We start from the raw sequence: 144,179 nt of genomic DNA on the forward strand, positions 1-144,179 counted from the left end.
ACCTTTATAGCATTCATCAGGCTGGGAATTACTTGATTTATATCTGTCTTCCATAATAGACTATAACTTTCAAAAGAGCAGGTTCTATATCTATTTTGTTTATCATTGACTCTTAGCATAGAACATAGTGCCTACCCATAATAGATATTGAACAAATTATTTTTTGACTGTTTGACTTACCTTTGTGGTATAAATAATGGTATTTATAGCCTTATTATCTCATTCCCATTTGCCATTTTCTCCTTCTAGTACAGGGAACATTTTTACTTTTTCTTCCCAGACTGGAAGACCAGAAAGTCAAAACCAAAGAAAGTACTTTCTGAAAAAGAACCATACCAAGGGACAGATACAGAGAGAGACATAAAGGCTGATGTATGGACTTCCAGTTTGACTGAGATCCAGGAATATGTTGTTTTCTCAGAGATCACACAGGGGACTCAGAAAGATAGACTCAGGAAACAAGCAACAACTATTTGTGAGAAAATAACTTCTGTAGCAGATAGTAGCCCAATGTGTGTTTTATTTGGCAGGCATGTTAGTCTGATGTCAGATTTTGTTTTACAACCAAGCTATCCTAAAGAAGAAAAAGATAACATGAATGAGAAAGTTTTTCAGTGTGATGAATGTGGTAAAATCTTCAGTGATTTCTCAGTTTTTGTTCAATCTTATATAGTTCATAGTAGAGAGAAAAATTCAGAATATAATCAATATGAGAGACCTTTGGTTATAGTGTGAAATACACTGAACATCAGAAAACTAACACTGGAGAGAAATCTTTATGAAGGTAGGGAACCTTGCAGCTGGAATTCATCCTTTATCAAACATCATCAAAGTAGTCACAGCAAGAAGGAATATAATGTATACAAAAGAGGCTTAATTCCAAATACATCATTTCTTCAGCCTCAAAATGGAGAGAATCCTTATGAATGTAGTGAATACAGAAAAGCTTTCAGTAGTTCTTCAGCCCTTACAGTACATGAGAAAGTTCATACTGGAGAAAAACCCTGTGAATGTAATGAATGTGGTAAACCTTCAGTCACAATTTATCCCATATTGAACATCATTTTATTCATACTAGAGAGAAACCCAATGAATGTCATGAATGGGAAAGCCTTCAGTCGCAACTCTTCCTTTATTGTCCATCAGTTTACTCACACTGGAGAGAAACCCAATGAATGTATTGAATGTGGCAAGGTCTTAAGTCAGAGCTCACACCTCTGTCAACAGAGACCTGAAGAGAAGCCTCATATCTGTAATGATTGTGCTCAGCCCTTGTTTGATATTACAGAATTCATACTGGAGAAAAACCCTACGAGTCTAAGGAATGTGATAAACCTTCGGTCAGAGCTTAACTCTCATAAAGCATAAGAAAATCCACACCGGAGAGAAATCCTACAACTGTAAAGATTATGGAAAAGCCTTCAGCCAGAGTCCATCCCTTCTCAACATCAGAGGGTTCATACTGGAGAGAAACCTCACAACTGTAAAGATTGTGGGAAAGCCTTCAGTAGAAGCGCCCTTCTTATTCACCACACTGGAGAGAAACCTTGTGAGGAAAATGAATGTGGCAAAGCTTTCAGGTGTAGTTCAGCCCGCATTAGGTATCAGAGGCTTCACAGTGGAGAATCACCCTGAATGTGTGGACAGATTCATTCAGACTTAATTTTGTTAAATACCAAAGATTCAAACTTTCACAGGTTGTTACAATTATGATGCTTTTATATTTTGAGGGATGAAAATCCATTCCCTCCAGAATTAACTGCCAGAATATCACATATCCAGATGAAAAAATACTGATCTGAAATCTAGAATAACCTAGTAGATTATAAATATCAATCTTTATGTGTATATTTGTGTATTTTTATCAGTACCTGAAAGTGAATAATGCCACCACCCAGTGATTGTTTTTTCTTACCTCAAGAATAAGCCAGGAAATTCCAGTTTTTCAGAATTTAGTTTCTTGCCTCTTTTCATAGTAATGGGAATAGTGTCATGTCCCCATGTGGAGGATTTAAGTTCCTGCCAGTACTAAGAACTCAGATGCCCATGGATTGCCTCACCTTAAGTACCAAGTATGTTCTGGTAAACTGAAGAAAGGGTGAAAGCTCAAATGTTGTCAATGGCTAGACATTAAAAATGGGGTTGAATTCACATTACATCTAGGTTCTCAGAAAATCTTTGTTTGCTTCTCTCAAAATAGCTACTTAATGTTATTGTGTTTTCTTTAGTGAAGAATTTGCTTTTTAAAATTTCTCTTGGAATTTTCTTTCTTTTCCTATTTCCTGAAGGCTGACCTGTTCTCAGAAAGTAAACGCCCTAGAAATTGGAAACTGACAGCCTTTTACAATAATATCTCATGCAATCCTGATGAAAGAGTTGGGGAGGATTGAATCAATACTTTCAGAAAACATTTTAGGAAAAAATAATAGCCATATGAATCTGTATAAAAATATCACCAGATTAAATTACTTGAGATCATCTAATGAAAATTCCTGTATGTGACAAGATTCTAGCAAGGCCAGCCTAATTGTGTATAGGAGGATCCTCGCTGGAGAAAAAAAATGCATTAGGTATGGAAAGCCTGTGTAAGTAATTTCTAATCTTCCCTAATCATAGATTTTAGAGATGAAAGGGAACTTCAAATATCCAATATAATCCAAGAGAGGTTAAATGATATGCCCATACTGATTGGGGAGGGGCAATTAAAGAAAGAGCTGAATTTGCACAGACTAAAATAAAAGGAAAACAAACGAACAAAGATGACCTCTGAGCAACATGTAAACCATAGAGGAATAATATTGTGAGAGCAGTGGACATAGGGACATGTCTATAGGTGCAGTGTTTTTTTTTTTTTATTGTAAACAAAAGGGATACATGTTGTGTCTCTGTTTGTGCATGGCGTAAGGCATACCATTTGTGTAATCATAAATTTACATAGGGTAATGTTGTTTGATTCATTCTGTTATTTTTTCCCTTCCCCCCACCCCTCCCACCCCTCTTTTCCCTCTATACAGTCCTTCCTTCCTTCATTCTTGCCCCCCTCCCTAACACTAACTCTAACCCTAACACTAAACCCTCCCACCGCCCATTATGTGTCATCATCCACTTATTAGCGATATCATTCATCCTTTGGTTTTTTGAGATTGATTTATCTTACTTAGCATGATATTCTCCAATTTCATCCATTTGCCTGCAAATGCCATAATTTTATCATTCCTTATGGCTGAGTAATATTCCATTGTACATATATACCACAGTTTCTTTATCCATTCATCAATTGAAGGACATCTAGGTTGGTTCCACAATCTGGCTATTGTGAACTGAACAGCTATGAACATTGATGTGGCTGTATCTCTGTAGTATGCTGATTTTAAGTCCTTTGGGTATAGGCCAAGGAGTGGGATAGCTGGGTCAAATGGTGGTTCCATTCCAAGTTTTCTAAGGAATCTCCACACTGCTTTCCAGAGTGGCTGCACTAATTTGCAGCCCCACCAGCAATGTATGTGTCCCCACATCCTTGCCAACACCTATTGTTGCTTGTATTCTTGATAATCGTCATTCTAATTGGGGTGAGATGGAATCTTAGGGTGGTTTTGATTTGCATTTCTCTTACTACTAGAGATGTTGAACATTTTTCCATATGTTTGTTGATTGCTTGTAGATCTTCTTCTGTGAAGTGTCTATTCATTTCCATAGCCCATTTGTCGATTGGATTATTTGCATTCTTGCTGTAGAGTTTTTTGAGTTCTTTATAGATTCTGGAGATTAGTGCTCTATCTGAAGTATGATTGGCAAAGATTTTCTCCCACTCTGTAGGCTCTTTCTTCGCATTGCTGATAGTTGCCTTTGCTGAGAGAAAGCTTTTTAGTTTGAATCTATCCCAGTTATTGATTCTTGCTTTTATTTCTTGTGCTATGGGAGTCCTGTTGAGGAAGTCTGGTCCTAAGCTGACATGGTGAAGATCTGGACCTACTTTTTCTTCTATAAGATGCAGGGTCTCTGGTCTGATTCCGAGGTCCTTAATCCATTTTGAGTTTAGTTTCGTGCATGGTGAGAGATATGGGTTTGGTTTCATTCTGTTGCATATGGATTTCCAATTCTCCCAGCACCATTTGTTGAAGAGGCTATCTTTCCTCCATTGCATATTTTTGGAACCTTTGTCTAGTATGAGAAAATTGTATTTATTTGGGTTTGTGTCCATGTCCTCTATTCTGTACCACTGATCGACCTGTCTATTTTGGTACCAATACCATGCTATTTTTGTTACTATTGCTTTGTAGAATAGTTGAAGATCTGGTATTGCGATACCCCCTGCTTTGCTCTTTCTACTGAGGATTGCTTTAGCTATTCTGGGTTTCTTATTCTTCCAGATGAATTTCATAATTGCTTGCTCTATTTCTGTAAGGTACGTCATTGGGATTTTAATTGGAATTGCATTGAATCTGTATAGCACTTTTGGTAGTATGGCCATTTTGACAATATTAATTCTTCCTTTCCAAGAACATGGGAGATCTTTCCATCTTCTAAGGTTTTCTTTAATTTCTTTCTTTAGTGTTCTGTAGTTCTCATTGTAGAGGTCTTTCACCTTTTTTGTGAGATTGATTCCCAAATACTTTATTTTTTTTGAGGCTATTGTGAATGGGGTAGTTTTCCTAATTATTCTTTCCAAAGATTCATCACTTATGTATAAAAATGTATTAGATTTTTGTGCATTGATCTTATATCCCGCTACTTTACTGAATTCACTTATGAGTTCTAAAAGTTTTCTGGTAGAATTGCCTGGTTCCTCTAAGTATATAATTATGTCATCAGCAAATAGGGATAGTTTGAGTTCTTCTTTTCCTATTCGTATCCCTTTAATTTCTTTGGTCTGTCTAATTGCTCTGGCTAGAGTTTCAAGGATGATATTGATTAGAAGTGGTGAAAGAGGGCATCCCTGCCTTGTTCCAGTTTTTAGGGGGAATGCTTTCAGTTTTTCACCATTTAGAATGATATTAGCATAGATGGCCTTTACAATGTTAAGGAATGTTCCCACTATCCCTATTTTTTCTAGTGTTTTGAGCATGAAGGCGTGCTGTATTTTATCAAATGCTTTTTCTGCATCTATTGAAATAATCATGTGATTCTTGACTTTAAGTCTATTGACATGGTGAATTACATTTATTGATTTCCGGATGTTGAACCAACCTTGCATCCCTGGGATGAAACCCACTTGATCATGGTGCACTATCTTTTTAATATGTTTTTGTATGCGATTTGCTAAAATTTTGTTGAGAATTTTTGCGTCAATGTTCATTAAGGATATTGGTTTGAAATTTTCTTTCCTTGATGAGTCTCTGTCTGGTTTAGGTATCAGGGTAATATTGGCTTCATAGGATGAGTTTGGGAGGGTTCCCTCCTCTTCTATTTTATGGAATACTTTGAGAAGTATTGGAATGAGCTAATCTTTAAAGGTTTTGTAGAACTCGGCTGAGAACCCGTCTGGTCCTGGACTTTTCTTTGTTGGTAGGCTTTTGATGACTTCTTCTATTTCATTACTTGAAATTGATCTATTTAAATTGTGTATGTCCTCCTCGTTCAGTTTAGGCAATTCATATGTCTCTAGAAACCTGTTAATGTCTTCAAAATTTTCTATTTTGTTGGAGTATAGATTTTCAAAATAGCTTCTAATTATGTTTTGTATTTCAATTGTGTCTCTTGTGATATTTCCTTGTTCATTCCAAATTTTAGTGATTTGGGTTTTCTCTTGTATTCTCTTTGTTAGTGTGGCTAAAGGTTTATCAATTTTGTTTATTTTTTTGAAGAACCAACTATTTATTTTGTCAATTTTTTGTATTGTTTCTTTTGTTTCAATTTTGTTGATTTCAGCTCTGAGTTAACTAATTCCTGTCTTCTACTACTTTTGGTGCTGGTCTGTTCTTCTTTTTCTAGGGCTTTGAGCTGTAGTGTTAGGTCATTTATTTGTTGGGTTTTACTTCTTTTATTAAATGTGCTCCATGAAATAAATTTTCCTCTAAGTACTGCTTTTATAGTGTCCCAGAGATTTTGATATGATGTTTCTTTGTTCTCATTTACCTCTAAGAATTTTTTAATTTCCTTCCTAATATCTTCTGTTATCCATTCATCATATAATAGCATATTGTTTAATCTATGGAGTAGTTTCTGTTTTTTACTCTTTCATTTATTTCTTTTTTTCTTTTTTTATTGTAAACAAATGGGATACATGTTTTCTCTCTCTTTGTACATGGCGCAAAGGCATACCATTTGTGTAATCATAAATCCACATACAATAATGTTGTTTGATTCATTCTGTTATTTTTTCCCCTTCCCCCCACCCCTCCCATCCCTCTTTACCCTCTATACAGTACTTTCTTCCTCCATACTTGCCCCCCTCCCTAACCCTAACTCTAACCCTAACACTAACCCTTCCCTCCCCCCCATTATGTGTCATCCTCCACTTATTAGCGATATCATTCGTCCCTTGTCTTTTTGAGATTGGCTTATCTCACTTAGCATGATATTCTCCAATTTCATCCATTTGCCTGCAAATGCCATAATTTTGTCATTCTTTATGGCTGAGTAATATTCCATTGTGTATATATACCACAGTTTCTTTATCCACTCGTCAATTGAAGGGCATCTAGGTTGGTTCCATAGTCTGGCTATTGTGAATTGAGCAGCTATGAACATTGATGTGGCTGTATCTCTGTAGTATGCTGATTTTAGATCCTTTGGGTATAGGCCAAGGAGTGGGATAGCTGGGTCAAATGGAGGGCCCATTCCAAGTTTTCTAAGGAATCTCCACACTGCTTTCCAGAGTGGCTGCACTAATTTGCAGCCCCACCAGCAATGTATGAGTGTACCTTTCTCCCCACATCCTCGCCAACACCTGTTGCTTGTATTTTTGATAATCGCCATTCTAATTGGGGTGAGATGGAATCTTAGGGTGGTTTTGATTTGCATTTCTCTTATTACTAGAGATGTTGAACATTTTTTCATATGTTTATTGATTGCTTGTACATCTTCTTCTGTGAAGTGTCTGTTCATTTCCTTAGCCCATTTGTCGATTGGATTATTTGTATTCTTGATGTAGAGTTTTTTGAGTTCTTTATAGATTCTGGAGATTAGTGCTCTATCTGAAGTATGATTGGCAAAGATATTCTCCCACTCTGTAGGCTCTTTCTTCACATTACTGATAGTTTCCTTTGCTGAGAGAAAGCTTTTTAGTTTGAATCTATCCCAGTTATTGATTCTTGCTTTTATTTCTTGTGCTATGGGAGTCCTATTGAGGAAGTCTGGTCCTAGCCCGACATGTTGAAGATCGGGACCTACTTTTTCTTCTATAATCTGCAGAGTCTCTGGTCTGATTCCAAGGTCCTTAATCCATTTTGAGTTGAGTTTTGTGCAAGGTGAGAGATATGGGTTTAGTTTCATTCTGTTGCATATGGATTTCCAATTCTCCCAGCACCATTTGTTGAAGAGGCTGTCTTTTCTCCATTGCATATTTTTGGCACCTTTGTCTAGTATTAGAAAGTTGTATTTATTTGGGTTTGTGTCCGTGTCCTCTATTCTGTACCATTGATCTACCTGTCTATTTTGGTACCAGTACCATGCCGTCTTTGTTACTATTGCTTTGTAATAAAGTTGAAGTTCGGGTATTGCGATACCCCCTGCTTCATTTTTCCTGCGAAGGATTGCTTTAGCTATTCTGGGTTTCTTATTCTTCCAGATGAATTTCATGATTGCTTGCTCTATTTCTGTAAGGTACGTCATTGGAATTTTAATTGGGATTGCATTGAATCTGTATAGCACTTTTGGAAGTATGGCCATTTTGACAATATTAATTCGGCCTATCCAAGAACATGGGAGATCTTTCCATCTTCTAAGGTTTTCTTCGATTTCTTTCTTCAGTGTTCTGTAGTTCTCATTGTAGAGGTCTTTTACTTCTTTTGTGAGATTGATTCCCAAGTATTTTATTTTTTTCGATGCTATGGTGAATGGGGTGGTTTTCATAATTTCTCTTTCTGAGGATTCCTCACTTATGTATAAAAATGCATTGGATTTATGAGCATTGATCTTGTAACCTGCCACTTTACTGAATTCACTTATGAGTTCTAACAGTTTTCTGGTGGAATTTCCTGGTTCCTCTAAGTATATAATCATATCATCCGCAAATAGGGATAGTTTGAGTTCTTCTTTTCCTATTCGTATTCCTTTAATTTCCTTGGTCTGTCTAATTGCTCTGGCTAGAGTCTCAAGAACGATATTGAATAGGAGTGGTGAAAGAGGGCATCCCTGTCTTGTTCCAGTTTTTAGGGGGAATGCTTTCAGTTTTTCACCGCTTAGAATGATATTAGCCATGGGCTTAGCATAGATGGCCTTTACAATGTTAAGGAATGTTCCCACTATCCCTATTTTTTCTAGTGTTTTGAGCATGAAGGGGTGTTGTATTTTATCAAATGCTTTTTCTGCATCTATTGAAATAATCATGTGGTTCTTGACTTTAAGTCTATTGATATGGTGAATTACATTTATTGATTTCCGGATGTTGAACCAACCTTGCATCCCTGGGATAAAACCCACTTGATCGTGGTGCACTATCTTTTTAATATATTTTTGTATGCGATTTGCTAAAATTTTATTGAGAATTTTTGCGTCAATGTTCATTAATGATATTGGTCTGAAATTTTCTTTCCTCGATTTATCTCTGTCTGGCTTGGGTATCAAGGTAATATTGGTTTCATAGAATGAGTTTGGGAGGGTACCCTCCTCTTCTATTTCATGGAATACTTTGAGAAGTATTGGAATGAGCTCTTCTTTAAAGATTTTGTAGAACTCAGCTGAGAACCCGTCTGGTCCTGGACTTTTCTTTGTTGGTAGGCTTTTGATGACCTCTTCTACTTCATTACTTGAAATTGATCTATTTAAATTTTGTATGTCCTCCTCGCTCAATTTAGGCAATTCATATGTCTCTAGAAACCTGTTGATGTCTTCGAAATTTTCTATTTGGTTAGAATATAGATTTTCAAAATAGCTTCTAATTATGTTTTGTATTTCAATCGTGTCTGTTGTGATATTTCCTTGTTCATTCCGAATTTTGGTGATTTGGGTTTTCTCTCGTCTTCTCTTTGTTAGAGTGGCTAAGGGTTTATCAATTTTGTTTATTTTTTCAAAGAACCAACTATTTATTTTGTCAATTTTTTGTATAGTTTCTTTTGTTTCAATTTCGTTGATTTCAGCTCTGAGTTTAAGTATTTCCTGTCTTCTACTACTTTTGGTGTTGGTCTGTTCTTCTTTTTCTAGGGCTTTGAGCTGAAGTGTTAGGTTGTTTATTTGTTGATTTTTACTTCTTTTATTGAATGCGCTCCATGAAATAAATTTTCCTCTAAGTACTGCTTTCATAGTGTCCCAAAGATTTTGATATGATGTTTCTTTGTTCTCATTTACCTCTAGGAATTTTTTAATTTTCTTCCTAATATCTTCTGTTATCCATTCATCATGTAATAGCATATTGTTTAATCTCCAGGTGTTGGAGTAGCTTCTGTTTTTTACTCTTTCATTTATTTCTAACTTCAAACCATTATGATCTGATAGAATACAAGGTAGTGTCTCTATCTTCTTGTATTTGCTTACATTAGCTTTGTGGCATAATATATGGTCTATTTTAGAGAAGGATCCATGTGCTGCTGAGAAGAAAGTGTATTCGCTCTTGGTTGGATGGTATATTCTATAAACGTCCGTTAAGTCTAAATTATTAATTGTGTTATTGAGATCTATGGTTTCTTTGTTCAATTTTTGTTTGGAAGATCTGTCCAGTGGTGAGAGAGGCGTGTTAAAATCACCTAGTATTATTGTGTTATGGTCTATTTGGTTTCTGAAATTGAGAAGGATTTGTTTGACATACATGGATGAGCCACTGTTTGGGGCATAGATGTTTATGATTGTTATGTCTTGCTGATTTATGGTTCCCTTAAGCAGTATGTAATGTCCTTCTTTATCCCTTTTGACTAGTTTTGACTTGAAGTCCACCTTATCTGTAATGAGGATGGATACCCCAGCTTTTTTGCTGAGTCCATGTGCATGATATGTTTTCCCCCATCCTTTCACCTTTAGTCTATGTGTATCTCTTTCTACGAGGTGAGTCTCTTGCAGGCAACATATTGTTGGATCTTTCTTTTTGATCCAATCTGCCAGTCTATGTCTTTTGATTGATGAGTTCAGGCCATTAATATTCAGGGTTATTATTGAGATATGATTAGTATTCCCGGTCATTTGGTTCATTTTATTTATTTATTTATTTATTTATTTATTTATTTATTTATTTTGAGACGACTTGGTTCTTCCTTTATTTGACAATCCCTTTAGGATGGTTCCTCCCATTGCTGATTTGTTTCTTTGTTTTTCATCTCTTCCTCATGGAATATTTTGCTGAGAATGTTCTGTAATGCTGGCTTTCTTTTTGTAAATTCTTTTAGCTTTTGTTTATCATGGAAGGATTTTATTTCCTCGTCAAATTTGAAGGTAAGTTTTGCTGGGTATAAGATTCTTGGTTGGCATCCATTTTCTTTCAGGGCTTGAAAAATGTTGTTCCAGGCCCTTCTAGCTTTTAGGGTCTGGATTGAAAAATCTGCTGATATCCGTATTGGTTTCCCCCTGAATGTAATTTGATTCTTCTCTCTTGCGGCCTTTAAAATTCTGTCTTTATTTTGTATGTTGGGCATTTTCATTATAATGTGCCTTGGTGTGGGTCTGTTGTAATTTTGTATATTTGGAGTCCTATAAGCCTCTTGTACTTGATCTTCCATTTCATTCTTCAGATTTGGGAAATTTTCTGATAGTATTTCATTGAATAGATTGTTCATTCCTTTGGTCTGTTTCTCTAAGCCTTCCTCAATTCCAATAATTCTCAAATTTGGTCTCTTCATGATATCCCATAGTTCTTGGAGATTCTGTTCATGATTTCTTACCATCTTCTCTGTTTGTTCAACTTTGTTTTCAAGGTTAAATATTTTATCTTCAATGTCTGATGTTCTGTCTTCCAGGTGTTCTATTCTATTGGTTATGCTTTCTATGGAGTTCTTAATTTGGTTTATTTTTTCCTTCATTTCAAGGATTTCTGTTTGGTTTTTTTTCAATATCTCTAACTCTTTATTGAAGTGATCTTTTGCTTCCTGTATTTGCTCTTTTAACTGTCGATTGGTGCGATCATTCAGTGCCTGCATTTGCTGTTGCATCTCGTCATTTGCTTCCCTGAGCATTTTAATTATGTACATTCTGAACTCCCTTTCTGTCATTTCTTCTGCCATGCTGTCGTTGGGTTTCATTGATGTAACATCTAGATTTGTTTGCAGCATTTTCTTTCCTTGTTTTCTCATATTGTTCAGGTATCAGTTGACCGCTGTGATATTGCAGATTTCCTCTATTGTCTTATAATATCCCTGAAGATTTCTATTATATCCCCTCTTAGTCTTCAGTAGCCTGAAATCTTGGAGGAAGTTGATAATGCAGTGCTCCACAAGGGAGCTGACTCCCTAGGGGTGGTGGCCTTCTGGTGGGGTATATTCCCTGCTAGTGGGCAGAGGTACCTTCACTTGCTGATGAATGGTCATCCAGAAGGGAAGTAGGTTGTGGGCTGATGCAAGACCAGTTTGGGCCTGTGTCTCTGATTTTACGGTCCTTTTGGGAGAACCTCACCCAACAGGGAGGAGTCACCTGGTGGGGAGGTCTCGCTGGTCGGTTTTCCTCCCAGAGGTTCCGTTCAATTCACACCTACCGCCTGGGCTGGGCAGCCTTCTTCTGCAATGATCCCAGGGACCCGGACCTACCTCCTGGGCCTGGAAGCCTCACCCTTCACAAACGAATCTCCTTCGGCTGCCTCTCCTCAGAGAAGCTGCCTGCAGTCCTGGAGCCTTCGCTCCGCCCCTCAGTTTGTCTGTGGGGCCCTTCCACCAAGAAGCCGTCTAGGACCCTGCTCTGCACTTTTCACCTGGCTATGCGGCCCCTCCTCTGAGCAGCCACCTGGAGCCCCTTACAATCGCTCCGAGTCCCAGTGACCCGCCACACGCCTTTTCCTCCGGCAGCCACCTGTTGTTCCGTGCCGTCGCTCTAAGACCAAGTGACCCACCACGCACCACTTTCTCCACCAGGCAGTTACCCAGAGATCTGGTGCGTCACGAGTCCCAAGAACTCACTGTGCACCTTCTTGTCCCGACTGCCTCCCGTAGCCCTGGTGCAGTCACTTCGAGCCCAAGCACCCCGCCGCGCTCCTCCTCCTTCTCCAGACAACCCCCTATGTTCAGGAGCGGATGCTCTGGGACCAAACCACTCACCACGCTGTTCCACCGGATAGCCGCCCAGAGCCCTGGCGCAGCTGTTCCAATTCCAAGCGACGTGCCGAGCCCGTATTTCTCCTTCTCCTCTGGGCAGCCCCCTGTGTTCAGGGGTGGTCACGTTCAGTCCAAACAGCTCACCAAGCACCTTCTCCTTTGGGCAGCCTCCCAGAGCGCGGGTGGGTTGCGCCGAGTCTAAGCGCTGTGGTGAACAGCCACCTCTTCAATGCTCCCAGCTGTCTGCGGTCACTGCTCCGGCGGGGGGAGGGGCGCCTCGCCGGCAGTTCTACTTTGCAACGATCCCTGCTTTCGGGGTTACCGCCCTGTCCAGGGGTTACCGCCCCGTCCGCCTGCCCAGTGGGAAACACTCACCCGGCTTCTTTGAGTTGGTCCCAAGTCTCTCAATATCTCCTTTTCTTGAGTCCTGAACCCACGCTGCTCCTCCGGATAGCCGCCCGGAGCCCTGGCGCAGCTGATCCAATTCCAAGCGATGTGCCGAGCCCGTATTTCTCCTTCTCCTCTGGGCAGCCCCCTCTTCAATGCTCCCAGCTGTCTGTGATCACTGCTCCGGCAGGGGGAGGGGCGCCTCGCGGCCGTTCTACTTTGCAAAGATCCCTGCTTTTGGGGCTACCGCCCCGTCCAGGGCTCCTGCCCCGTCTGGGACGTCTGCCCAGTGGGAGATTCTCGCCCGGCTGGTTTGAGTTGGTCCCAAGGCTCTCTATATCTCCTCTTCTTGAGTCCTGAGTCCTGGAGCAACACGAAACGCAGCCACCCTCTAGTCCGCCATCTTGAATCTCTCTTTCATTTATTTCTAACTTCAATCCATTATGATCTGATGGAATACAAGGTAGTATCTCTATCTTCTTCTATTTGCTAACAGAAGCTTTGTGGCATAAGACATGGTCTATTTTTCAGAAGGATCCATGTGCTGCTGAGAAGAAAGTGTATTCGCTCTTGGTTGGATGGTATATTCTATATAAGTCGGTTACGTCTAAATTGTTGATTGTGTTATTGAGATCTATGGTTTCTTTGTTCAATTTTTGTTTGGAAGATCTGTCCAGTGGTGAGAGAGGCATGTTAAAATCACCTAGTATTATTGTGTTATGGTCTATTTGGTTTCTGAAATTGAGAAGGATTTGTTTGACATACATGGATGAGCCACTGTTTGTGGCATAGATGATTATGATTGCTATATCTTGCTGATTTATGCTTCCCTTAAGCAGTATGAAATGTCCTTCATTATCCCTTCTGACTTACTTTGGTTTGAAGTCTACATTATCTGAAATGAGGATGGATACTCCAGTTTTTTTGCTGAGTCCATGTGCATGGTATGTTTTTCCCCATCCTTTCACCTTTAGTCTAGGGTATCTTTTTCTATGAGGCGAGTCTCTTGCAGGCAACATATTGTTGGATCTTTCTTTTTAATCCAATCTGCCAGTCTATGTCTTTTGATTGATGAATTCAGACCATTAACATTCAGGGTTATTATTGAGATATGATTTGTATTTGTATTCCCAGTCATTTGGTTCATTTTTAAAATTAATTAATTAATTAATTTTTTTGACATTACTTGGTTCCTCCTTTATTTGACAATTCCTTTAGGATAATTTCTCCCTTTGCTGATTTGCTTCTTTGTTTATCATCTCTTCCTCATGGAGTATTTAACTGAGAATGTTCTGTAATGCTGGCTTTCTTTTTTCATGGAAGGATTTTATTTCATTGTCAAATCTGAAGGTAAGTTGCTGGGTATAAGATTCTTGGTTGGCTTCCATTTTCTTTCAGGGCTTGAAAAATGTTGTTCCAGGCCCTTCTAGCTTTTGGGTCTGGATTGAAAAATCTGCTGATATCCGTATTGATTTCCCCCTGAATGTAATTTGGTTCTTTTCTCTCACAGCCTTTAAAATTCTGTCTTTATTTTGGATGTTCGGTATTTTCATTATAATGTGCCTTGGTGTGGGTCTGTTGTAATTTTATTTATTTGAAGTCCTATAAGCCTCTTGAACTTGATTTTCCATTTCATTCTTCAGATTTGGGAAATTTTCTGATATTATTTCATTGAATGGATTGTTCATTCCTTTGGTTTGTTTCTCTAAGCCTTCCTCAATCCCAATAATTCTTAAATTTGGCCTTTTCATGATATCCCATAGTTCTTATAGATTCTGTTCATGATTTCTTACCATCTTCTCTGTTTGTTCAACTTTGTTTTCAAGATTAAATATTTTGTCTTCAATGTCTGACGTTCTTCTTCCAGGTGTTCTATCCTATTGGTTATGCTTTCTATGGAGTTCTTAATTTGGTTTATTGTTTTCTTCATTTCAAAGATTTCTGTTTGGTTTTTTTTCAATATCTCTAACTCTTTATTGAAATGATCTTTTGCTTCCTGTATTTGCTCTTTTTACTGTTGATTGGTGTGATCATTCAATGCCTGCATTTGCTCTTTCATCTCCTCATTCAGTGCCTGCATTTGCTCTTTCTTCTCATCGTTTGCTTCCCTGATCATTTTAATTATGTACATTCTGAACTCCTTTTCTGTCATTTCTTCTGCCATGCCTGTCATTGGGTTTTATTGATGTAACATCTAGATTTGCTTGGGGCATTTTCTTCCCTTGTTTTCTCATATTGTTCCGGTATCAGTGGACCGCTAAGATATTGCAGATTTCCCCTATTGACTTATAACGTCCCTGAAGATTTCTAGTATATCCCCTCTTAGCCTTCAGTAGCCTGACGTCTTGGAGGAAGTTGATGATGTGGTGCTCCACAAGGAAACTGCCTCTCTAGGGGTGGTGGCCTTCAGGTGGGGTATATTCCCTGCTAGTGGGCAGAGGTGCCTCCACTTGTTGACCAATGGTCATCCAAAGGGGAACTAGGCTGCGGGCTGAGGCAAGGCCTGTTTGGGCCTGTGTCTCTGGTTTTACCGTCCTTGTGGGAAAACCTCACCAGGCAGGGAAGACTCACCTGGTGGGGAGGTCTCGCTGGTTAGTTCCCCTCCTAGAGGTTCCCCTCAATCCACAGCTACCTCCTGGGCTGGGCTGCCTTCCTCTGCAACGTTCCCAGGGGCCGGGACCTACCTCCTGGGCCTGGGAGCCTCACCCTTCGCAGACAAGTCTGCTTAGGCTGCCCCTCCTCAGAGAATCTGCCCGCAGTCCTGGAACCTTTGCTCTGCCCCTCAGCTTGTCTCTGTGCGGCTCTTCCACCAAGAAGCCTCCTAGGTCTTGGGACCCTGGTCTGCAACTAATCGCCTGGCTATTCGGCCCCTCCTCTGCTCAGCCACCTGGAGCCCCGTACAGTCGCTCCAAGTCCCAGAGACCCGCTGCACTCCTCTTCCTCTGGACAGCCGCCCAGTGTTTCGGTGTGGTCACTAGGAGTCCAAGCAACTCATTGTGCACCTCCTCCTCCCGCCAACCGCCCGTAGCCCTGGGCAGTCACTCCGAGTCCAAGTGACCCGCCCCATTCCTCCTCCTCCTCCGGGTAGCCCCCCAGGTGTTCAGGAGCGGTCACTCAGAGACCAAGTGACCCACCGCGCTCCTCCTCCTCCTCCGGGCAGGCCCTGGTGTTCAGAAGTGGTCGCACTGAATCCAAACAGCTCGCCGCACAGCTCCTCCTCTGGGCAGCCGCCCGGAGCCCCAGTGGTTGCTCCAAGTCCAAGCTCTGTGCTGTGCGGCCTCCTCTACGATGCTCCCAGTTGTCTGAGTTCACTGCTCCAGCGGGGGGAGGGTTGTTTCGCCAGGCAGCTCTACTTCACAAAGTTCCCTGCGTTCCAGGACTACCGCCCCATCTGGGACGCCTCACCTTGTGAGAGAGACTCACCCGGCGGCTTTGAGTTTGTCCCAAGTCTCTCAATATCTCCTCTTTTGAATCCTGAGTCCTGGAGCAACATGAAATGCAGCCACCCTCTAGTCCGCCATCTTGAAACCCCCGTGCTGTGGTTTTAATAGGGGCCATCCCCCAAAGGTTCATGTAGTGGTGACTTGGTCCCCAAAGTAATGGTATTAAGAGGTAGTGGATGGAACCTTTTAGATGTGGGGACAAGAGAGAGGATTAGGTCACTGGGGCCACTACCCTCAAAAGTAATTAATGACCATTTCAGGGGAATGAGTTAGGTCTTGTAGGACTAGATTAGTTACTGTGAGAGCAGGTCATTAAAAGGCATGTTCGGATTTTTAGCTCAGTCTTGCTTCGTCTCTTGCTATGGGACTTCTGTTTTGTACATGCTCCTGTTGCATGAGGTCATCTACCAGGTGGCCCTCACCCAAAACCAAAACCAGTGCTGGCACCATGTTCTTTGGCCTCCAGAACCATCAGCCAAGATAAACTTCTTTTCACTTTAAAGTATCCAGCCTTAGATGTTTTGTTATAGCAATGCAACACTGGAGGAAATAAGTGAGCTGAATGAGGCATGAAGGAATTGGCTTATTAAGTAGTGGTAATAACTTACTGGATATCTGTGATGAGGCCACAACACAGGTCCTGTCCTAGAAAGTCCTGCCCTTTACCTGGAAGTGGAGTGGGGAGCACATGTGCCAGGATTTGCATCCTTCTTGCTTTGGATTCATTGCCTATGGCAATTGGGGATCCACTGGATAAGCATAGATTTTCTTGTCATCAAATTTGAATCTTAGAATATCCCAAAGCTATGAAAAGAATTCTGTGTGAGAACACTTAAGGACTGGAGATCACTTATTCCACCACCACCACCAACAACAACAAAAATGCCAAACATTAGAAAATCATAATGTAAAGACTTTCTATTGTGATATTTTTGAAAGTAAATGAATACATTTTGTTTATATACCTTGCACTCGCAAGACTATCAGTCTCTTAGGAGAACAATTTTTCCAGCAATGTGAACAATTTTGGGGTTCATATTACAATTCAGTGAGAAAAGGAGGAATTGTTTAATAATGGCTACAGTACAATTGGGTAACTATTTAGAAAATACTGTGTTATCCCCAATTCACCTCAAATATATCCCCCTGGGGACATTTTTGGTCCTCACAACTCAGGGAGAGAATGCTACTGGTTGGTATCTAGAGGATAGAGACCCAGGGATACTGTCAATCCTACAATGCACAGTACAGCCCCCAGAAAAAAGGATTAGCCTGCCTCAAATGGCAAGGGTACTGAGGTCCAGAAATGCTTAGATAACGGTTTTCCGTGGTAGCATTGCACCACGAGGTGGCAGCAGTGCCTCGTGCTGTGATGCTGAGATCAAAACCACAGTGTAAGTTCACGGGAGCAGTTGATTTTAAATGAGTCTGTTCTAACACACACAGTTAACTGCTTTTACATTGCAAAAGTGAAATGATCTTTTTAACAGATTCAAATAGTTTAGAAAGTAAAAAAAAAAAGCTTAGAGTCAAATATATTCCTGTTTCCCTTTAAATTCTACCCTTTAGAATTGTTTAATGTGTATCCGTTCATATTCTTTCCTTATGTATGTGTGTGTTGTGTGAAACACGTGCATGAAACCAGGATTGTACTGTTTTTTTTTTTTAATTCATTTTAACTCTAAATTATTCTGTAGACATCTTTACTGTTTTTTTTTTTAAATTCATTTTAACTCTAAATTATTCTGTAGACATCTTTTAAAGTAATTTAGAGCTACTTCATTTTGAAAATGCATTAATAGTGCTCTGAGGTATAGATGCACTATTACACACAATATATATACAGATATGTATTCTTTCCAATTTTTTTGCTTAAACAAGTAATTCTGTGGTCGTGTTGTTATTTCTGTAGGCTAAATTTAAATTCCTGGAAACATAAGAGTTAGATCCAAGTGTACTACATTTATAATATATAAGCAAAATGTATAAAGAGATACTGCAAATTGATAAAAAGAAAGTAACCCAATGTGAAAATAGGAAAAGGAAATGAATAGATCTTTGTTTCTAATGCCATTTTCAAATAAAAGGAACCAGGAATCCTTGGAGAAGCAGTTGATTGCAGAATTGTGGTAGAGAATACACAAGATGAGTATCTTGTACTCCAAAAGAACAAACAATACAAAAAAACAAAAAACATGTCAACGAGACACAGGAGCTCATAAAGGGTTCCCAGTGGACAAATCTGCCACAAACTTTGGGCAGCAAAGTAAAATAGTATTGTAATATAACTCAGAAGTACAAAGTGAATACACATGAGTCTGTACTGCTATAAATAAGTGAGGATAAATAGACAAATCTCCCATCCTGAAGAAGTCCAAATTTTATTTTTTTTACATATTTCACCCTCAGGGGTGTGGAGCATAGCTCCTAACTCTTAAGTATGGAGTGCACATCGGGTCTTCCTCCCAAACAGTACTCTGTGGAGAAAGGGAGGGGGAGAAGTTTTATAGTAGAGAAACCTAACAAACATTACTTCATCCAGGTGATCAAGGTCAACATCAACTCACTAAGTCATGTTGATTGTGCCTTTTATAAGATGTGATGAAAATGACACTTTACCCCTGTTTTTCCTCCGAAAACAAACACCAAAACCTATAACCCAAGTCTAATCATGAAAACACATTAGACAATATTCAATTAAAAGATATTCAAAATTCCTGGTCAGTACTATTCAAAATAGCCAAGGTTATCAAATACAAAACAAAACAAACAAACAAAAGAACTGCCTAAAAAAAACTGTCGCAATTCAGAGTTGCCTAAAGAGACAGCTGAATATGACGTGTTCTTGATGGGATCCTTGGACAGAAAAAAGACAGTAGATTAAAAACCAAGGATATCTAAGTAAGTGTGGACTTTAGTTAATCATGTATTAGTATTGGTTCATAATTGTGACAAATTATAATAACATAAGGTGTTAACAGTAGGGGAATTTGGGTGTGGGGTATGTGGAAACAAATGTGATCTATTGTGGTAGAGAAATTTATTCTTTGCAAGAAATTATGGAATTTCTTATATAAAGAAGTACTCAAATCAGCCAAAAACAATAGGAAGAAGAAAGTGTCCTAGATGTGTATAAGGAAGTTAATTAATAAAAATATGCTTTCTGGGGCAAGAGTTAAGTCTGTTTGTGATCCTCATGCCTCAGCCTCCTGAGTACCTAATGTAGCAGGTGTGCATCACTGCACCTGGCTGCTTGCATCTCATACAATTATACAAGTACATTTTTTGCTAAAAAAAAAAAAAACATCAGAAATACCTTATTTGTAGTCCCATTTTGCTATCTAGAAAATATAGTCATATCCTCAAATGTTGAGGAATTTAAAAATTAATAATTTTTACCATTTAATCAAGCATAGTCTTAAATGAAACTGCTTTTGTTTTTTTTTTTTTTATTGTAAACAAATGGGATACATGTTGTCTCTCTCTTTGTACATGGCGCAAAGGCATACCATTTGTGTAATCATAAATCCACATACAATAATGTTGTTTGATTCATTCTGTTATTTTTTCCCCTTCCCCCCACCCCTCCCATCCCTCTTTACCCTCTATACAGTACTTTCTTCCTCCATACTTGCCCCCCTCCCTAACCCTAACTCTAACCCTAACACTAACCCTTCCCTCCCCCCCATTATGTGTCATCCTCCACTTATTAGCGATATCATTCGTCCCTTGTCTTTTTGAGATTGGCTTATCTCACTTAGCATGATATTCTCCAATTTCATCCATTTGCCTGCAAATGCCATAATTTTGTCATTCTTTATGGCTGAGTAATATTCCATTGTGTATATATACCACAGTTTCTTTATCCACTCGTCAATTGAAGGGCATCTAGGTTGGTTCCATAGTCTGGCTATTGTGAATTGAGCAGCTATGAACATTGATGTGGCTGTATCTCTGTAGTATGCTGATTTTAGATCCTTTGGGTATAGGCCAAGGAGTGGGATAGCTGGGTCAAATGGAGGGTCCATTCCAAGTTTTCTAAGGAATCTCCACACTGCTTTCCAGAGTGGCTGCACTAATTTGCAGCCCCACCAGCAATGTATGAGTGTACCTTTCTCCCCACATCCTCGCCAACACCTGTTGCTTGTATTTTTGATAATCGCCATTCTAATTGGGGTGAGATGGAATCTGCTTTTGTTTTTAATGTGAGTGTCTGGGGGATAAAATAACATGACTACCACTACAGCTTGGTGTCCTTGCTTTGATTTGTGCTGGAGTCCAGCAGTTTTACCCAGTAGTGCTTTTGCATTATCAGTGCACTTGACAATTGTGTTAGCTGTTTGTCACCATGACAAAATACCTCAGGTATCTACTTAGGAGGAGAGGTTTATTTTGGCTCATGGTTTCAAAAGTTTCAGTCCAGGATTACTTGACCCAGTTGCTTTCGGCTGTGGCAGCACAGCATGTGGTGGAGGAGGCCTGCTCACCACATGGCATCTAAAAACTGAAAAAGGGAGAGGAAGGAACTAGGATCCCAACACACTCATCAAGGGCAACCTCCCCCCCCCCCCCCCCCCCCAGTGAACTGACTTCTACTAGGTTCCTCTTTTAAATGTCCTGCCACCTCTCAATGGGTCCATGGACTGGGGCTCAAGCTTAAAGGCTTGGTGTATTAATAACATGTGCCCTGGGAGACACAAGTCATAACAATAATTGTGAAAAAGGGAAAGAATATTGAACACTATCATGAAAATGATTTTTGTACTCACACAATCCCAAAAGGGTCTCTGTGAAACCTTAGGGTTCCATTAACCACACTTTTAAGAACCACTGGATTAATGATGGGCATCCAGATTTTAATGGAAGCTGAAGATAAGCCTCTATGAATACTTAATACATGTTCTACTTAACTCATTAATAAATCTATTAGTCCTAGCCCTGCTCTCCAAAGGCAGGGATCATTAGAGTGGATGAAAAACAAGACCTACATGATGCCTACCTACAAAGACGCATTTTAAATATCAAGGTCAGGTTGGTTGGTAAATGAATGGCAAAATGGTAATATCAAATACCCCAAATCTGGAGCCAACACAAACGTTCATCTATAGTGAAGAGAGAAACTTTCTGTGGCAAGTTGAAGAATTACTGTTTAGCAATCAAAGTGAACAAGTTACCAATACAGACATTCACATTTTGTTGAATAAAATAAGTCAGACATAATACCTACTGTTTCTAATTATGTGAAATTATAGAATAAGTAAAACTATAGGGACTCAAAATATTTTTAAAAAATCAAATCTGTGGTTTCCTGGAATCAGCAATGGCAGAGAAAATGAGCAAAAAACGAGCAAAAAGAAATGAGGAACTCCCTAGATGTGCTGGAAATATTCTGTGCCTTACCCGGGTGTTGTTTACATGTATGGATACCTTTGTCAAAACTCATTGACCTGGACATTCAAAATCTGTGAATTTTATTGTGTGTAAATTATACCACAATAAAGCTGATTTTTTTTTTTTTTAAGTTTCTCTGGTATGGAGAATGGATTGGAGGAAGCAATGAGTAGATGTAGGAGTTATAGTTTGGAGGCCATTACCATAATCAAGGTGGGAGACAATGATGACCTGGGCTATAACGGTAGTGGAAATATAGAGCATAAAGGTTTTGGAGATACTTGGGATGAAAAATGGTAATGGAAGGAGCATGGATTGTGAAAGAAAGAAAGGAGTCAGGGATGCTCCTGGGTTTTCTGGTTTGTGTATCTGGTTGGGTACTGGCAGCAAACCCTAAGAACCATGAGGTGGGTCACTTTTGTTGGGATAGGATCAGGTGAGGTCTTAAGTTTAATTTTGCAAGATTTGGGGTATATATGAGGAAAGCAATAAAGACATATCTTACATGACTCAAAACCTGAAAACTAGCAGTTTTAGAGTTTAACAGTTCAGCAATATCACTGAGACTCTTTCCATTTTTTTGTTCTATTATCCTCAGGTTACTTAGTTGGTCCATGTGTTGGTTCTTATGATTGCAAAATGTTGCTGCAGCCTGAAAGAAAAAAAAATTCATGAAGTTGGAAAACAAAGGTGAAGTTCCAGAGATATTGTGCATGTAGGACTGATAACTGCAGGACCTGTGTCACATTTTGTACTTATTTTGTGACCTCCACAGTACCTAGCAATGAGCATCAAATGGTTGCAGCATAAATAATGAATGAATGAAGCAATCCTAGGTGGAGAGGAGATAGGTACATAGAAATATTTTCCAAGTTAAATGAATGAAGCAATCCTAGATGGAGATGAGATGGTACATAGAAATATTTTCCAAGTTATATATCAGGTCAGACCTGGCTCTGGGACAAATGGACACAATCTAGGGGGTACTTTTTGGTTAATAAAAGGCTAAATGAGAAAAGATATTTCAGGAGTGAGTGGAAGTGCCAATTAGTTGGAGAAGTGTCCCATGCCCATTTCATCCTCTTGAGGAGGAGACGGCTTCTGAGAAGACAAAAATGAAGAAGGGCAGATAGCAACTGAATGATGGACTTCACCACCACCAGCCAAGGCAAAAGAAACTTCCACATCTACTAGTGGATGACCATGTCATTCTCTACTGAGATTGAGAAATATCTAGGAGGAACCCTGTCCTGTGTCAGGATTAGCAAGAAGGTCTCCACATCATCTACCTGAAACTTCTTTGGTTTTGGAGTTTTAAATGTGTATTTAAATTCTGACTCTCATGTATCAAATGTATGACATTGGGTCAGTTACCCAATCTCATTTAACTACTGTTTCTGTTCTGTAAAATCTATGGCATAAAGATTATGTATACTCACTGCTTAGCCCAGTCCCCGCACTGAATGAGTAGTTAGCTATGATGATGATGTTGCTGGTGGCAATAGTGGTGGGAATGGTGGTGACAGGTTTCAAAGACAGATCTGCTCTCAAATTCAAGAAGGTAACATGAAAGAAAATCACAGCTTTGCTCTATGATTGGGAGGTCAATCTGAAGTGTTCCAGGGGCGTAATTATGTGAAAGATGAAATTTGAGAACCATAGAATCAAGGATTCAAGACAGAATGCATGCAATGTATGTAACAGAAAAAGAAAAGCTAGGTGAATACAAAATACCAACAAGGCTATGCTAAGGAAAACTGGAGGGAATCAGCTCAATTGGTTTTGAGAATTGGTTTTGATTCAGCCATATCTGAGCTCATCTTAGACTTGGGCCTCGCCCCTCACAACCGGTTCTCAATCCAATTCATTTTAACAAGTATTTATTAGCTTATTTTAAATGTACATATGCTTTGTATAGCTTACTAAATACCATACTATTAGAATAAATGAGAAATTGTAAGAGCAGTGAGGAAAGGGGAAAGTTAATAATTATGAAGTGGTTGGGAAGAAAGGAGGAGTAGAATTTGAGCTGGGACGTGAAGAATGGATATTTAGAGGAAAAAAATGGGACAAATGGTACTTTGGTTTGAGCTTCAAATCTAGCACCATGTGGTTTATTCATGTCAGGGAAGAAGCTGTAAGATAAAGGGATAGGGATGAGACAGAAAGATAATATCTGGAGGAAAGAAGTGTCTTCTAAGCTCTTGATAGCTTTCTTAGCTACTGTTTGCATTCTACTAAATTCTTAAGTAATAATAATCCATGACAGCAGTTAGCCTGTTAAAAAGAGGACTTTACATGAATATGTGTGGTTTAAATTAATCCTCTGAACTGCTGTGAGGTCAGTACCACTTTTTCTTTTTGGGAAAACAGAGAAACTTGACCAAGGTCACCTCTGTAGGTTTGAACCCTGATGGTCTGATTGCAGAGCTGCAGAGATTGACCAGTCTCCTTATGGAGAAGATTTTTTTGGGAAAACTCAGAGTATGAAAACCAGCTGCCAAAAGCAGAAGGAGCCAGGAGGTAGAAGAAAGAGGCAAACAAATCCAGGATTGCACAAAATGCAATTTATTAGGTATTTGTGAACAGAAGCATATCTTGGATGACAGTAAAGTCAGGAGGATCCCTATGCCCAGAAGTTTATAAATTTGGGTTTATAAGCTAGGATAAACTGACAAAGGTGACCTAAAAATAAATGAAATGTACTTGAGACCTTTTTAAAAAAAGTAATTTGTCAAACATCAGTTAATGTTATGATTTAGATATTAAGTATCCCCCAAAAGCTCATATGTGAGACAATGTAAGAAAGTTTAGAGGTGAAATGTTGGGGATATAAGAGTCTGAACCTAATCAGTGCATTAATTCCCTGATAGGGTGTGGTTAGAGGAGATGGGTTTTAGGGCTGTACCTCTTTCGGATAAATTTTTTGTGCCTTGTCTGTAGTGTCTCCCTCTCTCTGTTTCCTGGTGCCACGTCCCCAGATATTTCCTCTGTCTCATCTTAGGCACAAATCAATGGAGTTTGCTATCTATGGACTGAGGCCTTTAAAACTATGAGCCCCAAATAAACTTTACCTCCTCTAAAAATGTTCTTGTTAGGTCTTTTGGTCACAGAAACAAAAAAGCTGACTAGGATCCAAGATGGCGGACTAGAGGGAGGCTGCGTTCCTTGTCGCTCTGTAACTCCGGCTTCAAGCAGAGGATATCTGTTTCTTGGTGAGGCAGTTTTTGCTGCTTATCGATTCCCTGGTGTTTACCCCATTTGTCTGCTGTGATGACCTACAGTCTGCCAGCATATCAATGCCTTTTTTGAGTGCAGATTGCTCACTGTCAGGTGCCTATCATCCGCCATTTGCCTGCCTCTGGTCAGTCCATCACCTGCCTTACACCTATCCATCACCCAACGCCCGAGGTTTACCTCCTGATCGTCTGACAACAGTCAGCAAACTGATCACTGACCGCCAGTGGAGCACCAGCTGCCTGCTGTTGCCTGGAAGTTCTCTGTCACAGTACCTGCAGGTTTGATTACACGTGGCTGCCACCATTTTGAGACAACAACCAGGCCCTGTAGGACCCCTGGCCAGACTGACTGAGCCCCGTCTCCAGGATCCTTCGCCCAATCAATCACTCCCTGCCTCTGGGGCCCTCACATCGACTGACTGCTCCCTGCCGCCAGAACCCCCAGACCAACTGACTGTGCCCTATCACCGGGACCTCAGACCAACTGATTGCATCCGGCCTCCAGGATCCCACAACCACACCAAACACACCAGATCTTCAGGACCCCTGCCTGACCAACCGCATCCCACCTCTAGGACTTCCAGCTGACCACGTCCACACCCTGAGCTGCATTTGGAACACATTTGGAACACATTTGGAAGCCACAGTGGCCATCTTGGATAATCCTGGAAGCCATAGCTCCGATCTTTAGGTGGGGCAAATCCCATCCTGGGATGCCTGCTGAAGACTTGAAGCTCATTGTCAGGTACCTCTCATGCATCAGGCTACTGAACACTGGGAGGTTTCATTACTATATGTCTTTTATAGTGTAGATTTTCTTTTTTCTCCTTATAGAAAAAAATTGTTTTTATTTCTTTACTTTTCTTGCTTTCTTTTCCTTTTGTTTACCTGTTCCCTCAGAGTCTCTTTCTCCCTTTTTTGCATGCTAACATCCAATTTCTTTTGATTACACTCTCACCCTTTCTGTTATCTAGAACTTCTATAAAATCTTTTCTTATCCCATTAACAGTCACATCCCTCTGCATCCTCTTTGTCCTCTATTAGAAACTGCAGACCTTATTGCAAATCTGTTTGTTTTACTGAAGATAATGTTTTAACTCATTCTGTTTATTATGACAATTTTGTTATTGTCCTCATAGGGGCTATTTGGTCTAGGATGGCATAGTGTCTGAATTGGGCACTGCTAATATTGATCTCCCCTTAAAGAAAGGGTTTTGGAAACCTATAGGGCCACTATAAACCTATAGGGGGAAACCTGCAATACCCCAGATCTGCAGTGCTAGAGGGGAAGATACATGAACAACATGAAAAAACAAGGGAAGAAAATGATCCAAACAAATCTAGATTCTATATTAATAGAATCTAATGACAGTATGTTAGAGGAAATGTCAGAAAAGGACTTCAGATTATACATGATTAAGATGATTCACAAAGCAAAGGATGAGATAAGAGAGCAAATGCAGGCAATGAATGATAATACCAATAAGCTGAAAGAGCACCTGAAGGAAGCAAAAGATCATTTCAACAAAGAGATAGAGATTCTCAAAAAACACCAAATGGAAATCCTTGAAATGAAGGAGACAATAAACCAAATAAAAAACTCAATGGAAAGCATCACCAACAGACTAGACCACTTGGAAGACAGAACCTCAGACAATGAAGACAAAATATTTAATCTTGAAAATAAAGTTGCCCAAACAGAGAAGATGGTAAGAAATCATGAACAGAATCTCCAAGAACTGTGGGACATCAAGAAAAGACCAAATTTAAGAATTATTGGGATTGAGGAAGGCACAGAGATACAAACCTAAGGAATGAACAACCTATTCAATGAAAAAAGCTGACTAAAACAGTTGAGAAATAGTCAGGGTGTTGGTGGCCAGCATGAAATGCTCAGCTGTCTTGACTTTGTTGATTCTGAAGGCTTTAGAATGTGTACCAGGGTCTCTTGGTGGACAAGATGGTGGTTATGACCAAGATGGCTATAGTTATATATCAAGCTCGATCTCTGCAAGGGTACAGGGGATACAAATGTGGAGGGGGGCTACATTTCCAGTGCTGGAACCCCCTTGGATTGTCACATCAGAGTCAGGTGGCCCAAACTAACTACTGTTTGTAAAAGGAGTAATGTGACTAGCAGGAATTTTGCCTGTAAGTGAAAAGAGCATCTGAGTATTGAGGAAAACATTTGATACAAATTCAGTGGTGCTTATAATGAACTTTATGATCTAGGTTTCTTGGTCCTCCCTGAAATGATGCAAACAGAAGCACAGGGATGTAGCTGGAATTAAGGTTTTTGTGGCAAAAGAATTCAGGCTAATGTCAGAATGGCTTTTTGAAAGTATTCCTTTGTCAGGGAGTTTCAGACTATCTGAAGACTTAACTGTTTTTTTTTTTTTAAACTATAAACCTAAATAACAGATTCTCAAGAGAATAATATTTATTTGGGAATAATAAAGCATATTAGTGGGAACACACATGCCATAGTAAACTATGAGTGTATTCAAGGAGGTCGAGGCAAAGGAAAGTTTTGAAAGGCAAAAAGGGAGAAATTTACTTAAGTGACTTGGACACAAAATTCATTGGTCTTGGAGAACTGAGGCAGGAGTTGGCATCAGCTCATTGGTGGAGGTACCCTTGCTGGGAAAGTGTGCTATCCAGAGCATCTTGTCTGAATTTATTGCAAAGTTTATTGTAGATAAATTTTGGCCAGGTGCAGTGGCACATATCTCTAATCTCAGTGACTTGGGAAACTGAGACAGGAGGATTGCAAGTTTGAGCCCAGCCTGGACAACTTAGCAAGATCCTGTCTCAAAACAAAACATTAAAAGGACAAGATGAAGCTCAATGATAGAGTACCTACCTAGCATGTACAAACTCTGGGTTTAATCCCCAGTTCTGCAAGGATACATTTTGTTACAGAAATTTGTGCCTAAATTGTAGGCATGCAAATCACAGGTGCGTGTAGAACTAGAAAGAAATTCCCTGAAATAGTCTTTATCTCAGACAGGCAGGCGTAAGTCTTCTTTCTTCATTACTTTCCAACTCTAATTTTGACTGTGTCTGACAAGAATATTCTCATATTCATATTGCCAACTTTCACAGAACAATAACATTTATCATCTCATAATTTCTTTGGGTCAAGAATCTGAGCACCATCAAGCTGCCAACCCAAATGCTTGTAAGCCATAAAGAATTGTATGGAAAGTAGATCAACCTGATTCTGCAGCTCAATGATGTCATCATTAAGGACATGGTCCTCACAGCCTCTGCTTGGCTGTTCACTCTGAAGGCTTCATCCTAAGGTCAGTTCCTTCAGATCCTGGGGTGGTTGTCCATATCCAGAGAAGAAAGAAGCTGGTTTCCCAAATATCTTGCTTAAGAACATTACAGCAAACTTCTCACATATCATGAATCAAAATTAATATAGACTTGCCCATCTCTAAGGCAGGATTGCATAGAGTACAATTTATTTGAGACAGACAGAAACTTGTCTTTGGTAGCAACAAAGCAGGAGGATCCCTGTACCCCAAGGCAGGCTTTGGAAGAGGTCTGTATGTTAAAGTAGACAAAGATGGGTTGTGACCAACCAGAATGTATCTGGTCTTTCTCAAAACTTATTCTGTTTTCAAGAGAAACAGTCTGAGCATCAGTCACCAGTACAACACAGTTGACTATCTTAATTTTAATTATCCCATAGGATTTGGGTTGTGTACCAGGGTCATGATGGGCAAAATCATGGTTACAACCAAGATGGCTGTAGTTATGTTAATGGTTTCTTTTGAACAGTCCTGGTGTTACATATTCTTCCTGAGTTTATGCATTGGAGGAGGTATGCCCCCTCATCCTAAGAATCCTGTATGCAATTTCTCTACCAATCAGGGAACAGAAATACAGAACACTCTTTATCCATTTGGTTTTCAACAGTGAAGCAGAAGTAGAAACCATTTGAGCAAATGGGTGTCCCAGGGGAAGTGGAATTAAGAATTGAGTTTTAAGGACTCCTGAAACTTAAGAGATCCCTGGGGGATTTTGGTGAGGCAGAGAGTGTGTTGTTTATACAGAAAATGATGTATTATTCTCAGAACCTGACCACAAATAGTCTCTGAAGGGAGGGGCACACTTTGGGTCCTAGAATGAAAAAGTCTATTTTTCCTTCTTTTGCCTCTACATTGTGAGTTTACAGTCCCTACTTATTGCTAAAAATATGTCCGAGTTTCCTTAATTATAGATGTTGAGGAGAGTAGATTTTCTGAGATTCTTTCCTACTTCAAAGGTCTGTACCTCACTAGTAAAAACAAGAAGTCCCTTACCTTCACTTTGTAACCTGGTGTTGCATAAAGACATCTGCCCCTAGGCCCACCTGTGTGCTCCCTGCCCAGCAAGGCTGACCTGCCGAGCTACTGAGGCATATCTCTTTTAGCATGTTAGTGACTGTCACACCCTGGCTGGTCTGAGATAATCGTGCACTTTATGAAGGTGTGTATGGCTCCCTGGAATGTGTGGTATCCCAGCAAACAGCTCGATTTTGATTAGGGGCTGGACAACTGCCCAAGTTTCTGAAAACTAGCACTGTCAAGACAACAGCTAGCTCAGCACCTTTGGCTGTGCCAACCTTGAAAGTCATGTTTTGTCTTAGGGCAAAGAGAACATTTGTTATATATTTTAAAAGATTTATTTCATTTGTTATGTGTGGGTTCTTTTGCTATTTTGGTCATAACCATAAAAATAACTAAGTTTAATTTCTGTAATTACTTTGGGATTTATTATGCCATATTTCATAATGTTGTTAAAGGAGCCAATATGGTGATTCAACAAAGCACAGTCCAAATGTTCCAACTATGGTGCCACATAAAACGTCATGCCCTTGTGTCCAGAATTTATAACAATAATCAGAGTGCACAGACTCCCCAGTAGGTTCCCAGGCAGTTCAGTAGCTAATTCTGCCTCTGGAATCTTGGGTGGTTTGAGAAGAGGGGAGTAAGGCTGTATCTATGCCCTGTGGCCACATCTCATTGGTGGACACAAGGGAACCTGGAAACAACCCAGGACTAGACCTTTTGTGACTTAGGGAGGAAATGACCCTGGTGCATTTCCTTAGATGATGGATGCCCACAGTTGAAGGCTTTGTTGAGGCTAACCTAATATTAAGACTGTTCAAAAGAAACCATGAACATAACTACATCTTGGTTGTAACCACGATTTTGCCCATCAGGTGACCCTGGTACACAGTTTTCTTCATCCTGTGGCAGGCATTCTTTGGGTTCTTTGCTATGTGTTGAGCAAGACAGGCCTTAACCCTCTTCCTGGCAGTCTTGTCTTCTGTACCCCCATATGTATTCTCCTGTCTTCGCAAAGGGAAAGCATGTGTGACACCCTGAGATACCTCCTCCTTCCTGAGGAGATAAGTCACTACTCCCATAAAGGAATGTCAGGGGTTTGGGGGCATGGGGTGATTAAAATAATCATGTTTTGAGGTTAGAAGCAATGATCTCTTAAGTCTATAATGTTCCTCTGTTCTCTCCGGCTTTTTTTTTTTTTTTAATGTTTTGCTGGCAATATCTACCAAAGCAACCCAAGAAACTGTTTTTTTTTTTTTTTTTTTTTTTTTTTTTTTTTTTTTTTTAATTTTATTTTAGAAGAAACATAGGGCTGGAGACCAGTTTGCTGATAGTGACCCTAGGCCAGGGGTCCATTGAGCCTATCCCCAAGGTGAGCTAGTAAAGTATGGGCTGGTTTCTTGAAGAACAATGCAACTTCATGCTCAGTGGCTCTCAGACTGGGATTTTACCAGAAAAATTGCAAAGTGAATTTGGAGAACTGACTCAGATGTAACTCTTCAAGATACCCTTACTCCTACTACTATTACCATTATTTAAGATATGACAAGTTCAGAAAAAGAGAAAGGACACAGCCTAGGTAATTACTACCCCTTAAATTAATCAAATTCAATGTTGTGACCAGTTTATTTTTCTCAGTCTGATGGACTGATTTTTCACAGTCTGATGGATAAATATTATCTATGTGTATGAATCACAGCTCTGCATGACTCAGCAGAATCACAAATGGGGGGAAAATCCAAGGAGATTTTTAAATTTGTGGTGCTGGAAATGAAATCTAGGGCTGGGTCATGCCAGGCAAGAGCTCTACCACTGACCCACACCTCTAATTGAGACAAGGACAAAGGACAGGTAGTCAGCAAAGATAATAAATGATTTTATTGGATAGGAGAGATAGGGGTTAATTATCAAAGAAAAGGAAATGGGATTGCTAACAGCTTACCTCAGGATAGCATGCCACTTCACAACCCCTTGTTAACACCTCCAGGGGAGGGGAAGGATAGCACTTCTTGGCACAGGCAATTACCCCTTGGACAGCTCTTTTCCTGCTTTGGGGCAGGAAAGAAAGGAGGTGGGGATCTATAAAAAAGCAAAACACCCCCACTCCCTTGGGCACCAGCTCTGGGTCCCTACTCCTCTCTGGAGGTGTCTACTATCTCTGTTCTGTCTCTTAAATAAAATTTGTTTTCTGTGTTTGCCTTAGCATTTCTCAGGTGTTTAATCTTCAACACCACACCGGGAATTGAGGATCAATCCTGATTTCCAAGACTAGTATCACAACCCTCTAGGAGAGTTTCAAAGAGACAGACCAAAGGCGCTTGGGAGAAAAGTCTGGGGAGCTTCTCTAGCTAGGAAATGCTGCATAGAGTCTTTGAGTTAAGAAAGCTCTTCTTACCTAAGTTACTCTAGCTTTCTCAGAGTGATGGCCTTAAACTCCTAAACAGGGAGGGGATCTGTTGGTATGCATTGCTCATTGTTTAAGAGTTTATCAGCCTTGAGATTATTTGTCACAAAAGATTTAATTACCCACCTACCATAAGTCTTGGTTAAGTTTTACACATCAAATTTCTGGGTAGAGAAACCTCCCTCAATTCTGGAAAGGAATACCAAACCACATCTTGACCCTAATACTCCTGGTGGCAAGTTTGACATAGGAAAAAAGATCATATAGGTAAAATGACATTGGTTTTATGAAGAAGAGAGAAGCACTTCATCTTGTTGCAAGTTCGAATGCTTGGGATTAGGGTTTAAGTCAACATCTGATGAATCTGAGACATTGTTTTCAAAGAAACATTTAAGCAAGTGAGCTTTAGGTACAGTCAGAGGGTAAGATTATCAATTCAAAATTATGGGGGTAGAGATTTCTGGTGAATGCAAAATCCAGGTGTGAGGAAGGAAATTCATATACATACTACAGCATGAACTTTGAGTATATGCCGAGTGAAATAAGCCAGACACAAAAAGATAATCACTGTATGATCCTACTTATATAAGGTACCTTAGAATAGTTCAATTTGTAGAGACAGAATAAAATGGTAGTTTGTAGGGACTGGAAGGAGAGGTAATGGGAATTTACTGGTTAATGAATACACAGTTTCAATTTTACAAGATAAAATAGTTCTGGAGATGGATGGTAGTAATGATTGCACATTACTGTGAATGTGTAACAGTGGTCCACTCACCTTTTGAAAATATCTCTGAGGCTTAGTTTTAAAAGGGACATGTTTTCCTTTTTTTCTCCTTCCTTTCCCCCTCCCAACCTGGAGGAGAAGAACAAGATTACCTTGAGTTATCTGTGCTCCACAGGAAGGAGATATTTGCCAGAGGATCTCAGAAGTGAATATCTCCCAAATTAACAAGGGAATCCTAACACGCCATCGGGGCTCCTGAGACCCCCTACCAGAGCACACTTGGGTGCCAACCCTTGAAGAGTTCCTTTAAAGTCCCCCTTTTCCTCCTGATGGGCAGAATTACAGCCTCAGGGGCAGGAGTTCCCTGTGTTTTTCCTTTGCTAGCAAAGCAATAAAACTTCTCTTTCCTTTTTCTCAAAACCATGTCCTCATTATTAAATTGGCATTAATTGGCATTCGGGGACAAGGACCAAAGGTGAGCTTTTGGTTACAAATGTACCTAATGCCACTGAACTGTATGCTTAAGAATGATTAAGATGATAAAATTTATGTTATGTGTATATTGTTATGTTTATTGTGTATCTTTTATCACAATTTAAAATAAAATCTAAGTGTAAATGGTAAGAATCATTCAGAGGAGGAATTTCTGAGAATGGTAACAGAGTTAGGGTAGAAAGGGGGCTGAAAACCAGGAGAATGAATTCTTTATTGCCAAGGGAAATCACCAGAAGGCTGGCAGAAGATAGCCAGGATGGGTATTGTGGGGTGGTATTATGGGTTAGATGTGGTTTGAGTGTATTCCCCAAAGGTTCATTTGCTGGAAACTTGAGCCTCAGTGTGGTATTGTTGGGAGGTGGAAGAACCTTTAAGAGGTAGGGCCTGTGGAAGGAACTTTGGTCACAGGGCTTGCTGCCATCAGATAGGATTAATACAGTTCTCTTGGAACCCCAGTTAGTTCCTGAAAGAGTGCACTCCTGAAAGAGTGTTGTAAAGCATGGCCATGTCACATACTTGGCTGCTTCTTCATAAGGCCATTTCCCTTCCCTTCTCTGGTGTGTTTGTGACTTAGCCAAATGGGCCATCACCATGGTGTAAACAGATTGGGCTTCCTAATCTTGAACTTTTGGCCTCCAAAAAAGAACTAAATAAATATCTTTTCTTTGTAAAGTAACCAGCCTCGGGCATTTGTTATAGCAATAGAAAACAGACTAATTCAGGCAGCCTGAGCATCAGGGTGACAGATTTTGTAAGAGGGCTCATTTTATGGATGAGGAAACTGAGGTTAAGAGAGGACAAATAATTTGTCCAGGCCAAGCTGGGAACCAAATTCAGATTTCCTATTTCTGCACCACTGGAATGTCTGCTATCTCAGGACTCTGATGGAAAACGGATGAAGGGTTGAATATTGTCCATGAGCTGCCCTAAAGGATTAGCTATAGAAAAGGGGCAGTCATGGAAACAATTCATGAAAGAAGAAAGGGTGATAATGGGAGAGGGAGGGAAACGATGATATGCAAGAGAGAGATCAATGGAAACCCAGGCAAGCTCAATGCCTTCTAACCCACCTTTGAAGCTCTGTAGTAGGCCAGGCAGGACAACCACCTTCCCTTTTCTCTTCCCAGAAATATTAGAGATTCTGTGGCATGTAAGTAGACCGGTTTAACTGCCAGTACGTACCAGGTAATTCTGATAAAGGTTGTAAAGGAAAGCCAGCCTATCAGTTATATTGGAGAAATCTAAGAATTGTCTGAAGTGGTTGAACTAGCTCTTTTCCTTCATAATTAGAGGTACAAAAATCATGAAAGTAAACACAAGGAAACCTCTACTGGGGGTTCTTAAGCAGTAGAAGTGGGTAATCAAGACTAACACTTAGGAAACTTTATATGATTGCTACTCTTTAGATATAGAAAATGAAAAACCCCAAGATAGTGGGGCCTGAGAAAAGGGAGTGAAAAAAGAAAACCATAAATTGATAGCTTTCATCTCTTTCAAGATAAATCCTCTCCAGATGCTGACCACTGACCCCCAACTCCAAAACCCAAATTCCTGAATGCCCAAACTGCAACACTCACTATATCACCTCTAGTATAACCTGTATAAGCCCAAACTCCTCCTTTGGCCAGTGGCTCATTTTCCACCAGGAAAGTGGGTCCATTGGAGGTATAATTCCGTTCCTGAATAAAAAGCTGAGATGATCCATGAAGTTTGTGTCCAGCCTGGTCTTTTTGTGCAAACACTACTTCTAAGTAATCATGGTATGAGTATTCTATGCATAATTGAAAATAAATAAGGCTGCATCTGGGATAAATTTTTACAGTCTTTCATGCCCTTCATCTCTGAGTAGTCTCTGAACTTCTTGGATTTCTGATATGTTCTTCTAAGTGACAAGAAATGTCTCTGGGTTTATATAGTTTAATCCAAGACCTGCAGAATTCATCCAAGGGTGCAGAGTCATAGAGAGTATAACATTCAGAACCATTCTAACCCCTAAACTCAGGCTAGCTGAACTCAATCCCTTCCTCTACATTCCACTGTCTTCATTCTATTAACTTCCCAAATCCATCCAAGTTCAAACGTGGATATAAAAAAAGCCTGGGGAAAAGCTTATAACCTCTTCAGGATATAGAAGTTGGGATACCTTGGAATAATCTTGGATTCCTTTCTACTCATCTGGAAAAAAATCCCCATCCATTGGGCATAATGAGGTGCTCCATTCTTTTAAGGAGCTACAAGCTTCCCATCTCATCTTCTGGCCATGTTATGGGTTGAATTGTTTTTCCTGCTCCCTAAAATCATGTTGAGGTTCAACCCCCAGTATCTCAAAATGTGACTGTGTTTGGAGATAGGGTCTTTAAGTGGGTAATTAAGATAAATTGAGGTTATTAGGGTGGGCTCACTCCAGTCTCATTGATGTCCCTATAAGAAGAGGCAGCTAAGACACATACAGAGGGGAGATGATATGAAGAGATAGGAAAAGTTACATATGAGCCATGGAGAGAGGACCCAGAAGAAACCAACTGATTTTATTGTCTTAATCTCAGTCTCCAGAACTGTGAGGAAATCAATTTCTGTTGTTCAAACCAACCAGTCAGTAGTACTTTGTTAGGGTACCCTGAGCAAATAAATATGCCCTGTCTAGGAACATTTTATCATGGGGGCAGTAGGGCTATTTCTTATCCTCTCTGATAACCACAGGGCTGGGTATATGACCTGGGAAGGCTATCTGACTAGAACTGTTTCTGGAAGGAGACAAAGTCTTCCTTGACCCACCTGACGCTTACTGAATATGCAAGTGAAGTACATCTCTTCACAAGAAGGTTATGCACAAGAAGGTTATGTGGAAAGGTTAGGGTCTGTTAGAGTTTTAATATTGCATTTCCCCCAAAAGCTCATATGTGAGATAATGCAAGAAAATTTAGAGGTGAAATAATTGGGTTATGAGAGCCTAATAATATATTGCTCAGCTTTGTGACCTCCAAAATTAGTGATTTTTAAAGTCAACTAAAAGCAAGTACCTAGAAGCAAGTGAAGCCAGATGGTTTGTGGTTGCAGTGGTGGGAAATCCCGCAGTGTTCTGCCTGCTAAGCAAGTGCTCTACCACTGAGCTACACCCCAGTCCCAGTCAGTTTTGCTAGCTGCCTCATATCCAGTTCTGAGATGTGAGAACACTCAAAGCCACACAGGCTTACAACAGAGCTCAGGAATCTCCGCTGTTTCCAGAGCAGCCACAGACACACGTGGTCTTCTGCAGGGCCTATAGGGGATGAATGATTCACCTAAGAATAGAAGTTTCAGGATTGGACTTGAGGAGGAGCCTGAGCTAGTGAGGAGACTTCCTGAGCCTGAGTAATCTAGCCGCCTTGTCACGGCTGCTGGCTACCATCCAAGCCTGAAGTGCAGTTATGAGTAACTGAGCTTCCTCCAGGAGGCAGTAAACGGTTAAAATCTTGGGGCAGCCGTAATCATCTAGGCGTGGTTCTCTGGTCTGACAGACTGCACAGATCCTGGGCCAAGGGACAGAGGAAAGCTGGCTTGGGCAGCAGAGCCTCCAAGATGACTGAGTTGGATCTAATGACCTCAGGACAATTGCCTGGAGTCACTGCTCACTCTCTGGCCCCTCTCAGCTCAGATTCTGGGTCTGTCAGCCCCTCAGAAGAAGAGGACTTGGGCTCCCCTGGGAGACCCGTGGAGGAGACAGAGGGAAAGGGCAGCTCCTCTGCAGACCCTAGGACCCCTGGCGAGGATGGGGAGGAGGAGATCCTGTGTGACTTCTGCCTCGGGACCAGTAAGGTGAGGGCAGTGAAGTCGTGTCTCACCTGCATGGTGAATTACTGCGAGAAGCACCTACGTCCTCACCAGGAGAACAGTAAACTGCACAGCCACCAGCTGACTAAGCCACTGAAGGACCGAGACCTACCCACCTGCTCTGCCCACTACAGCCCTCTGGTTGCCTTCTGCTGCAGTGACCAGCAGTGCATTTGCCAGGAATGTGGACAGGATGAACACAAGGACCACACTACTGTTTCCCTGGATGTTGCCCGCAGAGACAAGGAGGTGAGTGCTTGGCGTTGGTTCATCTGGGACAGAGCAGTGGGAGATGGTGCTCTCTGGGGAAAGACCAGCCACACCACAGTCCCTTGCTCTGCTGATGTCACTTTTGTGCTCTGTGTGTACAGAAAAAGGAAGTTAGCATTTGTCTGTTTGTGCAGAATAAATGTTGCCCTTGGATCTGAAAAATAAAGTAGGTCACTTGTCCCATCCCTGTCCCCCTGTTGTTGTGCTATCTCTGTGTCTGTTTCTGCTTCTCCGAATTTCCTGTTATTTTTCATGTAGCTTTTAGTAATGTGTGTTTGGGTGCAGGATGCAGAAGTTGTGGGACTTAGAGGAGATGTTTCTTTCTGGAGGAAATTACAGGGCATGTATACTGTCAATAAAATACAGGCCTTGGCAGAAATTCAAGAAGAAAGTATGAATCTTTCCCCTAATTTTTCTTTTTCCCTTTACCTCAAACAAAAGGCCAATAAAAAGTGCCCCAGTAGAGATAATCAGTGTGAAATCTAAGAACTTGAAAAATGCTAAGATAACAGAATTTGAAACTCAGGTCTGGGTATAATGTTAAGAATGGCTTACTTTATGGAAAATGAAAGTTCCTCACCAGATAGAGCATCAGGCGGGACTAAAGAAGACTATGCTCAGAGCCTGTAATTTTACTTCTATCATATAATGCATTATTTGTACAATATCTAGCTTATCTTTGTCTTAAAGCTGAGAACCTAGAGAAATCCTTGGGAATTGATTTAGCAAGTTTATGTGCTTTTTTCCCTCCCATTTTGACTTTCCATGAACACTTTCTCTTACTTTTTTTTTCCAGGAGGGAAGTACAGTTGACTTTTGTCCCACATTTCTTATATTCATACTTGCAGCAACTTCCCATTTGCATGGCTGGACAGTTCACAGCAATTTCTTGGCAAATGCTCAGGGGCAGTAAAGGAAAGGTATTTCTGGGAAAGAGCGTTTGCTCATCAGGGCACCTCCTCTAGGCCTATCCCTAGACACAGATTTTATCCAGTGCTGGTGGGAGTTGTTTTGGAAAGCCCTGTATTCCACATGCCAGTGAGTCACTCCTTCCGGCCTGGGAAGTCATTTAATTGTTTCCAGTGTTTCCTGTGGACAGGGATGTCAGAATAAGAGAGAGATCAACAAATATACACATCAAAGGAAAAATCTCCATATAATTGAGAAAAATAGCCTTCATTGAGTATTGTCATGTTCAAAATGTATTTTGGTGGCTCTTCTCATCCAACTCTCAAATAATTTTGAGGTAAAAACTCATTATCTCCACCACATTTGTTTTAGTTCATACAGTTGATTAAGTGATGGAGTAAGGCATGGAAGTTTCTGGAAAACCATCCTACTGGAAGGACTCCAAAATCACAGTATTATAACTTTACCTTTTGATATATTTTGCTCCAAAAACTGACCACATATATAATAGAGATGCTGAGACAAAGTGTATTGTTATTCCCTTTGGTTATAATGTAGGCTTTATTTTATTTTATTTATTTATTTTATTTTATTTTTGGTACCAGGGATTGAACCCAGGGGTGCTCAGTAGAGCCACATCCCCAACCCTTTTTTATATTTTATTAGAGACAGAGTCTTGCTGAGTTGCTTAGGGCCTTGCTAAGTTGCTAAGACTGGGTTTAAACTCAAGATCCTCCTGCCTCAGCCTCCCAAGCTGCTGGGATTTCAGGCAAACGCTACCATACCTGACTGGAATTTTATTACTTTTTAACTGGAAAATGATACATGGAGTTGTTAAACAACAATGTTACCAAATCAATTTTAGTAGGAAGAGTGGTCTCCATCCCATCCCCAATCCCTGCATCTGCCTCCTCTAGTCAGAGGCCAACACTAACTGCACTTTGTTTCCTTCAGAAATGTTCTATGCCTGTACCAACACTGACACAATATAAATTTTAAATGTAGGACATCTAGTATGCCCCAGAGACTTAGTGTGATAGAAATTTGAGCAGGGGAGCTGGGCAGAACTCCAAATGCAGATATCCTAGGAAAGAGCTGGGTGAAGTAAAATAAAGTCAATCAGGTGAGGAGGGGCTCTTAGGTATTTTTGGAGCTAAAAAGCAATCATGGCTTAAGTACAGCCCTGTACTACAGATCTCTCTGCTTTCTGGTCTGCTTCAGAGATCACATGTCCTTTCCATCCTGTGTCCTTGTTTTCAGCTCAGAGAGCAAATTTACTCTGTAAGTGTGGCTACATTCTAGGTGATTCCACAAAATCTTAGGACCACGAGGTTTCTTGCAAGGAGCCCAAAAGAACAGAAGACACGGGACCTTGATGGCTTATGAAGCCTGAGCTGCTAGCTCCACTGTGATAATTTTGAAAGAATTATCAGTTAAAATTAAGGCTCTCAAAACCTGGGGCTCCTTTCATCTAGCACAAGCCTACTGCAATTCCTCTCTGAAGGTCACTTTGTAGTGAGCTAATAATTACTCAGGCAGGCATTCTGTATAGGAAATTGTAAGTGGCAGGGTCAGCTAGGGGGGACACAAAGCACTGAGATCCTGCTTGGGGTCCACAGAGTAACATTTCTCAGCTAACCAAGTTAGCTTTTTCTGAAGCTCTCATGGGCCTTTGGACGAAAACTGTGGGCTTTGAGAGGCAGATGTTCTCTGATTATGTTTTCTATCCTGCTGGGTTTCAAGAGCCCAAATATTCCTAGTGGGCACCTCAGCACTTCCCTTTGCCCTCAGACCCCTTTCCTCTTAAGAGCAGCTGGTCTTGACTGGCTCCTGTTAACTCCTCTCACCTCTAAATCTCAGACTTGCCACTATGGAAATGAGACCCTGTGTCTATGGGGAGTCGGGTAAAATTTGGACTACTCTTCTCACCTTTCCTGTCTATTCTGGTTCTTTCCTGTTCTTCATGCTTATCACACACATTATGGAGTGCAGTCTGTGGCTAAATGCTAGGCTGCCCTGTCTACCTTACCAGAGCTTGAACTCTAATCAGGAAGCCAAGGCACATACCATGATTCCACCGAGGGAGCTACTGCATATTCAAAGGAGAGAGCCATTGCTGGAAATGTCAGGGTGGGGATCCTGGAGGAGGGAAGATATGAGTTGAGCCTGACCTTAGATTTTTGGAGACCCCACTTGTACCAGGCTACTACCTTCAACCTCAGTCTTGGTTTGGAAAAAGTGAGGACTAGATGCTGACCATGGACACAGTCTCCATGTAGAGCAAGAGCCAAGTATCAGAGTCAAAAGTCTTTGTGTTTCTCTGGGTGTAGTTAGCACTGTTCATGGTCTGTTTGCTGGTAGCCAATAGGTGGAAGATATGCAGACACTCAGGACTAGAATTTCTTCTTCTAAAATTGTAGGGAATGCCTTGGACTCAGTACTATGTAATTTGTTCTTTCTTCCTTCCTTCCCATAGTTTTTTTGAGAATGGGGATTAAATCCAGGGAGCTCTACCTTTGAGCTACATCCCTAGCCCTTTTTATTTTTTATTTTGAGACAGGATCTTGCTAAGCTGCCTAGGCTGGCCTCAAATTTGTCATCCTTCTGCCTCAGCCTTCCAAATCACTGGGATTACACGTGCGTTCCACCATGCCTAATGTAACTTGGTTTTTCATAAATAGTCTACCAGGCTATAAGTCTTCCAAGGGCAGGTAGTGAGTGTTTAAGTTGACTGAAATGGCATGCAGTAGGTCCTGACTAATTAACTGAGTAATGGAATCAATGTCTAGGTAAAATTCTAGTAACATCAAAGGCAAAGTCTCTAGAGGGTTAACCTCACATGCTTGGAAATACAAGAGAACTCCATCTGGAATTTTCTTCTCTTTCCTAACTTCCTCTTTGCATTTCTAATCTACCCCTAACCACCAAGCTCTGAATGCCCCTTTTGCTCTGTAGACAGAAGAAGGAAATATTCTGTCAACATATTTATGTGACCTTGTACCAGAGGAGAACCTAAATGATTTGATAAGATTATATAGTCAGCCTGTGACAGGTCTGCCTACTCTAAATATTGTGCCTTTTGCATATTTTTCAATACCTCGATGAAGCAGGCAGGTCTCTCTGTTCTTTTACTAGAAGGTTGTCTATGCTCATAGGTACCACTGTTCTGCACTTCGGCAGGGCCCACCCACTCTGGTCATGTGTGCATGGCTGATCTTGGGAAACCCTGAAACCAGAGTCTGAGATGATCCATCATTTTCTAGGAACAGGAATAACTGGAGATACAAGTCTCCCAAACTGGCCCCACCTTTTGTGGTAATTGGGAGTGCCTTCCCTTGGAGTGACTCACTCAGAGAGATCCCGGTTCAGTACTTAGCAGCCCTTTTCTCCTTTTATAGTAGTCTGCAGACAGAGAAGAGAAGCCCCTCATTGGATGCTCTGGGTGTCTCCTTAGGACTTGGCTGGAGACAACTGTTTTAACTCATGTTGCTGCTGTTAAGGTGCCATGTTGTATGAGCTGGTTATTAGGGTGTGTTCTGCTGTGTCTTTCAACTTCTTCAAACAAACAGTTCGTGGTTTCTCCCTTTTTCTAGAATGGGTCACTGTATAAGATTTCAGAATTGCCCTAAATAGGCCAGACCTCCCACTCTTTTCCCCATTCTCCACTATCAGGCATTAGGTCTCAGGGGTGAGAGGTTATGGGGCCCTCTAGAGCCTGATCAAAGGTTACCAGCCTTCTGTGGAGTGTATTCCTGAAGTGACTGCCCTGCCTGCAGCTGTGTTCCCCACTGGGGCGCCTGGAACTCCTGAGGCTTCCTCGGGAGAATGTCCAGGTACTTAATTTATGTGCTTTGAGGCCTTTCAGGGCACGACTCACAGCTTTAAATGCAGGCAGAAGCTATTAAAAGTACTGAAAGCTGCTTATTTATCATTATTACTACTACTTTTTGCTATCTCATGCCCTTGTGGAAGCAAGAAAGTGACAGGGCCTTTGAAGTTGGCAAAGGCTTAGGTTTTCTGCCAGGCAGACTTTTTGGCAGAAGGTATTTGAGAGTCCCAGGAGGCAAGGTCAAGGCAGGCAAACCCAAGGTTTTGCACTTTCTTTGACTGGACTGGGAGTGGGGCTGTGGTAAGGGTATGGTGGGAATATTGGGGTGAGGGCTGACTCTACCTGCCTCCAGGAGCAAACACGAGTATGAAGAGAAAGCAGTCATGGTAGTAAAATGGATGATAATGAGGAGGAGAATGACTATCTCAAGGACAACCACTGACATTTATGGTGCATTTTCAACATGCCTGGTACTGTACCAAGTTTTCATTACACTTGATCTTAGCCAAAAGGCCGAGAAGCAATCCAAGTTCTTATTAACATACATTATCTCATTCAATTCATTATCTCACAATCTTAGGAAGTAAACACTTTATTTATCTCCATTCATAGATGAAGAAATGAAAATTTAGAGGCATTAAGTTCTGAAATAATAAGAAATACATGCTTGATCTCTGGCCACATTTCTTGACACATATATAGCTCTTAAAACCCTTGCAAGATTGGGGGTGTGGCTCAGTGATAGAATACTTGCCTAAGATACATGGCCTGGGTTCTGGGTTCATTCTTTTTTCTTTTTCTTTTCTTCCTTTTTTTTTTTTTTTTTTTTTTTGGTACCAGGGATTGAACCCGGAGTGCTTAATGCTTAACCATTGAGCCACATCCCCAGCCCTTCTTTATCTTCTGTTTTGAGACAGGGCTTCACTGATTTGCTTAGGGCCTGGCTAAGTTGCCTCAGCTGACTTCGAACTTGCAATCCTCTTGCCTCAGCCTCCTGAGCCGCTGGTATTACAGGCTTGCACCACCAAGCAGGATACCTTAGAAGGAATCTCTGAAGTGATCTGTCTTTCATATGTTAATGTGATGACTACTGGCAGAGCTCTTGGACAGCCTCTGGATGGGGGCGAGTTGCCAGGGAAATCGACCACCTGGTTCAAGGGTTGGGACTTTCAGCCCCTGTGAAGGGAGAGGGGCTGAAGGAGAATTGTTGACAGGTGGACATTAATTTAATCAAGCATGCCTATATAATGAAGTATCCATAAAAAGCTAAGGGCCAGAGTTCTGGTAGTTTTCATATTGTTGAACATGTGGAGGTTCTGGGAGGGTCATTGCTTAAAGAAGACATAGAAGCAGTATGCTTCTTCCCGTATACCTTGTCCCATTCACTTTCCATCTATCCGAGTTGTGTCCTTTTATAATAAACAGGTCAATGTAAGGAAAATGTTTCCTTGATATTTATGAGCCTCTAGCAAACAATTGAACCTAAGAAGCAGGTAGTGGAACCTCTGATTTATAGCTGGTTGGTCAGAGACAGGGGTGACCACCTGGACTTGGATTGGCATCTGAAGTGGTGGTGGGGGTTGCAGTCTTGTGGGACTGAGTAATCAACCTGTGGATCTGACATGATCAGAATTAACTCAGAATTGAATTAAATTGTAGAAAACCCAGCTGGTGTCAGAGAACTGCTTAGTGTGGAGAAAACACACATGTTTTGGTCACCAAAATTTTCTATGTTGAGTGTGAGTATAAGGAAAGAAAATTGTCTTTTTCATCCATAAGTAAATCCATCCAAAGTTTCAGCTGCTAAGTAAAAGAGCTGGACTCCCTACCTGGCTGTCTGGCTCCAAGGTCCATTCTCCTTGGTAGACTGTTCTGGGGTCAGAAGGTCTAGACTCAGCTCCACGGCTGAGCTTCTAACCTTGGGTAAATGGCTCAATTTTATCATCTACAAAAAAATGGAGATAATAATAATTTTTACCTAATATGGGTATAGTAAGGATGATAAGAGGTGATCTAGTACTGTGTGTACCAGGTGCACCTTAGCTGATTGATGCTAACTCATGTCCCAGAACAGCACTGGTGCACTGCCCACCCTTCACACCTATAGGCTGGCTTCTGAGATCAGCGTCAGAGGTCAGACTCTCCCTTTCATAGAAGAAAGGCAGGGACCTTAGGAACAAAAAGTATCATTGCCTCTGGGGACGTTTGAGTGCAACTGGGCCCCTTCCTCCTTAACTCTCTCCTTTCTGTTTCTCAGGCTGAACTTCGGTGCATCCAGTTAGACTTGGAGCAGAAACTCAAGTTGAATGAAAATGCCATCGCCAGGCTCCAAGCCAATCACAGATCTGTTTTGGTAAGATGGACTGGGTCACCTGTTATGTTTCAGCATGTGTGGCTGCTGCTTCACGATCAGTCAGATCCATATAGGGTTGTGGGATACGGGTCGTAGGTCTGGTGGGGTTTTTCAGCAAGTGAGAATTATAGGTTTAGCAGGCTAAATTATGGGACAGCCTCACCTTGATGTCGGGATTTGTTACAAAATTTGCTTAAGTTTTAAAACTGGCAAATCATTTGCTTTTTAATAATATAGGGTAGAACTGAGACTAGTTCTGGAATAACAGCATTATTTTTACATGTGCTTTCTTGACCAGGAGAAAAGCATGTGGTGTGCATGTGTGTGCATAAGAGGGATATTTAGTCAGAGCTCCAGGAATTATACAAAATCTTGGCTTCCTCCATCATGGGAGGATATTCTGCATGAGTGTTACCAGTCTTATGTCCTGGCATTTGGAAAAAAGGCTTTAGAACTGCAAGATAAGTGGATGGTACTTGATAAGGTCAATGGTGTACCAGGCTGTTTGGTTTTAGTCCCTCTAGTGATGGCCATTTTCAAAATAGACTCAACAAGTGGACCCAAACAATTCCACAAATAGCTTTCATTGGTGGTAAGCCAATAACCACTACTTAGAAAAGAATGCTGAACACTTACTCTATGACAGTGAGTCAGCAGTATCATCTCATGCTGAGAATAAATGATTTCATCCATCCATCCTCTGTCCATCCATCCATCCCTCTACCTGTTTATCCATCCTTCCATTCATCTTTTTACCCACCACACCAATCCACCCACTTGCCTACTTATCCACATGTCTACCCATCTGTTCACCTGTCCACTCATCTATCCATCCACCCCCAATCTAATACAATTAATATTTAAACTTAATTTCCACTTCTTGTGTTTATAACTAATTAGTTGCCGAAAGAATGAAATCTTTCTTGTCCACAATATCTTATTAAAGGAAGAAAAATAATTATCCCTTTAAATCTTTATAAACCTTCAGAGATTGTTGATTTTCAGGATTCAAATGACTTAAAGAATCACATGAAACATTTTAACGTTTTTTCTGTCTCTTCAGCTTTGATTCCTATTCAGTTCTCATAATGAAGTGGTAACCAGGGGGAGGTAGTTATTACAATGATCATCATGCACAAGGGATATGATAAGTCTTGACTGGGGTCCCTTAGAGTGATGGAACAGGAGAACCTGGGAATGTTGCTTTCTCAAACTAAGAGTGACTCATACACTGATAGGCATTTGCACCATCCTCAAATATAAATCATTAAACTACTTCAACATGTTTGTAGCCCCTCCTGTCTACATTATTGATTTGTCATCTTTTGAGTAGTAAATAATATCCTTCCAACATTCCATTTACAAGCAAACAAAGAAGTATTTCTCAATGAGAAGGTTTAGGAAAGAGAGGCTACAGCAGGAGTCAATCCCCAATATAATTCAAGGTCTCCTTTGCACTATCTTTCCTCATTGGGGGTGGGGAAGGGATGTGAATCATGAACTTTGTCTTCAGATTTATGCCTCTTAGTTCATGGTATGGTGTTTCTATGAGGAACCTACCTGTTGGAATTGCAGAGAGGAAATGGATTTGGATTCTTTCCCATGACGCCCTCATGTTAGTACCCATATCTTGTCCTGCTACTGTTTTTCGGTAGTGATCAGGACTAGGCAGGGCAGCCTGTCAGCCTCTATAGTTTATGGAATCTGGGCACCTGGAGCCTGATAGGGTTGGAAGGGGAGTAAGCCAGGGAGCTGCAACATGTAACTTAATGTGGAGCTTGGATAAAACACCAACTATCCTACCCCTCCCCCACAAGGTAATGAGTAAATCTGATCTGTCTTGTAAGGTAGATTTCTCCATCTTTTCTTTCATGTTTATACTATAAAGACATATTTTAACATTTAGATTTAAATCCAGTTGTGATTAATTGTCTCAGAATTCACAGTATTTATAATGACAAGGAGGCAACATCTGTAAACTGTTGCTTCATGAATTGCTGAGGAGGTTTGGCATCTTCTTCTTTTGGTCACCAGCTCAACAGCAGCCTGTGTATTTAGTCCATTATGGATAGAGGTGGTGCTCCTCACCTAGTGCTCACAGTGACCAAAGGGCTAAGTCCTGCCCCCTTTCCAGTCCAGAGAGGGCATCTGTTTAATATGCTAATGAGATGGCTGCTGGCTGGAGCTTCTGGACAGCCTGCTGCTGTTCCTTGTCCCAAGAGCAAGGCTCAGCCTGAAATTCCCAGAGCTTCAAAGGGAGCCTGAACAACAGATTTCCTCCGAGTTTCCCAAACTACCTCTGGTGCTAACCTTTGCTTCTCAACACTGCCATCTGTCTGAAGGCTTTTCTTTGTTTGGGCTTGAGGAATTTAGAGAAAATCTGCCATCTAGCCTCTTTCTTCTGTTACCACAATGTATTTACTTCTAGCTCTGTCCAGCTGCCCTAAGCTAATAAGCCAACAATTGATAGAAAAGTTGGCATAAAAATGAGAATGTTGGGACAGGAATGTAGGAACATTCCTCTTCCAGGAATGATCCCAATTGCTTCCTTTTCCCTGCTTATTCCTCTTCTGGCCACAGGCTGATCAGAGAACATACATTCTCTTGGATTTGCATTCTTGAGTTCTGGTCTGAGCCAGGGTCCCCAACCAGACAGAAATTCTTCTACCTGGTGTCAACATTTCTTTTTCTTATCTTCCTTCACACCTCCAGACTCTCATATGTCCTGGGGGACCATTTCTTTTCTGAGTTCTTCCGTTACTAGGTTTCCCTTTTGGGTCTTATTCTCCCTGCCTCTCATGTTAGACAGGTGCCCCTGCAGCACCCATCCTAAGGGCATCTATTGTTTTGGCTCCCTTTAGAGGCCTGGTTAACCTTGGAACCAGGAACAGAAAACAGCACGTGGAGGGGATGCTCAGAGATATCTCAGATGGGAGAGGATGGCGGGGACAATGGGAGAGACTGAGATAGGTCAAAAATGGACTTTGGGTTGTAGGGTTGAGTCAAGGGAGTATCCAAGCTATATGAGTTTAAGAACATTGTACAGCATGTACAATGAGATGCAGAGGGAACTGTCTACATAATTAAGAACTATCAAAGAGAAGACAACATTTAGAACTCAGATTGATGTTGTAGATGTGATACTAATTGAAGGTATTCATAAGGGATGTCCATGAGGGTTGTTCATAAAAGAGTTCCACAAGCATGTGTGTCAACATGCAAACCCTTAATATTGATTTTGTTTTATGGTTTGATTACAGCATTCCATTCTGTATTGATAATGCTCCTTCTGTAATTCCTTGGGTGTCACGGTCATTTACACTTACCCTGAACATTTCCTGGGACTGTGTGCCTCACAGAGACACCATAATCTTAGATATGCTTTTGGCTCAGACTGATTCAGTGATCATTTTAACCAGGTGTAATAAAATGCTAAGAGAGCTGATTCATACTACTGATTTGTGCAAAAAAGTCAAGTTATTCGTTTACCTCTTGAAATATATCTATCAAGTATACTGAATACAGACATTTCTCTGGTAGAAAAATCAATTTCAGAAACTTGATTAACAGACCCAGATTGTCAAAACTGAAAGAAATTCCACAAGTCATATAGCAATTTCATCAAATGCATAAGGAGAGTAAGTTAACAATCAGCAAAGAAGTCCTTACATTGAGAGTAAATCCTGCCTCACTAACAAATTTTTGGGTGCCTTCCACTCTATCCCCACCAGGCGTCAGTGTCAGAGGTGAAGGTGGTAGCTGAAGAGCAGTTTGGGGAACTCCTTGCTGCTGTGAGAAAGGCCCAGGCAGATGTGATGCTTTTCTTGGAGGAGAAGGAGCAAGCTGCTCTGAACCAGGCTAATGGCATCAAGACCCACCTAGAGTACAGGAGTGCAGAGATGGAGAAAAGCAAGCAGGAGCTGGAGAGATTGGCGGCCATCAGCAACACTGTCTTCTTCTTGGAGGTACAGAATTGGGGGTGGGTAGAGGAAGAGGTGGAGGTATCTATGCAACCGCACCATGGAGCATCCTGGCTCCACCAAACCTGAGACACATCTGTGAATATGGCTATATTTTGATAAAGGGAGTGCACAGGGAGCTGTGGAATCAGAGATACAGGTCTTGATTCAGCAAAGTACAGCAGTATGGTCAGGGAAGGAAGGACTGCTCATATCAGGGAAGGTCCTGGATCTGAGTCATGTTCAATGTGTGGTTTGTTCCAGATAGAGGGAACAGCATGTGCAAGGGCACAGAGGATTGAGAAAGCATGGCTGTCTTGGGAAACCAAGGCATTTTCACAAAGATGGAACACAGGGTTCTGGGCTTATAGTGATGGGAGATGAGGCTGGTGGGGCCAAGTGGTCATCTGACTGTGAAGGACTTTGGAAGGGGGAGTGATGAGAGCAGATGAGTATGTTTTATAAAGCACTCTGGCAGTTGTGTGGAAGCTTACCTGGCAGGGATGAAACTGGACACCTGCAGTTTTTCAGACAGGTCCTGGTCTGTTGGGTAATTGAGGACTGCTCAGTAGAGAGAATGGAACTTTCCACTATAATGTATCATTATACATGAGATATGCCTTTAGAACCAGATCTAAAGAACATGTCATTTTGCAGGGAAGGAACACTAGATTGGGGGTAAATTTGATCATCCTGAATCTGTCCTAAATAGCTGTATAGCTTTTAGTAAGACATTTAACCTCTCTGGGTCTCAAATTTCTTGCTTATCCAACCAGAAGATTGGAGTAAATAATTCGCAATTCTTCTTCCAAAAGACAAATAATTTTTCTTCCTTGTATTTTTGAAAAATAAAAGTTCCTTCGAGGTGCAATAAACTGTTTATTGTAAATAAATTGGGAAAGTAATTTAAAATGTGTAAGATATATTTGAGCATGAGATAACAGTTATTAATTTTGGTGAAAGATAAGTTATTGTTGCCCAAACTGCCAAGGGAAATGACAGCATTTATTGAATAATTTATTCTTTCTCCCCACTGAGATAAAATTCTACTTTTATTATGTATGGTAACCAAATCTGTGTACAATATTAAAGTGTTTATGTGCCTTCCTATCAACTTTCTGATTTGTACTTTTTCTTCTATTCCTTGGCTCTCTTTGGTATAGCCCTGTTCATGGTTCTGCTGCGTCCATTCCTCTCTTTAGTGTTCATTTGCATCTGAGTTTTGATACTGTGTTACATCTGAAATTAGTCTTTCCTGTTTCCCACATTGTTGTGGAAATTAAGTGACTTAATGTGATCATCTATATGAAAATAATTCAAACTGGAAATCACAGTAAAATAATTATGGAAAATTACACATTGGACTGAATTGACAAGGAGAAGGCACGTTCCTGTCTGAGGGATGGTTTGTGGATCTTTAGAGTACTGCAACTAGCTCCTTCATCCCTACCATGGCTAGAATGTTCTCATTCTTATGGTTCCCAGTCTGGGCTGTGTATTAGAGCTATTCATGGATATTGAGTCCTTCCTGATTTTAAAAGCTTATGTTCTCACTTGATTTTTTAAAAGCCCACTTTTTAAAGAGTCTAGCAGCACAGAAGAGTGATTTTTATGTTTGTTAGACCGAGATGGACACTTTACACATTTTCTCTGTGAAGTATGTTATCAGCCCATTTTAAAGATGCAGAAAGTAACACAATGAGGAAAGCAGTCCAATTTAATAAGCAAATTCTTCTGTTTCCTTTGTGTAGGAGTACTGCAAGTTCAAGAACGCTGAAGACTCTGCTTTCCCTAGTGTTTACATAGCACTGAAGGATAAACTTTCAGGTATCCGCAAGGTCATCACAGACTCCACCCTACACTTAATCCAGTTGCTGGAGAACTACAAGGAAAAGCTCCAGGAGTTCTCCAAAGAAGGTGAGGATTTTTCTGGGCCATGGGCTATAATTGGTGTGTCTCTAGGAACGGTCTATGGGGAAATAGAGAGCCAAGAAAGGAAGGGTGAATTAGGGAATGTCTCATTTTCAAAGCCGTGCTTTAGCTAGGTCATACAGCTGGAACCCTATCTTGATTTTATTTTTATCATGTATGCTTTATTTTATCATTAAGACCTAGAGAAGGTAAGTTAGTCACATTGTGCAATGGGCTGGCATGTCTATGACTAGCTTCTCATGTTGCTGCTGCTTGTGCTTTTAGGTGAAAATTCAAGTCAGGGTGGGATCTTTTTCTGTTAATTGTGTCTCATCCATGAGAGTGGTGTGGTCTCAATAGCCCTGTCTAGCCTCAAGAAGCTCAGGGAAGTGTACACATTTCTCAAGATCTCTTGACTACCCAAGCAGGTGTGCGTTCACAACTTTCTGATTTTCTAGAGGAGTATGACATCAAAACTCAAGTGTCTGCCATTGTTCAGCGCAAGCATCGGACCTCAAAACCTGAGCCTAAAACCAGGGAAGAGTTCCTTAAATGTAAGTTGTAAACAGCTTCTCTTTTCCCAGTTGCTGGTGTCAGTGTAACTCTTTGCTGAGGTGAGAATGATCATGTTTCATATAGGATTCAGGTGCTTGTAACCTCTTGACAACCCCCAAATGAAATGCCTTTTAAAATTCAATTAAATAATTGTTATTCTGAAATCATTTAAGACAGAAAAAATAGCAAACATTGGGCAAAGAATTCCTGTATACTTTCCCTCAGCTTTTCTAAATGCTAACACTTATGTAACTGTAGTACATTGATCAAAACCAATAAATTAACATTGCTGCGGTACTCTTAACTACAGAATTTATTTAGGTTTCATCCATCATACCACCAATGTTCTTTTTTTCTGGTTCGAATTCCAATCTAGAAATATAGATGTTTCCATCTCCTTAGTTTTCTCCAGTCGATGACAGTCCCTCTGTCTTTCTCTGTCTTTAATGACCTTGGCACTTGGAAGAGTTTTGGCCAGTTAACAAATGGTTCATTTTTAAGTCTGGCTTGGACAGAATTGCACATTGCATTGTCCTGTCAATCTAAGATATTGACCTGTTCTGTTAGCATTGTTAAAAACACCATACTTCTAATTGATACTTCATGTTAAAATAAGTTCAAGAGTTTGTTGTACAACATGGTGACTGTAATTAATCACAATGCATTATATAATCAAAAATTGCTAACAGAATGGACTTTAACTGTTCTCACCACACACACAAAAAATGTATATGGCATATGTGAGGTAGGATACATGTTAATTAGCTTGGTTTAACCATCCCACAATACATATGTATTTTGAAACATCATGTTGTACACCATAAATATGTACTATTTTTTTCAATTAAAAAAATTAAATTGAAAAAAAAAAAAAAAAACCACTTGATGATGGTCAACCAATTCATCAATTCTCATCTGCTAGCAGAGGAAAGATTACACTGTGTGGCTGATGCTCATTTTTATAACTTCTTTTTGAAACATGCCATTGAACTTGTTTTTTGAGGGTGACCACTGGTGGATAAACTCTTGAACAGCCTTTTTTTCTGTTTTTTACTTATGATGATGACTTTCTCCTGTTCTTGCCACAGCTTCTATTTTTTTCCCAGGAAATTTTGTTTTCCACATGGTTTCCTTTGTTCTTTCTGGCTTCCTGACAGAAGCACAGTTACATTTTACAGGCAGACATATGTTAATGAAAGAACCCAAATGCCCTCTATTCTTTTTATTTATTTATTTATTTTTGTGGTACTGAGGATTGAACTGAGGGACAGTCTACTACTTGTAACCCTTTCTTTTTGTTAAAAAAATGAACTACATAACTTTTTAAAAAATTTTAAAAAATGTTTTAGATGTTTATAGACCTTTATTTTATTCATTTATTTTTATGTCGTACTGAGGCTCAAACCCAGTGCCTCACACATGCTAGGCAAGTGCTCTACCACTGAGCCACAACCCCAAACCCTTAGCCCTTTCTTTTTAAATTTTTGTTTTTTAAATTTTGAGCCAGGATCTCACTAAGTTTCTTAGGCTGATCTCAAATGTGCAATCCTCCTGCCTCAGCTTCCTCAGACACTGGGTTTATAGAGATGTGACACTATGCCTGGCTCAAAAATCCTTTATTCTGGAGGAAGGAAGGACTGTATAGAGGGAAAAGAGGGGTGAGAGGGGTGGGGGGAAAGGGAAAAAATAACAGAATGAATCAGACAACATACCCTATGTAAATTTATGATTACACAAATGGTATGCCTTTATGCCATGTACAAACAGAGAAACAACATGTATCCCATTTGTTTACAATAAAAAAAAAGAATGGATTGAAAAAAAAAGCATTTTCATGAAAAAAAATTAAAAAATAAAACAACTCTTTAAAAAAATCCTTTATTCTTAACATTAAATTAAAAATTAAACATATCTGATTATAATTCATGTTATTTTACATGAAAGGTGTTTTATACATATTAACTTTCTCTTTTGAATATTACTATGAATAATATTCATAATAGTATCTTTTGAATTATGGGCTGCTAATAAGGAGTGTGTTGCATTGGTGTAGGTGAGATTGGTGGTGGCTTAGATGGGAGTTGAAGCAGAGAGCTGGAGAGAAGTGTGAAGAATCTGCAGGATTTTCTGTTGTCTGTGTGTGGAGGGATGGGGCTTAAGAATGGGGGCAAAAGACATGTCAAGAATGACTTGGATCTGATTTAAGCAACTGTGTGCATAAAGGTGCTATTATTCCTTGTGATTAGAGAATATATTTGGAGAAATATTTGACAGTTCACCATGCTAAATATTAGTCAAATAGTTTAAAAAATGAGTGAATGGACAGAATGTAGCTATACCTATATCCCCAAACCTTTGCTAACACTGGTAGAATAGTGCCTGACTTTCTACACAGATTTATTGAATGAATGAGTAAATTTAGTTTCTTGATTCACTTCACCAAATGATACAGTAAATGCTGAGCAATTTGAGCTTCAGAAAAGAATGAAGTGGAGTGACTTGTGTTCTCCCTGTTTTCTGTCTTTATCCTCCTCTTTTCCTAAGGGAATAGCAGTCTGGGTAAAGGGAGAACAGGGGCACGAGTGTTTTCTCAGACATGCTTTGGAGGCTATCTGGGTTTAAAACATTCTGTCTGAATCAGCTGTCATTTCCTAAACCACCCTCCCTGCCTTCTGTGTTTCCTTAGATGCTCATGATATCACATTTGACCCGGACACAGCACATAGGTATCTCCGGCTGCAGGAGGACAACCGCAAAGTCACCAACACCACACCCTGGGAACATCCCTACCCGGACCACCCCAGCAGATTCCTGCACTGGCGGCAGGTGCTGTCCCAACAGAGTCTGTACCTGCACAGGTACTATTTCGAGGTAGAGATCTCTGGGTCAGGCACTTACATTGGCCTGACCTACAAAGGAATTGACCGGAAAGGAGAGGAACGCAACAGTTGCATTTCTGGAAACAACTTCTCCTGGAGCCTCTACTGGAATGGGAAAGAGTTCACAGCCTGGCACAGTGACACAGAGACCCCACTCAAAGCTGGCCCTTTCCGGAGGCTTGGCATCTATGTCAACTTCCCAGGAGGGACTCTTTCCTTCTATGGTGTAGAATATGATTCCATGACTCTGGTTCACAAATTTGACTGCAAATTTTCAGAGCCAGTCTATGCTGCCTTCTGGCTTTCCAAGAAAGAAAATGTCATCCGGATTGTGGACCTAGGAGAGGAACCTGAGAAGCCAGCAGTGTCCTCATTGGAGACTACTTCTTAGGTTCTGAGATCCAGATCTCAGACCTTTGCTAAAACTATGATGGGACAGCAGCTTACATTGTAAGGGCGACTCGGGGACAGAAATATCTGCCCGTGGTAGCTAGTTTTAGAAATCACGTAGGTCTGTGAACGAGAAGTTTCTTCAGCTGTTCTCTTTGCAACATGTAGCACCATTCTCTATATGTTTGCAATAATTCTAAAGTGCTAAAGTCTCAGGTGAACACCACACTTTGCCCAGAATTAGTAACCAGGACTCTTTAGAGTACTAAAATGGTCATAGAGGAATCATAATAAACTGCAAACTTTATTGCGTATTTCCTATGTGCCAGACACTGTTATGAAACTTCCTATGCATTAACTTGTTTAATCTTTACAGCAGACTCCCGGGGTAGGTGCTTATATTCTCATTTTGCAAATGGGGAAAAAGTGGTAGTACAGTCCAGAGCAGTTGGTAACTTGCTCAAGCTCACTCTGGTCACTTGGTAAGTGAGAGGCAGAGCTAGGATTCAAATGCGGGTGGGCTATGGTTGAACTTTTGACCACCCTGATATATTGCCTTCTTCATTAGATCATGGACATGTGTATAAGGGAATAAACCACATAATGAAGTACACAGTAGAGAAAACAGAGTGTCTTAATTCACCTGTTAAGACTTTATACATCTTTTTTGCATGTACCATTTCTTCTAACCCAAATACTGGCCAAGAGTTTATCAGCTCACATAGTAGCTGGTTTTGCACAGCAAGGGTCAGAAGAAATGCCTTAATTGAGTCCAAGCCTTAGTTATTGTGACCTCTGGCGAGGGGCTCACTCCTCTCTTCTAAAGTCACCAGGATTTTGTGAATTTGTCTGCTTTCTCATCCCAACAACAGTTCTTCAGATTTGTGGACAGCCGTCATATCCTCTCCTCCCTGGAGCTATTCCTGTTTTTACACTAAACTTCCCACTTTCTCCCATGGTTTCCAGTCTTTCACATACATATACCCCTCGAGTATATCTTCTCATTTTGACAGATAAGTACCCTAAGATCAATGACACTAACTCATCAAGCCTTTAAGAAAATGACAAACTATCTTTAAATGGGTTTCTGAAGACATCACCTGAAGCTCTTGGTGGGATTTACCAGAAGAAATATTATTTCCGGGTCTATTCCTTTGATCTGTGTCAAGGTAAATCTCTTCCTGTTTGACCAGTTCAGTGAGTCTATCTTCACAGTATATTGTTTTATCATTTCTTGGCTTGTTTCCAGAGATTCTGACCTATATTTTTATTTAAGGATTCATAAAGTGTAGGATTTAAATATTTTTACCTTAATTTCCTCACATCGTTGCTGTGAGGTAGTCTGATGATTCTGCATCTAGTGTATCTGCTCTCCTTTCTAGCCTAGTGTCACCTGCAGAATCAATGACTTTACTTCTTAAGTCTCAATGCTGTTCACAAATGTATGGATTAGGGTAGGTCTGAATCCAGAATCTTGCAGCATTCAGCTAATACTTGTGAGTTAAGTTATATGTAAGTTACTCATTGGTAGAGCTGAACAGTAGTGTAGTCTACCTCTTTCCCCTGTCTCCACTATACATAATAAAGGACTTTTTCAGTGGTAGAAATCAATATATGCTATGTTTGAATTTCTTTAATCCGTTTGTCATATAGTGCTCTTAAAAGCAGCTTGGACTACTTTTTCTTCTTTCCTGTTTTCCTTTTTCCATTGCTTTTAAAAAACATTTTTTAAGTGACACATAATAACTGCGTAAACTTATGGGTACAGGGTGATAATTCAATATATTTACACAATGTGTAATGATCCAATAAGGGTAATTAGCATACCCATTGCCTCCAATGTTTATTTCTTGGTAAATAAAAACATTCAAAATCTTTTCTTCTAACTATTTTGAAATGGGCCTGCCTTGCATGTACTGAACATGTGGGTTGTTGATGCTTGTAATTTTCTTTTCTACATTTTCACAGATAAACCATTTTAGAATTCTACTGTGGGTTAATATCAAGTTTACTACTCTATGGTTTCCAGGATCTAGCTTATTTTTCTTTTTAAAAAAAATCAGACCATTTCTTTCTGTCCCCATTCTCTACCATTCTTTCTAATTTCTCAAAAATTCCTGCCTGATTGGTAGGCACATAGGTAAATGCCTCAGCGTCCTAGGACGTAATTTGGTTAGGTCCGAACACTCAGGCTCATATAAAAGGAGTCATTTAGTTATCTCCTTACCTGGCTTGAATATCATTTCCCTGTTAGCTCTTGTTGTCTGTTAGTTTTAGGTTCAAGGTCCCTTTTCTTGATATAAAAGATCAAAGCAAAATTAAGAGGCATATCTATTTTCTGTCATTGCCTCAAGTGATAGATATACTGTTTCTTTTTCTTGGTCTGGAAACTAAAAACTGCCTAAAACAAACAAATAAAAAAATAAGGGGAGAGAGGCAGTGGATATGAGAATGAAGGCCTCTTTTATATTCTGCAGCATTTTGCCCAAGCAGTCTGTGTACCACCTGTTGTATTTATCCACTCTTATCTCCTCTTCCATATACAGATTTACTTGAACCAAAAATAGAAACAAAACAAAACAAAAAACCTGAACTCAACCAGAGCTCACATTTTTTGTCAGATCATTTTGTTCCATTACTACATTGGTCAGAATATAATTTTAGCCACACCTAATTTCATTTTTTTCCTTTCAGTGTTTTAGATTAAATTCAGGACCTCATGCATTCCAGGCAAGTGCTCTATCGCTGAGCTACACTTCAGTCTCTAATTTATTCTTATCTTAATTTTTTGAAATCCTAGTGCATAGGATATTCTCTTCTAGGAATCTCGTAAATTCTGAATAAATTCCTATATTCTCCCAGGATTCCAGATGAAATGGTGAACTATCATCATTTGTCCCATCATTGATTCCTTATCTCTTTGTCTTCATTTTGTGTTGTAACAGAATACCACAGACTGGATAAAGAAAATAAATTTATTTTTTATAATTCTTTAAGTTGGGAAGTTTAAGCTTTTAGGAGCCTGCATCTGGTTAGGGCCTTTTTGCTGAATGATCCCATGATAGAAAGTGGAAGGGAAAGAAAGCACTTATAAGACAGATTGAACTCAAGATCAGATGTGGGGCTGGGGTTGTAGCTTAATGGTGGAGTTCTTGCCTAGCACATGTGAGGCACTGGGTTCGATTCTCAGCACCACAAATAAATAAATAAAATAAAGGTCCATCAGCAGACAACTAAAAAATTATGTATATATATATATATATATATATATATATATTTTTTTTTTTTTTAAAAGCAGATGCAAGTCGACCTGTAATCACAGTGATTTAAGAGCCTGAGGCAGGCAGATCAGGAGACTGCAGAGGAACACAAGTTTGAGACTAGACTCTGTTTTAAAAAAAAATAAGGGGCTATAATTGTGGCTCAGTGATAGAGCACTTGCCTGGCATGTGTGAGGCCCTGGGTTTGATACTCAACACTACATATAAATAAATAAAATTGAACAAAAGATTTATTGACAACTAAAGAAAATATAAAAAATAAATAAATAAAATAAAATAAAAAATAAAAAAGACTGGGGTATAGCTCAGTGTCATAATGGTAAAGTGCCCTGGATTCAATTTCCAGTACCACTGAGAGAGAGAGAGAGGGAGAGAGAGACTCTTCAAACCCTTTTATAACTGGCATCAGTGCATTCATGAGAGTAGAGTCTCCATGACAGCCCTACCTCCCAATGCTGTTGTACTGGGAATTAAGTTTCCAGCATATGCTGTTTTGGGAAATATATTTAAGCCATAGTACTCTTCAACATGGCTCAGCATCTTTTTGGAACGAATGTCCTCAAATTAAATCTATTCAATATCTGTGGCATTCATAATGTGCAGGCTGCTGTGCTAGGTATCATGATAGAGTAACCCAGAAGATAACTATATTTTTTGATGACAAGAAATTGATTTAAATAGAAATGAAAAGAATTCATAGTGAAGAGTTAAATAGAAATTTATTATTCAAAATAATAATAGATGGATTCCTCATTTCTGTTTCTGGAGTGCTTTCTTATTTAGCATTTTTCTTAATCTATCTTCAGTGACTGAAATCTGTCTTGTGTTGGTGACTGACCTGCTTCCCTATTGACCCCCATCTCTATTGTCAACTGCCTCCATTTAGAGGCTAACACTAACTGCCCCGTTAGCCTCAGACAGAAGATGGACTGAAACAGGTGTACATTTCCTGCCTCTCTTAGATCCCTCAGATTTTGGTACTGACTCCCCTTCTGATCTTAGATTAGGCATCATGGTGAGCCCAGCAGGGACGTTTGCTGCATCACATGCATCCCATATCCACAGGCAGGGCATGGACTGTGTGGCTCAGGTGGAGGGCTGGCCATTTAACCTTTACAGACTTGCTTCATTTTTATCTCTATTTCTGGCTTGCTTAGTAGCCTTGTTGATAAAATCCCACCATCTCCCAGAAAGAAGACCAGGTACTGGAAAAGAAGGGGGTGAATTAGACATTTAGCAAGTACTGAGGCTCAATATAGCAGTAGTCATTCAAGATTAAAATCCTATTAATAATTTAAGTAATGACTCTGACGATTACTGAAAAAGGTGTGTAGATGTGTGTGTGTGTGTGTGTGTGTGTGTACATGTGGCATGTGCACATGCATTCGCAAATTTATATTTTATCTCATATAAAAAATACTTTCCAAAAATGTCACCAAAACATCACAGCCAAACAGCAACTGATCCCATATACATCTCAGAGTTTTTTCTTTCTTATTTTTATTAACAGCAAAGAAAACTTTATTTTATATATCACTGGCCATGAATTATTGTAATTAGTTATTACATAAATGCTGCCTAGTGCCATTATCCAAATGGCATGACCATTCTGTCCACAATCCACTTGTGCATTTATAAACAGAATTTTCGTGATTTACATAAGCACGTCTATCAATGAAGACGTTACAATGAGGTGCAATCCCACATCTAAAATCTGAGGCTTGGCAGATTGCAGCATAGGAGAAAAGTTTTGTAAGCACTTTTCACTTCAGTGACCACACAAAAAAATCGATAATTTAGAATTAAATTCTAAGTCTCTAAAGGAGATTTTCAAATATACATATAGTAATGGTTATAGAGATTGAGATTTTTAAGAAACATCCTCCATGTCCACATCCTGTTGTTAACTGCTGTACCATTTTTTCTTCCAGCTGCTTTCCTTTGCCTACAAGAGGGGCTTGGATAAGATGATGTTTTGCTTGACTTCTTTAATATCCTGAACTTTCTGTAGTTCTTTATTCTTCTTCAATCTGTTCATTATATATTTAGCTTGGTAGTTGATCTCTTCAACTCTCTTCATTGCATCAATTGTTTTATTCCCTAGTGCTCCCTGGTATTTGACAGGTTCATGTCTACATTTTTCAAATTCAAATGAATTATCCACTATAAGTTCTTTGCCAGCTGCTTTCTGGAATGCTTTAGTCCACCTGAACTTGCGAGGATTGTGCTTCTTATTAAAGTTCTAATGACATTTGGATTTATAGAATCTGAGTCCATGCAGTCTTTGCAGAGGAACATCATGCGGTGGCCAGTATAGATGGGCCCTGAACAGAAATCACACTTCTCCATCCAGCATGTTGAACCTGTGTGAGAACTCAGAGACTTTTGTCTATAAGAGTTCACTGTTTGGAGTCCTTTCAAATTGAAATATGTTCTTGAGACATTTACATAAAATCTTTAGCATTCCTTCTTCAGTCACCTCCTCCCTTTCTCCTATCCTCCTCCTTCATTTTTCATCAGGTCAGTTAGAAGATTATTTTGATTTTGGCCCTGGATATAATGAAATGATAAATATGACAAATTTTCACTGTGTATACCAGCAATATGAACACACATGCCAATGTATCCTAACGGATTTACTTGGTTACATTTCAGGATTACTCTACTTCATCTTGATTCATGTATCGAGAAACAACAGGATGACATAGTGCCTGCTTATCACATAAGAAAGTTATGTCCATGATTCTGAGCTCCCTACTTTAAAAGTTTTTCCTCCTGGGTTTTCTGTGTTCTCTTTTTATCCTGAAATGCATTTATTAGGTTGAAAGGTACATTTAAGGAGTGGAAGCCAGGGTTATGCTCCCAGCATTCAATGCAACCAAAAATCAACCCATTGCAGTTAACGAGCATTTTTGGTCTTCTGTGGAATTTTCCGATTTTAAAAAAATTATGTGAAATTAATGGAAGATGTTTACATGAGTAATTTTTGCCCTTACTGTGTTATGAATGAATTTTTTTAGTGTGTCTGGGTGCATGGGCAAGAGAGAAGGAAAACTGTTTCTGAAACAAAACTTGACAAGCATTTATAATTAAAAGTAAATTTGAAGATTTCTATAATTGCACTACAGAAACAATGCAAATATTAAACAAAATATACACTCCAAAAAACAAAGATTATTTTGAAGTGAAATTTTATATTCTAGCAGGATGCTCCAATCTTTATGTTGTGCTGCCAAGGAACTACAATTGGTTTTGTGTGAAGGTTGTTAAACTTTGCCCTGCAACTCCAACCCGCACTGGAGTAAGTATGGACAGGGCCCCAGGAGCTGTGGGGAGGCAGGTGAGGTGGGAGATGGGAATTGGTCTATGGTACCTATGAGTAGAAAGATGTTCATTAAGGGGAAGGTTCTTAGTCTGTACAAAGCTTCCTTTTAGGGGAAGACTAGAATGTAACTAGCCTATTTGTCACATTAGTACTTATGTAAATTTAGAGCGGAGCAATTATCCCTAGAGCATGGGACCTGTTTATTGGTAATTTTGCTTACTCTTAAATGACCAGTGTTTCCACTTAGCAATACAGTAGTTCCTCCTTATTTGTGGGGGGTATATTCCAAGACTTCCAGTGTATGCCTGAAACAGCAGACAGTCCTGAGCCTGACTGCTGTCAGTGGGACATTTTTCTGTCCATGTCTTTTGTCTACAGGTTCAATTCCTTTTCTGTCTTAATTAAATACTTATCATATACTGTGGCCAGAACTTTTGCACTTTGAGGTGCAACAGGCAAGCTAGCATGAATTTCTTTTTCCTTCTTTCTTTTTTTCACATACAGAAAACATGTTCTTACTGTGAATCTTAGCAACCTCAGCATATAATTTTTTTTTTCTTTCTTTATTAAGTCCAGAACTTTTACATTTCACCTAAAGGAAACACTTTTTGGCATCTCATTGGGATATCCAAATTCAAGCATCACTACTCTTGCTCTTTGGGGCTACTACAAAGTAAAATCAGGGTCACAAGCATTGTCATACTCTGACAGTCAGTCTGAAAACTGAGATGGCTACTAAGTGACTAATAAGTGGGTTAAGTGTATACAGCATAGATATAATATACAAAGGAATGATTCATGTCCTGGGAAGGATGGGATGTTGTGAGATTTCATCACACTATTCAGAATCATGCATAATTAAAAATTAATAAACTGTACCTTTTTAGAATTTGCCATTTCGTACTTTTGGACTGTGGTCGACCATGGGTAACTGAAACCATGGGAGTAAAACTGTGAATCAGGGGAGATTACTGTATTATTTATTTCATTTAGTTTTCCTTTTTGTCACATTCTGAGCTTCCCTTAGTATACTAGTCAGGACCAGGATCTCATTCTGATTTCCAGTTGGAAGGATGAAGATCAAGTGTCCAGGGGAAGAAGACATCTGGACATCTTTCTAATCTTTTTTTCCCTCATTTTGTTTCTACCTTCTATTTGGTCACTGTTCCTTTCTTTCTTTCCTTTCTCATTTCTACCAGTTATGCTCTTCTTGCTCTTCAAACCAGCTACTAGAACTCTAGAGTTTCTTTGTCTCCATCTCAGGAAAGTGAAACTCTACCTTTATCCAGGAAAGCCAAATCCTACTTCCCTTGAAATACATTATTTGTTTCTCTATTTTTCATTATTGCAGTCATGAACTTAAGCTTAGCTCTAGTTCTAGGAGGAATATTTAGCTATCTTTTTTAATCATTATGGGCTTCAGTTTCCCCATTTATACCATTGGGAGATCAGACTCTCCATGTAATCTCTCAGAGTGCAACCAGCCCTATAGTAAGCATTTTCTTATTTATAGAACATCAGTGATCACTTTCGCACCCTTAACCAACAGATCATGTTATTTATCAGCACTAAACACATAGCTAGACCTTATAAAAAGCTAAAAGCCACCATTGCATAACTTTAAGTATGTATTTAAATATAAACCAGGAAACCATCATACAAAAGGTTTCATAGTCTTGGGGAACTCCTGAAGCACACACAAGAACTTTTAAATAGTAGTTGCAGTTGGCCAGGCAGTTAGAGGTTCCGGGTCCTCTTTCTACCTCCAAATCTACCTTTGCTGAAGTTCTGATTAGGACCTCAGATATCCTCTAAAAACCTTAGATTTTTAAAAAATGGTTAAGAAGAAGAAAGGAAATTAAATTTTTTAATACCATTTTCAAATGCCATTTCCCATCTCTTATCTCATTTAATCTCAGCAGCCCTGGAATGTAGATACTACTTTCCCTATTTTATGGAATGAAGATGAAAAGTCTAACAGCTCAGATAGGTTAAGTTAGCTTGCTCCAGGTTATTCAATAATAAATCATGAAAGAATTAAATAACTCATACTTATTTCTGAAATTAAGTCACTTGCACAGATTTTGAGACATTAGCTTACTTCAGAAGTTCTCAGAAGGTGGTTTCCCTACTAGTAGCATCAGTTCACCTGGAAACTTGTATGGAAAGCAACATCTTAGGACCTAAACTAGACCTCCTGACTCAGAAACTCCAGAAACCTGGAGTTTTAAGAAGGATAATCTTATTTAAGAAGGACTCCTGGGGATTATGATGTGCCCTTAGACTTAAGAACCATTCCTTTTCATCTGTTTTCTTTAGACTGTACTGCTCTTCAATTACCAATAGCAAGTGCCCATGCTGTGAGTTCAGTACAATCAGGAAGATATTTTTGGCCACCCCAGGAGTACTTAAGCTACTTCCTTGGGTTTCAGGCAAGTTGAGAACATTTCTGTGTGCTCTTAGTGCTCATCTTTCTTCTAATAAAACTTCTAGTCAGTGCCCTTTACTATGGTTTGGACAAGTGTTCCCCAAAGGTTGATATGTTAAAGGTTTGGTCCCCAGGTTGGCATCTTTGGGAGGTGGTGGAACCTTTAGGAGGTGGGGTCTATAAGAGTTACTTGGGTCATTGGGTATGTGTCCTTGAAAGGAATTTTGGGACCCTGGTTCTTTCCTTTCTTCCTCTTTGTTTCCTGGTCCATGAGATAAGCAGTTTGCTCTGCCACATGCTTCCCACCATTGCTATCTGGCACCCTCACCAGAGGCCCAAAGCAATGGGTCTGCCCAATCTTAGACTGGAACCTCTGAAACCATGAGCCAAAATAACCTTTTTAAAAAAAGTTAGTTTTTAATTGTCTCAGGCATTAAACTACAGAGATAAAAACTAACACCTCCATGTCTCTCCATTTCTTCCTTTTTAAGTCAAAAGGCAAGTTGGTGACTTGGAAACACTGATTTCTCACAAACAAAAGCTTTTTCTTCTTTAACTTTGGCAACAAGTGTCATACAGGTTGAATAAGCCTTGTCTCAAACTTGAAGTGTATCATATTTCTAGATTTTTTCCAGATTTTAGAATATTTACATATATAATGAGAAGTCTTGCTGATGAGTCCAAGTCTAAACAGGAAATTTATTGATTTCATCTATACCTGATACATGCAACTTGAAGGCAATTTTATGTACTATTTTAAATAATATAGTGCATGAAATAAAATATTATGGTGTGGAATTTTCCACTTGTGACATAATGTCAGCACTCAAAAGTTTTAGATTTTGGAATATTTCCAATTTTGGTGTTTTGGATTAGGGATGCTCAGCCTGTACCACACAATATGGTGATGGATAAGACATTATCATTTCCCTGTGTTCCCTAATGCTAATAATCATATTTACATGGCTCTTGACACTGTGGGTCAATATTAATTGTATAAAATAATGGGTTTCATTATGACCTTTTCGTACATGCATATGGCATGCTTTGATCATAACTGTCATCCCTATTACCCTTTCTTACCCACCCTCCCCCTTCCCCATGGGCCTTTCCCTAACAGGCTCCCTTCTTTTTTCATGTTGTCTCCCTCACCCCCAGATTCTACATATGAGAGAAAACATGTGATACTTGTCTTTCTGAGTCTAATTTATTCTGCTGTGCCTAATTTACAAATCAAACTTTTTCATAGGTATGTATGTATAGAAAAAAGCATAATACATGTAGCTATTTTTCCTATCTATGGTTTTAGGTGTCCACTGGGAGTTTGGAAGTATCCCTATGGCTAAGTGGGACTGCAGTAATAATGATGATAATACAATGCAGGTTTGTATGTATTAAGGGCTAAATAAGTACCAGGCAGTCTTCTAAGTGCTTTGCATGCAGATTCTCACTGAATCCTCACAACAGCTCTATGGAGTAGGAAGTTGTCTTCATTTTATAGATGTGGACGCTGAAACAGAGAATAATCTGCCTGTGTTCACAGAGCTAGTAAAGAGCTGGACTAAGTCCCAACCCAGTCTGACTCCAGACCCCACACTCTTCACTGATAAGCTGTACTATGTCCCCTATACATAGATAGGTATGTGATTTAGGATGGAAGTCCACCCCCAACACATTCTCAGGTCAAGTAAAATTTTCTGCATCTAGGTGTGGTTCTCTGAAGTGATTTCTGGTTAGCATTCTGAATCAGTTAAATAATTTAATTTAAATATCTGTGGTTTTCCTTTGATGATGCCCTAAGAAATTGAATATAAACTTCTTCAGGATCATTGAGATAGCCACCTTATAACCAAACAGCTGTAAACATAAGATGTTTACATCTAATTCAATATTTACAAAGATTTAAAAGTCATTAATAACAACAATTGAAGTGAAATACCAAGCTACACAGTGTTTTTTCCCCTCTAAAAGGCACATATTATTTAAATTTGGCTCACAGTATTCTTGTTCTAGAAATGAGATGAGCAGCTCTTTCAGAATATACAGTAACTGCCTCAACCAAAGCAGTGCCAGGTTTAGGAGATTTACGGTAAAGCCATGTTTCCAAGGAGGTCAGAACAAAAAGCCAGACTTCTACTGGCAGTTTCTGGGACAGATAAACTTTCCACTGGTCGCTGTGGTTTACTTTTTCTCCGGGAGATGTTTATAATAGAAAGGGCTCAGTAGGGGCATTTATCCACTTTCTCTGTTCCCCTATATTTGGTGGAGTTACTAACAGGCAAGGATAAGATGAACTGGTTATCTCAGGATGATGGCAAACCTGGAACCAAGGCTCAAGAATGCCCCCTATTTTCGTTGTGAGAAGGGAAATGATTCGGTCCCTTTGTGCCAGAAGTGTGAAACATGTATCTTAGCATGGAAGATCTTTTCTACCAAAGAGTGGTTCCGGAGGATCAGCAGCATATGGCAGAGGAGGTTTCTAGTTAGCATTCTGGAACAGCTAAACAGCTTGTATTTGTTAAACTATTTCCAAAATATCCTTCAGATTACCCAGGGAAAGGATTTCATCTATAACAGGTCCCGGATCAATCTCAGGATGGAGGGGAAAGCGAAATCCTCCTTGAACCAAATGTTGGATAAAGCTGTGGAAGAAAAGATGAGGGAGATCTTGTACTGGTTTGGCAACAGCACCCACCAGACGAAGGCAAATTACACTCTCTTGCTGCTGCAGATGTGCGACTCCAAGTTACTGCTCACTGCTGCTGATGTGATCAGAGTCCTGTTTCTGAGAGAGTGGAACAATATCTCAGGTAAACAAGGCCACAGTTAGTGAGAAGAGGGCCCCTGGAGACCAGAAAGCAAGACTGCAAGGAGCCACAGGTGCGACAAGCTTAGGCAGATAAAGACTGTTTGTAATGCAGGAAAGTCTTTGAACCTTGTAAGGACACTTGAGTTTGTTTACCAAAGGAGAAATGTGACTTCCTCCTAGAAAACTAAAATGGCAAATGCAGGGGGAAGTAAAGGACTTTAAACTGTGAGGATTCCAAATGGGTTTCTGCATGACTTAGGCCCAGAAATGGTTGGTCCCTGCCTCTGACCACTCAATGCTGTTCTCATTTCATTCCTGCATTAGGGATTTTTAAACTGGGCTTGGGAGGGATGTAATGTGGATTTGTTCTTCAGTAGCCCTGCACAGCAACCAGGCCAAGAGGTTAGAGCTTAGCACCTTAAAAAAATCCATTCTGCCATATTCCTGGCTTAGTCATAAAATCAAATCTTGAAGTGGAGTTTATTCAAGGTTGGAGGTAGCTGAACTTCCAAATGACTCTATGTCACGTTCTCAAACTGTATTTCCATCAGAGTCTCCCAGTTATACTCTTTAAAACAGATTGTTGGGCTCTTACACTAGAACTTCTTACTCAGGTCTGAAGTTGCCGATATGCTATATGTTTACCAAGTTTTCAGCTGTTGCTGATGTCACTGATCTGGAAATCCCATTTTGAGTATCATTAGTGTCAGGTGTTGATAGGAAACTCTTGCAAGTGTTTGGCCAGCTGGTTCAGGGAAGTGAAAGAAACCAGAAGAGAGGCAAGAAACTTGACATTAGGAGGGGACTAAGAGTGGAGTTTCCAGAAAGGGGAAGCGGGTGGGTGGGAAGAGAGTGGGAAGGGGTGGTCTCTTGGAGGAGTTTTGGAATTTCAGCTCTTAAAGATGGGCAATTCCTATTGTCAAGGAGACTTGAGTTGTGGTCATGTTTGTAGGCTAATGGAATCCAAAAGAATTTTAAAGCTAGATAACCTAGGGCACAATTTGATCCCTTTGTATTTCACTTGATTTCATTGATGTCAGGGATATAAAGAATGATAATGTGGTGAAAAATTCGAGAATACTGGTATAACTGTGAGTTAAATTAGAGATCACCCAGTCCCTTTCTTTAATTTTATAGACAAGCCACAGTCCAGTGAATCTGAGCAGCTGAGCTTAGGTCACTCAGCAAGTGAATTGAATTCCACGTCTCCTCCTGAGGATCTCCCACGTTGGAACACACTTACGTGGTGCTTGGTTCTCGGCTCTCCTTCAAAGACTCCACCACGCACTCTAGGAATCGGCTTTTTATATTAGAGTAAATAAGTCCAGTTATAGGTTGTGGCGACCCTCTTCTTCCTAGGACAGATTCTCTCTTAAAAAGTTTCTAATTTGATACAAGACAGTTATTCATATCCTTAAAGAAAATTCAACAAGCGTTTCAGAGAATCAATTGCTCTCGTAGATCCCTCCACGGATCTCTGATTCTCTCCTTGCATATAGAACTCTAATAAATTTTGTATTATAGATTGACTGGAAAATCTGGGGGTGTGCTTTCTGAGATTTTTGCATAGAAACTCAGAGACCCCCCCCCAAAAAAAAAGCATACATAACTTCCCTGATCTGTTTTGTGTATATTGGTGTCTATTTGTGGGGGAGTAGTTCCAGGACCCCCTTTGGATACCGTAATCCATGGCTGTTCAAGTCCCTTCTATAAAATGGTGTAGTATTATTTGCATAGAACCTACACGCATCCTCTCAGACACTGTAACTCCTCTAATGTACTAGAGATCTCTAGATTGCTTATAATACCTAATAAATGCAAATGCTATGTAAATAGTTGTTATCCTATATTGCTTAGAGAAGAATGACCAGAAAAAGTGTTTGCACATGTTCAGTACAGGTGCATTCTTTTTCTTCAGTATTTTAAATCTGTGGTTGGTTGAACCCAAGAATGAGGAAACTTCAGATACAGTCTGCAAATACAGACTTTTCAAAAAGAAATAAGGACAAATAAAACCATTTGCCTCTGCCTCATGTTCTTCTGTATACCTGCTTGAAGAGCAATTTTGTCTTGATGTTTTGTTCTTCAGACCTCAGTCAAGACTATGCCCATGTGAGTTTTTTCCCTGAGAAAGACTACAACCCCAAGTCTAAGACTTCACATATCTACTGGGCTGCTAGACTCAAGCCCACATCTTTCCCTTTGTCTAAAACCTCAGGAAGTAAAACAGTGCCTGAAAAGCTGGAGAGAGAAGCACCACATACTGGTAAGTCAGCTTTCAGTAAGAAAGTCAATGTAGATGGTCCCTGACTTAGCTAGTTCAACTCACAATTTTTAAAAAATGTACAATAGTTTATTGGGACATCTTGAGTCAGAAATATCTGCATTTGTGATGATTTGACTTGCTGTGATTATTTTTTCAATTTAACAATGGGTTATAAAGTATTAAGTGCATTTTTGACATGGTATTTTTAACTTAAGGATGTTTTCTTTGAGGGGGATGTAACCATATGTAAATTGAACAGTCTCTGAATATATGAAATTTGAGAGTCTTAGTGTAGTTGGAGGGCTGGCAGGGCAATACCCTCTGATGGTGTCAGATTTTGGAAACATTCATTTAGCATCTCCAATATGTTGGTCTCTGATTTTTTTTCTCATTTAATCCTCACAGCTGGAAAGTGGGGGTTGAAAGATAAAAATTGGTCAGTATAATCCCAGAACTCATGCTTTTGCCCTTCCACCATGATGCTTACGGGAGAGACCTGGAGGTAAAGATCAGAAAGGAAACTTTACCGAGTTTCCTGTGATATCTCTTCTGTTCTGGGTCATAACCTACCATCCAGTTCTGAGCTCTGGCATAGTGCACAGATCCAACTCACCAAGCTTTTTTTTTTTTTTTTTTTTTTTTTTTAGCATTGGATTCAGTCTTGAGGAAGAAACTAAAGCAGTGGGGAATCTGATCTCAAAGGCCCTCCTAAGTTTGTTTTCTAAATAAGACATGTACACTCATGAATCATTTTAACTACAGAGATGCATTTTGAGAAACATGTTGTTAGTTGATTTGACCATTGTGTGAACATCATACAGTATACTTACATAAACCAGGATGGTGTGTAGCATAAATTCTAAAACACTTTTTATATGGAAAATTCCAAATTTTAAAATTAGAGAACAGTCTAATCAACCACCCACATAACCATTACTCAGTTTCAACAACTGTCAATATTTTACTCAGGGTCTTATACTTGCTAGGCAAGCACTCTACCCTGAGCTACATCCCCAGCCCTACCAATCTTATTTCATTCATCCCCATCCTTTTAAAATTGTTTAATTTTTTTTTTTCTTTTGGGATATTTTCAAAGAAATTCCAGACATGATGTCATTTCAGACTTTGCTACTATAGATATCCCCTGTTGCTGAGAAGGCAGTAAAGGAATTGTATGTTTGAGTCAGGAGGTTCTGTTTTGGGGAGTGGGTGCCAGGGATTGAACTCAGGGGCACTAAATCACTGAGCCACATCCCCAGCCCTATTTTGCATTTTATCTAGAGACAGGGTCTCCGTGAGTTGCTTAGCAGCCTCGCTTTTGCTGTGGCTGGCTTTTAACTTGTGATCCTCGTGTCTCAGCCTCCTGAGCCACTGGGATTATAGGCGTGTGCCACGGTGCCCAGTCAGGAAGTTCTATTTTCATGTGGTAGAAAAGAGAAGAAGAATATAGTGCATAAGCTCACTTGCATAAGCTTTATTTTTTGGGAGAGCTTTTGGTGAAGATTTGTTCTGAGGCTAGAGTTCAAACAACTCAACCATGCACCCTTCTCTGGCTTCACTCTAGTGGGACAATGGAAGAGTACATTGCAGTGTATTTCTGAGATGAATAGAATGTTTTCTGGAAAAACAAGTACATCTAGGTCAGAAGAGGATCCCTGCAATCTGCTGATGGACCTGGATGACGTCAGAGACCTCTCTTGTGGCTTCAGCAAATACCGGGACTTTATCCGTTACCTCCCTCTCCATCTCTCCAAGTACATTCTAAGTATGCTGGGGTGGATGAGGGGATTCCTCCGAGACCTCCCATCCTGGCCCAGTTCTGGGGTTTCTGGGTCCATCTTTCTCTGTTTTTCCCCCTGTCCCCAGGAATGCTGGATAGAAACACTCTGAACAAGTGTGCCTTTGTGAGCCAGCACTGGGCTGTGATGGCTCATCAGGTCAAGATGGACTTGAACACACAAACCTTCATCCAGAACCAGATTGCCCTCTTGCAGGTACTTCCAGTCTGGGAGGGGCATGTCTGGAGACCAGCTTCATTTTCATGTTGAGGTTGACCTAACTATAAGTTTTTCCATCTCCCTGGAAAACTCTCCGCTGGCCTCCTGTTTTACATTTGCTGCTTGTTAGGTGTTAGCTGCTACTTCCTTGTAGTCTGAACTCTCCATTGGTCACCATTTGCCTTTCTATTGTCAGTGTATCTATTGTGGTCTGGACTCTCCACTGGTCACCATTTGCCCTTCTATTGTCAGTGTATCTAGTGGGGACACTATGTGTAGAAATCTCTGCACCAGCGAGGCCAAGCCTTTCCAAAATTGCCAGGACTGGTGATGTAGCTCAGTGGTAGAGTGCTTGTCTAGCATGTATAAGGCCCTGGGTTCCATTCTCAGTCCTGCAAAACATAGCCTCACAAAGCAGGGAATTTTCAATCCCCTGTAAGGACTCATATTGGAGCTTACACAGTAAGAAAGCTATGAATATGCTTTTGAACCAAACTCATATGCTATAGAGAAGTTTACAAGGTCACCAAGAATATATTTAGGTTAATATGAAATTTTCTACCTGACAGTCATTAGCTCTGGCATTTTTACTACTCAGTTTCTTGCCTGTTACCTTGGTAGTCTGCAATATTTATTTTTCCCAGCAGAGGTAGATGACAAAGAATGAGAGGAAGCAGGCATGGTAAGGCAGGTCATCATCTGGAAACTGATGACCATCGCTTGCTAGTTTTCCTCCAGGCATTTGGTATTTGTCCTCCTCCTGCATTCATTCATGCACATCATTGGCATAACTGGCCAGACTTGGATCTTTCTTCCCTGGCCAGAGTTTTCTCATCTTCAGATTTTACTAAAAACTAGTCTCTTCTGTTCTCCTGGAGAGAAAGAAGAGTTGTAATTTATTGTTTTATAAAAAATTTAAACTTTTTCCCTTGAAATGGACAGAAAACATTGTATTTATCATGTACAATATAATGCTTTTAAAGTATATATGCATGGTAGAAGGGTTAAATAGAACTAATTAACAAATGCATCACTTCACATTGTTCTCAATTTTGCGGGGAGAGAGCACTTAACATCTCTGCATTTTTTTTTAAGGATGCAATCTATCATTACTATAGTCACCTGGTTTACAAGAGTTCTCTTGCATTTCCTTCTCTTATGTAACTATAATTATGAATCCTTTGACCAACATCTCTTCATCTCTTACTCCCCTTGCACCACCTCAGCCTCTGATGACCATTATTCTATTCTCTACTTGTATGAGATCAGCTTTCTTAGGTTCCACACATGAATTGCATTCACATAGTATTTGTCTTTTCCTTCATGGCTTATTTCACTAAACATAATGTTCTCACTTTCATCCGCATTGCTGCAAATAACAGGATTTCTTTCCTTTTTTTTTTTGGTGGTGCTGGGGATTGAACCCAGGGCCTTGTGCATGCGAAGCAAGCACACTACCAACAGAACCATATCCCCAACCCAGGTTTTCTTCCTTTTTTTTTAATGGCAGAAGAGTATTTTGTTGTGTGTACCACATTTTCTTTATCCATTCATCCATGAATGGGACACTTTTATATCTTGGCTATGTGAATATTGCTGCAATAATGAGAGTGCAGATATCTAAGAGCAGTCATTTTCTGCTTTTTCTCCTCAGGGGTCCTACACAAAGGGAATAGATCCCAATTATGCCAACACGCTTTCTATCCCAATTCCTAAAGTAGTAGATGATGGGAAACGCATGCGTGCCAAAAATCCGAAGTGGAAACTGAGAACAAAGGTGAGTTTCAGTGACATCTAGGGCAAGTATCCATGAGTATGTCATGTTCCTATTGGCCACTGAAGGCTACCATTGAGACTCAGTCCTAGTCCTCAAGTAAGGACACAAGATTGTGGAAGGCACCATTCCCTCAGGAAGACCAGAGTTCTTCTGTGTTGCTACTGACTTCAAGTCACTTCCCCTCCGTAAGTCTTGATTCCCCCATATGTTGAATGAATACATTGATTGGATCGTCCTCTCAGGATTCTTTTTGACTCACATCCCATGGCCAAGTCCTATGTTCATGGCACTACATCATCTAGTGGAGAGCTCAGAGACCAGGAGTGAAGTCAGCTTAAGCTGGGATTTCCCTCAACTCTCTCAGCCCATCCATCTTGAGGCTACTTTCAGATACGGCTCAGGAATGAGAAAGACATGAGGGGAAGACCAGGGCTGATCCCAAAGGTCAGCTTTCTCCTCTCTCACATTTGGGTTCTTTTTGCTTCTTGGATGGAAGGAGAAGATTAATTAGCTAAGATCACCCCACCATTTCTTAGGCAGTGATAAAGTAAAGGGAAGATACTTGCAGCTTTATGAACTGAGTCTGCAGGCATGTGGTTATTTCTAAGATCACTATACTTCTTCCCCCTCCTCTCTGCTGAAGGTCCTACTATTTTGAAGTCTATTCAGTTGGCCCAGAAGGGATATTATATGAAGGGTGATCTGACTTTAGCTTCCTTATATGGTTTAACTAAGAATTTAAGCAATAGAAGCATCCAGAGAGATCACTTAGCTTCTTTGTAGCGACAGATAGGTCACACAGGGCAGGGAGTACACAGTGGGGAGAATAAAGGACAGTGAGACTGTGATGAAGTAGAGAGCTCTCCCTACCCAAAGGGGCCAGTTGCTACTCAGTTCCAGCTAATTATTGCTAAGATAACTGTGCCCCCTGGCCTGTCAGGACATCTGAGCTTTCAGGTGAAAATTTGAATTATCATGTGAACTCTTTTGCTTTTCTTAAATGCTAGCAACCAGTGAAAGACATTTTTAAAAATTACATGGGCCAGGGAGAATACATTTGTGAATCTCATTCACACATTTTATAGATAAAGAAACAGACTCAGAGAAGTCAAGCTATTCCAGCCATTTGCATGACAGAGGCACAAGTTGAACTAATCCTGTTCTTCCCAAGTTTATTTCTTTTCTAAGTCTAATGAAACAAATGGTCTTATTCTTTACTTTAGGTGATGGAATTTGTAGCTGACCAACAAAAAGGACTATCCAGACAGGATTTGACATTCCAGAAATATATGATTTATTTTAAAAAGTGGAGAGGGATAGAACCAAGGAAGAAAGTATGGAGACCAGGGAAAACATATGAAATAGCAGGATGAAGCACTTACAGAGTACTCTAGGACATGTGGAGGTGAATGCTTCTGAGGGGTGGTACTTACCATAGGCACTTTCTCCTAAGGGCGCATAGTATGCTAGACATAGTGCTGATGGCTTTATTTGATTTATTTGATTTTCACTGTGGGTCAAGTAGGTATCACCCCTCCTAGTTTATGGATGTGGAAATGAAGGCTATGATGTTAGCAAACTTGCCTGAGATCTTATAGCTGGTGAGTGGCAGAGTTGTGTTTTTTCCTTCCTAATGATTCCACCATGTGCCTTCTAGGGCTCCCAAAACTGAGGAGATGAAAGAGGGCCAAGATATTTCCATTTCTGTTGGGAGAAACCAGGGAAGCCTTGTTTAATTCAAGTAGGAATAAGAAAAGTAGTTTGGACTAGAGCGGAGGAAGGTTGGCACATTCTTCTGGGGAAAGATTCGTAGGTGAGCATCACTACTTGACTAAGGGGGAGGTTGAGCAGAGAAAGAGGGCATCTGAGGAAGAGTCCAAAGGCATGAAGGAGAAAGTTAAGGTTTGGAAGGAGACTTCACAGATGTCCCCAAGGCTCTAGGATGCAAGTATGATGTTGTGGTCTTCTTTGCTTTCATGATAAACTTTCTGTCCTTTTTTTTTCCCCCCTGCCAATGTAGTATGATTGTTGTTTCCTGCAGTTTAAGGGTGAAGTATGGTTGGGAAGAAGAGTGGAACTAGGAGTCTTATTCAATCATATATACCAGAATTTATCATGTGTGGCATGCCATAGCTGCTCAGGAAGTGTGTTATTGGATGAGGGAGGGAAGGAAAGAAGGAGGAGGGAGAAAGAAAAAGAGGAAAGGAAGGAAGAAAAAAAATGGAGAAAGGGTATATTGAGAAACATAGGAAAACATTTCTGTTGAGACTTTATAAAATTTATTTCCCCAACCTGAGTCCCAGATATGTCATCTGTTAGGGCCATGAGAATATTTTGTGGGCAAGTGATTTACTTCATTAGGCAGCTATCAGATCAAATAAAAGTTGCGGATGTATAAAAACTTAGAAACAGAAATGTACAAAGAGTGCAGCCTAATTATACATGTGACTGAAGTTCCCATGTGTGTGTTTTGTCCTATCAAGTACATGTAATATAAATGTAAAACCCTGATTTCAGTGAAATGGCTAGTCAAAGGGCACCTGCAATTTTATGCCATGAGCACACCCCCATTTTCAGGAAAGTTTCACTCTCAGTAATATTTGGAATTAATCCTTAAAAGCTCACAGAATTAGAACATGTAGAAAATACAGACGTGAAAGATCAATTAGGACCCTTAACTCAGCTTGTTCTGTCTAACTCATGGATTACTTCTGTGCCAACTCATGGACGCTTCCCCATCACCATGAAGCAGAAGCCACACTCTTTTTTTTTTAAAGAATTTAATCTTTATTTTATTTATTTGTTTTTATGTGGTGCTGAGGATTGAAAACCTAAGGCCTCACCCATGCTAGGCAAGTGCTCTACCACTGAGCTATAACCCCAGCCCCTAGAAACCACACTCTTAAAAGGAAGAATCCATGGGACCTTGCACCACTGCCAGGGGATACTGGAGGAGTATCTGGAACCCTGGGTAAAGTTGAGGCCACATTTTGATTTCACATGTTCCCTTGTTAGAATGACTACAATCTGTGGACTGCATACCAGAACCAGGAAACTCAACAGGTCCAGATGGAGGAGAGAAATGTTTTCTGTGGGACCTACAATATCCGCATCCTCTCTGACACGTAGGTATTGGAGTAAGAATAAAGGTTTTCCAGGACCCTTTAATTACCCACACTGGCATCTTAGAATTCTCTTGACCCCTATTAACTTAGAAAGGTCTTCTCCTCACTCTAGGATTTAGCCCTAAACTAGCATGAGATCCTGTTTGAACAATATGTGCTTAATTTTGTACCATTCTTGATAGTTGGGAGAGGACATTTGCTCTTAATAAATTTTGGATACACAGACCACCAACATTTTGCCCATTATGTGCATGAAATATTTTTAGAATATCTTTATTGTTTTATTTTAATTAAAGAAATAATATGTGCTTATTGGGTGAAAAATCCTCCAAATGCCAGAAAATGTGTACAGAAAAGCAAAGATCTAAAATTTTGTCACATGGAGAAAACCACCATTAATATTGATGTCTATTCTCTAGCATTTTATTTTCATATGCATAGCACATATTTTGTAATCCAATCCAGCAAAACACTGTGTATATCTCTCCATGTTAAATATGAATATTATATTTATAAGAATTGCATAATGTGACATCATTTGGTTGTGCTACAGGAGGCCACCTCTACTTTATTTTTGGTCATAGACCAATAAGTATGAGGAAGATGGAGTTGAAGTTTTTTGTTATTGTTTTTTCCAGTGCTGGGGATTGAACCTGGGACCTTGCACACACTAGGCAAACACTCTATTAATGAGTTATCTGTGTTAGTCAAGTTTCCATTGCTTGGACAAAATACCTAAGCAAAACAACTTAGAGGGGGAAAGACATTTTAGTTCATGCTTTCAGTGGTTTCAGTCCATAGTCTCCATTATTATGGGCCTGAGATGAGGCACAACATCATGGTGGAAGGGCATGATAGAAGAAAGCTGTTCACCTTATAGAAGCTGAGAAGCACAGAGTAAAAGAGAGAGTGTGTAAGAAAAGGGTCTAGGGAAATATATATCCTTCTGGGGTGGGCTTCCAGGAATCTGTTTCCTCTAGTGAGGCCCCACTACCTACAGTTTCCACAATCTCCCAGTAATGCCTCAGTAGATGAATCCCTTGATGAGGTCAGAACTCTTATGATCCAATCACTTCCCCAAAGCTCCATTCTAAACGTTGCTACATTGTGGACCAAACCTTTAACACATGAGGCTTTGGGAGACAGTCCAGGCCTAAACCATAACACTATCTATCCCCCCTGCTCCAGAGCTGAATTGTTATGGGTATCATGGTGATAATTGCTCTTTAGATGATGATTGATTGAACTCTGAATATGACAAATGAAATGAAGGCAAAAATGTAAAAAATTGCTCCCCATACTTAGAGGGAGTATATTACTGAGACAAATTCGCTTTACTCTGTTCCTAGTATACTTAATAATAGTGTCCTCTTTCACAAGAAAGTCTCAGTTTGGACAATAAATTATTTGATCATCATGAGAATATTTTACTTACTTGATAATAATCCTATTATTGGAAAATCGATTCACCTGGATTTATTGAACCATAAGCATATGGTAAGCAAGATTCGTTATCTTATTCATTTTTCTATTTCCAATGGTTCTTACTAGCACAGAAACTCAGACCTAATAAATGTTCGTTAGTTATTGGTTAAGGAAAAGAAAAAGGAAAGAAAGAAAGAAAAAGAAGAAATACAGTCGAACACAGGGCTGCTTCTGAGATTTTCCATGAAGAAAGATTTTCATGGTCAAATAAGTTTGGGAAATGCCACATATTCTATTCTCTTTCTTGGGGATTTATCATACATTAGCAGAATAACTTTTATTTTTTATAATTTTTGCCTTATGTCTTTAGGTTTCAAATATACCTGAAATGAATTTTTGTCATGGTATGAGGTTGCGATCATAGGGGTCTGTTAATACTAGGCTTTGCCTTCTGCAGTCTCCCTTGGTGAAAGGCCTTAGATTTTTCCATTATACCAGCACTGTACACAAGTCAGTGCTAAGTAAGTTCCAGGAAGGATGCTAACTCCTTTTTCATGCATAATCCATCTCTCCATCCCCATCCCAAAACTCAGGTGGGACCAGAACAGAGTCATTCATTATGCTGGGGGAGAATTGATAGCTGTGTCATCTAATAGGAAGATCAAACTTCTGAACATCTTAAAAATCAAGGTGATACCCATTGATTTCCGAGGCCATGCAGGAAGTATCCGAACTCTCTTCCTGTGTGAGGAGGAGCACTTTCTCCTAAGTGGTAGTTACGACCTAAGTATCAGGTGAGTGGTCCGAAGAGGTAATGATTGCCATCAGACCTAGGGTCTAGAGGCAGCAGTGGAAGAAGTGTACAGACATTTTGTATTTATTAAAAAGTGATTCAAAATAATACTTATTTCTAGAATACCTACAGTGTATTTTTTTGACAAGGTAAAAGTCAAGAATTTACTTAAATGGAACAGATTCATAAAATTTTCAGATGTATTTCCTGTTGGAGACTGAATCAGAAAGTCTCTCTCTTTTTTTTAGTATTTTTAAATGAAGACAAAATCTGTACTTCTTTTTATAGATTCCTTCAAGGGAAGATAGTTTTTGTAAGTATGAAGTATAGGAGCAAAATGGTGTTTAAAAAAATATATGTATTCATGCTCTAATTAAAAAAAAACCTTAAAATATAAGGAAGACCAGTAGAGTAGAGGAAGGGGAACAGGGAGAGAGAGGAGAGGAGTAAAAGGGAAAGTACTGGCGACTGAAGGGGAACAAATTACATTCCATTCATATATGATTATTTCATAATGAACCCCAACATTATATGTAACTATGAAAAAAAATTAAAAGTATGTATTCATATAAAAAACAGAATAATAAACACTCTTCTCTTCCCATTGCTCAGACCAAGAAATAGAGCATTACCGTACCTCCTCTATCACCCCTGGGTGCCCTTCCCTTATTGCTTCTGTCCTCTTTCCAAATCAGAGGTAATGTTACCCCAAATTTTTATGAATATTCCCTTGTATTCATTTATAATTTCTGCCTCTTGCTTATAAATCTCTAGCACATTAATTATTTTTGCCTATTTTTGAAATTAACATAAATGGAATCATGTTTTAAAAACTCATCAGTACTTGAATCTTACACTGAACTTTGTTTTGAGATGTCCACATGATGCAGGCAGCAGTCATTAATATTCACAGAGATATAATGGTTTGTTGGATGAATATATTGTAACTCACATTCTTCTGTTGATGGACATTTGTGTTATTTCTAGTTTTTAATTCTTTCCAAGAATACTGCCATAGATGGTCTTGGTATCACCTGGTACCCACATGCATAAATATTTTTAAAGCTGTCTTCTCAATAGAGGAATTTTTAGGTAGGAATACTAAACTGTTTTCCAAAATGGTTGGATTAATTTATAACCCCATCCACAGGGTATGAGAATATCCCTCCTTATAAACACTCACCCATACTTTATATTGTCAGTCTTTGACATTTTTTCCAATCTGATGGGTATTGAATAAAATCTCATTGGGGTTTTAATTTTAACCTCCTTGGTTATTCTAGTGAGATTAAACATTGTTTCATATGTACATTAGGGTTCTCCTGAGAAACAAGACCAAAGGATGTGTATATAAATGAAGATTTATTATAAGATATTGGTTTGTGTAGTTATGGAGGTTGGCAAGTTCAAAATCTGTAGTCTGGCCTGGCAGGCTGGAACTCTGCAGAACTGGTGATGCAGATGAAGGCTGAAGGCAATGTTCTGGAGAACTCCATTCTGCTAGGTGAGGCCAGTGTTTTTGTTCTGTACAGGCCTTCACCTGATTGAATGAGTCCTGTCCACTTTTTTGTCTTACTCAAAGTTCAATGTAAATATTACTCTCATCCAAAAGCACCCTTCCTCCAGGTCGACATGCAAAATTAACCGTAATGATATGTTTTGGAAGCCATTTGTGCTTTTATGAGGTTCCTTTTTATAAGTGTTACTTCTTTTTTGAAGGGAGTGACTGTTTTTCATGAGAATTTTGTGTAATTTCTGGATGTGAATCTCTCATTTTTGTGTTGTAAATTTCTTCTTCCACTTTAAGATTCATCTTCTCATTGTTCATGGCATCTTTTGATGAACAGAGATTCTTAGCTTTTGTGCAGTAGTATTTGTTAATGGTTAACACTATTTATTTGTGCTGTTTTACCTTTATTTTTCACATTTATCTCCCACTGGACTACCACCTAATTTTTCTTTTTATTTATGTGTGTTCTTTCAAAATGTGTGTTGATATATTCTGTACATGTATTAATAATTTGCATCTTTAATATGTTAAATTTCTCTTGGTTCCTAATATCTGCACCCTGCACCCCACCCTATGTTTCACAGATTCAGCCATGTTACTATCTAGTTGGTTGTTTTGGGCTGTTCTCCAAGTTCTGTATATATGTTTTACTTACTTACTTCTCTGGTAATGGACACTAGATTGGACCGACTCTCAATAATGCTGCATTGAACATCTTCATGTATGTCCCTTCAATGATGTAAGATTTTCTTTTAGGAATATGCACAAAAGAATTAACTTGCTTAGATATTGGCTAGGCAGCACCTAATTTGATGAAGAAGTACCACATTGGAGTCTGGAAAGACTGTACAGGTCTACGCTTTCACCAGGAGAGCTCTGGCATCCCTACTTCCCTACCAACACAGGGCATCATCCAGCTTTCAAACTTTTGCCAGATGAATATGTGTAAAATCCTTTCCATGTTCATTACTCAGATTACTAATGAATTTTCCTTTTGTGACTTCTTTTAAAATTACCTGATTATGTCCTTTTGCCTACTTTTCCTTTGAAGCTGTTTCGATTTTCTTATTGATTTGCCAATGTCTTTCTTTTTAGCTATTAGTCTCCTGTCAGTTTTAAAATTAAAAATATCATCTCCCATTCCTTCATTTATTGTCCTTGTTCATAGTATCATTTGTTGGACAAAAATTCTTAATATTATCGTAATAAAATTTATCAGTTTATCGGGATTTTTTCCTCTCATGTTTGTAGTTCTTTCCACTTTGAGGTCACAGAGATATTTTCCAATATTTTCTGTTATTAACTTTATGGCTTAACTTTTCACATTCAGTTGATCTATCTGTAGTTTAACTTTGTATGCTTATTAGATAGGATTTCCATTGTATTTTTTCATTTTTAAATAAAGTGAACAGATTTCCTCCCACAGCAATTACTAAATAACTAGTCATCTACCCCTACTGTTGATTTGTGGTCCAATCTTTATCACATGGTCATTTCCCATACATGCAAGGGACTGTCTCTAAATTCTCATTGCTGTTTTTCTATTATTGCATGAAAATTACCCTGTTTTAAAATGTTTTATATATTTTATCTTCAGCAATGCATTTGGTGACTATATCATGGTGAGGAAAGTTCCATTTTTCTATGTTAACAGTTGTGAGATATATATATATATATATATACATATATGTGAGGTTTTGGAATAAGTTTATCAACTAAAGAAACCTAAATAGAGTTTCGATTGGGATTGAATTTTTAGATTAATTTGGGAAGTACATTCATTTACATCATCGTCTGGGTTCTTTCTTTGAAATTTAAAGTTTTCTTTAAACAAGTCTTTTTCTTATTAAATGTCTTTATAATTCTAGCTATTATGAATGGTATCTTAATTTGTATTTTCTAATTGGTTATTGCTGGAATAGAGAAATGCTATTGATTTATGTAGGTTGATATTTTGAATGGCAATCTTGCTCACCTCTCTTATTAGTGCCTAAAGTATGCATTAATGTTGATTTGGTTTTATTTTTTAGATAATCTTATTAGCCACTAATAATGAAAATATATTATTTTCCCTTTTCTTTCTTTATAATTTTGCCTGGAATTTCCAGTGCCATGGCAAGCAGTAGCTATGAGAGTGGCCTTTGTCACCTTGTTTCCCTTCTCGAAGGGACTCAGCAGTGCAGTTTCTCCATTAAGGATAGTGCTTCCTGTTACGACTTTGGTTTAAAGTTGCCTTAAGCCGAGGAAGTTCCTTCTATTCCCATTTTTCTAAAAGTGCTTATTAAATATCTTTTTTTCCATACATTACATAAACCAACCTGGACTCATGGATTGCCATGTTGCTAAAAACAAAATCAAAACCTGCTTTCTTTCATACTACTGTGAATACGCTGTGGCTGCATAGCAGGTTCTGAAAAATTGGAAAGGTATTGTTAAGGCTGTAGGACCTTGGGGAATATTAGAAGGAAAAAACTTGCCACGTCCCCAAAAACCGCTTATTAATCATACATTATGTACTGAACCTAAAGTAAACTTGGGAGATAGGAACTGTTTTTATTTCCAGTTTATAGATAAAGAGACTGAAGGCACAGAGTGGTTCAATAACTTATCCGAGATCACACAACTAGTAAGTAATGGACCTGGAACTGAACCTCAGTCATCTTAATATTATAACTTTGTCCTGTCACAAAAGCAGTTTCGCTGAAGTGGAAGAATTTTTTAATGACAGGGAAGAGACCTAAGGCAAGTTTTCTCATTGAAAAAATGGCATGACTCATACATGCTTCCATATATATCTTAGATAGGCTTTAGATGTACATAAAATATTTTGGAACTGACAGTGGCAAATTATTTGTTGCTTTTGTTTGAAGATCAGGTCTACCATTGAATCAGTACTGTGAATCCTAAGTCTAGTGGTCAAACCAGGGACCAGCCCATCTAGAGCCAGCTAATATTTATTAAGCATTTTCTTTGTGTGAGTCACCGTCCTAATGTTACATACATTGGTGCAGGGCTTCTCAACTTCTGCACTATTGACATTTGGGGATGAAAAATTGTTCACTGTGGGCATGCCCTGTGCATTTGGGGGTGTTCAGTAGTATCCTAGGACTCTACATACTAGCCCTCCTTCCCCACTTGCAACCACCAAAAATCTCTCCAGATACTTCCAAATGTCCTCTTGAGGGTAGAACTCATTTCTGGTTGATGCTCACTCATTAATTATTTCAAAAAAACCTACAAGGTAACAACTGTTGTTATCATTAACCACTTTATCTACGAGAAAATGATTGTGCCTACAAATTAAGGGACTTTCCCAAAATTACACCAAATAGTCCTGCAACTGGGATTCAAGTCCAGGTGTCTGCATCATAAGCTTAACCATGAAATTCTGCTGCTTTCCAACTACCTACCCATATACAGAAACCTATACAGTGTGGATCCCTTGGGCCCTCAGAAAAATCTCAGTCATTGTTTTGGCCTGTTTCCTGCAGATACTGGGATCTGAAAACTGGGGTTTGTGTAAGAATTTTCCATGGCCACCAGGGAACAGTAACTTGCATGGATTTGTATAAGAACAAACTCGTATCTGGAGCCAGAGATTGCCAAGTGAAAGGTGAGAAAGAACTGCCTTACACTCTCCAAAGGAGTTTCCCCAAATCTGTGTGCTGGTTTTGTTCATTTCTATAGGTAGTTATTTATTCTTTCATCTATCTATACATCTGCTAGGTCTGGTGAGAAAAAAATGAATATGGTTCATTAGATATGGCTTTTTATTTCCTCAAAAGGGTCATCAACTTCTAAGGGAAGCAAATATGTAGCTATATAATGGAAGACATAGTAAATATATGAATGATAACAGCTGTCACTTATTGAGTACCAATTTTGTGACAGGCTCTGTGATAGATACTTCCACAGGCTCTGTGATAGATACTTTCTTGTTTAATTATCACAAGAACCCCATGAGGTGAATAAAGATGAGCAATCAAAAACTAAGAGAGAAAAATGCATTGCGTCAAATCCAAGATGCACAGTGGTAGACTGAGGTTCTAAGGTTGTCTGGTTCTAAGTCATGTCCTCCCAACCATATGTGGAGGTTTTTTTTTTTTTTGTACTGGGGATTCAAACTAGGGGTGCTTTACCACTGAGCCACATCTCCAGCCCTTTTTTATTTTTAATTTTTAGACATCATCTCACTAAATTGTTTAGGGTCTCGCTAAATTGCTGAGTCTGGTCTTGAACCTGTGATCCTCCAGCCTCAGCTTCCTGAGTTGCTGTGATTACAGGTGTGCACCACTGCACCTGGCCACATGTGGAGTTTTAAGGGACCATACAAATAAGGGTAAATTAGACAAATCTCCATAGACAGGATGCTATTTGAGTGTGATCTTAAGGATGGGTACTTTTACAGGCAGAAAAGAGGGAGAGTAAAATATATTCTAAGTTGACAGAACTAATCAGGCAAATATATAGAGAATGAAGAAGACGATGTATTTGGAAAATTTCCCATTCTTTGGTGTGGCAGGACTGCAGTGTGTGGTGTGGGAGATCAGGCTAGTAAGTTTGTTTGGTGTCAGATTATATAAAGTGTGTTCTGCATCATGATGCAAAACTAAACTTCATCCTATAGGACTTTGAAAGCCATTAATATACTTTAAGGTTTGAATTGACATGATTATACGTGTATTTTAGAAAGGTAACTCCAGTAAGAGATTGGAAGAAAGGTTTAGAAGGGGTCTCTGTGGATAGAGGGGACAAGTTAAAACATCTTCGACCTAGAGAACTAGCGTGGTGTCCAGGTTCTCTGAGAACAAGCAAATGTGAAGAAACCTTGATGATGTAACTTTACATTCAGTCACCCAGGTGGAATGGAGACTGATAGAGGAAAAACTGCAGGACATTACTACTAACTGTATATGAAAGTGCAAAAGATAGAGGTGCAGATGATAAATCCATTTTTTTTAATTTAGGCCAGTGGGTGTATGGAAATATCATTAATGGAAATAGTAAGGACTACAGAGGAAAAGCAGGGTAATGATAGAAATGGGGAAGAGATCATGGGTTCAGTTTTGGACATGTTTGTGGTAGGCAGAAGAATGACTATGCCAAGGTGTTTGCATCCTGGTCCTTGAAAAGTGTGATTATGTTACCTTGTGCTATGCACTGGATGTTGTTTTTCCCCCAGAGATTCATGTGTTGGAAACTTGGTCCTCAGTGTGGCAATGTGGAAGTAATGGAATTTCTAAGAGGTGGAGCTGTGGAACGTAGATAGACCAATTGGGGGCACTGCCCTGAGAAGGGATTGAGGGACCCCAATTACTCTCTGGCTTCCAGTTTGGCATTGTGCTCTCTTACACAAACACATACTCTTGCCACAATGTGACACAGGCAAGAGGGCCCTCATCAGACCTGAGCTAGTGGCAGTACCATGCCTTGAACCTCCAAACCTGTGAAAAAAATAAATCCTTGTAAGGTTGGAGTGCCGCAAGCAGTTTGTTATGGTAACACAAAGTGGACTAATATAGCTTGCATGCTAAAAAGGACTTTGAGAATTTGATTAAATTAAGGACCTTGGAAAGATTATCCTGGATTATTGTGGGTGGGTCCAATGTGTTCACATGGTTCTTTAAAAACAGAAATTTCCTTGGCTGTAACTGTGTGATTGTATACTCAGAGAGATGCTGACTTTGGAGGTGGAGAAAGGGGCCATGAGTCAATTAACATTGAGTGGCTTCCAGAATTCTACACGGAGGGCAAGGAAATGGATCTCTTCCTGAGCCTCCATAAAGGAACACAGTCCTGCTGACACCTTGATTTTAGCCTTGTGACATTATATCAGACATCTGTAAGATGATACATTTGTGTCTTTTTCAGCTGCTAAGCTTCTGGTAATTGGTATATTTGGTCAAGTTTTGGGATATTCGGTTGAAAGGTCAATAACACAAGAATTTTCTATCAGAAAAGAGAGAAAATGGGAGCTATTATACATTCTGCTATCCTTAAGTTAATAAAATTTAAAGTCTGCTTTCACCCATGTTTTATGCTCCAGATTAATTACATATGGAAGATGTAAGATAAAATGAATATTTTAATTATGCATTTGTTAATTTGTTTGAGCAGTCATAGAAAGCTCCCGTAATGGGGATGAAAGTTCTGAAACTGAGAATTTATCTGAGGCGAGGATTTTCTGGAAGCAGATACAGCTGTGGATATATAGGTTTGGTAGTTATCGATTATAGTTCTCCTTCAGTATTCTCAGGGTTTTGGTTCTAGTATCCCTCATGAATAGCAAAATTTAAGGATGCTCAATTCCCTTATATAAAATGGAATGGCATTTGCATATAACTTTCACACATCCTCCCAAATACTTGAAGTCATCTCTAGATTGCTTATAATATCTAATAGAAGGTAAATGGTATATATATGTAGTTTTATACTGTATTGTTTGGGGAATGATAAAAATATCTATACATGTTCAGTACAGATGCAATTTTTAAAATATATAATCTTTAAAATAATAATTATAGTGTTTCTACTTTGAAAACCACTTTGGAAATTTCAGAAAAGTATAAGGAAGTAAATAAAAGTCAACCATTCTCCTATGATATAGAGATAACCATTAGCAACATTTAGTGTATTTCTCCTAGCAATTTTTTAGTGTAGGGATATATGTAACATTTTACAAATTAGCATGATATCATATTTTAATCTAATTTTCAAACATAATAACATAACAAATATTTAACAAAACTTTATCACTAAATATTTGTAATGTAATAGTTGAAGCAGTTCCTTTTTATGGATATATTATAATCCCTTCTTAATAGATATGATGTTTTCAATATTTTCTATAATGAATCTTTGTAAACATCTCTTCTTTCATGTAATATGTTCATAATTTTCTAACCATTTTGGGTCTATGGTGGGTTGAATCTGAGGATGTAGAATTCATGGATATAGTGGACTGCTATATACTGAAAAGTGGAAGCACTAGGTGTGGGTGAGATTTCCCCAGAGAAATAGGAGTGAAGACTGAAAAGAGAAGAGAAATCAGGGACCTGGAAAACCACAGCATGTTGGGGCAGGGGGAAGAAAAAGATCTGGGAAAGGTACAGCAAAGGGGGGTTAGGTTTGTCAACGCAGACTTGCTGAAAAATCTTACTCCCAACCTCTTTGCCCTCCTCCATCTGACTGAATGTCATTGCCACTGTTGCTTTGAGGGGTGCAATAAAACGGTGAAAACTCTCCTCTGGGTGATGGTTTGAAGATGGAAGGGCAACTATGACCTCCATGCAATCTGGGAGAGTCTTGCTACCAGTAAGGTCAGGACTGGGGAGAAGAAGTTAGGCTCCAGCTTGAGGAGGAACCAAGACAACTCAGTGATCAAGATACATATTTCAATGTACTATTTAAAAAGGCAAAATTAATGCACAAAATTCATAATGAACAAAATATCAAAATCTCTCTCTCTTCACCTTAATCCTGCCCCTGGTCACCAACCTGCCTGTTTCCCCTGGGTTCTTCTTCTCACCTGCCCGGGCTACCAAAACAGAATAAACAAGGAGAACTAAAAGGTACCACACTACTTTTAAAGTTTGTTAAACCACAGCACATTGCCAATAAATCTTTAGTATTTCAATTTCCCCATTGGTAAGTTTAAAAATGAGCCAAGATAGACATTTAAAAAAATGAAGAAAAGCCATGTTACATAGTTAGGGCTCATTTCACATAAATGGTTAATGGAAGCAGAGGCCACAGAATACTTGGATATAAATCCCAGCTCTGCTGCTTCCCACCTGTGTGAACGTGAGCTGGTTACTGAACTCTATGGCTCAGTTTCCTCATCTGTACAGTTGGAAATAATAATAGGACCTGTCTTGTGTCGATGAGGTATACATGCCAGACATTTTGAATGGTTCCTCTCTCATTTGTTAGTGTTTACCTAAGTCTTGTGTTTATTATTTTGTTTATTATATATATAATTAGTTGTAGGTGGACACAATACCTTTATTTTATTTTTATGTGGTATTGAGAATCCAATCCAGGGCCTTACATGTGCTAGACGAGTGTACTACTACTGAGCCACAACCCCTGCCCATGCTTACTATTTTGTTGTCTTAGGCTACATGTTTTGTTTTCTGAGGGGGCTGATGAAGCAGGTTTAAAGTTTTCATCTCTAAATTTGTTGTACACACTTCCTTCTAGCCCCATTCTCCAATTGTTATGGTTTGTTATGTTATAAGGTATTCCCCAAACATGTGAGACAATGTAGCAATGTTCAGGGGTAAAATGATCAGATTATAAAAGCTATAACCTAATCATGGGATTAATCCATTTGACAGGTTAATAATTTGAATGTAATGCAGGGTGGTAACTACAGGCAGATAGGGTGTGGCTGAAGGAAGTAAGTCACTGGGAGTGTAACCTCCTCCTGCTTCCTGGCTGACATGAGCTGAGCAGTTTTCTTCCTCCAATTCCTTCTGTCATGATATTCTGCTTCACTAGGGCCCATAGCAATGGAGTCAGCCAAGCATGGACTGAACATCAGTTCAAAATAAACTTTTCCTCATTAAGTTGTTCTTGTCAGGTACTTTGGTCAAAAAACTGATGGACACACCTATGCACCCAACCTCTTTCATGCCCACCCAGTACCTAGGGCAGTTGCTATAACACAGCTTATGTAGAAGCATCGAACCCACAACTAGTCATGGAAATTCCTCCATAAAATTCAAAAGTCAGATACACTATTATTCAGAAAAGTGAGGATAGATAACTTATTTTTTTGGTACTATCAGGAGTGGGTCAGGAAGACAACACTTGGGAAGAATAACAACACTAAATGTTTGTTGTCATTTTCATGAAACCTTCTCAATAGCAAGTGTTTTCAGGTTCAAAGAGTAGACTTATTGGAGATGAACAATCTTAGCACTTGGGCCCCAGTCAAAGTTCTGGAGTTGGAGCCAAGGTCCTCTGCTATGCTAGGTCTTCTGAGGGAAGAGAGCTAGCTCAGGGAGTTGTGTGTGCCAGCACCAGGTCAGGTGAAGGTCCTCTGAGACTGACTCAATGGGCCCAGCTAATCTTTGCTTATATGATGGGGAGCAGAAGTCTACTGTAACTTTCCCTTAACCCCTTCTTCTTTGTCTTCCCTCTCCCCATCTCTTCTTCAGAATGGGATGTAGACACAGGGAAGTGCCTGAAGACATATAAACACAAAGACCCAATTTTGGCCACCAGGATCAATGACACCTACATCGTTAGCAGCTGTGAGCGAGGGATAGTAAAAGTGTGGCACCTTGCCTTGGCCCAACTGGTAAAGGTGAGTAGGCAGTAGGCTAGGGGTGGGGTTAGGGGCACTGCTGTTTAATGATTAGAGAAGATGGATGGTCTCCCTTATGTAGACCCTCAGATCATCCTTGAGCAATTGACTTAGAACCATGTTGAGGCACTAAAGGGAAAGGACCCTAAGGGGGAGGCATTCTGAGTTGGTGCAGGGTTAGGAGCTCCACCACCCACATAATGACTCACATTGTTGGAGGAAGGTTGAATTTTGACCCAGCACACTATATGGGCCCCAGAGCCTTTTAGCAGGAGTAAATTACCTTATTCATGTGGGCTGAGAATATAGCTTATTCTTTTCCAGAATATTCTACTTAGTCTCTAGCATGTGGTGAAGGGATAAACAAAGCCCCCCTCCCCATACCTCCTTACTTTTTTGGTCAGGAGAAAACATTGGGGAATGGACAAATAATTTTCTTTTCCTTACTCTCTAAGAGGAGAGAGCATTGGCTGCCTTGAGAGGGACTAGAAGTTGTCTTAGTCCATTTTCTGTTACTATAACAAAACATTCAAGACTGGGTTATTTATCAAGAATAGAAGTTCCTCTGGCCCACTGTTCTGGAGACTGAGAAGTTCACAAGCATGATGCTGGCATCTGGTGAGAGCCCTCCTGCTGGGTCATGTCATAGTGGAGGGTGACACATGGTGAGACAGAGCAAGTGTGTCAGAGAGAGCTCTTTTATAACAAAGCCAGTCTGGAGATAACCCACGGATCCCCCAATCTATGGATGGATTCAGTCACTTCCCAAACACCTCACTTCCAAATACCTTTAATATATGACTTTGGGGATAATTTCCAAAACAGAATTCCATGGGACACACCCAAACTATAGCAGATGTTCCTAAAACATGTTCTTCCTGAATTTGGACCCCTTTGCCTTAGTGGGTGGTAGTGAGAGATAATTTGTGCCAGGAACACAGGATCACAGTGAAAAATGACTGGCTTTGCTTGAAGGTTTTTTCCCCATCACTCTTGTAATTGTGGCTGAACCTCAGATGCAGAACAGGGATGACCCCTTGTGACTTCTGGGTCCTGGCAAGTTGCTGATGATGGAACAACTTACCCTTCACCCTTTTGACAGCAGATGAGAGAGATTTCTGGCCCTCTATGGTATTCCAGGAAGATGGGGCCTGCTTCAGCCACAGACATACCAGAAATAAGGCCTTTTCTTGATTATATTCTTTATTAGCCGGGGAGAGAGCTCTGCAAGGAGGGAAGCATGGACTCCTCTGGCACTCTTAGAACAGAAGCAAAATCAGCTCAAGGACATTCCAAGTGAGTGGTAGTCATGGATGAGTGCAGTGTGGCTTTGGGATTCATCTAAAGAATCCTCCAGCTTTGGCCCTTGGAGGAGTCAGAATCAGAGTTGAAGGAGGATCACTTCAACAATGAAAACAATGGCATCTTTTCTTGCAGACTCTCACTGGGCACGATGGAGCTGTGAAATGCCTATTCTTTGACCAGTGGCATCTCCTCTCAGGAAGTGCTGATGGCTTGGTCATGGCCTGGAGCATGGTGGGAAAGTATGAGCGATGCCTGATGGCCTTCAAGCATCCGAAGTAGGTGCCAGGGAAGTGGGGACTAGCAAATGTGGCATTCTCTCTTTTTCCTTTCATAGCCTAGACTGCAATCTTTGGCAGATCATTTTCTTCTCCTTGATAACCTCCTGTCCTTTCTGCTTCTTATACATTTCCACTTCCTTTCTCTTTCACTGGTTATCCATCCCCCCACCAGCCTCTCTTCTGGCCATTCCACCTTCCACCCTCCTTTGTTTCTCTTGAGAAATAATAATGTTCAATGTGGATTTTGAGGAGAAAATTGAAATTTTATACTTATGACACATGATAAATTCATATCTGTTGTTTATCAGACATAGGAATACCAATAGGGTCATCCCAAATAATGCTAATTCTAAACTTAAAATTCTTGAAATTGGTCTTTATCCCAGAAGTCTGTACTCACAAAAACTTAAAATAACCCAAGTGCCAAAGATTTAAATATAATGAAGGATTTTTAAAAGAGCTTATATTTACAAGTCTGTGGGCTAGATGTTATTCTAGGACAGCAAATGAATTTCATTTTACATTTCAATTCAAATTTAGTGATGGTTGGCTACTTAAAGCCAATTAGGAAGTATTCTGAGGTCACAACTGGGTATACTTAAAAAGGAGAATGTGGTCAATTAATGATTCTGCATTGGTCACAAGTTTTGTAGACTGCCAGTCTTAGACTAGTGCTTCTTCTTAGACTAGAATTTCACATAAGAAGTTCTAGAAAACTAAATGCCATCTTACTTGACAAAAAGAGTAAGTGGATTTTGCAGGGAATCCATCAGAAGATCCTTATTTACTAAGTTATGGCTCCAGATTTTCTTATACCCACATAGGAACTTCTGAAGCAGGCACACTAGTCTTCTGGAGGTATAAGGAGATACAGGTATATATGTGTATATTTTCCAGCTGTGGTAGTATTGAAATATTAACGGGTAGGTGCCAGTTAGTATGTGTATTTAGTGGTTTATTCAATCCCTTTGTGACTATCAGGAAGCCTTTTAGTATGTCATCTGGATTATCAAAGCTTGATCTCAAGGAGGGAGTGAAACTTCATGATGTCACCTGGGAAATTTTAACTATTTGTTTTTAAAAGCTTCTAAGCAGGATTCAGTAGGATTTAATTAGTTACTGGAAAATAATTTGTTCCCAGTAAACATGGTAGTTTGGTTGTTGTCTTACCAATCCATGAACCTCTCATTCTACCTCTGCTATGAGACCATCTCATATAACTGCCACTGCCATTGAAAGTCAACACTAACATACCTTTCAGACTGATTCCTGATACTTGGCATGATCACAGAAGAACCACTAACACCTGAAGGACAAGGCCAATACTTTTGTTTTTCATTCCCCTTTTCCCCCATCCCTCTATTTTTGTACTGTGTAGATATAAATGCTTAATAAATATACTTAACTGATTGGTAGGTAACAAACACTGATTTGACAAGTTGCTTTTCTGGGGATTTCTAATGATTAGGCTTTTGAATATGATGTTAATGAGAAAACAGACGTAGTTACCATCTGTCCTTTGGTAGAAGAAGAGCTGGAAACAAGGGTCTCCTTTCTTGATTCAAATTATTTTCAACTAAAATTATAATTTTGCATATAGTGTGAGAGAATGGATATGAGGGTGGAAATCTGAGGAAGTAAAATAGGGCCAATGAAAATGATGAACTTTGGAAAAACTTCTATACTCTATGAGGTCTTTTCGTAAAAAAAATCTAAAACTTTATTCTTCAATGTATTTTCCATAGCTAATATTGTAATTTGATTTTTGGGGTAATTTTTATTTAGGACATGATTTATATAACATAAAATTCACTTTGTGCGTAATGCAATAGTTTTTAATTTACTCAGAATTTTGTACAAGCACTATCACTGTCTAATTATAAAACATTTCCTTTGGTCAGTAGAAATGTTCCCTATGGTATCTCCTTCCTGATATAAGTATTTTGAACCATCTCTCTCATTTTCTTGGTCAATTTAAGTAAAGATTTTACAATTGTCTGGCTAAAAGTTTTTAAAAATTTCTTCCAAGAACCAATTTTTGGTTTCATTGATTTTCTGTTTTTTTTCTTCAATTCTCCATTTCATTAATTTCTGACAATATCTTTGTTATTTCTTGCCTTCTGCTTAATTTGGGTTTAGGCTGATCTTTTTCCTAGTTTCTTTAAGGTGAAAGGTTAGGTTATTGATTAGAGAAATATAGGCATCTACTGCTATAAATTTACCTCTGAGCACTACTTTAGCTGTATTTCATAAGTTTGATATGTTGTGTTCATTTTCGTTCATTTCAAAATATTTACTAATTTCCTTTCTGATTTCTTCTTTGACCTGTCTTAGCCCTCAGTTCCTGCCTGCACAGAATATAAAGATTATGAGGGTTGAAAGTTTAAGGTTTTCATAGGTCTTTCCGAAGCTTGTACATTGCCCTGGACATGTGTGTGATCATCTAGATTCTTGCGAATGTGTTTGAAATATTCAAAACGTTTTGAACATTTCATTTCAGCATTTCCTCCAAAGCTAGTTTGGTTAGTGTATTGTTTGTGCCAGTAAATATTTATTGCCTCAGGTAGCAAGGACTAAAACAATTAAACATTTTAATTGTTTTAAATGTCCTGTAAATACTTTCAACAAATGTTTTCCAGGTAGCAGCTTTAAAACTGGGTGAATTTTTAGTCAGGCAAAAAAAAAAAAAAAAAAAAAAAAAAGTCTTTTAAGCCAGTTTTCCAAGAAATTATCAGACAGGTCAAATAATTCATTTTGAAGGAATGTTCTGTCCATCTCCAGTATCAGGAACATGGAATGCTGGCTGTTATTTTCATAGCTACCATTGGGCTGGGAAGTGAAGATTGAGACTAGGGACAGTTAACGTTCTACAGAGCATACTGTTCTCATTGACACCAAGACCAATTTTCTTGCTAAGTGCTCCCTGCTTTGCTGTAAACCTTTGTTTTCCAGAATTCTGAAAAAGTTCATTCTGATAGGTTTTATTGCTGTTATGGAAGGGTGAAATTCTGTAGTTACTCCACCATTTTCACTGATATTGCCCTTGGCAGTGTCTTTGATAAACGAAGAGCAAAGAAAGACAAATAATTTATTTCTAAGGCAGAAATAAGAAGATTGGGCTATTCTAAGACTAAAATAACTGGTATTTAAAACTGGACTAAGTTTTAAAAAATACCTTAATTAATTTAATCCTGATGGCAATCCTTTGAGGTGAAAATTATTAGTCCCTTTGCATAGAAGAGAAAACTGAAGACTAGGTTGGGTAGGTTGTTCTCTCCAGATTATACACCCAGTATATGCCATAGTCAGATTTTGAGCCCAGGTTTCCTGATCCCAAAGCCTGTTTATTATTATTATTATATTTAACTGGGGATTGAACTCAAGGGTGCTTAACCACTGAGCCACATCCCCAGCTCTATTAATCCATTTATTTACTTATAGATAGATAGACTCTTGCTGAGTTGCTTATTGCCTTGCTAAATCGCTGAGGCTGGCTTTGAACTCACGATCCTCCTGCCTCAGCCCTCAACCTTTGTAGTCACTGAGATTACAGGAATGTGCCAACCCATCTGGCCTGAAACCTGTTTTCTTTTGTCTTTTTTTTTTTTTTCATTTTAGTTATGCATGACAGTAGAATCCATTTTGACATAATTATATAAGCATGGGATATATCTTGTTCTAAGTCAGACCCCAGTACCTCTCCTTCTCCTTCCCTTTCCTCACCCCTGCTCCCTGTGTTTTTAATCATTAGGCTACAATGGTATAGACTGAACTACCAAATGTTACAGAGCCTAAGAGAAGTGTAGGTACAGCTCAGCAAAGTCAAAAGAGATACAAAAAGAAGCAAACCCCTCTATCACAGGGCATCTTTCCTAGTGTCAGACTGCCTCATAGGCAGACTAAGATGTTTTCAAGGTGCCAACAAAGTTATTATATTTCCATCTTGGAAAAAAATAGAACTTTGTAGGATTTTTAAATACTTATTTTATAGTTTAGTTCATTCTATTTGTCAACCTGTCCATAAACCTATGGATCTATCCACCCACTTACCTGTTTGCCACATAATGAAGGTGTCAAGTCACATTAACCTCCTTGCTGTTTTCTGAATATTCTGAGGATGTTCCTGCCTTTTGAGGTCTTTGCTGTTTCTGTTTTGATAGTAGGGATTTGAAAAGTCTTCAGTTGGCCCTGGGAGCTGACCAACACTAAGGCTAAATGGTATAGGGTGGATATGGTTCTTTTAACACTCTGTAGTAATGATCTGAAAACATGAGCAGACAGTCATCTTTTCACCAAATACATATTAAGCATCTACTACAGGTTAGGTTCTGTGCTAGGCTCTGTGCAATGATGGACTACTACATGAGTCATCCCTAAGAGGATCTGGCAGTACACCTGAAATTTATGTGCATGTGTGGTCGGGAGGAGATGGAGATAAGAGGTGGTTTCCTTTTTTTGGAGAAGGCAGCACATGAGCTGTAGGACACGGATGGACTTTGTCTTAGTATACTTTCTGAAACCATAATAAATCTCTGAAGACTGGTATTTTGTAAAAGAAGGAGTTTTATTTAGCTCAAAGTTTTGGAGACTGGAAGTCCATGATGAGGTAGCCCCATCTATTCAGCTTCTGGCAGGGGTCTTCTTGGTGGCATCACAACATGGCAGAGAAATAGAATGGGAAGCAGTCACATGCAGAAGTGGCTCAGTGCATGGGATGGACTTGCTTCTAAAACCTCTGTTGCAGGAACTAACCAAGGTACTGTGAGAACTACATTAACCCCTTCCAAAGGCACATTCCTAATAACCTAACTGCCTTCTGCTAGGCCCTGCCTCTTAAAAGTGTCTATCACCTCTCAACATTGCTACTCTGGGGAATCAAGCTTCCAGCACATGAACCACTGGGGAACACACTCAAACAATTTGTAAACCATAGCAGACTAGGATGGGTAGAGATGGCAGGGAGTAATGAACTTGCTTTGCATAAAGGATGTAATAAATTGGGGACACCAAATTCAACTTTTCAGTGCCATTAACAGGAATGGGGGTAGTTACACTTGTCAGAATTGAATAGACAACATATCAGGTGTCTAATTTGTACCCACTTGTTGTAAAGGTGGGAGGCATCTATCTAGGTCTTCTCTTTGTCTCCCTCTTTTCCTACTGGTCTTCACAAAAGGATATTCATAAACCTCATCCCTTGATATAATTTCCTTAAGGATGTTAAGGATTTCATTACTGAAAGAACAAAAGATGCTAATTTAAGACCAAAACCAGATGTTCTCTTTAGGATTTAGTTTTATGTGAAGACAAACATTTTCTCTCCTCAAATTTTTCCATTTTACACAATAATACTATTTAAAAGGAATCAGGCAGGGGTGGTGGTACACGCCAGTAATTCCAGCAACAGCAAAAGCCAAGGCAAGAGTATCACAAGTTTAAGGCCAGTCTTAGCAATTTAGCAAGACTGTCTCAACAACTCAGTGAGACCCTGTCTCAAAATAAAAAAGGGTAGGGGATGTGGCTCAGTGGTAGAGCACCCCTGGGTTCAATCTTCAGTACCTCAAAAAAAAAAAAAAAAAAGGAATCAAAACATTAAATAATTAATTTTCAGCATGACTTTTATATAAGTAAATAGGTAGGAATCAAATTCAAGAAAAAATATGATCATTTATCTATTACATTCCTTGTCCCTCAACCCCCCCTAAAATAATTGACATTAGCCTTTTTGTTTTGCTACCTTGTGGCCCTGAGAACAAACTGTAGAAGTAACTGCAAAGTAACTTAGGATAGGAAGAGGACTGTTAGAGTGTTAATGGTTTACATCCATAATTATTAAAATGATGGCAAACACCACTTTGAGGACAGATAATGGCCACCTCCTCCCAATCACACACAAAACATGCCAAACGACAAATAAACTCAAGAAGTTTACCAGAAAGTGGGTGCTGCCTGTGGTTCTCTTCCCTTCCAGGGAGGTGCTCCATGTGGCCCTTCACTATCTCCGAGTCATCAGCGCCTGTGCAGATGGCAAGATCCGCATTTACAATTTTCTCAATGGAAACTGTCTGAAGGTGATAAAAACCAATGCCAGAGGTGACCCTGTGCTGTCCTTCTTTTTTCAGGGCAACAGGTGGGTGGTAAGTGTGGAAGTCAGAACTGTGGGTAATTGTATTCGTTTTTGTTTTTTGTTTTTCCTCCTCTGGGACACTAACCCTGAATTTGCTGCCAGGAGAAAGTGGGCAGTGCCTTTCTCCGGTTTTGGCTGCCATGGAATAATAAGTCTTGTGGGGGATTAACTGGGCTTTGCACAAAACTAGCAATCAGGAAACAATAAGAGTTCATTTTGACTCTTAATTTGTTCTCAGTGTATGAGAAAATCATGCAATAGGTACAATATAGCTCTTCTGTCAGGAGCACAGTCCTGCTAATAAGCAGTCCCTGCTTGCCCTTTGATGATGTACTCAGCTGCCCAGAGCTCCAACAATGCTCAGTCCTGATGCAAAGACTTATAGGAGGGTGGGGGTGAGAATCAGAGTAGCAGTGGGGCCGGAGAGGAAGAACTTTTGGCAAATGAGTTTATGGAAACCAGTACTATGACTGAATTCATTGTATATAGTACTATGCTTATTGCATATGTTTTCGGAGAGGTAGCATGTAAAAATAAGCACATAGAATTAATTTGTCAATTCCACCCTAAACTCACTTGAGACACCATTTAATCTCTGAGTCATACTGCCATCCTTTTAATGAAACTTCATTAAAACTATTAACTATCTTAAGGAAAAGACAGGGTTGGTAATAAGACTAAATACATTAACATTTTTCAGTTGTGAAGTAATAATGCTGTGAAGGATGGGGATACAGCTCAGTGGTAAAGCATGTGCTTAGCATGTGTGAAGCTATGGGTTCAATCCCCAGCCATTCCCTCAAAAAAGAAAAAAAAAGTTCTAAACTTTTCTCATTTGCAGCATCCAATGAAGATGATTTCTTTTGGTTTGAATAAACAAGTCTGCAAGATATTTCTTAATGGAATTTGATTCCAGTTCAGTGTTTTGAGTACAGACAAGTCACTTTTCTAGAGAGTTTACATTAATAGTGTAGGTCTTAAAATTGTAGCCTTCGGAGTGAAAAGGAATCTACATAGTATTTCTATTTCTTATAGCTACAAGCTATCTGGAGACACAGAAAGAGGGAAGGAAGTTTGCTTTGTGTAAATAACAAAATGATGGAAAACAATGGGTGGTGGAAGGCAGTGCTAGGGGCAGAAATGGCAACTTCAGAGCTTCTTTGTCTACTGGGGCATGTGAGGATTAGAGAACAGAGAAATCATCCTGTTTTATGAACATACATCTAGAGTATGTCCAGAGACCCTGGAGGGACAGAGTGAGAGAGTGTGGTCTCTATGTGTGGAGGGTGAGCAAAGGAGAGGTGGCATCACCAGTACAGAGTTTTCATTGCCATTGCAGCAACAGAAAGTGTGTCTGAAAGATTTGTGTCTCACAAAATAAAGGAGTGAATTTGAACACGTTTGTGTGCACAGTACCTAAGCTTCTGCCTTAGGCACCCTACGTACTTGGCACTCACTCCCACAACAGAAATTCATTGAAAAGTATTCTAACTTGAGAAATGAAGAAATTAGAACATGTGTGCCCCATTCATGCTACAAAGCTAACCACCCATGCTGCATGGTCTGTTACCTTTCACTGTTTCCAACATTCCAATGGCCTCCACTGGTGTGTTTGTATGGCCTTTGTCTGGGTACTGCTCCTTTGGCTTAGGGATTGGATGGGATAGTATTGCAATCTGTATTTTGGTGGTCTGCATGCTCTTTTTGTGGGCAATTTTGTTTTGGTTTCAGGATGGTGGTCAACACTGAGAGCAACATTCTCATGTTCCAGTTTGAGAATATAAAATGGCAGTTCTCCATGGAAAGAAGTAAACAAAAAAAGAATAAAGAAGAGGAAAAGGAAGAAAATAGCCTCATGGATGTTCTCTCCAAGTCTAGCACTCAGGTTCATAGCCTGAGAGAGTCTATGTCCAGTAAACAAATAGTGACCCAGGAGTTCCTACCCAATAAACTCAAATCACGCATCCTTCTGAGTTCAATGAAGTTATCTTCAGGTAAAGGAGCAAAGTCACAGGCAATTTCAGTGATAAGTAATGGAGTAAGGTAGTGCATGGCAGACTGGTTTCTTTGTGGGATACTTTGGCTAAGGGTTTCTTGACAATATAAATTCAAACCGTCTAGGAAGGTGGGAGCCATTCTCTTTGATTCACCAAAGAGATCAGCTGTTAGTCAGCTAAAGGGAATTTCTCAATTTTCATGACCTAGATTTTGAATGTATTAGAACTTTGAACGGTAGATAAAAGTAGCCTTAATATTTGCCATTAAAACAAAAAAAAGCAACAAACATTTCTCAGCCCCCAAATCCAACCACATATTACATAATGATTTCCTCAAGATAGAGACAAGAAGTTACTTAAGCAGAAAAATGTTCCATGTAGAATGTCATATGTTTAAACTTCCAAGAGATAATGTGTGCAGTTTGAAAGTATTACTTATAAAGCAGGTATGTGTGTGTTTGGGAGCATGGTTCAAGCAATTTATGACATCTAAAGAATGAATTATATGTGGGTTATAGTAGCAAGACTTCATCCTTCTACCTGCCCTATATGTGGCACGACATTGGATCCACAGATCTATAAAGAACACCAACAAATCACTTCTAAGCCTATCACACTACAAATAGTCTATTTCTTGAAGAATCAAGAGTTTTAGATACCGCTTAAAGTTTTATACTCAGTAGGAAAATTGTGTGGGAGGAACGTCAGGATATGATCTAAGCTTTAGACTTCAGGTTATTATTTAGTTGTCTGGCAATAGGCAATACAGTGACATTTTGAATGAAAATCAGTTGAATTAAAAGCCCCCATTATTATTATTTGTATTATTATTACTATGCCCCCATTATTCAGACTTAATTGAATTAGTGACTACAGTTTCTTCCTCAATCTTATCTACATTAGTAGAGGTACCTCAAAGCCAAGGGAAGCCAAAATCATTCCAAAATGATGACAAGAAAGATGATCCTGTTCACAGGAAAGTGAATGGCATAGATGAAGGGCAAGAGATTTTGAAAGCAAAATGTGAGATAGGAGATAAGATGAGTGGTGATACTTTATTGTGAATTAGTGGCAAGATCTGCCCTCTCTTCTGTTTTTCAGCAAGTCAATACTTAATATTTCTGAGAATTCAGAATGGATATAATTGCTGCCTTCCCCTAACAGTGACTGATTTTCCTAATTGTTCCCTCATTAATGTGAGGCCAAAGTGAGAAACTTTCTGAGTTAGGAGTGTTCAGTCCCTGACTCGCAGCCTCCTTTTGTTCCGTTTGATACAGTCTCCTGGCTTGTTGCTCTGTTGTGTAAGAAGAGAGAAGAGGAGGTAGGGATAATTATAGAAAATTTCATGAGAGGGGGGAGTGGATGCTATGTATGTGAGATAAAGAGATGAGGGAGAGAGAAATGAGGAATTTTAGGAAGTGTTGCTGGGCCTCATGACTGGACTATACCTGTTGTTTTTGAAGGACACTGGTAAAAATTTCAAATGCTTTTCAAATTTTTTTTGACTAGTAAAATAGTGTTTGAAACAAACTCCTCACAGAGACCAGTTTCAAGGTAAGATGAAAGCACCTTTCTTGAGGGTATCCTTGTATATACCTGTCTGTGTACCTGCAGAGGTCTACCTGTACTTTACCTAGGAGTGAAATTGCTGATCCAAAGGATAAGTGCATTTATAAACTATAAATATATTTCCGTTGTTGTCCTTAAAAATGTGGTTCAATTTACACTCCCACTAACTAAACATGAGAGTTTTCCCCCACATCCATACCAACTCTGGGTGTTATTTATCACCTTGTACTTACTTATTTAAGCAAAAGTTGTATCTTCATTTCTTTAAGGTTAATCATTAACAAGCTAAATGTCCACCAGTGGATAATGCTAAACAGATAATTAAAAATCCATACTATGAATATTACAGGATAGCTCAAAACTTTATGGTGAGAATTTAAATATGTATTAACTTTGAAAGAGATCAATGATGTATTATTACGTGAAAAAAGACAAGTCAAAGAACACTGAATTCATCATCATCCGTTTTAAAAAGGAGAAAAATTCTGTTTCACATTTTAATAAAAAATGCGTAATTAACAAAGTAAAGATCAGGGAACAATCTTAAGTTTCATTCCATCCTAATCTGTCTACCTGAGGATAAAACCTGTTTGATCAAGGGAAACTATATGCATAATGCATGGTTTCATTTTTTTTGCTAGTGTAGTTTGGGGTTTACTTTTTTCCTTGGTAGCTGCCAGATTAGACCAATGACTTCTACATTTTCATGACTCAGTTATTGAGAATGAGAATGTTTCCAGTGTTTCTGTGAAGTATTATAGGGTATGAAAAGCCTACATGGGAGATACAATAGGTTTTCTTACCTGTGAAGACATCTTTGGTAATTTAATGATTGTAGACATCTTAGAGGTCTTGACAATAAAGTGATATGCTGGAAGCATTCTGTTCCTCTGGCTAGTGGCTGTTAAACCTGCTGCTATGTTTGAAACTTTTTGGGAACTCCTCTTTAGAAGCCTCTCTTTAGTCAAGTTGTGATGTTTTGTATTAATCAGAGGTGACATATTCTTTGAAGGCAGGTCTGATTTTGGGAAAAATTCAAATCAATTAAAACCAAATTTGACTAATAAGGTAGAGATCAAAGTTTGCAATACAATTCTTGTTGAAAAACACAGTTTATAATTTATTATTATAAATTTATGTAACTTGTTTGGTGTGAATCATAAAAAAGAAACTTCCCCATGGGGAAATTTTGAAAATGTGTGGAATATTGGAATCATATATGTTGCCTTCAAAATGTGTACATCTAGAAGCTAATACACCCTTTTCACAAGCATTGGCATAATCATTAAGAATTGTTAAGTGATTTCTGGTGTTGTAATTTCTGATATTTTCATTCCTCATATCCTCAGGGACAAATGTCCATATGATGACATGCCTATTAGGCAATAAGACCTCAGTGTTGTAGTAATTAGAATGTTTTTCACTTTCATGCACAAATAATTTTTTTCATGAAATGCTGTTTTGTTTTTGTTTCTCATTTTTCCTTTTGTAAAAGAAGATGATGTGGAAAAAGTACAAGTACAGGGAAAACTGGAAACTCGTGGAGAATTGATCAGTCACTTGAAGACAAAGTCCTGGAAAACCCCTATTTCACCTGATCGGTTTCTCCTGACTGTCAGTGCCCTACAACAAGCTCATAATTCAGGGGAATTTGCCTATCCCCACAGGCCCCAAACCAAAATCATAGATGCCTGGGGACCAGAAATTTCATATCCAAGGAAGGTCCTGAATTTCAAAGGAAAATCAATCCAACATGCAGTTGATCAGTTGAGAGTCAACAACCGTCCCATAGATGTGAAACAAACTAGAACTCCTTTTGAAATCCAGAAACTGCAGCCCAACTTAAAGAAATCTTTGCATAGTCCCAGAGTCCAGTCCACCATACCCCAGCCCATGATTATCCGCTCTAGGTTTTCTGACAGATTAAAGGGTGAAGACCACATAACCAGTTCAATAGAAGGGGCAGTGCACAGTACGGGCCCCCTGACCAGCATGCAGGTCATTAAGCCAAATCGTATGCTCGCTCCCCAACTGGGCATGGCCACCCTGTCTCTCAAGAGAGAAAAGCCTCGCTTTTACACAACCCTGGATCCCCTTCGAATGAACACTGAATTCATGCTGTTGACAGTGAAAGAGGAAAAAGAGTATGGAGAAGCCATGATGAAGGAGTATCAGGCCAGGGAGCCCACAAGAGCAGCTGATCCAGGAAAAGCCAGAAAAGCTGCATGGATCAGGAAGATCAAAGGTTTGCCTATTGATAATTTCATGAAGCAAGGGAAAACAGCAGCCCCTGAACTTGGAAGAAATATGTTTATTTAAACCAGCCTTAGGAAGTTACAATGTCGTCAATAAACAGAAAACTAGATGGGTTTTGGTAGTTGGGTTTTTTTGTTTGTTTGTTTTAATTCCCTGGCAAGTAATGTGAAAACTCCTAATTAACTTCCTGTGAGCCAAAGGATTGATGTAACAGTAAGAAAATGGGAGGAGGCTAGGAGACATTGGCATCTGCATTCCCACTGGAAACCATTTAGTGAGATTTAGGGAAGTCCAAAGTCATGGATGAGAGTGGGGTAAGGGAGGTGATCATTAGAAATTAGATATACTCATCACTACTATTTTCATGTTATCATTATTTCCATTAAATGAAATGATGGTGAGATAGAGGAAACAGGCAGTCAGAGTAGGAAAATGGTGAGGGTCAATAAAAAGAGGATGGATGTCAGTACCACCTCTTGAGTTGTTATGCTTCACCATATGATGTGCTCAAGCATGTCAAACAACATCTGTTTCCCAAAAGGGACAAAAGACTCCATTCTTACAAAAAAGACAACTATGCAATTCAGCCTGAGCATGCACGCATGACAAAAATCTCAAGGACAGTCAACTTCTCCTCAGGTGCCTTTAAAAGAAAGGATGTTAAGAGATAGTGGTGTCACTCTTGCCCTCCCATACTCTCTGTTGTGAACTTTCTTATACTTCTGAAACTTAACCTCCTCTTTAATAAATTTCTGCTTGCTTATCTCAGTGTTTGTAGTGTTCATTCTGTGGAACATGGACCCAATCTGGATTTCTACCTGTAATAATGAGATTTTATCAGGATAATATATTGGAATTTGCTGGCATTTTTTTTCTTGTAAGTTCAATGAAACTCGAGTTAAGAATATAAGAGAGAAACTTTCAATAGGTTCATCTATTGCATTTGACATTTGCGTGCTTTTCCTTGTCAGAATTCTTTCAGAAGAGAATTAAGCACATTTGTCCTCTGTACAAAGGGAGTCATTAATATGAAGTGTGTTGAGGTTTCTACTTAAAACTTTGGAGGGTGGTATCAGAGACCAGGGAGTGCAGCCCACAAGGGTTGGGGATAATGTCCCAGTGGAGACCTCAAACCCTGTACAAATAGGTCAGTTCCTACTTAGTGGCTCAGCACCGCCAGCTCCTTCGCTTCTTCGAAAGTCAGAAATTCAGATTTTTCTGTCAAGTACCCTAAATTTTTTAAAAGGATGGCAATAAATTCAATTAGTATGTATAACAAAAGTAAAAATGACAACTTCACAAAACCCCAATTGAGTGGATCACCAAAAACATGTCCAAGGAGGGCTGGATACACAGGTCATGTATCCACCTTTAAGTACAAGTATGAAATTGCTTTGTCAAGCTTTCTTTCTCTGTGACTGTGTGTGTATGCTGCTGAGTGTCTTCACATTCAGATATTAGATTTGAAACAGCACTGCAAATAGCTGTGTAAAATTCTGTGGTTTTAATGAAAATAATTCCATCATGTAAATCCGAGAATACACATTACCTTACAAACTTTCCAAAAGCAGTCTGACTTTCGGCGGACAAAAGAATGCCATCAATCCAGTTTCAAAGTTGACTTTAAAAAGCCCCTGAACTCAGGTCCAGGCAAGATCATGCCATTAATGGTTGGACTTAAAACAGTAATAAAACTCTCTCATTTACTAAATACCCTGTAAGGATGCCATTATTACGCCCACTTTAAGATTGAGGAAAAAAGTACAGAGAAGTTGATTACATAATTGGTAATAGAGGGCAGGAGGCTGAAATCCAGGCGCCTGAACGCCAGGTAGCAAGGTGTCAGTCAAACTCTACTCCTTACTATTCCCTGGCATATCAGGTTATTTCCCTCCCATTATAATACCCACCATTGCTTCCACTAGCGTCCTCTTCCCTTGTTTTTTATTAACGTTTTATTCCTTCCCACAGGCACATCTACTTTTTCAGTTACTTCTAAAATTTAAAGCGCAAAAGTAGTACTGTACAGAAAAACATGTCACTGTAAAATATCCAAGCGAAGTTAAATTATGGAATAAAGCCCGGCCCTTTGCACTCAAGGAATCAGCCTTGGTGGGAATGACTATAGTTTGCACCTCATAGGCAGCGAAACACGTTTCGCCGTAAGAAACCACGAAACTTTTCCTTAGCGCCAACTGTGGTAGCGGGCTCCCTTTCTAGCGGGTTTTTGCTCCTACTTGATCAAAATCTACTCGCGCCAGGTCAACACTTCTCGCACCGCCCGGGATCGTCCCGCCCCGGAATAGCCCTTTGCACCCCTCCTCCCGGCGTTGCTCCTCCCGCGAGACTCTTCGAAGCGGAAGTGTATCCGGGAAGCGGAGCCGGGCTTGGGAGGAACATTGGCCACTCCTGGACTGCAGGGACGAAGCCGCGTAAGTTGCAGACCGGACCGGGCGGCTGCAGCGCTGACGTGGTTCCCGGAAGTGGGGTTGGCGCAGGGTCGCCATGTTGTCTCAGGTGAGGGACTGCAGGCGCCGAAAGAGGGTGGCCGCGGTTGGGGGTCCTTTCTTGCAGGGTTCGTGGAGTGAGCCGGGCACACAGGGGCGGTTGTGTTCGCGTCCCCTCCGGCTGTCCGGCTAGAGGAAGAGTTGGGTGGGCGGCGGGAATGGAGGGCCGAGGGCAGTTGTGGGGGAGGTTTTCTGGGTGCTCCGAGGCCCTCGGGGAGGAGTGACCCACGAGGCTCTGAGCACGGGAAGCTTGGGGCGTGTGGAGAGGAGAAGCCCAGCGCTGGGCGGCTGTGGTGCTGGGCTGTGGAAATGCTCTGTGTGGTGGGGTGTGGGTGGTCTTTCCTCGACCCGCTGTGCACGCGAGGAGGTGAAAGGGGAGCGTCCCCCGGGCATCTCTTCAGCTCCCCTGTGGCCTGCCCTGTAGGGGTGCGCTGCGTTGTTTTAGGAATAGGCGACACTGTCAGATCCTTGGCGATCAGGTTGCTGTTACCAAACTAACACTGACGGTGATTATCGCGTTTCTGGCTTTAAAAGATTAAATTACAGTCCAGAGGATTTCGACTGGAGAATAATAAGTGTAATTAAATAATCTCCCCCCTTCAAAAAAAATTAGTCTTTATGGTGCACTTTTACTTAGATTACATTTAAGTGTTTTTTTTGTTTTTTGGTTTTTTTTTCCTCTCCTCTCCTTTCGTTTCACAATTTACCGAGGAATTACTATGACTTAGACACTCGTTCTGGGTTCCAACGATAGATTTCTTTCCTTGTATTGTCAAGTTCCGGGTGGGTGGTTCAAGAAAATGGGGCGTAAAGAGGGTGGGGAGGGAAGATATGGTAAATAACATAACCTAAGTTACTTTCCGATCATAATGGCAAAGTCAGGGTGAGAAATAGCAAGTATCTGAGGATTGGACAACTAGGATTTATGGTCAGAAAAGACTAGTATGGGTTGGGTGACTTGAGAAAATCCAGTGATGATTTAAATTCAGCTCTGTAAATGTGCACGCAGGCTGAATGACGCTGAAGAAACAGACAAAACCATGTCAGCTGTTTCTACTTCATAAGTTTGTGACCCTGAACCTCAAGTTACTTTTTCATGCTGCCAGAGTGTCATCTCGACATTTCTGTGCCCACAACCCCCTTCTTTGGCAACTTGTGTACTAAACCTTTTCTCAGTCTTTCAACATTTCTTCCCTTCTCTCAGCTGGTAATCTTGCTTCTTGTTTCACTGAGAAATGGAAGTCATTTGAAAGGAATTTTCATACCACCTGCTTACCTATTTGCGTCTTTGCCCACAATTGCCCGTGTATTCTTTTATAATTGAACTGTCTGTGCTTCATTTTTTGGTCATCCCCTCCTGCCCACTGAAAAGCATTGTTCCAGCAATTCTTTGTCTTGCATTGCACCGCCCTTCCCTTGCCCCCAGTTTGATAAGCTTGTTCACATTTGTGTGTAAACATGCTTAAATTTCTCCTGTCTTCAAAAATAAAAACTGAACCCCATATAGCCTCTCCACTGTCATCCATTTTGTTAGTTCTAGTCAGCTTTTCTATCGCTTCCCCTTCTGTTCCGAAACTGGTCTTACTGAGGTTCAAAATACAGTAGTCATTTTTTGGTTTTTATTTACTTGTAAGAAGCACTTGACAAAATTGAATTCTCCTGGAAACACTTCCTGGGCCTCCAAATTACTACCTTCTCTTTGGTTACCTACCACTCTTTTTAGTACTCCTTAGCCCCACTGTTTATTATTTCTCACATTTCTTACTCTAAATATTGGAGTGTCCAGAGTCTATATTTGCCATCTTTGTCCTTTTAACTATTCAGACAAAAACTTTGTAATCTTCCTTGATATCTTTCTTCTTAACTTCAAAGTTGAACCCACCAGGTAATCCTCTCAGTTCTTCCTTGATAGGTATTTGGAATCTGCCCACTTTTCACCATCTCCACTGTGTTTACCCTGGACCAGCCACTTGTTCTTGCCTCCATTATTAGAGTAGGCGCCTAACCAGTTTCCTAGTTTTATGCTTTTGTTTCTTCCCCTACCATCTTTACTCTCCAGATTCTTAATACAGCAGCCAGAATGTGAGTCTGCATGTGTCAGTCCATTGCTCAGAATACTAATTGTTACCCCTTTCAAAAAAAAAAAAAAAATTACAGTTTTATACTAGTATCTTAATGTGCTCAAAATCAGATTTTTAAACTTACCCCCAAATCTGTTATACCCATGGTTTTCTCTTACTGTAGAGGTGCCAAGAATGCAGAATTAATAACTGCAAGATGGAAAGTTGGGGTGGGAAAGAGCTTTCTGAGTAGAAAAAATGAAAACATGAAAGAAAGGTGGGAGAGACCATATAGTAAATGTATTACTGCAGTGTCTAATGGGAGAGTGTCAAAAGATTAGTAGGTAGTGACATGGTATGATTTCCTTGGTGGATGGTTGCTTTGGGGATTATGTGGAGAAGAGACTGGAATAGTGAGACTAGGAATAAATGCAGGGAGGCTGGTGAGTGGCACTAGGAAGGCACAATGAGCAAGGTTGTGGTTGAGGCTTAACAGGAGTAGAAATGGGTTGAATCAGTCCTTAGAATCCTAAACCTGTGAAGAAAGGAGTGTTGTGGGAAGTAGAAGACAGAAGTGGGGATCAGGGTTTTTAAAATCTTTTTTGAGCAGTGAGTGGCACTCAAAGAAGTTTTTATTCTGTTTAGAAAGACCCAATAAAAATGTTGGAAGACACAAGAAAGTGTAGATAGAGGGGAAAATGTTCGAAAGCTTCTGAGCAAGCATGAAAAGAAGGGATTACAAGCACAAATACTGGGTTTAGCCAGCTATTATCAGATAATAGCATTGCGAGGAGGAGTCATGGAAGTAAGGATGTAGTCGGATGCTTTTGTGAAGGAACCCAAAACATTGAGTTTATTCCCTGTAGCTTTAACTTTCAGTGATATTTGTGAGAGAGCTAAGAGTAAATGTAAGTTTGTAGGAGCATCATTTGTACTCCATTGTTTTCTCAGAGGGCCCTGCAACCAGGTGCTGAGATGGAGATAGTTGATTTCTTGAATGCAGGGGTATTTGTCAGATATTTGGGTAGGGTAGTACCATGCAGGTGTCTCTTTCGTAGGTTATGATTTTCTGATGGTATGCCCATGTAATTTTATCTCCCATTTTGACAAGTGTTCAGCCTTGTATGTAATAGGCATGTAAATATTGAATTTTGTTTTGCTTCATGGATATTTAATGTTCCTCCTAGGACAGCAATGATGACACTGAAGATGTTTCATTGTTTGATGCAGAAGAAGAGACAACTAATAGACCAAGAAAATCAAAAATCCGGTATGGGGATAAGTTAGATGAGTTGCGTTGGTGTTCAGTGCTGTTGTCCATATGCCAGTTGATGGGATTCAAAGCAGTGGTTGCAATGTGTTTATGAATTTTATGTTGCTAGTTTGATTTAGTCTGAGACAAAGGTAACTTCAGATTATCTTGGGAATAATTGGCATATGGAATGTTAATACTGCGTTTTCAAATTAGCAAGTCCAATTTTTTGAATACTAGTGTTTTTTTAAATTGGTGCATTGTGATATGTATATATGTACATATTAGAATCCACTGTGTGAATATATATATTTATAAATATAATTTGATCATTCTCATTCCCTAGTGAACATTCATCAGTTTTAAATTCTGTACTGTTTTTTGAAGAATGCACCATTTAAAAACATCATTTCTACACAAATTACACTTTGATTTTTATGCAAATTTCAGAATTATATAAGAAACACACATATTTATATTCTTTTTTGGAGGGGTACCAGGGATTGAACTTGGGCACTCAACCACACATCCACAGCCCTATTTTGTATTTTATTTAGAGACAGGGTCTCATTGAATCGCTTAGCCCCTCAGTTGCTGAGGCTGGCTTTGAACTCATGATCCTCTTGCCTCAGCCCCTCTGAGCCACTGGGATTACAGGCATGCACCACTGCACCAAGCAGTTCTACCCAGTCTTGAAAACATTATGCTAAGTGAAAGATACCAGTCAAAAAGACCAAATGTTGTATGCTTTTATTTATATGACATGCCTAGAATATGGAAATCTGTAGAGACAAAAAGTAGTTTATTGTTTAGGACTGAGATGGTTAGCAGTAAATGAATGATTGCCAGAGATTGTTTTTTTGTAGTAATGAAAAATTATAAAACTGATTGTGGTGATGGTTACACACCTCTGTGAATATACTAATATCCATTAAAAATTGTATACTTTAAATAGGTGAGTTGTATATGAATCATATCCCAATAAGAACTGGTAAAAAATGAAAACACTATACCTGACAGCTACTTAATTCCTGAAGTGATTTTGGAGGAATTCTTTTGGCATGATTCGATAATCTAGGCTAGGTAAAGCTTCTTTTTATGTGTTCTATAAAAATTCATGTTCATTTAAGTATTAGTCATGTTTATATAGTACATTTTTTTGTGACATTGGGCCTAGTCAAATAGTGGAACTAAAGAGAGGTATGTGGTTTGCTGCTTTTTCAAGTTATCTCTTATTTTGACAGAACTCTTTATGACTTTGCCATGGCTTAACCATTTGTCACCTAAATCTGTAAGTTCTTACTGTAAATTGTAATTGTCTTTCTTACGTTTTGGTTTTCAGACATCCAGTGGCATCATTTTTCCATTTGTTCTTCCGAGTCAGTGCCATTATAGTCTATCTTCTCTGTGAATTGCTCAGTAGCAGCTTTATTGCCTGTATGGTGACAATTATCTTGTTGTTGTCATGTGACTTTTGGGCAGTAAAGGTAAGTTTGTTTTTATTTTAAAATCATACTTAATATGAGTTTGAATACTGCATAAGCAGTAAACAATATGAGATTAGGCATTTTGGAATGATGTTATCTTTTTATTACTTCAGACCTTTTCTGTTATAGTGCTGGATATATCTGATCACAGGTAGGTGATTATACTACTGAGTTGTCTGCTATGTGACAGCCTTCATCAGCTGTGGAGTTAAGTAAACAAATGATTACTAGCAACCATTGACCCTACATATTGTTTCTAATTCATACCACTGATTTTGGTTCAGGGTAATTTGCAGATGTACTATGTATAATTTCTCTATAAAACTTCAGTATAGTTGGTATACAAATACTTAAAAAAAGTGCCTGCTTTTTGCAGAGGTTCCTGTGGGTACCCTAGCGCAGTTATTTTCCAACCACAGGCTAGTTTGGCTCACCATGGGATATTTGTCAATGTCTGAAACATTTTGGTTTGTTGCAGCTGGGGAAGGGGAGTGTAATATTTGCATATAGTGAATGCAGGCCATGTATGCTGCTGAATGTCTTAAGATGCATGGGACAGTCCCCCAGCTTGTGCAACAACAAATAGTTATCTGTTCACCATGTCAGTCATGCCAAAGTTGAGAAACCCTGCTGTAGGGGACAGAAGGGAGTATAGGAAGTAGTCTCAAATCAAAGGCAATGATGAGTAGGGAGATGGATGGATGGTGGATAACACTGACAGATGATTATGTAATAAATTAAAATATTAAGTAAGATGAAGTGGTAGATACTTGGATTTTCACTATAAAATTTAACTTCTGTGTATGAAAATTTTCATAGTAAAATTATGGAGGGGGGAATTAGGTTAATTATGGAGGTGAAAAAGGTTAATTTTGAAATTTCAGAGATGTGTATACCGATTCAGAAACCAGTAAGATGCTACAAATCTGTCTGTATCCACCAACTCTTGTCAGTTTTTAGATTTTTAAATTTCTTAACAGATATTAGAAGTGTTTGACTCAATAGTGGCCAGTTCCATAGGCCACATAATACTGAGAAGGAAGATTTCAAAGGTCTGTTTTCTTTAGGTGCTTTTCTTTTATGCATTCCTCTTTGACATTTTTTCCCTTTTTGAATTTTTCGTTGCTTTATGTTTATGTTTATTGTATCCAGGTCACAGATTTGCTTTGATGAATGTTTCTTTTATTGTTCATACCATTCTGTTCATACCATTTTATTGTTCATACCATTTCTGTTCAGCCATACGGAACATGGCATTAGGTCAGTTCTTTTATAGTTTCCAGGCTGTTACATAGGTTAGTATTCCTTATCCAAAATGCTTAGGACCAGAAGTGTTTCAGATTTCAGAATTTTTTAAATATATTTTTACCTATCAACCATTCCTAATCTGAAATAATTACTATAAGTCTCAGTGTGTTGTCAGAAGAGAGAGGATAATTTTAAAAAAGCAGTCTTTATCCAAACCCATATATGGTATTGATGAAAACCCAGGACAGGTAAAAAAGGGATAATAGTTTCAAAAATATTGTTAAATGTTATAGCTTATAAGGAATTTTTGTCTTATTATTCTGACAGAGAGTATAAGAAAGGTTTTAAAAATTTAATGCCAACTATTAATAAAATTTAAAACAAGCTGTAATGCTAGAGAAGATAAGAAAAACTAAAACAGTTCATATAAGAAAAAAGAGCAAAGTAGGTGTTAAGGAAGTATAAATGTCACAAAGCCCATGTACAAGATGATTTATAATAGTACATGTAATATGATTAAATTGCTTTTGTAAAGATAAGAATTCTAAGATTGGGTCAAAAATTAAAATCTAACGAAAAGATCTAACTAAAATAGTGACATTAGAGAACTAAAATAGTGACATTAGAGGAAAAAAAGATGGCAAAAACAACTTTGAACCAATTCATATAAAAAGAAATGTTGGCATCATATAAATGAAATAGATATGGGGTTAAGAAAGCAATAAATCACCGTAGGTATGATATGGAACCAACCTAGGTGCCCTTCAATAAATGAATGGATAAAGAAAATGTATACATACACAATAGAATATTACTCAGCCATAAAAAAGAATGAGTTTATGACATTTGCCAAAAAATGAATGGATCTGGAGACTATTATGCTAAGTGAAGTAAGCTAATCCCAAAAAACCAAAGGTTGAATGTTCTCTGATATGTAGATGCTAACACACAGCAAGGGGGAAGGGGAAGAATATAAGTTCAGTAGATTAGACAAAGGGGGAATGAAGGAAAGGGAAGGGGGACAGGAATAGGAAAGACAGTGGAATGAATCTGACTTAACTTTCCTGTGTACATGTATAAATGCAACACAGTGAATCTCCTCATCATGTACAACTACAAAACTGGGGTCCTAATTAGAATATTATGTACTCCATGTTTGTATAAATATGTCAAAATATACTCTACTGTTATGTATAACTAAAAAGAAGAAATTAAGAAGATTTTTTAAAAAAGAAAACACGAACAGAAAAGATCATTTTATGAATCATAGTGAAGATCTTTCACAGAATAAAATTATATCAAACTATAACATTAAAATACTAGGTGGAAATGAAGGAAACATTGTGATAGGAATATTAACAATCCAGTCTTTGACAGAATGAAGTGAATAAAAAGGATCTGAACGATAATTTAGATCAGGCCTAAAGGATCTGAATGATAATTAACAAAGTCAAATTTAATTGCAATTTTTGGAATTTTGTGTATTCAGAGATAATAACTTTTTGTTAGTGCTGGTGGAACATTTCCAAAAGTTGGTTAAATATCACTATGAAGAAGTTCCAGATAAATTGTCTGAAGCATCTGCATTTTCTGGTCCAATGAAACAAAGCTGGGGAGGGGGAAAAGGTTACTGAAACTGAAGTTTCTTTTAAAAAGTCAACTTGCTGTATATCTTGGTTTAAATATGGAACTATGTCCATATTTACAGATTATTTACACCTTATGATCATCTATAATCAGATTCTTAAAGTGTATTGAAAACTGAATTTAGAGGAAAGCCAGTAGATTAAAGGCTTATATTATTAGAGAAGGAAGAATGTAAATAATCGACTTTTTGGGTCCAGAAGTTTCAAAAACAAAAACAAAAACCTGAGAGAAATTTGCAACAATAAGAAGAGAAAGTAAAGAATGAGAAAATGCAACATGAAAGAATATGGGGTAGCTTCCAACTGCATAGCTATCCAGTTAGTCATCAAGTTTTAATTCATAATTTTACTTTTCCTCTTAGGGCTTCTGTCGCTATTACTCTCTCTGGAATGCTTATTTTGTTCTCACAGTACTTTAATATAGGAATTCCTGATTTTTTTTGTGCCATAGACCCCTTTCATGATCTCATGAAGCTACAAAAGAAGTCATTTACCTTGAAATATAGTTAGCCCTCTGTATCCATGGGATGTACATGTATTCAACTAACTGTGGATCAAAAGTATTCAGAAAAAAGTAATTGCATCTGTACTGAATACAGACTTTTTTCTTGTCATTATTCCATAAAGAGTACAGCATAACAGCTATTTACACAGCATTTACCTTATATTAGCTAATTTAAAGTATATGTGAATATGTGAATATGTTATGTATAAATACTATGCTAAGGGACTTGAGCATCTGCAGAAATTGTAAGATCTAGTGGCAGGTCTTGTCACTTTGAAGGCAGTGATTAGTATAAACAATACTTTGAGATGTCTGCAACAAGTGTGGTACAAAATGAAAAATATTTGTTTTTTATTGTAACAAAGGTATGGGTTTTGTTAATTCTACCTGCATTCATGGTTTTTTGTCTATACTCATAATGTTCAGGCAGAGGTTGATGAAAATGAAGAAGTTTATTTTTTTCCATCCAAGTTCATAGAAACCCTGAATCTTATTGGCAGACACCACCAATTAAACATCCCCTTCATGAAACATTACTGCTTAAATTCTTTAAGTTTTGTTCCAATTGTTGATTTCTTTGGAAATTATTGTCTGGTACCCAGATTAAATTAAATTTCCCTGTTATACTCAAAATATTCCAAATTCACTCACAGTTCTTATCACAGTTGGTATTGGTACATTTATATGTTGGTTGACCTTTTCCACAGTACTTGAAGCTCCATGAGAACAGGGGAGGTGCCTGTTGGTCACTGTTTTGTTATAGCACTTTCTAGGTGCTCAGTTAATATATGTTGAATAAATAAGCATTAGGATAACTATCAAAGGAACTGTTTCTTTAATAAGCAGGAAGAGAACTTGGTACATTTGAGGGACTGAATGAAGGCCAGTGCTTATAACCATTTTTAGGGATGTTTAGTTTTAAAATATATATAGCTATAGTTAGGATATGGAAAAAGGTAGGTTATGTTAGCCAAAGAGCAGGAAAAACATTAAGAGATGGAGAAAAGACAAATGTTTTTGAGGGAAATGAGAAGGTATTATTTATGGACAGATTTCTGCTTACCCTGTAATCTTTACTCCTGTTGGTTATGCTATTTTCATTGCCATTTTATTTTTTTATTTTTAACCAGGTCTGATATGTAGCTATTATATGTAGCTTTGTGAACTGGCTGTTATGGAGGTAATATGAATATATATGGAAGCTTGTTTGGAGGTTAATGAAGATGTGTTTGTAAAATGTTACATTAAGCTATGATTTTATAATGCTATAAATGATTTCAAACTGTGTGTGTTTATATTAATCTTTCCTAGAATGTCACAGGTAGACTGATGGTTGGCCTTCGATGGTGGAATCATATTGATGAGGATGGAAAGAGTCATTGGGTGTTTGAGTCCAGGAAGGTAAATTACCTTTTGTTGTTGTAATTATTGTTAATATTGTTATTGTCATCTGATAAATTCTGTGTAGATTTGAATATATAAGGATTAAATATTCAAGATTAAAAGTACTACCACACATCACTTGCCATGTCAGTGCTAAACCAGATTAATTTCTAAAACATACACATTTTTCTGTCTAGCTCAAACTGGAAATAAGGTGTGTATAGGACAGAATCCCCTGAGAGGACTTTGGTCAGATTTCATAAGCATGCCAAACTGCCTATCAAGGGTTGCTGATAAAAGATTTCTTTCTGATGGCCCCCAGATTGGTTGCCCTGATGGCTACCTTTATCCTTTTATGTATAGCAGATAGCTGTTCCCATGGGCAAAGACACTTGTGGGCAGAAAAAAGGATTGTAGGTGGATGAAAAATCTCAGTTGATGTGTCTGTTTTTTAAGCTGTGCCCTCAGGAGCCCTGGGGGACCTTGTCTGTTTTGGATTAATTTATTACTTTGCAGTGAACATTCTTTTGCCCTGTGGAAATAAGTTTGGGAGGCAGAGGACAAAATTCTTGGAGATGTACTAATTAAATTGTTTACCTTCTACTTGGAAGGGCCTTGACAAGTGATACTTATTAGAGTGGCATTGTTCTCAGTGAGACCATATTCCTTAATATTATAAAATCCACCTTGAAAGAAAAAATACTGCCCTCTAAATTCCTGACTTTTGCTGAGATAGTTTGGTCTTTATTCATAATTCCTTGTTTCCATTTTTTTCTTTGGACCTTCACTTCTTAAATCTCTAGGATGACTAAACTTGATTTCCTTGATCTTTGTCTAAAAATGTATCATTCAAATCTTCCTTAGGAATAAATAGTACAAGTGCAAAAAGAATTGAGTAGAAATCTACAAGAGATATAGTTCTTTAATATTTTGAGTCATGATAAACTTTCCATTTTGCCTGAATATGCAAAATTCATGAGATAGAAGAAAGCATACTAGAATCATTTCCTAAAATAAAAGTAGTGGTAGAGCCATTAACTGGTTTCTTGATTCTAACTTGGGACTTGGACTGATTATATTAATCTTTGAGTTAAGAGGGTTTTTAAAAAAAAAAAAAAAAAAAAAAAAATGTTAGAGATAAATCTGAGATCAGTGATTGAATTTATTTTTTGTAGGCATCTCCTCAGGAGAATAAAACTGTTTCAGAGGCTGAATCAAGAATCTTTTGGTTAGGACTGATTGCCTGTCCAGTGCTGTGGGTGATATTTGCCTTTAGTGCTCTCTTCTCCTTCAGAGTAAAGTGGTTGGTAAGTGTCTGTAGAACTTTTGGATCATCTACTATGCCCTGAACCTTAGAGACTTATCTTGAATAAGCAGCTTCATCTTGTATTCCCGAGGTTCTATTTCCTGACTGCTTTTTTCTTAAGAATTGGAGAGCAGGTCCTGTGATCCCATTTCACAGATTTTCTAGGATATTAGTGCCTATAATAGAGTTTTTTTTTTTTTTTTTTTTCTTCTTCTGAAAATGTTGATTGGCAGCCTCTTCTGGTTACCTGTTGCTGCATAATAGATCACCCAAAAACTTTGTGATGTAGAACAACAGTCATTTTATCTCATAGTTTTATGGGTGAGGACCTCAGGAAGGACTCTTGGAGATAAGCTTGGGGTCTCAGTTGCAGTTATACAGTGGTGGAGTAGCTGGAGTATATAAGAAGCCTCTTCGTGAGGGTTTGTGTCTCTCCGCACGTCCCTCCATGTGACATAGTTTGGGTTTCTTCACAGAATGGTGGCCTCAAGGCAGTTGGATTGCTTATGGTGGGGGTCAGGATTCCACTTGGTGTGGTTCAGCTGAATTGCTCTTTTCAGCCTATTTTAAGATATCACAGCATCATCTTTGTCACCCACTCATATTCAAGGGAATGTAAATTAGGGTCTACCTCTTAATGGGAGGCTAAGAAAGTTCTAGAGTTGTAGAACAAGAAATATTGTTGCTACCGTCTTTGGAAGATATAATCTGACACTTAACTCAGATTGTGAGTCTTGTTCTTGTAACAGTTGAGTTTGTTTCACTTAACATTTATTGATGTCAGATACATTTTGGCCTGAATTATAGTTTTCCTACAACTTTTAGTATTTTCTCTCGTTTTGCCATGTAAGTTCTTTTTTCTTTGTGTACATACGTTCATACTTTCCTTCAGAAGCTTTGGATTCTTTATTGTTTATCTTCTGTTATTCTAGGAGTCATCTTTACTACTTAATATAGTTATAACTCTTACACGAATTAGGAAATTTATTCAATATTTGTGGATTTTGAATATTTTCAAATTTCCTGATATGAAAGATAAGAAAATTAATACTCATGATTTTATTTCTGAATTTTTGTTCATTACAGTTACACTTTAGTTCTTCAAGTGGTTAGTTTTATAACATGAAGTAGTATATAAAAATCTGTTTATTGACTAATAAACCGTTCAGAAAGGGACCAAAATAAACACTTTTACTGTTCTTTTCTGTGTTTCTTCCTTTATTGTTTGTGCCATTTTTGTGTTATCAAGGTTTAGAACAGTTGCTCTTTAGAAATAATATTTCTTATTGATTGTTCAGTCTGATCTTTTTTTTTTAAATACATTGATTCAGTGCCTACCTCTAGTTATTTAATTTTAGCTTCTCCTTTTACTGCTTGGTTAGCTGTGGTGCATTGTTGGGTGATATTTTTGAAAAGAATATTTTTCCTTTGATTTAAGAATGTGAGCTTATTGGAATATTCTTGAAGATGACTTAGCTGGGTTTTTCCGTATCTTCATGAATGTTTTATAGAAATTGGAGGTCAGTATGTTATTAGCTTTCTGTTGCTATAATAAAATATCTGAGAACAACTTAAAGGAAGAAAGATTTATTTTTGTTCTCCATTTAGTTCATGGAGAGAGCAAGTGAGAGACAGACAGACAAATAGATGGACAGATAGATCAGATATAGTTCACATGGGCACATCTCCAGGGACCCGCTCCCTTCAGTTAGGTCCCAGCTCCCACTCTTTTTTACCACCTCCCAGTAATCCAGTCAGCTATGAATCTGTCAGTAGGTCAATCCACTGGTGATGTCAGAGCCATCATGATCCAATCACTCCCCCAAATCACCTCCTAACCTTGTTTCATTGGGGACCAAGCCTATAATAGCTTTTGGGGGGCATTCCAGATCCACACTTTAACACCAGGCTTACCTACTCTCTGTGTGAGTAAGTGAATCATTTTTCTCCCTGAAGAATTTTTTTTTTTTGAAGTTTTTATTTAAATATCATAACCAGGTTATGTCTCTCTCATTCTATATTAAGTTTTCTGTAACCCGTGTTTCCTTCTAATTTTCAGACTGTAGTTTTGCTTTGAATCAGGAAAATTGACTTTGGTTAAATTTTTAAATTCATTTATATTCAGTTTTTTTCACTTATCTAATTTTGAGATGCCACTTGTTTCTATCCTGGATCATTTTATATCTGTCCTTTGATTGTTTTAATCATTCATCTTTTTCTCTTCTGTTTATTCAAGCAGCAAACATTTTTAAGATTTCACCATACATCAGAACTGTTTTGGGCATTGGATTCTGCTTGGGGCCAGATAAGCAAAATGATGCTCTGATAGATATATTTCAGTGGAGGGTAAACAGGCAATAAAAAACATAGTAGGGGATGTTAGACAGTGATACCAGGAATTGAGTGGAGTGCATCGGACATAACAGCAGCTACATTAGATTAGGGGTTGAAAGGAGTTTCTGTATTTCCTTAGTTTTGCCCACTCCTTTTCCATCTCCTATTGTTTTAGCTTCATATTATTTGAATTCTTATGTGTAGGTTCTTCTATAGGATGAAGTATCCCAGGAATGCTCTTATTTTGATGACCTATACTTTCAGAATAGATTTTTCATTGGTCTTTTGCATAGTGTGTTCTTATTTTAATTGTCTTTTTTTGCTGTAGTTTTGTAGAGATGCCTTTCCTTTCCCCATATCCATTTTGCTGATGCTCATAGTGGCAGCTCTGTCCAGATCTTCCCTTTCTGCTGCTTTAGTGTGAGTCAGTTTCCCTCAACCTCTATCCCGTGTTGTCTGAAACTGTTGCTGCTGCTTTGAGCTAGAGTTTGAATGCTGTTGGTGGCCTGAAGATATAGTCCTGAGGAGGATTGCCCACACAGCCTCTGGCTGTCTTGCTTGGGTTTTGCCTTCTCTTATGGAATGGAGCTCTTGTGGACCCTACTTTGGTTTTGCATTCCCGCTTTAGATCATTTGTGAGATTCTGCAGTTAGCTATCATCCAGGAGAATCAGCCCAGTCTTGCTGTAGCAGTGCTTCTACTTCTCTAAAGCAACAGGAAATGATGATGTGAAAAATGGTTTGGTCCTATGGTTAGACCATAGCATAGGATAGAGGGGCTTTTGCCCAGGCTCTTTGTCAGACTTTTCCTTCTTTCTTGTTATTCTTAAGATGGTCAGTGATTGTTGGTCCTCCTGTGCTTTCTCTTCCGCTTCATTCAAGGAAATACCAGGTATTTCCTCCTTGTTTGGCAGGAGTGTCTGCACTCATGGCTATTTTTGCATTGTTTCTCAGGACATTTAAGTCCTCTGGCCTTCTGCTTCTGTCTGTGTTGTTGGGGGTGGTAATTATTAGTGTAATTTCCCTTAGAGTTTCTGTGCAAAGTTGTATCAAACTTCCTCTTTTTTTGATCACCAGTTCTTTTTAGTGTTTGTTGGGACTGGTACTGACTTATGTGCCTTTTTCTTTTTCTTTTTCTTTCTTTTTTTTGAACTATACTGTCTGTATCTTAAGGGGAGGAAAATGTTCATGTCTGACTTCATTACACCATCTTAAACCAGGTGTCTACATTTTATAACTTTTTAAAATTTGTTGTCTCTGCATAAAAAATTGGTGCCTCAGCAGGACCATGTTCAACCTAAATTCAGGTGCACCTTGCATGTTGGTATGTGTACACCTGGGAGTGTTTCAATTGAGGAACATGGGAAGTTAAAGTAGATTTATTTAAATTTTAAAAAAGTTGTATGTTTATTTGGATAAGTAGCAATGGTTTTTGATACTAACTTATTTATTTCCATAAAATGCAAGGTTAGAACAGACAGTACCAGCTCTACCTTTTTTACTAGGAATTTTAACTAGTTTCTTAAACATTTAAGTCCTCTGATTTAGGGTGGGCAGAAAAGTGCTTGCCTTGCACACACAGGCAAGGCCCTGGGTTTGATTCCCAGTACTACCAAAAAGCAAATGCTCTCACTTGCTTAAAACAGCTATGCTGCTTGTTAAGGGTTAAAGAGAAGAAACCTGAAGATAGACAGAATGGGCCATGCCTATAATCCCAGTTACTTGGAGGGTGGCAGAGGCAGCAAGATTGTAAGTTTGAGGCTAGCCTGGACAACTGGACAACTTAATGAGACCCCGTTTCAAAAAAGGAAGAAAAAGAAAAAGAAAAAAAAAAAAAAAAAACCTCTGGATTGGAAAAAGTGATTTCATTTAGCCTCTTTGCCTTTCACAGATGTGAACATTTCCTGAATAATACTTTTAATAGTAAAAGGGTTGATGGGTTGTTTATTGTAGAAGGGGGTTGGCAAACTATGGCTTGCAGGCAATATCCAACCCAACTGTTTTTGTGAATTTTTTTTGGAACACAGCTTTGCCCATTTGTTTATGTGTTTACTGTGGTTTTGGGGGGCCAAAATAGTAGAATTGAGTAGTGGCAACAGAGACTAAAATATTTATTATCTGGCTTTTTAGAGAAAAACTTCTAGAATACTTAACTTTGAGGCTTCCTCACATCCTAATTAACTTTTCTCCCTTAATATTTAAAGAGTGGGTATGAATTTCTTATTCTCAATTCTCAGTGATCTTAGTCACTGTAGGATTCCTGTTGTGGTCACAGGAATAAGTAGCTGCAGAAATATACTTCTTCCTGCTCATCTCTCTCTGCTCTGAAGGCAAACACCTGTTGATTGCTGCCTTGGGACACCTAGTCAACTTGCCTAGGTGCCAGTCATATATTTTAGCATAGAGTGGAGATTCTATCTCTGCCTGCTCTCAGATTATTGAACTTGTCTACCTCTTGACTATTCGTTTTTGATTCTTAAAGGAAGAATTACCATTTTAGTCTTTTCTGAGTTTCACTTTTTCTTACATATTTTTTTAGGACAGAGAGAGAGAAAAGAAGAAGGTACCCCTGCACTGTGTTCCCCAGGTCTGGCATGGTGCCTGCATATATAGCAGTCCTGTTCAGCAAATGTGGGTGAAAAACCCAGTGGCTTATACAGAATGAATATCAGACGTCTTCTGGTAGTCTGATATCTCTATTAGTGCTCCTTGTCACAAACCCTGCCTCCTTTTTCCTTTTCTGTCTCACCATAAGTCTGCCTTGTCTCATTTATGACTTAGAGAAAGGTCAATTTTAGGCAAGTAACCATTGTTTTTCCTGTGGTCCCAGGCTGTTGTTATCATGGGTGTGGTGTTACAGGGTGCCAACCTGTATGGTTACATCAGGTGCAAAGTGGGCAGCCGGAAGAATTTAACCAGCATGGCTACCTCGTATCTTGGAAAGCAGTTTTTAAAACAAGTAAGTGTTTTCTGAATATGACCAATGACTAATGAAATTATTTTTTAACTCTTGTAGAGTTTAATTTTTATGAAATGCTTCTGAGGTTTTTAAAATGTATATTGTTACTGAAATATGAGAGGAGGAGGATGTTCTTCCGATAACATAAAGATTTTACTGCAGTTCCCACGTTTTCAGTGTAGTATGTCATATAGGTAAACGGTTACTGATTAAATCTCTTGGGAAAATTGACTAGGTCTTTCTATAATGAACAGCTCACATTTGTTTAGTGTAGCAGGTTGGGTAAGTATTGTATATAGGACAGTGGTTTTCAAATTCCAACAGGCATCAGAATCATCTAGAGGGCAGGAGATTGCTGGGCTCCACCCTAACGGAGGTGGATGGTCTTATAATTAGCATTTCTTGTTCTTCTTTCTTCCCCTGCCCGCCCGTGGTGCTGGGGATTGAACCCAGGGCCTGGTACATGTGAGGCAAGCACTCTCCCCACTGAGCTATATCCCCAGCCCATTATATAATTATCATTTCTACAAGTTTCTAGTTCAGGGATTATGCTTTAGATAAATAAAGCCTGAGGTTATTTAACTTAAGAATATAAAGCTAACAGGTAGTACAGAGCTAGGTCTTGAACCCAACCCTCTACACTAGAAATTCATTGTTTTTTCTATTCTACTCTACAGTTGCTCTTAAGATAAAAGGTACAGAAAATGAATGTTCTATTTAGGGTCATGGTTCTCAGTCTGAAGGATTTTTGCTTGGCCCCAAGTAAAGGTATTTACTGCAGTCCATCTTAGGGTAATTTTCATGTGTGTGCTTTCTAAGTTTTTTCCCCTTGGAATTTTCAGTGTGTCTGAAGGTTAGGGGATCTTGAATATAGGTGAAATTGAATCTATAACTTTGCATAACATGAGTAGGGTTAGAGTCTTACATGGTACCTGGTGACACTTTGTACTGTGGGACAAGATGGACATCTGAGTGGATGATGGTATTTGCGGGGTTCAATTCCCTCATACTGTGAAAAAAAAAGAGTAATTCTAGCATATCCATGATGGGCTAGTGAATACAATGTAATAGAGTAGCAGGTTCTGTTTACAAATGTGCAGTATTTTCCTAGGTTTAGTGCTTTAAGTCCATGGTATATGAAGTGAAATTACTGAGTATTAAGAAGTGTTTTCTATTTTTCAGAACACTGGAGATGATCAGACTTCTTGAATAAAGAGAAAGCTTATGTATCCTGTGATATTGGGGAATGGCCGAAGAGATTCTTGATTATGAACTGTTTATAGCTCAGTCCGGTTGCAAAGAGGATCATTGGTTCTTTTGTTTGTTTTGTTTTTGTTTGTTTTCACTCAGAAAGTTACTATGAAAACTTTTTCTAAACAAAATTTTTATTTTCTTTTTCTACTAGTTGAGACTGGGAAGTATGGTATCACTAGAAACATTGTCAGAATTTATTTTATGGTGTACATATGTATGCATAGTAATGTATCAGTATATCCCAAATTAATGTGTTCATTTACATAATGTTAGAGATGTTTGCAATTTGATCCATAGTACAGGATATTCTTAGTCTATCTCAGAGGTACATTTGTTTACATACTATTTCTGTAGGTTATTTTCAGAAGTAAGTTGATTCCATGGTTAAGAGTAAGCACTTAGCTTGTGTATGAGTTAGAAAAGTTAGAAAATATTGTTAATTTTTAATATATACTTCATGTTGAAATTGCTTACCTTAGACATGCACAAGTGAAAACCAAATTCAGGCTGGTAGTGTTAACTAGTTTCTAAAATTTTCTTTTTATACTTACTGAAGGCCTCATTAATAAATGGAATCTTTATAGTTTATATTTAAAGGATACCCAGGGATTGCTGCTATTCTATTTATTTCATAGAAAGGATAGCCAGATTTTATTTTGGAAATTCCTGGAAACTCTTCAGTGGTCTTTGGATTAATAAAATCTTTTATTACTAAATAAATATTATTCTTATGTCATAGTAAGAATAATCATTTAAATACTTGGCATAGTAAATGCCTAAAAGACATTTTATTTTATGAATCTATTTTTTTCTTGCTATAATGGGGATATTGTAAATCTTACATTTGTATTAATAATATTTCTCAAGGCAATATATGTAACTGTAAACTAAACCAATCTACAAATTATCGTAGGCATCTGTAAATTCTGTAGTGTGTTCTGGAAACTTTGTTGGAGTCTTTTAATCAGCAGATTATGTTGTGAGTGTGTTTGTACATTGTTAAAATGTTTTTAAAGATGTTTTGTTTTAGTTGAATAAATGTCTTTGTTGGAGTGATAGCTTGGAAGGTGCACAACTTTATATTTGTATAAAACTCTATTGTTTACAAATTACTTGATGTGTGTAATCTCATTTAACCCTCACAACAAACATGTGATACTTTAGATGATGAAACCATCCTACCAGTTATTGAGCAACTTGCCCAAGGAAGTACAGATTGCAGGAAAACCTTTAGAATGTAAACAGGATATATTGCTATTTTTAGAATAAATATCTGTCTTTTCCTTTCTTCAGACGCAGGCAGTCACTGGGGCCTCAGCTAGGCTATTAATTGGAAGTCCTGCATTGTGATCCCTGGGTAGTTTCTCTATGGGCTCATGTGGGTTTCTGCAGAACCTGGCTCTGGGTTCTAACAGCCTTCCAAGAGAGCAGGAGAAATATGTGGTGGTTTTTATGATTAGTCTCAGAATTCCATCTCCTCAGCTATTCTCTGATGGACAAAGCTGTCACTGTGGTCTCTCCAGGTTCAAAAGAAAAGTACATACAACCACCACTTGAGAGGAGTGTTAGAGTTTATGGTATAATAAGAGTATGTGGGGATAGGAGATATTGCTTGCAGCCATCTTTGGAAATAAAATCTGCTTCACTTTAATAGTTTCATCACAATTGAAAAAATTACTTGGAAGAAATGGGATTGAGTGTTTTTTTTTTTTTTTTGTAAATCATTGCTAGATCAACCTTGGGTATAGGTGAATTGATTTGATGGTGCAGAGTGATAGTATCATATTCTCTAGCCTGTAGTATCTGTTCTTTGACTTGCCTCTGAATAAATAGGTAAGGGTGTGTATGTGTATAGAGGTAAAGGCACATTGACTATGATAGTGTAGGTGCTTTGGTCCTTAACCTGTATATTCAGAGCTTCTCAAAGTTCTTTTATATGTTATTTCATTTGATCTCCCCATAACCTCCAGAGGTAGGAAAGACTATATGTATTATGTGACTTCAGGCTCAGAGATGCATAACTAAGGTTTAGAGAAGTAAAATAATCTTTGGAAGGTTGCATGTAGTAGAGACAGTAAATAGCAAGTACTCCATTTGTTTTACATTTTTTTTTTTTTTTTGACGCTTAATTAGTTGAGGCCATGTGGTTTTCTATGGTCAATGAAATATGAGTGAAAATGGTGTTTTGGGGTAAAGAAGATGAAGCTCTGATGTGAGATTCTTAAAATCCCCTTTTGTGGCACCCATTAGTGTTTAAGGTGGTGGAGCCTCAGTCAGTGGAGGAGTTCATGACTTGGAGAACAGTCCTTTTATACAGTAGTTGAACAAACTAGGAAAACCTTGTATTTCTTTTATTGAGAAACCCTTGGTGTGTTGTCATTTGGTTTCCTGGGTTATTGGTTCATATCACATCGTAGCATACCATGACATAACTGCCTATTATGACTAATATAGTCGAACAACTGATGAATGAATTCAAAATTTCTATTTTAAAGTTCTCGGTAATCTTTGTTTTTCCATGATTTTTTCTGTTGCAAAGCACTTAATGTAGGGTTACTAATTCTGGTGGGACCACATAGACTGAATGGGTAAAGTTGACCAGGTAAAAACCTAGAGTCAATATCCCATCCAAATGGACCAGAAACTTCTGATCTCCAGCCATTTGTTGCCTTTTGCAGGTGTGGTCCTGTGTTGTGGGGTCTTCCAGTTGTTCAGGAGAAATGGAAAGTCTGCATGTTTATATGAAATCCGGTGTTATATGCTTATAAATGAAATTTAAAAGGGGGGAAAACTACATGTGAAGCCAAACTAAATATATTTGTAGGTCAAATTAGCTGTATCACCAGCTTTTGCCATAGTACAATGATTTTCATACTTTTCAAACTAGTGGAACTTTACCTCTCCCATAATTGAATCTTAATTAAAGCCTAGTATCAAAGCACGAGAGTTTCTAGTGAAAGCAGGATTAGAGATTACAAAATCACCTGCTCAGCCCTCACTGATTTCCAAGGAGCCTCTGAGCCTATTGGAAAATCACTGGTGGGAAATTGAAACCAGATTTTATCCCTGGCTTTGAAAGATACATTCGAAGATTATATGTAATGCATATTTTATCTAGAAATAAAATCTCATTAATGATATCTTTAACTTGTGAGAAGTAGGAAATACTCCTTAAAACCTTTAAATTGTCATTCTTAGTAAGAAAGGAAGCAGAGTAGCATTTCCTAAGAAGTCTTAATTTAGTGCCAGGAAAGAATGTATATAAATCTTGAATCTATGAATTTATATAAATATTCCCCTGCTATGATTAATAAGTAAAATAGCAATACATGGTGAAGAGCTCAAGTAGTAAGGGTTTTACAGAGAAAAAAGTCTGATCCACTCAGTTCTGCTTCCCCGAAACAAATACCTTCAACTGCTTCTATTTTTAATTTTGAGGTAGTTACCTCCTTATCACTAAATACTGTTAATGTTTTGTAAAATTATTGACTTTGTGCTATGAAAAGTGAAGGTATAATTTGAATCCTTTCATTTGAAGACTTTAATTTTATTGATCGTAGTAGTAAATGTTTTCCATAAACCTTTTATTCACTCCATTGGCTGTTGCACCTGTTGATTTCTTCTAGCTAATCCTACAAATAGCAGTGACTTAAACAAAAAAGGATTTGTGTTTTTCCCACAAAGGAAGTCTGAAAGTAGGCAATTGCTGGTCAAAATCAGCCGGTGTTAGGCAGCTACTTAACAATTCTGTCAAGTACCCTGATGCTCCACCATCCTTAGCTGGCTATTGTCCCCATGCTTGTCTCATGGTCACAGGATCACTGTCACAGCTGAAGATGACACATCTGTTTTTAAGGAAGAAAAAAAAAGATGGGTGTTTGCATCTGAGAACAAAGCTTTCTCAGAAATCACAGTAAGCTTTGCTTTCTACTTTTGTCTCCTTGACCAAAATGGTGTCACTCAGGTGCAAGGCAGTCTGGGAAAACAGGTATTTAGGTAGGCAGATTGCCACTGTGAATAAAAGTGAGATTTTTTAGGAAAAAGGGGAAGGGCAACAGTGTCTTCCACATCTTACTTGAAACTATGTATAGAGAACATCAGATGCCAAGGTGGCTGATGCTCCCAGCATCACCTACAGTAGGTGACCTATCTGTACAGCTTTTTTTTTTTTTTAACTTTTGATATGAAGCCATTAAAATACAACTTGGTAAAATAGTTCTGTGAGGGTGCTGGCTTATGTACTCTTAATTATGCATCCCTTTCTTGACCTGATTCAGGGTAGATTTAGACTATCCGGAGCAGTGGTTCTCTTGGGGTTGGTGCCCTCCCCAGAGGGTATTTCTTAAACTTTGGGTTGCTTAACACCATGATTGGTGGGAGCTGCTGATACTTTTGTAGATGTTAACCATATCACAAGGTACATTTTTTAAAATTTACCTTTTAATTTTTTACAGACTGCATTTTGACTCTTTGTACACAAATGGAGTATACATCATTTTGTTTCTATGGTTCTGCATGATGTAGATTCATACCATTTGTGTAATCATACATGTACATAGGATAATGATGTCTGTCTCATTCCACCATTTTTCATACCCCCCTCCATTTCCTCCTACATAATCTAAAGTTCCCCCATTCTTCTCTCCCTCCTTACGCCCCTCACCTCCATTATATATCATTCCCCACTTATCAGGGAAAACATGTGGCCTTCGGTTTTTTGGGATTGACTTATTTCACTTAGCATGATATTCTCCAATTCCATCCATTTATTTGCAAATGCCATGATATTAGTCTTTATGGCTGAATAATATTCCACTGTGTATATATACCACAGTTTCTTTATCCATTCATCTGTTGAAGGGCATCTAGGTTGGTTCCCCAATCTAGCTATTGTGAACTGAGCTGCTATAAACATTGATGTGGCTGTGTTACTGTAGTTTTCTGATTTTAAGTCCTTTGGGTATAAACCAAGGAGTGGGATAACTGGGTCGAAAGGTGGGTTCATTCCAAGTTTTCAGAGGATTCTCCACACTGCTTTCCAGAGTGGCTGCACCAATTTGCAACCCCACCAGCAATGTAAAAGTGTGCCTTTTTCCCTACATGCATGCCAACATCTTTTATTGTTTGTGTTCTTGATAATAGCCATTCTAATTGGAGTAAGATGAAATCTTAGAGTTGTTTTAATTTGCATTTCTCTAATTACCAGAAATGTTGAACACTTTCATATGTTTATTAATTGCCTGTGTGTCTTCGTCTGTAAAGTGTCTGTCCAGTTCCTTGGCCCATTTATTGATTGGGTTCTTTGTATTTTTGTTGTAAAGTTTTGTAAGTTCTTTATAAATTTTGGAGATAAGTGTTCTATCTGAAATGTGTGTGGAAAAGATTTTCCCCCATTCTGTAGGCTCTCTCTTCACATTCTTGATTGTATCCTTCACTGAGAAAAAGCTTTTTAGTTTGAGTCCATCCCATTCATTGATTCTTGCTTTGATTTCTTGTGCTTTGGGAGTCTTGTTGAGGAAGTCAGATCGTAAGCCAACATGATGAAGATTCGGGCCTACTTTGTCTTCTATTAGGTGCAGGGTCTCTGGTCTAATTCCTATGTCCTTTATCCATTTTGAGTTGAGTTTTGTGCAGGGTGAGAGATAGAGGTTTAATTTCATTTTACTGCATATGGATTTCCAGTTTTGCCAGCACCATTTGTTGAACAGGCTATCTTTTCTCCATTGTATGTTTTTGGCTCCTTTGTCTAGTATGAGGTGACTGTATTTATGTGGTTTTGTCTCTGTCTTCTATTCTGTACCATTGGTCTGCCTGTCTGTTTTGGTGCTGATACCATGCTGTTTTTGTTACAATTGCTCTGTAGTATAGTTTAATGTCTGGCATTGTGATACCTCCTGTTTCACTTTTTCTACTCAGGATTGTTTTGGCTATTCGAGGTCTTTTGTTCTTCCAGATGAAGTTCATGATTGCTTTCTCTATTTCTATGAGGAATCTCATTGGGATTTTAATTGGAATTGCATTCAATCTGTATAGCACCTTTGGTAGAATGGCCATTTTTGATGATGTTAATTTTGCCTAAGAACATGGGAGGTCTTTCCATCTTTGAAGATTTTCTTCAATTTCTTTCTTTAATGTTCTGTAGTTTTCATTGTAGAGGTCATTCACCTCTTTTGTTAGATTAATTCCCAAGCATTTAATTTTTTTTGAGGCTACTGTGAATGGAGTGGTTTTCCTAATTTCTCTTTCAGAGGATTCATCACTTATGAATAGAAATGCATTAGATTTATGTGTATTGATTTTATATCCTGCTACCTTGCTGAATTCATTTATTAGTTCTAGAAGTTTTCTAGTGGAGTTTTTTGGATCTTCTAAATATAGGATCATATCATCAGCAAATAGTGACAGCTTTAGTTCTTCTTTTACTATTTGTATCCCTTTAATTTCTTTGGTCTGTCTAATTGCTCTGGCAAGTGTTTCAAGGATGATGTTGAATAGAAGTGGTGAAAGAGGGCATCCTTTCTTGTTCCAGTTTTTAGAGGAAATGCTTTCAGTTTTTCTCCATTAAGAATGGTGTTGGCCATGGGCTTAGCATATAGCCTTTACAATGTTGAGGTATGTTCCTACTATTCCTATTTTTTTCTAGTGTTTTAAGCATGAAGGGATGCTGTATTTTATCAAATGCTTTCTCAGCATCTATTGAAATAATCATGTGATTCTTAACTTTAGGCCTTTCGATGTGATGAATTACGTTTATTGATTTCTGTTTGTTGAACCAACCTTGCATCGCTGCGATAAAACCCACTTGATCATGGTGCACTATCTTTTTAATATATTTTTGTATGTGATTTGCCAGTATTTTGTTAAGGATTTTTGCATCTATGTTCATCAGGGATATTGGTTTTATTTCCTTGATGTGTCTTTGTCTGGTTTTGGTATTAGAATGATACTAGTCTCATAGAATGAATTTGCCACGGTTCCCTCCTTTTCTATTTCCTGGAATACTTTGAGAAGTATTAGTATCAGTTCTTCTTTAAAGGTCTTGTAGAATTTGGCTGAGAATCCATCTGGTCCTGGGCTTTTCTTGGTTGGTAGGCTTTTGATAGCTTCTTCTATTTTAGTGCTTGAAATTGATCTGTTTAGATTGTGTACGTCTTCCTGATTCAGTTTGTAAGGATCATATGTCTCTAAAAATTTGTTGATGTCTTTGATATTTTCTATTTTGTTGGAGTATAGATTTTCAAAGTAGCTTCTAATTATGTTATGTATTTCAGTGGTGTCTGTCGTGATCTTTCCTTTTTCATCATGAATTCTAGTAATTTGAGTTTTCTCTGTCCTTCTCTTCGTTAGTGTGGCTAAGGGTTTATCAATTTTGTTTACTTTTTCAAAAACCAACTTTTGTCAATTTTTTGAATTGTTCCTCTTGTTTCAATTTCATTGATTTCAGCTATGATTTTAATTATTTCCTGTCTTCTACTATTTTTGGTGTTGAACTGTTCTTCTTTTTCTAGGGCTTTGAGATGTAATGTTAGGTCATTTAATTGTTGAATTTTTATTTTTTTAATGTATGAGTTCAATGCAATGAACTTTCCTCTTAGTACTGCTTTCATAGTGTCCCAAAGATTTTGATATGGTGTGTCATTGTTCTCATTTACCTCTAAGAATTTTTTTATTTCTTCCCTGATGTCTTCTCACAAGGTACTTTCACAGCGATGCCTGCATTAGTGTTTGATTAACTATCTACTAGAACCTAGCCAAGTTGACACATGAAAGTAAACCATCACATGCCTCCAATTGTTGTAAACACTATGGCAGCAGGGAGTCTATTTTCCTTGATCACCTCTATGTTTCCAGTGCATAACCCAATGCTGGGTATCTAATGGCATTCAATAAATGAATGGACACCAGGGATGCTAGGTGTCTATAGAGTGTAGGACAGTTAAGTACAATGAAGAATTTTTCCTGCATCTCATAACTTTTCTGTACCCTGCTGAATAATTATGTACATGGAAATCTATTTATAATGAGAAAGGAAAAGCTGGAAATGACCTGGCCCTAATAAACTCTGCTGTTTACAGAGCACCAAGACCTGACAAACCCTCTCCAACTCTGCTGAGGTAAGACATAAATTAGGATACTTCACAGTCATGTTGAAATCTTAGAAACAAGATGCCAGGCAAACCACAAAAAAATGACCAAACATCCCCTCTTCTGGCTTAGGTGAGTGCTGCTTTACCAAATACAGCTTTAGACCACTCTCTTACTCCTTCCTAGACTAAAATTTAAGATTTTTACTCACAGAATTGCCCTTTCTTTCTGAAGGGTGAAACTATGATTTATAGAACCCTTTGCTGATCTTGAGGAATTAAGTTTGAAATCAGCAGCAGAAGGGAATTGGGGGAATTTCACAAATATGTGGGAATTAAACAACATGCTCCTAAATAACCAATGGGTCAAAGAAGTAACCACAGGGAAATTAGAAAATGCTTAGAGATTATGAAAATGGAAACAACATTCTAAATTTATGGGATGCAAGTTATCCCAATAGAATAAAAAAAAAAAAACCAAACATTTAAACGTATTTTGGGTGTTAACATTGTTATGCAAGCATTGGAAACATTTTGCTCTTTCCAAAAACTACTTTGCATGAAATTGTTGATCCTCACTCCATTCTTAGAATGCAGGGACTGTTGTATATAGTAAAATGTAATCATGAAGAATTTGTGTTGATTCAGGCAGATCTGGGTTGTGGATCTAGCTCTGCAGCCTGGTTTAGATTGTGAGCAAGTCTTTTATAAAGGAGGCAACAGATTGAGAGTCTTAAGTATGAATACTTATGCTCAAGGGTGGGGGGTGGAGTTCATAAGCATTAAATGAGATAATCCAGGTAAAGTACTCAGAATTCCCAAAGCCACATGGTAAGCACTTGATAATGGTAATTTAAAATGGAAAACCAGGTTCTTAGCTTTCCAAAGGTAGAACAGTCAGGAAATCTAATCCCTGGTGAGAGGCTCCCCTTTAATTTAAATTCCCATTTAATACATAACATGGAGGATCCAACTGGATCAAAGAAGTTAGGGGAAGAATACTGATTTTTGCATTTTATTTTTCTTCAAGTTGGAAAAGAAAAACTGTAGACGAAGTAAATTAACGATTTATGAATTAGGCAACTCTCAGAACTAGAAGAGGTTCAGAGAGCTGTGCTGTGCAATGTGGGCATTATTTATAGACAGAAAAAAGGGTGAAGAAAGCAGAAAACAGTGAATTGGTTGTTTCAAAGTTACTTTCCTTGTAAAGGTTAAAGCAGGGGGACTTCTTTATCATGCCGGCTGCCTGCTTGGAGATTTGGCTATTCACACTCACTCTCTCCAATTTCTCAGAAGGTCAGATAACTTAGTTTTGGTTTGGTGGGGTGGAACTTTAGCATAAGTCGCTCCATTTTGGTTTGGTCTTTTGGGGCCTAGTGCAGGAAATCCATTCAAACCAGTCCCCCCCTCCGCTGCCCCCCCCAATCCGCCTCTGAAATTTTGACAAAGATAATGAGATTATGAACAGGTAGCGTAGCACAGTGTTCATTTCTACTTTATTTTATAGTTAAAGCATGTGCTATTTTTTGCTTTACAGATGTTGAAATCTAACAGTGGATTTTAAAATACTCCTTTCTCAGCAAGCTCTATTTTCTCCTTCTGTTTGTAACTTGCATATAGTCCACTAGGTGGCGAAACACGAACAGACCATGTGAATGGAACAGCTCTTGTCTGTAGCACCCAGTTTACCTGGTTAAATGGGAAGTAATGGTTTCCTTGTTGAGCTGCAAACAATGAGTTAGCACTAAATTCATCTCTCCTGTGGCGGAATTAATTAAGATCCTTGCTGATGAATGAAAAGGTGCTGAATGAATAACTACAATAATAAAGTACTTAATTAAGTAAGTACTGTAAGATACCTACAATGTACCACACACCAAGATAGGTAAAGCAGATACAAAGATAGGAACACTGCATGATTTGTGTCTCCCCCATGATCTCACCAAATACCCCCATAATAAGTGAGAAGACAGGATTGGAGGGTCAGTGGCTTTCCTACAATCATATTAGAGGTGAAGCCAGGATTTGGCAATGGTGAGGGGAAGATGAGGAATTTGAGTTTGGGACAAGTAGCAGAATGCAATGGAAATCTGGAGTGCAATCAGATTGTGGATGTTAACCATATCTACAAGATACCTTCACAGCAATGCTGCATTGGTGTTTGATTAAATAACTGTACTACAGCCTAAGTCAAGTTGACACATGAAACTGAAGTATCACATTGTTAACACTAAGACAGCAGGGAGCTTGTTTTCCTCATTTACCTTTACATTCCCAGAAAATAGCCCAATGCTGGGCACCTGTGGCAGTTAGTAAACATATTATTGTGTTTCCAGCCTAGGTGAAGGTGAATATGTGCATCCTGTTTTCAACTCTAGACCCTGGTGAGGCAGACTTGCAGTGCATTCGACTCCCACACTACTTTTCTTTGGGGCTTCCTGAGTGCAGTGACAAGACTGGTATCAAAGCAAAAGGTAGATAAGCCTAAGTTTTGGAGTTCCAGCTTGGACACCTCGGGCAGTTTTCCTTTCTAGAAGATAAAGCAACTGATGGACATTGCCTGCTGGGACCATGAGCAGGACAGCCACCACCAAGAGCCAAGAGACCATTCTTGTAGAAAACTAGGCATATGCTGTTCCTGTTTCTTAGGTCTCAGCTGATACCTATTTCTAGCTCCTGATGTTTTCTTTCTTTTTTTTTTTTTTAATTTATTTTTATTGTAAACAAATGGGATACATGTTGTTTCTGTTTGTACATGGAGTAACAGCATACCATTTGCATAATCATACATTTACATAGAGTAATGATGTTTCATTCATTCCGATATTTTTCCTTCCCCCCACCCCTCCCACCTCTCTTTTCCCTCTACACAGTCCCTCCTTCCTCCATTCTTGCCCCCCTCCTACCCCCCATTATGTGTCATCATCCGCTTATCAGTGAGATCATTCGTCTTTTGGATTTTTGAGATTGGCTTATCTCACTTAACATGATATTCTCCAATTTCATCCATTTGCCTGCAAATGCCATAATTTTATTATTCTTTATAGCTGAGTAATATTCCATTGTATATATATATATACCACAGTTTCTTTATTCATTCATCAATTGAAGGACACCTAGGTTGGTTCCACAGTCTGGCTATTGTGAATTGAGCAGCTATGAACATTGATGTGGCTGTATCTCTGTAGTATGCTGATTTTAAGTCCTTTGGGTATAGGCCGAGGAGTGGGATAGCTGGCAAATGGTAGGTCCATTCCAAGTTTTCTAAGGAATCTCCACACTGCTTTCCAGAGTGACTGCACTAATTTGCAGCCCCACCAGCAATGTATGAGTGTTAAATTGCATTGAATCTGTATAGCACTTTAGGTAATATGGCCATTTTGACAATATTAATTCTTCTTATCCAAGAACATGGGAGATCTTTCCATCTTCTAAGGTCTTCCTCAATTTCTTTCTTCAATGTTTTCCTGATGTTTTCTTGAGATGGAGGCACAAAATTAGCAAGCAGTGAAACCTGCTGAGGTTAGATAAGATCATATAAATGTAGATTTAAAGGCATCTATATCCACTGTGTGTATCCCGCTGAGGCCAGGCAGCCCCTTCTTAGAAAACAGATGAGGTAGTGGATGCCACCCAAAGATTGGAAACATTTATAAAAATCAGGCTGAAAATGCATTCCCTGGGAGAGCCTTCTTGGGCATCTGATTTCATGCCTCTCTCTGCGTCAAGGAGAATGACATCACCTTCTAGTTGATGGGCATTAACACACATCTTGTAACATGTGCTTAGCTCTTCCTTTCTCCTCTCTCTGGGATTATATCATAGTGCCTGCTAGAATCCACTTTCACCCCTTGCCTTAGAATTTCTCTACAAAAATTATCTGGTAACAACCCCAGTACCTAGGACAGGGCTATGCCAGATACTCCACGTTATTTTAACATGAAGAGTCCACATTAGGAGTAGTGAGCGGGGAGACGCATACTGCTGCTCATAATGAATTAATGTTTTAAAACTTGTCTAAAGAATGTGAAATATAAGCCAGGAAGCATAAAGGAAGAGAATGCAAATTTTCATGAAATCTTTTCCAGGAACAAAATGGGGAACAAACCTAAGTCACAGAAATTACTAATGCAGAGGTGTGGAACATGCAGACGCATACAACCCACTCTGTGCTATAACACAGGATATACCCTACGTTGTCCGAATGTGCCAGGTTCTTCTACAATATTTTGAAGTGTGTATAAAGCATCTTTAAAATACTCTGAATATTTATCTTTTACTTATTTTGTTAAAAATGTCTTCTTCCAGTCTATAACTTTACTTCACTTTTAACTTTAGAATGTCTTTTGACTTCTGTAGTTTTTAAAAAATGCAGTAAATTAACCAACTTTTTCTTTTATGGTTTGGCTTTTCAGAGTTTGTTTAAAGCAGTCTTTCTTTATGTAATGTTACAATGATACTCTACATTTTCTTTTAAAGTTATAAAATGTTACCTTTTCATATTTAGGTTTTTAAACAGTCCAGAATTTATTCTAGTGTACTGTGTGAGGTAGGGTATATCTTTATTCACAGGCAGTCAATTATTTTAGCATCTTGTGCTGAATAGTCTGCCTTTTTTCTCATGGATTTATATTGCCATTCTGTCAAACATCAAGATCCCAGTGTGCATAGGTTGATTTTTTTTTCTTTTTTATTTAGAGGGGTATGTTATATATTCTGAATACTATTCCTTTGCCATTGATATATCTGCATGTCTAACCTAACTTGAAACTTCTAATGAATGAATGTTTTTCAATTTTAATTGAGATTATCAGCCTCTTCATTTATAGCTTTTTAAAAAATGTGTTATGTTTGGTAATCACCCTGGGCATATGAAGGTAGTCTCCTATATTTTCATTACTTATGTCTTTAAGCCTCCTTGAATTGACTTTTTGTTGTTGTTATTAAGGTGCGAAGTAGGATCTATAGTAAATTGTTATATTTGCTCACAAGTCTGTCTTTTCTTCTGGTTCTTGCCATGATTCATTTTGGGGAGAACATATTCCAAATTTTCACTGTCTTTGAGCTTCACTATGTGACTTGCTTTGTTCAAGTGAGCAGATATATTTGCCACCCAACTTGAAAGATTTCAAACATGTGGTTTGGTTTACCTTTATTTCTTGCCTGCAATACAGGAAGTGCATGCTCCAGGGAGCCACTGCTCCTTGAGTTAGAGAATGAGAAACACATGGAACAGACTTGAATCTGATATGCAATATGCAAGAGTTGATACAGACTTGAGGATGAAAAATAAATATTTGTTGAGATTTTTGGGGATATTTGTTACATAGCACCATTGGAGCAACATGGCTAACTAACACAAGATCTAATTTAATTTTTCCATAAGAATAGCCAATTATTAAAATGTCCATCCTTTTCATATTAATCTCTAATACTAACTCAGTCATAAGTCAAGTTTCTGTATGTAGGTAGGTCTTTTGCTGGGCTCAGTTTTTAGTGCTAATTGTCTATTTGAATGCCCCTGTACCAATACTACACTAACTTAATTAGTGTGGATTTATAATAATTCCTAATTTTGTAAGAAACATTCCTTAACCTGGTTGTTTTTCTTTAGAGCATTATTATTTTTGCTTTTCCCATATAAATTTTATAATTAACTTTGTTTAGTACTAGATAATCCTGATGGGAATTTTGATTATCACTTCATTGATATTATATGTCAAAAGTCTTATCTTTGCAATATTGAGTCCTGTGCACTTTATGAATCTCTTCATTCCTTGATTTCTTTCAGTAACATTTGTATAGTTTTCTCCATATAGAGCTTTTCTATCTTTGTTAGCTTTATTATTAGGTGCTTTTAATTTTTTGTTGCTCTCCTAATTAATATCCTTTACAATCATATTTTCTAAATGTTTGTCTTAATGTATATACTTTAGATTATATGTATGTGTGTATGTGTAGATCCTTTGGGATTTTTATCTAGAGGATCATACAGACTGCAAACAAGACAAATTAGTTTCTTCAATTCTAATATTTGTTAATCTATTTATTAATGTATGTTTTACTACACTAGCTTGGAATTCCAGCATAATGTTGTACAGTCATGTTAACAGCAAGCACCCTTATTTGTTCCCAATATTAAAGGGAATATTTATAATATCCCATTGAATGATAAAATTTTGAAAGCTGTGTTTCAACAGTGTTATGGGGTTGTCCACTTCCAGCCATGATGTGGTAATAAGGACTGAACTTAATCACTATAAACAACTAGAAAATGGACAAGTTACATAAAATAACTTTTTGAAAGCATGGACAACAGGCACTGACCAGTTATGCTCCCTAGGAAAAGGGAAATAAATGAAGCGAGGCCTGTCATGGCCCTGGCTTTCTGCCGGAAGGTAGTTTTTGACAGTAGGCTCAGGGAGGAGGAACACAAGCAGCCTTGTAGTTTCTATGAATTGGGGGGGAGGGGGGTTCAAAGTTGATCTAGAGGCAGGAGCTCAAAATAGGTTAGGTGATCTGAAACCTGCCATCTGTAAAACAGTTGGAAGTCCTCAGACTGGTTAATTGGGAACAGGAATGACTTGGGGGCAACATGAAGGCTCTTCAGAGATTAGCAAGACTGCTGTGTGAACAGGGGTTGTTTGTATTTTGTATGACTTGAAGACAGATTTAGGATGGTTGGATGGAAATTAGAGAAGATAATTTTGGTTAAGTCCAAGGAAATACTTTCTAGCAATCATGGCCAACAGGGTGGAGAGGTCTGCCCTGCTCAGCTTTGCTGATGAAGGAACTGGATAAGTGTGCCTGGTGGTTGCTGATTATTCCTGCAGTGGGCAAGGAACTGAGCTAAATGGCAGCCAGGGATGCTTTCATTCTTAAAATTTTTATAGTTTAGTTTTTATAGCTTGGCCTCTGTAAAAGGCAGCTGACACCAACTGTATTATCAGCTTTGCATTGCTGTGACAAAAATACCTGACAAGAACAACTTAGAGGAGGAAAGTTTATTTGAGGCTCACAGTTTCAGAGGTCTCCATCCATAGATGGCTGACTCCAGTGTTGTGGACCTAATATGAGACACAACATCATGGCTCAAGGCAAAGGAAAACTACTCACCGCATAGCAGCCAGGAAGTAGTGGGAGGGTGGGGGTGGAGTGGGGCCACAAAGGAAGATGAACTTTTCCAGCTGCACCCCTAGAGACCTACCTCCTCCAGCCATGCCTATAGTTACCACCCAGCCAGTCTATTTAAACTAGGATAGAGTGATCATGTATCGGCTCTCAAGATGCCTTTATCTCTGAATATTCCTGCATTAACACAGGTGATTTAGGGGGACACTTCATATTCAAGCCCTAATACCAACTTACTATATTTTAAGTCATATTGAGAAAAATAAGATTCCCTGATGATCCCACCCTTCTAAAAAGTAAATAGGACTTTAAAACAAAGTACTGTAGTTTCTCCACATGTCATTTATACTTATATTTTTATTTGATTTTTCATTTCTATATGCCTTTTCTTGAAGGTAGAGACCAGTCATATATTTTTCTTGGGTCCTCTTATAGTAAACTAGCAATACAAGGGTAATACCAGGTGTTCCCTCAATACCCGAGGGAATATGTGACAGTTTGACCTGAAGAAGTGTTGGTACACAGGCATCTTGTGTGTTGTTCTCCCTCCTGTGCCCCTGGCAGACATTGCTAGTCAATCATGGAGATCTTTCCCACTGAGAGCCCAGTCTTGACCATGTAATTCTTTGGGAAACACTTATTCTAAGTAAACATCTTTAATTAACTAGAGTTAGTACTGACAGTGTCTGTTTGCCATCCTGAGGCTAAAGAATTTTCTAAGTCATGGTAACAACCTGTTCTGGTCACAATCAATGTGGTTGACTAGCTGCCAGAGAGTCCAGCTGCTTTCTAGAGGTGGGAGCTATGTGGGCATTGCTGACATGCTGATGGCTTGGCCGAGTGCTGAGAGGGACATTTTGGGCCACTGAAAATGCTAGGGATGCTTTCTGGATGATGCAAATGAAACGCTCTTTAGCTTGAACATGATGTTGATATAGTATAAAGGGTTGCAAACAAATAGGGTGGGAGTTGTGACATGATTACATTTCTGAAACCCTTTAGTTTTTGGTAGATTCTGATACCATGTTGGTCTCACCTTCTAACTCTCAGTGCCTGTGGGGTCCTCTGAGAAAACCTGGGGGCCCTCTGTGAGAACCTGGGGGCATTCTTCTTGTCTGAGGATTATCTTCAGTCTAATTTGTGGTCTATCAGGAAGAGAAAGGGCATAGGACTCAGCTCTGAGTTCACAGCCTATCTCTGCCACTTAGTATTTGTGCAGTTGTCGATATGTTACTTAACTTCATCAGATCTGGTTTCCTCCTCTTTATGGTGGGGATGGAAACATCTGCCTTAGATCATTCTTGGAGATTGAATGAGACAACCTAGGGAATGTGGCAAGCACTCAGTGGATATGAAAAACAAACATCATTTATAAAGTGTTGACTGTGTGCCACTTTCTGCTCTCAGCTCTTGGTGTACTAACTCACTTAGTGCTCATGATAATGCTATGAGGTATGTATCACAAGCATCACTCTCATTTGATAAGATTAGGAAACAGACATGGAGAGGATAGTTCTGCTAAAGGAGGGTCATACTTGGTAGAGAAAAAATTCAAACCCAGGCAATCTGACCTGCTCTCACATGATCTGTGAACTTCCTAGAGGTCAGTCCCTGTGACCTTACATGACCATCAACACAAGCTTATTGGCTACCTGCTCCCAAAAAGAAACTGTTCAATGCTGAGGATGATACAAATAGTCATGTTTTCCATATATGACGTTTTGCTCAATGATGGACCACATGTATGACAGTGGTCTCATAAGATTAGTTCATAGATGCCTTAGTTTGTGTAAGTACTTTATGATGTTTGCACAACAACAAATTATCTAATGACACAGTTCTCAAAACATATCCCTATCATTAAGCAATGTGACTGTGTTAGTAAGGACATGTAGGACTGAATGAATGGAATTTGGAATTTAGTAGGACAAAATCTCAGGCTACAGACAGTTTATCATTAATGGGGAGATGACAGGGAAGGGGAAGAGGATAGAAATTCAAACGGTCAATAGGAAGGAGTGTCCCATGGAAATGACTGGCTCTTATTATCCTGCTAAGAATGTCTGTGGGTAAATTATAAATTATAAGTAGGGGCCTCTCTTAAGTGTGTTTTGTGAGGACTGGCCACTTAGGCTCAGTTTACACTCCAATGATTACCATCAAGTGTACCAACCTGTACACATGGGGTGAGAAGTTGAGCCTGTGCTTGCCCCCTGGGCTGCCTTGCTCCAGGCAGACAGACAGACAGGTTATTCTAGCTTCATACAATGATGGCCTCACTTCTGAATTTTATGCCCACATCTGCAATGCAGCCTGCTGGATGGTTATGCTTGGGACGTCTGGCCATTACCTCAAACTCAGTCTTTCTGGACTCAAACACATCATCATATTATGCACTGTTGTGGGCAGTTTAGTATACCCCAAATTTACATGTTGAAGTGATAACCCCCAGTACCTCAGAATGTGATTAGAGTTGGAGATAAGAGTCTTTAAAGAGGTAATTAGGGTAAAATGAGGTCATGGGGAGGACTTTGATCCAATCTGACTGGTGTCCCTGTAAGAAGAGATTAGGACATAGGCACATAGAAGTAGCACTACATGAAGACATAAGGAGAAGATGGCTATTGATAAGCCAAAGAGAGAGGCCTCAGGAGGAAACAACCCTACTGACACCTTGATTTCAGACTTCAGTCTCCAGAACAGTGAGAAATTAATTTCAGTTACTTAAACCCCCCGGGCTGTGTTACTTTATGACATTTATAGCGAACAGATATACTAGCCATCTCCTCCTCTTGACTCTCACATTCGTTTTCTAAGTCCCTTGGATTTCTCCTCTACTCTTGTCATGGCCTTCTGGCTATGCACCGCTGTTGGTGATCTTCACCTACAATGTGTCTATAATTCCTGATGCTCACATATATAGTCCACCCAGAAGGCAATTAGAGACCCAGAGCCAGGGAGCAGGCAGGATGAATGTTGGGTTTTAGGATAATTATAGCTTCAATTCCATGGCCTGGCATTTAGAAACTTGTGTTCTGTTACCCGGTCGTTCCAGATTCTATTTCTCCATTATGATCGTCAGCTTTCTATTGCTGTGACCAAAATACCTAACAAGAACAATGTAGAGGAGGAAAAGTTTATTTGGGGTTCCTGGTTTTAGAGGTTCAGTTTGTGGTTGGTTGAATCCATTGCTCTGGGCCTTATGTGAAGCAGAACCTTATGGGGTAAAGGTATGACAAAGCAAAAAAGGAAAGCTTTTCACTCATGGCATCCAGGAAGGAGAGAGAGAGAGAGAGAGAGAGAGAGAGAGAGAGAGAGAGAGAGAGAGAGAGAGAGAGAGAGAGAGAGAGAGAGAGAGAGAGAGAGAGAGAGAGAGAGAGAAGGAGAGAGAGAGAGAGAGAGAGAGAGAGAGAGAGAGAGAGAGAGAGAGAGAGAGAGAGAGAGAGAGAGAGATATGAAGAGAGAGAGAGAGAACAGGAGCACAAATTGGCCAGGGATAGGCATAGACCCAAGGCCATGTTTTTAGTGACCTACTTCCCTTAGCCATGCCTCACCTGCCTAGTTACCATTCAGTAGTCAATTCAAATTATTAATCCATAAAATGGACTAATCCACCAATGAGAATATAGCTTTAATCACTGCCTAAAAGCCCCACCTCTGAACCTTGCTATATTGGGGTTCATGAACTTTTCAGGGGCATTTCTAGCTCTAAACCAGAACATCCATAAACCAAAACCATTTTAAAAATACTCTTATTTCCACTCTTCCCCGAATTCCAAGTACATTGGTGATATTTCAGCAATAAAATCTTATTTCATGTAGTTTGATTTTCATTGTTCATGTCTCAATCTCTCGACTAATTCTGTATGTTTCCCACATGGAGATCTGATGCTCTTCTGGGTGTAAACTCCCCAGCAGTGTCTGGATGGGGGCCTTGTTCACATGGGACTGGTCTTAGGTCAGCTCTTCAGGAGCAGACACTGAGGTGAGGACTCTTGCAACCTGAGAAAATATTCTTTCAGCTTTCAAGTTATGCTCACTGCCAGATTGATGATCCACATGTTTAGAGTCCAACCTCTCTGCTCCTAAGCAAATAGCCCAAGGTAAGTAGTTGCAGCTCATGAATGGTGAAAGAAAAGTTCTCTTGGTGGTGTTTAGAGGCTGTCTCTCAATGCTGTGATTTTCTGGTTGGTGGAAGACCCTGGGTCTCTTGGCCCCTGGATTCAGAGCTACTGGAGAAAACCATGGAAGGCACTTTGTACATCCAGTTCTTTCTGCTTTATGCTGAGAGTCAGACAGTGGCTTACTTTCACTATCATGAACTTTTGCCTTTTCTATATCTGAAAATGTTCTTTAGTGTGAATTAGGAAAAGGTGCATGGGTGGTGGTGAAACCCAAGTATACCTACCTTGATGTTTCAGACCATTAATGAACCGTCCGTGCATGTCTTGCTGGAGTCAGGCAATACCAAAAACTAAACATCTGGCAGACACAAATTTGGCTCCTGAAAAAGAAGCCTTTGTCTTACTATTTGATGCTGAAAAAAATAGTTCTCAAACTATTCAAAGGAAAAGTAAAGGTATTTCACCTCTGCTTTGAAAATGTAAAACATTAGCTGGGTGCAGTGGTGTATGCCTATAATTCTAGCTATTGGGAAGGCTGAGGGAGAAGGATTGCAAGTTTGAGTCCATCTTGGACAACTTAGTGAGGTCTTGTCTCAAAATAAAAAAATATAAAAGACTGCAGGTGTAGTGCAGTAGTAAATCAGCCCCCAACCCCAGTTCAATACGCAAGAAAAAAGAAAGAAAATACAATGAAATATAAAGCATTTGAGAGATTTAAATCTATAAATCTCTGTCCCCTGCTGTGGAATCTAGGACTGAGTAGCCTTTTGGGCCACGATGCTCAATTCCCTGTCTGAGGCTTGAACTTCCTCTACACTTATCAATTCCAGTAGTGAAAATCTAAATAAAGAAAATGGTTAACTGTTTCGAAGAAGAAATACCCAATTGTTTTCACATAGAAAGTTTTTTAAAGCATAGTTTAAAATTCAGTCCACTCTCGGGATATTTTTAGCCTCTTGAGAATGTTCCAGATCGCTGACTCAGTAAGCCCAGGCTCTTAAAAATGCGTGTTTTTAAACTCCACAATGTAACATTGTCTAAGTTCCTTGCCATTTGAATCTGAACCATATATTCCGAAGTCTGCCTGGTATCCTAGGGACTGTTCAGTCTTTCTGAGTAGTAGGCACCCCCTGCCACCCCCCTGCTCAGATGTGATGGGAGAGCAAGTTCCTAGCATAGTGTGGAGAAAAGGGGCCCAGAAGTGGCTTGTGAAAGAACAGAAAGTCACTGTGTTTATGGCTCAGAGCCTAAAGGGCTTCAAAGCTAATGAACTTTAGCATCCTAGCTTTGTTAAAGAAGGGAAAGCCCCAGGAGAAGAGGACATAGCCAGTGTGCTCTCTCTTCTTCAGCATTTCCAAGCTGGGGAGATTCCGTATGGGAGGATGATCCATCACTTGATTTGGTGTATCCCTATTGGGATACCCTTCTTGGGTCCAATTAGGTTTGGTCATAATATATGATTGATGTGCTTGAAACCCATGACCAATTAAGATCTGGTAAGCAGGGAGCATAATCTGGTGCATCCTAGTGTGAACTATATAGCATTAATAAAAATATATGTGTTCTCTTCTATGGGCTATTAAAATTTACACAGATGTACAGAGGGCTCCTGACCTACAATGGTCTGACTTACAAATTTTTCAGTTTATGGTGGTGTAAAAGTATACCCATACAACTATTCTGTTTTCCACTTTAAGAATAATATGCAGAATAATAATAATAAAATAGCTTTTGTGTCAAATGATTTTGCCTAATTGTAGGCTACTGTAAATATTCTGAGAGGCTAGGCCAGGCCACGATGTTGGGTAGGTTAGGAATGTCAATTGCATTTTCAAATTAGGATATTTTCAATATATAATGGTTTTATCAGGATATAAGGCCATCATAAGTTGAGGATTCATGTCTGTCTATCTATCTATCTATCTATCTATTTATCTATCTATCTATCATCTATCTGATATTTATTCAGTCATCAATATGCACAGTAGAGGGGATGATTACCAGTAGTTTGGGAATGAGAGCAACACTGATTACTTCCCACTCTGTGGCTGGAGATCCCCAGAAGGGACAAAAAAATCTTGCTTATGATCCCCTAAACTTTGCATTGGTTTGGGGGCACTACCAGAGTGACTGGTACTGGTGATTCCCCCATTGCCTTGACCTCTTGAGTCCTCTCAAGGAAATGTGTCTCAGAATCATATGGCGACAGAAGAGCCTGGTCTCATGATTTCTAGCTTACCAAGGGAGCGTGCCAGCAGATATATAAAGCCTGTCTTGAAGAAGGAAATTTGGCAAACATTTTATAAATGAAACTTGTCAGTCTGCTCAGTATTACAGTGTCTGCCCCAGTATCTTCCTAACCCCATTCCCTCCAACATCATAACAACTTATAGCTCAAGGAAAACAAGAGAGGAGGTTTCTGGAGTTTGTCTTTCCTGGCTCTTCTAATAGCCATTTAAATCAGAGGTTCTCAAAGTGTAATCCCAGACCAGCAGCTGGGATGGTATTAGTAATGTAAGTTGACATTATCTCACCCAGACACATCAAGTCAGCCTGTGGGGGCTGTGTTTTAACATGTGGTTCAGGTGGAATTTGGATAACTGCTGGTCTAAATAACCACTAATTATGCCACAATTTCCAATTCCTTGAGTCCTCCTGGTACTTCTATAACTTAAATCTGATATTAAATGTTAACAATATCAGATTACTTAACTTTTACATATTAGACATTAGAGTTCTGATTTACTAACCTTAGATAATATCATATTAGTTATTAAAAGTATTTATCATTTTTCCAGAGTCACAAAATATAGTTTAAAGAGGAAATGAAGAATTAACAGTGGTATTCTCAGGCCATTAAACAAAGACAAGGGAAGCTCATTATGTAAATTCAGGACCATTCTGATTTGGGGAAGAATCGGGACTGGAACATTTTTCTGATTAGAAAAAAGAGAAATGGAAAAATGGGACCAGTTTAAAAAAATCCTCTATCCTCCAGTTTATTAACTGTGCTGAGTTCTAAAATTGTAGGACTATCAGAACATCAATGGGCACTTTATATTTCTTAATAATTCAATTTCTCCAGGCCTCAGATCAGTTCCTTTAGGTTCCTGTAAACTGTAGAAACTTTTAGGATGCTGCTCTATTAATGCATTATAATTTCAACATTTTCAGACTATTTCTAGCAAGGCAAATTTCAGTCTTTAGATCAGGGACTCAGTCTCTATTTACACATGGGAGAAAAGCAGAATGCTTGTGCTTGATGGCACTAAGCTTTGCAAATCTGTAATATCATTGTCTGTCCATAATACCCTTTACCCTCTCTCATTTGTCTGGTTCTATGGTTTTCAAAACTCTTTAAAATTCAGTTTTATACTTTGTCTTCAAGAAACATCTCCAAAGTGGACCATATACCTACAACTAACTGCAACTAATGTTTGTGACCCTGTTTCTGTAGTCAGGAAGTGCAGGAAGTGGTCCTCTAAGGTCCCATGACCTGTGGGTAGCTGTCTCTTCCATTATCCTTTTAAAAGCAAATAGTCATTGATTCTGGTTTTGTATTTTTTTAAAATATGTAAATCTGTATAAATCTATATCAAAGTTCTGATTTACTAACATGTTGTTGTTGTACATGTACATGCTGTTAGAATTCCATAAATGGTAGTTTGTTATTACCCTATTGTCTCTTTTAATATGGAGACT

At 38.9% G+C, this 144,179-nt stretch overlaps 3 protein-coding genes and 1 pseudogene across 12 annotated transcripts; 3 read left to right on the forward strand and 1 right to left on the reverse strand.

Moving 5' to 3' along the window:
• Positions 1-36,079: 36,079 nt before the first annotated feature.
• On the forward strand, positions 36,080-56,883 carry TRIM16 (tripartite motif containing 16). Of its 2 annotated transcripts, XM_079131696.1 has the most exons (6): positions 36,082-36,811; positions 43,828-43,923; positions 47,655-47,888; positions 49,634-49,799; positions 50,252-50,347; positions 53,035-56,883. In XM_079131696.1, exons 1-6 carry the CDS (start codon positions 36,311-36,313, stop codon positions 53,616-53,618), a joined length of 1,677 nt encoding a protein of 558 aa, XP_078987822.1. In that variant the 5' UTR covers positions 36,082-36,310; the 3' UTR covers positions 53,619-56,883. The 2 variants fall into 2 exon arrangements, with proteins under 2 accessions (XP_078987823.1, XP_078987822.1); XM_079131697.1 differs by lacking the exon at positions 50,252-50,347 and having other exon boundaries at positions 36,080-36,811.
• A 2-nt stretch (positions 56,884-56,885) lies between these two features.
• LOC306656483 (putative ribosome biogenesis protein RLP24) lies at positions 56,886-60,783 on the reverse strand (annotated as a pseudogene). The gene has a single exon. The product of its transcript is annotated as a putative ribosome biogenesis protein RLP24 (transcript).
• A 498-nt stretch (positions 60,784-61,281) lies between these two features.
• FBXW10B (F-box and WD repeat domain containing 10B) lies at positions 61,282-102,351 on the forward strand. 6 transcript variants are annotated; one of them, XM_079133700.1, is made up of 13 exons: positions 61,282-65,461; positions 67,550-67,726; positions 69,291-69,491; positions 69,593-69,720; positions 71,378-71,500; positions 74,516-74,625; positions 76,644-76,844; positions 81,845-81,966; positions 87,518-87,666; positions 89,104-89,246; positions 95,221-95,379; positions 97,108-97,370; positions 100,441-102,351. In XM_079133700.1, exons 1-13 carry the CDS (start codon positions 64,960-64,962, stop codon positions 101,259-101,261), a joined length of 3,099 nt encoding a protein of 1,032 aa, XP_078989826.1. In that variant the 5' UTR covers positions 61,282-64,959; the 3' UTR covers positions 101,262-102,351. The 6 variants fall into 6 exon arrangements, with proteins under 6 accessions (XP_078989826.1, XP_078989827.1, XP_078989829.1 ...); XM_079133701.1 differs by lacking the exon at positions 69,291-69,491; XM_079133703.1 differs by lacking the exon at positions 100,441-102,351 and having other exon boundaries at positions 97,148-97,312.
• Positions 102,352-103,559: 1,208 nt separating this feature from the next.
• LOC306657566 (Golgi apparatus membrane protein TVP23 homolog B) lies at positions 103,560-122,192 on the forward strand. 3 transcript variants are annotated; one of them, XM_079133706.1, is made up of 7 exons: positions 103,561-103,715; positions 106,953-107,035; positions 108,360-108,504; positions 113,215-113,304; positions 114,462-114,593; positions 119,756-119,884; positions 121,067-122,192. In XM_079133706.1, exons 1-7 carry the CDS (start codon positions 103,704-103,706, stop codon positions 121,091-121,093), a joined length of 618 nt encoding a protein of 205 aa, XP_078989832.1. In that variant the 5' UTR covers positions 103,561-103,703; the 3' UTR covers positions 121,094-122,192. The 3 variants fall into 3 exon arrangements, with proteins under 3 accessions (XP_078989833.1, XP_078989832.1, XP_078989834.1); XM_079133708.1 differs by lacking the exon at positions 103,561-103,715 and adding an exon at positions 103,716-103,850; XM_079133707.1 differs by lacking the exon at positions 119,756-119,884 and having other exon boundaries at positions 103,560-103,715.
• Positions 122,193-144,179: the final 21,987 nt, after the last annotated feature.

Source organism: Sciurus vulgaris (assembly GCF_902686455.1).
Source record: "Sciurus vulgaris genome assembly, chromosome: 3".
NCBI classification, from domain to species: domain Eukaryota; kingdom Metazoa; phylum Chordata; class Mammalia; order Rodentia; family Sciuridae; genus Sciurus; species Sciurus vulgaris.

Bases quoted from the DNA above. Each gene is read 5' to 3' on its own strand.
- TRIM16 (XM_079131696.1), top strand. From the start codon at position 36,311: ATGACTGAGTTGGATCTAATGACCTCAGGACAATTGCCTGGAGTCACT. The intron at 43,924-47,654 runs GTAAGATGGACT...TATCCCCACCAG, and splicing joins CCAATCACAGATCTGTTTTG to GCGTCAGTGTCAGAGGTGAA. The intron at 47,889-49,633 runs GTACAGAATTGG...TCCTTTGTGTAG, and splicing joins ACACTGTCTTCTTCTTGGAG to GAGTACTGCAAGTTCAAGAA.
- FBXW10B (XM_079133700.1), top strand. From the start codon at position 64,960: ATGATGGCAAACCTGGAACCAAGGCTCAAGAATGCCCCCTATTTTCGT. The intron at 95,380-97,107 runs GTGGGTGGTAAG...TTTTGGTTTCAG, and splicing joins TTCTTTTTTCAGGGCAACAG to GATGGTGGTCAACACTGAGA. The intron at 97,371-100,440 runs GTAAAGGAGCAA...TTGTAAAAGAAG, and splicing joins TTCAATGAAGTTATCTTCAG to ATGATGTGGAAAAAGTACAA.
- LOC306657566 (XM_079133706.1), top strand. The intron at 113,305-114,461 runs GTAAATTACCTT...TATTTTTTGTAG, and splicing joins GGGTGTTTGAGTCCAGGAAG to GCATCTCCTCAGGAGAATAA. The intron at 114,594-119,755 runs GTAAGTGTCTGT...CTGTGGTCCCAG, and splicing joins CCTTCAGAGTAAAGTGGTTG to GCTGTTGTTATCATGGGTGT.